The sequence below is a fragment of the Protopterus annectens genome, chromosome 6.part0 (assembly GCF_019279795.1).
Source record: "Protopterus annectens isolate FY-2018-M chromosome 6.part0, PAN1.0, whole genome shotgun sequence".
NCBI lineage: Eukaryota > Metazoa > Chordata > Ceratodontiformes > Protopteridae > Protopterus > Protopterus annectens.
Window position 1 is genome coordinate 1,610,936,747 of NC_056737.1, and position 144,179 is coordinate 1,611,080,925.

Below are 144,179 nucleotides of genomic sequence, written 5' to 3' on the forward strand. Positions count from 1 at the left end.
GCCAAGAACACTGCATTGATGGTCCTAGATAATATCCCAGGATGACTTCTAAATAGCATGAAACATGACCTATCAGTCCCCTGGAATTGCTATTTAACTGTATCCTACAAACAGGCTTCTGCACAAAGGTTGGCCATCTACAGACCCTGGAAAATATAGACCCATAAGTCTCAGTAGTCTCATATGGTAAGCTATGGAAAGAATTATCATGGAAATGATCAATAATGACACATAGAAAAGCTTCCAGACAGTGGACTGAAATCAATTTTGTTTCATCAAGGGCAGGTCATGGCTGGTGAGCTTCTTTGAGAAGGTCAACAAAGCAATGGATGAGGGCAAAATGGTTCACACTGCCTACATTGACCTGGCCAAAGCATTTGACACAATACCCCACTAAGGCATTGTTGATAAACTCAAGAGGTTCTATATAAACCTTATATCAGCCTGTGGATAGCCAGCTGGGTCACAGACAAGACCCAAGAAGTTAGAATTAGGGAGTAAACGTCTACAAAGAGGCCAATCATAAGTGATGTCTCTCAGGGATCAGTCCTGGGATTTACTTCTCTGAAATCAAGGCCAATATTAAGAGCCTCGGGATGACCAGATTTGCAGATATTGCAAATTAGGCGCAGTCATAGAATTCCCAACTGACACTAATGTTCTTCAGGCAGGGCTAACACAGACAAATAATTTGTGTCAAAGCCATTGACTAAGACTAAATGTCATGAAATGCATAATAGCATCCTTTGGGAAGTCATCCACCCCTTCTAACTATCATATTGACAATACACCTATAAGGGTCGACCTAGTAGTCAGAGACTTGGGGACACACATAGACAGTAATCTAACATTTGACCATCATGTGCCTAGATTAGTGAGGAAATCATTCTATGTTGTGCAACTGATAAAGAAAGGTATGGCATCTAGGTCCAAGGAAGTCATTGTTCCACTGTATTCAGAATTCATCAGCTCTGTTGTTGAGTACAATGCCCCTTTGGTATGTACCTAATCAGGCACATCCAACAATTGAAATGTGCATAAAGGCTCATCACTAAAAGAATACAGGGCTTAAGTAACATGTTCTGTGCAGACCACCTCAAAACCCTATCCCTGTATTCTGTATCCTACAGGATGTTGAGAGGAGATCTATGCCTGGCATGTAAAACATTGTCAGATCCCACCCTGATGGACCTCCTGCATATCTGCAAAACAAATAGCACCAGACTACCCATTTTAAAGACTTAAACCTTGCCTGTGATATAAACAAGACTTGCTGGAGATACAGGTATGCATCCCAGCAACTACTCTTTCTTTGGAACAGGCTCACCATCAATGTAAAGCAGAGTTCCTCCCTAACCGAATTCAAGTGCAACAATTGGATGGGGAACAGGAAATTCATCCCTGGTTTAGCACCTATGTCTCTAATGGACACAGGCAGCCTGTAAATGGTTCATCTCCAAGGCCCCCACTTGCAAATTTTTCATCTTCCAAGACTCTGATTATACTTATTAAGGGTACTAGAACTTGTTATGGATTTGGAATGCACTGTTAGGCTAAAAAAACCCTTGTGGTTGTTAGAATAGTACACACCTATGAAGCTATAAATCGCTATCCTGGGCTGCCAAAATTATCCTTTCATCTTTAGGTTTAAATTCAGCCCATCTAAGTTCATAGGTTCATAGATTCATAGAAAAGTACTAGACTATCGGCCCAAGGGCCTAAGTAAGCCTAGCCAACAAGGTTCCCTGGCTTATGCCACCCAAGAAAGTTAATTTCCTGTGTCCCTGTCGAGCAGAGCCACAGACGTGATCCCTGGGGTGTATTTCCTATTTCCCATTCACTCATCAAGATTTTTCTTGAAGAGTGCTAATGAAAAACTTTGCATGACATAGATGAGTAGCTTGTTTCAGAGTATGGGAAGTCTCTGGGACAGGAATCTATCCCTCCAGCATGTCCCGTTTATTGTGGTGACAAGGTTTAGGTCCTTAGAGTGTGTAGCTCAGAGGGATTGAGATTTCTTTAGGTGTAGCATGTCCAACAGCTCTGGGTTTAACATAGCTTTATATGTTAGGCAGAGATCTCCTTGGAGTAGGCAATATGCTACAGAGTAAAGCTGGAGTTTTTTGAGACAGTCAGTGTAGAGCATCTGTTTGAGGCCAGTAATCCTCTTTGTGAGGTACTTCTGTGGCATTTCCAGCTGCTGCAGATGTCTTGTGAGGTACATTCCAAAAAGGGCATTGTACTCTATAATGGGTCTAATGAGTGCCGAGTAGAGGGGAACAATGACCTCTTTTTTCCTGGATGAGAACCCTTTTGTGATGAGGTGTGCCACATAGAAGGATTTCCTGACTACTGTGGTGATGTGATTATCAAAGGAGAGACTACTGTCCACCTGGGTCCCAAGGTCTCTTATCACACATTCGGCATTAAGTAGACTGCTGTTTATGTGGTAGTTCATGGGTACAGAGTTTTTACCAAAGGGGATGACAATGCACTTTTTGGCATTGAGCTTGAGGCCATGCCTCTGACACCAGGCATCTGTCTCAGTGAGGCCCTTCTGTAGGATGTCCACATCATTTGGGGACTCAACTATGGCTCCTAGTTTGCAGTCATCTGCAAGCTTCATCAGCCAGAGGCCTTCTGTGTTAGACTGTACTTCAGAGAAGTAGATTCTAAAGACATGCATTTGGAGCATTTCTCCCCAGGCCTCCAGTGAAAACAGGCTCTGTGGAACCTAGTCGGACTTTCCCGGTCAACAAATGTTAAATAAATAAAGTAGATACCAAACAGGAGAGGTCCCAGGACTGAACCCTGTGGTACTCCACTTGTCACTGGTTTGAAGTCAGATTTGGAGTCTGCAACTTTTACTGTGTGGGTTCTGTCAGTGAGCCAGTTGGCAACCCATCTTGTGACGTAGGGATTTATACCCAGTTTAGTGAGTTTAGCTATAATTCCAGAATGGGGGATAGTGTCGAAAGCCTTGATGAGGTCAAGATAGGCTGTGTGAACCACCTTACCCTCATCTACAGCTTTGGTGACTGCCTCAAAGAAGTCAATCAGGTTCAGAATGCATGATCTGCCTTTCACAAACCCGAACTGGGGAGGGGGGGGGCAGAGTTTGGAGGTTACCAATGTCTTTGTTTATGAGTTCCATGATGATATGTTCCATGGCCTTGCAGACAAGGCTCATCAGGCTAATAGGGCGATAGTTTCCAGGATCTGTGTGGCTCCTCCTTTGTGGAGTAGGATAACTGTTGCTGTGCACCATTTAGTGGGCACAAAGCCTAACGTGAGACTATGAACATGGTGCTTAGGTGGAGAGCCAGTTAGTTCTGAAGTTCATGTAAAACACAGCCTGGGATGTTGTTCGGTCCCATGGATGCTGTATTTTTGGTTTTAGAGAGTTCAGCTTTTACCTGCATAGATGTGATTACAGGGACTCTACATTCTTCCTGTATAGATGTGGGCCCTTTAGGGGGTAAGAGGGGGTAAAGTTAGCACTGACCCTATCTGCCAGGATGTTGGCAATATCAGTTGATTCTGTAATTTTCATGCTGTTGTGCTGTAACTCAGAACAGATCTGGGTGTTGCCATTGAGATTCTTGACACAGCTATAGAATGCTTTGTGGTTGCCCTTAGAATCAGTGGCGATTTTTTTTTGCAGCTAGCTTTGGAGGATCTTATAAGGGATCTCAGCTTCTTACTGAGGCTGACCAGGGAGCTCCTCCACTCATGGGATTTTACTGTCTTTTGCAACAGTTTCTTCCTTCTGTTGTAGAGTTTGTTTATGGCAGGGGACCACCAGACTGGCTTCCTTTTTTTGGAAGATAGTGTCTTGGTTCTCTTTGGGATATATCTATATATATATTTGTATAATTCTTGGTCAACATGCAGCTGTTTCAGCATATTTCTATACTTGTTGCTGCAATTGTGATCTTTCCATTTATCTTTTCTGTTTTCCCGAGCCCATTCTTTGTATTCTTCTTTTGCTTTTCTGCACCTGTTTTTTTATTCACATTTGGCTGTATTTCCATGCCTACTTTTTTCCTAAAGGCTAAGTGAAGAAGTCATCTTAGACTTATCATGGTCATGCTTTAGAAATATCAATATGTTTGGATCTGATGATGACAATAAATATGTATGCAATCCCACAATAACCAACTTATGAGGATAGTCAATTTCGAGGAGGCCAAGGGATATATAATCTTGGCAAATACTGGTTCTTGTATATCATTTGATGAATATGGAGCAATTTTCTTGTTTTCCTTTCATGCCTATCCAGATCTTTTTGTGGCCAATTAGTCACTCCAAAGCTATAAGTTAAAATAGGTTGTTCAAGTTGATTTATTCTTAGATGTCAAAGCAGTTTTCAGTATTAATTTTAGTCTTCGAAAACATTCCTTATTGAGCTTTGATCTCATTGTTCATGCTGTAGTGCTGCCTCTTCAGCTTTTCCAAGATATTTGTACACTCTATCTTGTTCCAAATCTTTTATATCACATTCCTCCCCAGGTTTTATATTTTCTGAAGTCTTCAGTTTTCCTCTTTCAAATGTTGTGTTGCGCATTTGTTGAGACTAAATGACATTCTTATATCATCTGAGAAAGCTTTAACTACTTGTAGATGCTCTTTCAGGTGTTTATCTGATGAGCTATATAGTTTTAGGTAATCCACAAAAAAAGTATGAGATATTCTTTTCACTTGATGATTTTCTTGGTGTGAGGTTGAATCCATAACCTAGGCTGTTGAGTAAACAGCGTAACATATCGAGAGCACAGCTTAACATATTGAGAGCAAAACAAAATAGTAATGGCAACAAACAATCATGCTGAAATATTCCATGCTGAATTTTCACATCCTGGATAGCAATTTGTCCATTTTTGTGGTTGAGCTGGTAAGTGGTTTCCCATTTCTTCATAATAACTCTAATAAATTTTACCAATGTGTGATGGATCTTGTACATCTGTAAACATTCTATAACCCAGGAATAGGAATACTATCACATACTTTTTTACAATCTATCCATGTTATACTGAGATTCTTTTTCTTTTTACAGGTCTTCATTATGGCTTTGGTTAACAAATGATGATCCTTTCCTCCATATGAATCTCTTTTATTCCTCTTCTGTTCTATGGCCATGATTGAATTTGTATCTAAATGACTGTATACTCTTATCGGCATCAATTCCCATTTATAACTTATATGTTGTAGGGAGACAGGATATTGGTAGATAGTTCTTAGGGTGATCTGCAGGTTCACTTTTAAGTATGAGTATGGTTTTCCCATTGTTAGCCAGTCTGGTGTCATTTCAGGGTGAGCATATACATAGTTTTTATCCAAGGCTAAATCACAGTGCAAGGATGACAATACCTTTAACCAAAAGTTAGGTACAGCATCTGGATCTGGTGTTTTCCATTTGGGAGCCTTTCTTACCTTTATCTCTCTCTCAATCGGACTTGCTTCATTCCAGTCCATATCTGCTACATCAGAGTCACTTAATTGTTCTTTTACTTATTTTATCCAACTCAGCTGGGTCCTCATAAATATTTTTCTAGAATGCATTAATATCCTCTGTTCTTAGTTGTATCTCAACTGTTGTTGTTTTCTTTCCTAGCTCCCTATGAAATTTCTTTTGGGTCATCCCTAAACTGTTTGTTTTGTATCTTTTCTTTTTATTTTTCAGTGTTTCTTCTAATTTTTTTCAGCCTGTGCAGAGACTTTTAATTTATTGTTAGGGACAGTATAACTTAAAACCTGATCTGTTTTCATGTTGTATTTTGTTTTAGCTCATACTTTTTTCTAATATTTTTAGATTGATTTCCTTTTCCATATTCTTCTAACAATGACACTTCTTTTCTTAAATATTTCACAAGTGTTTCTAGTTGCCACTTTCATGGTGGTGAGTTAATTGCCCCTTTATTTTCCTTTACTAATTTATGTTTTTTTGTAATACCTTGTCTGTTATTAGGTTTGTTGCACAATAATGTATTCTGTTAATTTCTGTTATATCGTGTAGATCTCTTTTATAATTCCAATTAATTAATTTGGCTTATTACTTTTTTGTCAACACATCTTGTTCACTTTTGGCATCCTCTGCCTCTCATACATATTATTATTTGTATCCATTTCTAACAAATCTGTCTGTAAGTTGGCTTAGAGCATTAAGGGGCTGTTAACCAATTGTTTCATGTGGTCCAGTGGTGCAAGGTTTGACTTCTTCAGCCTCCATTGCCAAAATGTGTGATTCTGAGCAAGTCACTAAACCAGATAAAACTCCAGGGCTGTGTATGAAAAAGGTCCATGGAGATCAGGGCTCTTGCCCTGAAAAAAAATACACATAAAATCAATAAAATAAAAAATAAAGCCCTTTGCTGGTATAAAAACCCAATGAAAATCAACAGAAACCAAAAACTGAAGGTACCAATGTAGATCAAGTCATATATCCGATGCGAAAACAAATATAGTAGTCCATTGTAGTAAAATCACACAAGTAAAGTTTAATGGTAAGCGCTTTCACAATACAACTAAGGATTGCTTCATCAGGCAACTGAATAAAATTACTGGTCAAATTTTAAAATGAGTCCTATTACAAACACACCAATCAAAATGCATTGTTCACAGAAAGGACCCTCCCCCCATATAACAAATCAGTTAGTCTGTACTCATAAAATGTGCCTAACCAAATAATAAAAAATGTATAAAAAATATTTCTACAAATAACATATTACTTATATAAAGCACAAAATATATATTATATAAAAGAAACATAGTGCAAAGCGAGCATGTGTAAAAAGTGCATTTTTGGGATGTCTGGGTTAGTTGCCTAGAAGAAACAAAACAAAATTTCTTTTTTGTCCACAAGGGTTCATTTCTCCATTTCCAGGCATTTTGTCTGGCTGGTTCATTTTTTTAACTTTTTCTGGACTATTGTTTTTTTTTATTGCCACAATGGGGCTTCTTAGATTATATGTTGGATCACAGCCTAACACAGCAGCAAGATCTATATCATTCTTGGAGGACTTTGCACTAATCTTTCAACCAGCCCTGGCCCTAGTGCCTTTACAAGGGCTGGGCATTTTTTTTATTCTGGAGTGAGTGAACCTAGCTCTTCCTTTTTTCCTTATTTTCCCATGACATATATGATGAAATTTAACATGCTCAGACAAAAATATTGCAAATGAACTTTAATGAATGTTAGCAATGATGAAAATGTTAAAAATCAAAAACAGAATATGCATGTCCAGAAGTACCACAGAGATCGACCTGAACTCAAAGAAATAACCTACACATTAAAACACATCAATAAAAAAAAATATATACCTTTTAAAATGTTTTTGAGCCCCATACACCCCCTACAAATTATATATACCAACTCTGAGATCACACTACAGTGGGGAAAAGGGTAAATTTCCCATTCCCTGCTGTATGGCGATCTCTATTTACAACCATTAAACATGTAGCATTTTTCTCTTACATATTATGTTTAACTTAAGAAGATGATTTTCTAAGTCTGGTGTGATTTCCATTCAAAACCTCTGTGGTGCTTCTGGACATCTGTATTAGGTTTTTAATTTCTGACATTTTTGGCATTGTTAACATTCATTAAAGTTAATTTGCAATCTTATGATATGTTGTTGTTTGTTTGTCTTTTTGGCTTTTCCCGGTTAGGGGTCGCCACAGCAGAACTCCGGTCCACTAATGATTGGAAGTAGAAGGCACGCCCATTCATGATGTATTTTGGAGGCCACTCGACCGCGGGAATGACAAGCAGACTCCACACAAACAGCTGTGAATCGAACAGGAGAACCTCTTGCTGTCAGGCAACAATGTTACCCGCTGTACCACCGTGGCTTTTCAAATATTTTGCTTTCTTAGTATTAGTTAACATTAATTTCTTTTCTGGGTATAAATTGCATCATATGAAGTCCCACTTCTCTTGGTCCATTCCTCTCTCTTCTGCATTGCAAATACCTGTGGATTTTTTCTTTCTCTCTTCATACTTAGGCTTTGCTTCCTTTTCCAAATCATTCAATGTTTTGTTGTCTACATATTATTTTGTTTTTATTTGGTCAATTAATTACCTTAAACTGGTATCTCTAATGTTTGCCATTTTTTCTATTTCAATTATTTTTCCTCTTCTGTTTTTTTTTTCACTTGCTCTTGCAGTGACACCCCTTTTTGGGATTTCTGGGTTAGTTGCATAAAAGAAACAAAAAATAATTTCTTTTGTCCTCAAGTTTTCATTTCTCCATTTCCAGGCATTTTGTCTGGCTGGTCATTTTTTTTTACTTTTTGTGGGCTATTGTTTTTTATTGCCACAGTGGGGCCTCTTAGATCAACTGTTGGATCAGGGCCTAACACAGCAGCAAGATCTATAATGGAGGACTTTGCAATCATCTTTCAACCAGCCATGGCCCTAGTGCCTTTGCAAGGGCTGGATACTTTTTTATTATAGAATGAGTACACGCAGATCTTCATTTTTTCCACAACCTATATGACAGTTGATATATAGGTATATGGATCTAGGACTTTTGAACAAAAGTTCAAAAGCCCGAATCCATTGCCACCGAACACACTTTAAAGAAAGCACTTTCACTGAAGTTATGTTAAAAAAAAAAAATCTACTTGTAAGCAGGGGGGCAAGCCCCCCTGCACCCCCGATGTGGGGGGCAAGCGCCCCCCACTTTAATATTCTCACTCCAAGGTCGCACTACAGTGGGGAAAAGGGAATTTTCCCTTACCACACTGTAGTACGACCGGAACAACAAGCATACTTGCGTGAAAATTAGGATTCGGTGAAAGATGCAGTCGAGCATCTGTACGGATCCCATGTGTATATATATATATATATATATATATATATATATATATATATATATATATATATATATATAGGTCTACTTTATTTCGTTGAATCTCATTTCACTGAATTTCATTTCACCCCGGCCACATTGCTGAAAATACAAATTACTGAAAACTCATTTCACTGAACTGAACTTAGTATATATGGCACTATGTGGAGTAGTGTAAGGCAAGTGAAAGGTATATGCTGTTTTCTCCACTGTAGTGTCATCTTGGAGTTAGTATATATATAATTAGGGGGAGTGTGGGGGACACATCCCCCCCACATTAAGGGGTGTGGGTGCTGTAGCCCCCCCCCACTTTGTTTGCTTTATATGGTATTTTACCAAAAACTTAAAAACAATACATTTTAAACAATAGACATGCATAGTTGCAACACCAATGACTAACTCCAGAAGATAAGGAGGGTGGCCTAATGGTTAAGGTGTTTGCCTTACAAACTCAAGGTTCAGGGTTTGAGTCTGACAAAGGATAATTGGCTAGGCTTAAAATGGCTCACAAGGGCAGTTAGCCTAGTATGAACCTATGAACATTTATAAGACAATATGTACTCAAAGTGGGGGGGGGAGGCTGCGCCCATCACAACCCCAATGTGGGAGGCTGTGTCCCCCCAACTATATATACTAACTCCAAGATCACACTAGAGTGGGGAAAAGGGCATATACCTTCTACTTTCCTTACAATACTCTGAACAGTGCCATATATACTAATTGCAGTTCAGTGAAATGAGATTCAGTGAAATGAGTTTTCAGTAATTTGAGTTTTCAGCAAAGTGGTTGGGGTGAAATGAAGTTCAGTGAAATGAGATTGAATGAAACAAATCAAAGTAGACCCATATATATATATATATATATATATATATATATATATATATATATATACACACACCCATGCATACTGTATATGGATCTACTTCAGTAGATCGAAATAGCATAATACTGAAATTTAATATGCCGATACGAAAAGATTGTAAATGAACTTTAATGAATGTTAACAATGCCGAAAATGTTAAAAATTGAAAACCTAATACGCATGTCCAGAAGCACCATGGAGATCGACTTCAACTCAAACAATTAACCTACACATTAAAACATATCAGTAAAAACAAATATTCCTTTTTAAACATTTTTGTGCCCCCCCCCATAACCCCTGCAAATTATATATACCAACTTTGAGATTGCACTAGATTGGGGAAAAGGGGAAAATTCCTGTGTTCCTCACTGTACCACAGTCTCTGTTTACAACCATTAAACATGTAAAATGTTTCTCTTACATATTATGTTTAACTTAAGAAGATGTTTTTCTGAGTCCAGTGTGATCCTCAATCAAAACCTTCATGGTACTTCCAGACACATATATTAGGTTTTTGATTTTTAACATTTTTGGCATTGTTAACATTCATTGAAGTTCATCTGCGATGTTTTCTTCTTGGCATTCTAAATTTCGGTATTATGCTATGTCGATTAACCAAAGTAGATATCTCTCTCTCTCATATATATATATATATATATATATATATATATATATATATATATATATATATATATATATATATATATATAATGGATTTTGCAATATATATATATATATATATAATACACATATATATATATATATATATATATATATATATATATATATATATATATATATAGATAGATATATAATGGATCTTACCAATATGAAACACACATTGCCAGGTACATGACCCCTGTTGTTTTACAATTAACATGCCCAGGACAACTAATAGTCCGATAGTAATTCTTAATAGGTTCATAGGTTCATAGGATCATACTAGGCTATCTGCCCTAGGGCATTTATAAGCCTAGCCAGAATGTGTTTGGCTTTCGCCACCCATTTTAAATTAATTTTGCTATGCCCTTTTTTGAGGTTAGTATACTGTGCCTCTGTCTAACAGTGACACAGAAGTGATACCTGGGGTAAACCTATGATCTCCCATCCACTTATCAAGACCTCTTGAAGAGAGTCAATGAGGGACTCTGCCTAACCTGGACTGGGATTTTATTCCAGAGTGAAGGGAGCCTCTGGGTTATGAATCTGTCCCTCCAGCATGTCCTATTTATTTCAGTGCTGAGGTTCAAGTCTCTCGAGCGTGTAGCTCGATAGGATTTGGATTTTCTGAGGTGCAGCATGTCCATTAATTCCAGGTTGGACATGGCTTTATACGTCAGGCACAGATCACCTCTGAACAGGCGGTATGCCACTGAGTAGAGCTGGAGTTTCTTTAACCGGGCAGCATATGGCATCTGTTTGAGCCCTTTGATCCTCTTGGTGAGGTACTTTTGGGGTCTTTCCAGTTGCTGCAGGTGTCTGGTAAGGTACATCCCAAAAGGGGCATTGTACTCAATTATGGGCCTGATGAGGGATGAGTAAAGAGGCACGATGAACTCCTCTGATCTAGATGTGAATCCCTTCATGATTAGGTGGGCTATATAAAATGTTTTTCTAACCACTTTGGCCACGTGATTGTCAAATGAGAGATTGCTATCAACTTGGGTCCCCAGGTCCCTAATTACTTCTTCTGTACTTAATGGATTACCACCTATGTGGTAATTTGTGGGCACTTTGTTTTTGCCAAAGGGGATGACTATACACTTTTTGGCATTTAGCTTGAGGCCATGGCTCTGGCACCAGTTGTCTGTTTCTATGATGCCCTTTTGGAGGATGCTTGTGTCGGCTGGAGAGTCAATTATGGCGCCCAGTTTGCAGTCATCTGCGAACTTGGTCAGCCACAGTCCTTCCGTGTTGGCCTGTACCTCCGAGAAATATATACTGAACAAGAGAGGTCCCCGGACTGAGTCTTGTGGGACGCCACTTGTAACTGGTTTGGAGTCTGACATGGCTCCAGCAATTCTAACCATGTGGGTTCTGTCCTTGAGCCAGTTTGCAACCCATCTAGTGACAGAGGGGTTTATATTTAAGCTGGTGAGCTTATCTATAATGCCCGAGTGGGGTATTGTATCGAAGGCTTTTGCGAGGTCCAGGTAGGCTGTGTGGACCACCTTCCCCTCGTCAATGGCCTTGGTGATTGTTTCAAAGAAATCAACCAGGTTTAAGAGGCAGGATCTGCCCTTAACAAAGCCGAACAGGGTAGGATCCAGTGTCTGTAGGTCCCCAATATCTTTATTTATGAGGTCCATGATTATCCAATAGTTTCCAGGATCCGTTGAGGCACCACCTTTGTGGAGAAGGACCACAGTTGCTGTACGCCACTCTTTTAACGCTGGCTCTTTTAATGCTGGCATAAGCCCCATCACTGATGTATCTACAGATACTACACATTCCATATTTTAACATCTTAGATCTATAATGCTTTTTACTCTCTGTAATATCCTTCTCAACTAATTATTTTAATTTTTTTCCCCTACTAAAAGTAAAGTTAAGCATTTCACCTAATGTTCTCTCCAACTCTTCTGTGAAAATTAAATTCCAATTAGATGTTTTTCTAGTCCTTTAATTTTGTAAGTGTCTTTATTATAGGGAATAACCATAGCTCCAATTTTTAAATCGTTCTTTTCTAGTCTCAAATTCAACTGTGTAAAATTGGATGTTTAATGCTTCCCCAAAATAGGAACATAGCAGTCAAACTTATCACTAAATATAATATCCATTAACTTTTCCAAAAGGTTTAATGGCTATTCCCTATCTATAAACATTTTAATTATACTTCATATTTTCTTTCATCAGTAATTAGCCGGGATGACCGTACCATCTGCCCCTTGACTATGCTTTTTTTCTGGAATGTGGGGTGGCAACTACTGTAATGCAAATAGGCATTAAAAAAAGTTTATTTTCTGAAAATTGTAGCACAGTATCTACCATTTACTGTATGTTTGTATATTTTAGCATCCAAATAATCAGTAGTCTCCAAAGATGTTAATAAGCGAATCTTAAATATTCAATTGTATTTTGCATATAATCAATTAATTCATCCAAACTGTTTTGTTTCCTTGCCATGGAATTAAAAGATCATCTAGAAACCTGAAATAAGAATAAACATTCCTAAATAATGAAGTGTTATAGACAAAAAAATCTTTTCCAGGTTACCAGTACTGTGGCGAAGAATGAGGCACATTTGGCTCTCATCACAACTCTTGTCTTCTGATGAAAATTCACCCTAGAAGAACACAAAGTTGTACTTCAAAACTATGTCCATAAACTCACTAGTGATCTCAACTTCCTTTTGACTCAAGGATGTTATGTGATAAAGTATTTATGTAAATAGCTCCAAACCAACACCATGGGGAATGACTGAAAACAAATTAATAATGTCTATGGTGACAAATGAAACATTCTCATCATATTCAAGTTTGTTAAACTTTTCAGTTAAGTGTCAAGAATCACATAATATATGATTGAAATTACTAAAAATATTTGTACATGTTTTGTCAACAAATTTAGCCAAAACTTCAGTTTTTGAAAGATGAGCTGCAATTATAGGCCTAAGTCGGGGATTTTGGATATCCTTGTGGATTGTTGGGATTCCAAATATAGAGGGAATCAACTATTTTTAACCCTTCAAGAAAATTGCACTTTAGGGAGTACCAAACAAGAAAATTATGCTTTAGGGAGTACCAAACTTTAGGGGGTATCATTATTATGTAGAAGTATTTTTTAACCCTTACAAAGTCAAAAATGTCAGCATTAATACAATCTTGACACATCATATCCCTACGATAGTAATCAATTTTGTGATATGAAATATTGACTTCATTTTTAGATACCCTCCTATACATAGCGTCATCATTGAAAATGACAAACATCCTACTGGAATAATCCATATAATCATTAACACTACATTCCCACCTTTATTAGGCTTCATGACCCTTATAAACTTATTGGGCATGATATTTTTTTAATAAAACTCATTCATGTTATCCATTTCATTATGGCACATACTCCTAATTTGGTCTCCACAAACATTTTCAAAAGTAGAGATCAAAGGGTATGAAGGGGGAATAAAGGTACTTTTCCTCCTCAAAATATTATTATTTCTGAGAGTACTCTTCCTTTGGCATCAAAAAACATCCTTAAATTCTGTTTATGGGTAAACAATGTAAAATTGACCATTGCTTGCACTATATCAGTTCTAAATTGAGGCACAAAATTAAACCCCTTCTTGAACAGCATCTCATGGTTATCATCCACTTTTATAGGACTTAAATTAAAAATCTTAAAACAACCAAAGTTATGATTGTATGTCCCTTCTACATGAGTTTTTTTTTCTCTTGTAGTTCTTATCTTTTTCCTTCCTCTTTGCTTCATTTTCTGTTTTTGGAACCCCATTTGGGGCTCCAACATGGGGGATTGACCCATCAGTGTCTTGGACTTGGGTGGTTCCCCTGAATGTAAAGAATTACCAGAAACATCATCCCCCTGGATATCATTGGCATTATTACAATTACTACTACAATTACTACCAGCAACAAAACGGTTCAGCAGATTCACTCTTGTTCTTACCGGTGCTCCTACTTTTTGAGATAGGATATATTTTAGTTTCGTTCTCATGTTTGTCTCTAATGGACTTTTTCTGTTTCTCTTTTTTGTTCTCCATAGTAATTCTACTCAATTTCTTAAAAATACTAACATAGTCACTTTTATAAACATTAAATAATAAATATTTTTCAACATCCTGATGAAAAATCTTTATCTCCAAATCTAACTTAGCCAATTTGCATTTATTTTCCTAAATGAGCAAACACATTAACTCACATCCAGTCCGATCAAATAATTCAATTAATTCACCATGGAACATGAAACTGGCTCAGTCCTGTATGGTATTTTCTACAACCCTAACCTCTTAGGCACCAGTTTTACTTAAATGCTGTCAACAAAATAGCAGTTATCCACTTGTAAGTTTCTAAACTGCAGGACTTTTTGTTCTAAATGGTTAAGCTTGGATTTAAATGGTAAATGAGACTCCACACTCACTTCTTTAAACTGCAATTCACACAGTTTGAGCCAGTTTTGAAACAAAATGTATAATTATCTTCAGTAGGGTCTCCACGTTCTCCTGGAGTTAAAAAAAAAGACTTTGTGCAAGCCTATTGATGTGCTTCTCATGTATATTGTCAACAAGCCTGTCACTCAGGCCTCCATTCTGACCAGCTGCCACCCCAGAAGGAATCGCCTGAGTTTCTTTCACAAACTGTGTCAGCTGCTCTAACAAAAGAGTCTGGGAAATGGATGCCTGGATTCACCATTCAGGATATCCACCAGCACAGTAGAAGCACCATAAAACTACAAGTAGAATATCACCAGTGCTACATAGAGCCAAATATACAAAACTTCCTGTGAAGGTAGGATACCAAACCATGGCAATTAATCCAAACCATTTTAAAACTGCAAAGTAACACTGAGTGCTTTTGTCCCTTATGGTTCGCATCAGGACTTCATCAGAGTGTACATTTTAACAACAGCAGCTGAATAAATACATCACACAAACTAGTCACAGCAAGTTAATTAACATTTTCATTGATAAATGATGTATATAGCAATTTAGATCTTAAACAAATATCACCTCGCTTAACTAATATAATCTATTGCTTGAAGCTTAAATTGATATAAGCTACCTATGTACAATATGTTGAAAAATATATTAATGTACCATTTTGCTCAAACTTTGTAACTAAAAAAAACTCAGAACTGTATTTTCACCCATTAAGGATACAATAAATATGAAATAAACTATATAAACTATGTAAATCAAATCATTAGCACTCCAAAAGAAATAATGAAATATTATAAAATTTGTGTTTAAAATATACTCTCTTAATGTAGCTCTAAGACCACTAGAATCATATGTGTATATATGATAACATTTCATCAACCCTAAAAGTACTTTATTCATATTGAATGACCTGTTTTAAGAGATCTAATTTTTAAGATGCTTTTCAGGGAGAGGTTACTATTTGGTCCTGGTGGGTATCTTCACTATCAAAAATATTAGAAAAAATATATTCATATGTAACTTCTCAATTATCATCACAGCACAACTGCTGCTTTGCTGAAATTTGTTAATACTGTCAGCACACATAAAAATGCCAGAAGCATGGCTTCCACCAGCTTCCTAGACTTAACAAAACCTTTTGATAATATCTTCCACCAGAAACTCTTGCATAAAATCTTTTTCTTATGGCTCACCAAGTCTTCACTGCAACGTTTCAATTGCTACCTCTCAAACAGAACACAAGTAGTGAAATGGAAATATGATTTCTCCATCTTCTTGCCAGTAACTCTCAGTGTCCTAAAAGATCTATACTAGGCCCCATAACTGTACACTGCTACAAAAAAAATTTCTACCCAAGTTCGATATGTTGATGACTCAGCCTTAATCTGTTCTGGCAAAACTCTCTCTAAACTCCAAGGGCTAACACAATAATTCTTCTTATAGACCGAATCATGGCTAAATAATTCACAACTACTTCTAAACCCTAAAAAAACTAAATTATTGCTCATTATTGCAAAGCATATCTCTTTCAATACAGCACTATTCATTATCACCTCTCCCAACAATGCCATAGAACAAGTAAACCACACAAAATTACTGGTATCATCATAGACGACCAGTTGAAATTTGACCAGCATGTATAGCACACTGTTAAAAAAATCATCAAAAACTAGATACATTATACAGACTAAAAACCTGCCTCACTGACATAACCAGAAGATGCATAGCTTCCACTTTCTGACTGTCATCTCTCCTCTATGCTGTCCTAATCTTCACTAACCATCAAGTCTCAAAGCTGCCCAAACTTGTGCGATGTTATAATAAAATAGCCAAATTAGTGATAAACTACAACAATAGAACACACAACTGCCTTGTTCTTAGAACACTAAACTGGTTAGAACTATTACATCCCCCTCTCTCTCTCTCTCTCTCCCCCTCTCTCTCTCAGTTAACTACAGTACACAGACTTCCCTATAAACCAGAAAATTGCCCAGACTTTAACATCTTAACACAACACTACTCTCCCAATAGAATTTTATGCTGTAGAGAAAAATGCCAACCACTATAACCAAATCACTTAATAGTGGTGGTAACTCAGTATATTCAAATAGTGTAACTAAACAATGGAAGCACATCCCTCAACCACTGAAATCCATTCATAATGTGAACTCATTTTAAACCCCAACTAAAATTTTACCTATCAGATCAGTGGATCTGCTGCTGTACATCTGCAGGATAAATGCCACTGTAATCTTGCCACATCATCAACCTATTTCTCTTTGCTCAGAATGAAATGACCTGCAACCAGTCTTCATCAATACCTTGATAGTTTTACTAGCATCTCTGCTCACCACCCCACCTCTATACTTCTAATGTAAACCTTAGGATAACCATATATATTTGCCTCTGAATGCACTTACTACACCCTCCTAACTACAATATTAACATTTTCTCCCCTACCAAGTTCCTTCCCTCATTTCTATGTCTTTGAATTTCTAAGCTTTAATCACAAGATGTATTATCTCTTAGACAAACTCACTAATTCACATCTGTAAATGCTTAGCGTTTAACATTGATTAAATGCATAAGTATCTATTACACTGTAAAAGTTGCCTTTATGTCATATAAATGTGATCTAATTAGCAAGTGCGTGTGTGTGTGTGTGTGTGTGTGTGTGTGTGTGTGTGTGTGTGTGTGTGTGTGTGTGTGTAATTTTCAGTGTGTATTATTTATTATACAATGACCCCCCATTAATATTCCAAAATGTGCATGCTGATTGGTCAGTGTGCACGTTGTAAATCGGAGTTATAGTAATGGAAAAAGGTCCGGTCACCCAAACTTTTTCCATTAGTATAACTCTTTTTTTTTTTTTACAGCAACGAGAATGCAAGATCTCCGTTGCTTTTTACAACCTGTCTCAAACGAGTTTAACATAGCAAGACAGCTTTAAAAAAAGCAATGGAGCATCTCCATTGCTTTTTTTAAAGCTGTCTCGCTATGTTAAACACATTTAACATAGCAAGACACTTTAAAAAGCAACAGAGATCTTGCTTTGTCTGTTGCTTTTTTCAAACCTGTCTCGCTATGTTAAATGGGTTTAACATAGTGAGACAGCGTTAAAAAAAGCAATGGAGATTCTCTGTTGCTTTTTTTAAAGCTGTCTCGCTATGTTAAACTCCTTTAACATAGCGAGACAGTTTGTAAAAAGCAGCGGAGATCTTGCTTTCTCCATTGCTTTTACCCACAGCTCTGATGTACTGCGTAAGTATACGCATGCGCAGTACATCAGAACTGCCGGAGAATACCAGACAGCTGCGGAAGGGCAGCAAGGAGGCATTATACAATGCCATTATTTAAGAAAAGTATTTTTTTCTTAAATAATGTCATTGTATAATAGCAATAACCCACTTCTGGGTGTGGGTAATGCAGGATTTACCCACAGTTGTCTTTGTTTGGCCGCTCTGGCTTTGCCCTCGTGACCAAACCACACCAACAGTGGGTAAATCCAGCATTACCCACATCCAGGCGTGGGTTATTGCTATAATGTCTGATCAAGCAATTACTGAATGCCTGTTTAAAAATGTTTGTAATATGTTGATGCTTTTCTTCTCAAGTTTCCACTGAAGACGGGCTTATGACTAAAACCAATCCGACAAACCCAGTTATCAAAAGCAAAATAAAAAGAAAATAAAAAAATCTTTTCTCTTTATTAACATCAGCTTTCTAAACTTAGCTTCTCCTTGACATCACACTGAAAATCTTCACTGCAGTCTTACCTCTCGTCCACCTGCACCAGTTGTTCAGCACTGACCCTGTCTTTAAAGGTGTATCACTTTGTTCTGCCCATGCTTTTGCCAAACGTTTAGTTTAGTTGAACTTGTACTGCATCGTTTTCTGTGAAATATGATAGCGTGGTGCTTCGTCCAAACTCAGCACTGTTTAAAACTGTCTTAGTTGGTCCAGAGTTTATAAAATTCATCTTCATGTGTTTTAGTCTCTGAGAATATGAGAACAAATACTTTAACTTATGAAAAAATTCTGCAATAATTCACTTAAAATTAACAGTGGATGTAAAAGATTCACCATGGGCATTTTCAGCTGCTTGTAACACATTTACAGGGTGTTGCAGCTTTTTACATTCAGTTTTAGAAGGTTCAAAATGTAATGCAAGCCTGCCTCTCAGAATATATAATATTTGTTTTCTAATTTAATATTTATGGCTGTGACTTGTAAACTGACACAGATGAATCTCAGACTGCAAGTGTGAAATATTTTCACCATATATTTACTTAACCTGGGTTCATCTCACAAACCATCCTTCAATGTAACCTGGCAGCTGCTTTCCATCACTTGTAGTGTATATTAACTGCCTGGCATTTACATACAACTCATCCTGCTTGCCAGTGATGAATGTTAGACACACAAGCCTCTCTAAAGACCAATCATCATTTTTTATTTAATTTATACTTCTGGATCTTTGCCTTAAATTGATTAGTACATCTTTGTATCAACCTATGTTCAGTAACAATGGATTCATCCAGGGCCAGAGTGCTTAAGTTTACTGTTCAGGTCAAGATGACAAGGTCTGTACTTGCAACACATGCTGCTGGGACAGCAGGTAGTAACCTGGTAAGTGACACCATTTTCTACTGCCACAGCACATGCTATATATTAAATGGTCAATATATACCTGTTAAATTTTGCAGTTGTGTTACTAAAATTCATTTAGGAGCACCAGAAGAAACAAGCACTCCCCCCTGTACCATGCAACACATCCCACTGCTTAGTGTTCTATTCCCTATGAGAATCCCAAACCCAAATAACTGGCCAACCTTCTTCTTCTTTCCACTTTGGCCACATGCTGTGTAATATGGAATGAGTAAGTGGACATCAGGTACTAATGATGCACTTCTTCATTTCAGCTGAGCTGGCAGACAATGGTGCAAGAGAACAAAGTACTACTCGAGCAAAAATTTGTGTTTAGCGAGATACTTATAGCCATGCATGCCAACAGCTATACCCCTTGGCAGACAGCCACACTGCTGACTGACCACATAGGTAAGGATACCTCATTTGTCATAAAAATAATTTTTAATTGATTAGTTTATATCATTTACTTATCACTTTTGACCATTTGTGTAACTACAAACTACTGCATCCATATGCGAGTACTCTTTAAAGGTTAAGGCTGACAACAATTTTGTATTTCCTCAGCCAAACAAATTGTAGTCAATGAAAATGCCAGAATACAGTTAACTTCATATGTAACACATCAAAACACTCCCCAAAACTGAGGTGGAATTCTTCAAAGCCTCCGGGCCTGTGGAAAATACAGCCCAGACCACAGAATCCTTTATAAACACATTCTATGAACACCTTCAGGAATGCATGGATCATGCAATCCCAAATAAAACCAAGACCCAATCCTCCAAAGGCAGACGTCCTGTCTGGTGGACCCCAGCCATAAACAAACTATACAATAGAAGGAGGAAGCTACTACATGATAGAGCAAAATCCCAAAAAGGAAAGGCATCTTGATCAGTATTAGCAAAAAGCTACGGGCACTCATAAAATCGTCTAAGGCCAGCTTCGAGAGAAAAATTGCACAGGACACTAAGGATAATCACAAGGCTTTCTTTAGTTATGTTAGGAACCTGGGTGGGAATTCCCAGATATGCTCAGAATTAGTCCAAAATGACAAAACATAAACCAAACCCACAGACATTGCCAACATCCTAGCTGACAGGTTCAGCGCAAACTTCTCCCCCCCCTCCCCACCAAAAGGGCAAATATCTATCCCAGCAGAGTGCTGCCCCCCTGACATCTCAGATGCTCAGGTAAGAGCCACCCTCTCCAAAGCAAAAAACACAGCATCAATGGGACCAGATGGTGTCCCGGGCTGCGTCCTACATGAACTCGAAGAAGAGCTAAACCCAAACATAAAACTACTGTTCAATCTCAGCCTTACTACAGGATATGTACCCAAAGAGTGCCGTACAGCAACGGTGGTCCCTCTCCACGAAGGTGGTGCCTCAACGGATCCTGGAAACTATCGCCCCATAAGCCTGACTAGCTTGGTCTGCAAAGCTATGGAAAGGATCATCATGTACCTTATAAATAAAGATATTGGGGACCTACAGACACTGGATCCTACCCAGTTCGGCTTTGTTAAGGGCAGATCCTGCCTCTTAAACCTGGTCGATTTCTTTGAAAGAGTCACCAAGGCCATTGACGAGGGGAAGGTGGTCCACACAGCCTACCTGGACCTTGCAAAAGCCTTCGATAAAATACCCAACTCAGGCATTATAGATAAGCTCACCAGCTTAAATATAAACCCCTATGTCACTAGATGGGTTGCAAACTGGCTCAAGGACAGAACCCACATGGTTAGAATTGCTGGAGCCATGTCAGACTCCAAACCAGTTACAAGTGGCATCCCACAAGGCTCAGTCCTGGGACCTCTCTTGTTCGGTATATATTTCTCAGAGGTACAGGCCAACACGGAAGGACTGTGGCTGACCAAGTTCGCAGATGACTGCAAACTGGGCACCATAATCGACTCTCCAGCCGACACAAGCATCCTCCAAAAGGGCCTCATAGAAACAGACAACTGGTGCCAGAGCCATGGCCTCAAGCTAAATGCCAAAAAGTGTATAGTCATCCCCTTTGACAAAAACAAAGTGCCCACAAATTATCACATAAGTGGTAATCCATTAAGTACGGAAGAAGTAATTAGGGACCTGGGGACCCAAGTTGATAGCAATCTCTCATTTGACAACCACGTGGCCAAAGTGGTTAGAAAAACATTTTATATAGCCCACCTAATCATGAAGGGATTCACATCTAGATCAGGGGAGGTCATCATGCCTCTTTCTCATCCCTCATCAGGCCCATAATTGAGTACAATGCCCCTTTTGGGATTTACCTTACCAGACACCTGCAGCAACTGGAAAGACCCCAGAAGTACCTCACCAAGAGGATCAAAGGGCTCAAACAGATGACATATGCTGCCCAGTTAAAGAAACTCCAGCTCTACTCAGTGGCATACCACCTGCTCAGAGGCGATCTGTGCCTGACGTATAAAGCCATGTCCAACCCGGAATTAATGGACATGCTGCACCTCAGAAAATCCAAATCCCATCGGGATTTGTGCTCAAGAGACTTAAACCTCAGCACTGAAATAAATAGGACATGCTGGAGGGACAGATTCATAACCCAGAGGCTCCCTTCACTGTGGAATAAAATCCCAATCCAGGTTAGGCAGAGTCCCTCATTAACTCTCTTCAAGAGGAATCTTGATGAGTGGATGGGGGATTGTAGGTTTACCCCAGGTATCACTTCTGTGTCACTGTAAGACAGAGGCACAGTATACTAACCTCAAAAAAGGGCATAGCAAAATTAATTTAAAATGGGTGGCGAAAGCCAAACACACTCTGGCTAGGCTTATAAATGCCCTAGGGCAGATAGCCTAGTATGAACCTATGAACCTAAGAAATGTTTGATCAGGAACTACTATGGCTGATGTTTTATTTTAGGCTGGAAAAATGACCACAAATAAGTGATAGCCTTGATGCCCTGCCTAGACAGAAACCTGACTGACACAATGTATAGTGAAAAAACAAGTATATCAAATATTGGAATAACAGAAAAAGCAAAAATACAGTAAGAATAGGAAACAATGCTTTACTTAACGTCTTAAAATATGTATTTTATCACACAGTATAAAACTAACACATTATGCAACCACTTATAAATTTACTTATCACTTAACATATTTAATTTTCTAAGTATGTTGACGATGAAAAGACCTCCAGATGTTACTGAATGCAAATATAGTTTCTGTTGTAGAAGTGAATGCATTTGAATACAGTGTTCTAATTAATTTTACTTGGTATGACATTCTTCACCACTGTTTAAATAACTTTCATATCTGATAAGATTATTCTTCACCACTGTTTAAATAACTTTCATGTCTGATAAGATTACTTACTTAATTAATTTTCTATGTTTTAGTCTCTGACATTCCGAAGACAAATACAGGCTGCTTTATCATATTACAATTTTTTAAGTTTCAAATATAGTTCATTTATTTCAAAAGTGTCTGTTTTAATTTAACATTTATTTGCTTGTTCACTGCATTGCTAAACATATTATTATGTTGATAATATAGATTATACATTGGCATAATGTACAATTAATGCCTTGTACATACCACAATCTTCAATAAAAAGCTAAACATAAACTTTGGAGGAACACCTTCTGCAAACATTGACAAAGGTTTTCCAAATATTAAGAAGTTAAGACTATGTGACTTCTGGCATGGTGCTGCACTATTGAACAGCAAGCCTACTGTGGTCTGCTATACTCACTGACTCATTGATATTTTAGATTAAAAATGTCTCTAGCAGTGATTTTCCTTTTCCTCATAACTTTTCATAATGAGATTAAATAAGGGAGGTGTTTGTGAATATATCTTTTATGAAAGAGAAATTAAAGCATAAAAGAGATAAATTGAGAAATCTACAAGGGACAGATAACACAACATAGATACTACATGAATCGTCAGTGTGTATAAGTCTAGAAACAATATGGAATGAGATAAAAGACATGATAAAGACTTTGTTGGAAAATCTAGCATTACAGGATAAAAGAATCAGAGAGGGAAGTGATAGCTTGAATGAAAACAGGACAATCATCCAGAAATTGCTGTTTGAGAACGAGATGTTGAAAGCCCAGGTTGATACTGCTGAATCCAGGCAGGATTACCAGGATTCAAAGACTGTGGACTTATAGGAAAGGGCTATGAGGAAGAATATCAAGTTGGTGGGTCTTCCCAAAAGCTATGAAGGAAGGGACCATGTCAAAGCAGTGTCTCAGTTGTTTGCAAAGTGATCAGGGAACCTAGGTGGAGAGAGAAAAATTGAAGGAGCACACTGCACCATATGGTGGCCAACAAGCGAGGGGCAGAAGAGAAGGAGTCCAATTATTATTTGTCTACAGACCTTTGAGCTGAAGGAGCAGATCCTTAAAGGAGGCTGACAAGTGGGGAAGAAGCTGACTGTGGGAGATGTAATAGTATTTGTTGAGCTTGAGACATGTAAACCAAGCAATGCAATCTTACCAGTCATACGTTGAATGCAAAGAGAACAGAGTAAGATGGCATCTCTTCTATTCAGCTATCTTAAGGATTTTTCCTCTCAAGGGATTACAAAGTCCTTTGGAAATCTGGTGAAAGTGATGGATTTCATGAAGAAGCCAATAAACGTAAGACTGGAAGTGCATGCAAGAGATAGCCATAACAAAGATGCAAGTTTGGTAGAGGAGACAACAGGACAAACTATGTATGTGAAAGATTCACATTATTTTCCCCATTTAGGAAGCAACAAAGTCTAAGAGAGAAGGTTCATACAATACAAGAAATGAGGAGAAGGGGATGTGAGGAGAAGTGAAGATACAAGGCCATGAATGGACATGTCTGGATAGACAGTGATTTTTGGGATAGAGGGCCAGTACTCCATTTCTTCTTGGTCTGTTTTCTTTTGTTTTTCTTTGCTTCAGTTTACTCTAAGACAGAGGAATAATGATGGATGAAGGGGAATGGTGGATGACCCTTACTCCTGTATTCAAGATCTGCAGCAGACAGACAAATTTATATAAACACGAGCAGTTAAGTGTTGTTGAATGTAATTACCAATCCAGAAATGCTAGAAGATTTCTTTTATTTATTTTTTGTTTTATATTTACTCTTTATTTAGAGTAAATGGATAACAAGGAAAGTAGCTGGACATGAAAGTTAAGTGCTGTGTTAAAGGACAGTTTTGCTCCTCTGAAAGACATTTAACAAAGCTGTGCTCTCACAGGTCTTGCTTTATAAAACTACAGAAGGAGTAGTTAATCAGGAAAGATGGATTGTAATGAATGGGAAAGGAATTGTGTTATGGGGACTTCACCCTGTGCTAAAGGTAAGAATTTTGATTATCTGTTTATGAGTCTGTAATAATATCTGAGGATTGGATACTGCTTTCTGCCTATCCATTGAACTCAAACATCTTTTAACTCTAAAGTTGGAGATGTAGGAGATCATAAAGGAGTGTGTCAGATCAGAATCCATGCTGTTTGGAGCAGAGCAGGTGGTACTGGTTTGGAGGCTGTTTATCTTCTTAGTGGAAATCCTCTGTGGTCTCTCCAGTTCCTGCAGGTGTCTGTTGAGATACATGCAGAAGGAAGCATCGTACTCTATTAGTGGTCTGATTAGGGTTGAGTAAAGTGGGGTTATAACATCCTTAAACCTGGGTGCAATGCCTTTACTTATGAGATGTGCAATGTAGAAGACTTTCTTTACCACCGTGGAAACCTGGTGGTCAAAGTTCAGATTGCTGTTGAAGTGTGTTCCCAGATCTCACACCACTGGGTTTGAACTTAGAGGAGTGCTGTCAATATCATAATTAGTGGGGAATTCTGCTTTGCCTAATGGAATAATAGTGCACTTTTTTGCGTTTAGTTTTCGACCGTGACTTAGGCACCAGTCATTTATTTATGTCAGCCCCTCCTGTAATATGTTAATATCATTGGGGGACTCAATGATTGCACCTAGTTTACAATCATCAGTGAATTTAGTAAGCTAAAGACCATCTACTTTAGCCTGGATTTCTGAGAAATAGATTCCAAATAATAAAGGGCCCAGTACAGATCTTTGCGATATACCACTGGTAAGAGGTCTACTGGCAGAGCTGGAGTCACTAACTTTGACAGTATGTCATCTGTTGGTGAGTCAATTAGCTACCCATCTAGTGGTGTAAGGATTAACACCTACCTTGGAGAAGTTTTCAATGACATCCAAGCTGAGTGGGGGATTGTGTCAAAAGCTTTGGCTAGCTCCAGATAGGTGATATGCACTGTCTTACCTTCATCCAGGGCTTTGGTGACTTTCTGGAAGAAGGTTACCAGGTTCAATAAGCATGATATACTCTTAACAAAGCCAAACTGGGTTGGATCTTGAGTTTGAAGGTTGCCTATGTCCTTGTTGATAAGCTCCATGATGATCCTTTGTCACCTTGCAGATGAGGCTGGTTAGACTTAAGGGCCTATAGTTCCCAGGGTTGGTTGACCCCCCCCCCCTTTATGCAAGAGGATTACTGTTGCCGTTCTGCATTCTGCTGGTATGAAGCCAGTTCTCCTGCTATAGTTAAAGAGATTGGCAAGTGGGTCAGCAAGGTCCTCTTTTAGATTACTTAGTAAGCAACTTGGGATGTTATCTGGTCCCATTGAGGCCGTGATTTTGACCTTGGGAGTGCAGATATGACTTGATATCTAGATATACTAGGTAGAGAACTGGTGTCAAGTATGCTTTGGGGTATGGCTGGTAGGGATAGGGGGTGAAGTTTGCACCAAATCTGTGAGCTAGCAGGTTAGCAATTTCCTCTGGTACAGTGTCAGTGGTACCATCTACTACCAATTCAGCACATAGCTGGGCACTCCCATTTAGATTTTGGACATAGTTAAAGAATGCCTTATAATTGTCCTTGGCTAGGGATGCTATTTTAGCTTCATAATTAGCTTTAGAGGACTTTACAAGACTTCTGATTTGCTTGTTCGGTCCATGGAGGGAATTCTTCTTCTGCAGAGGCATTTGCCTCTTGTTCTTGGACATCAGTTGCTTCCTTTTTTTATACAATCTGTTTGTACTAGATGTCCACCAAGGTAGCTTGTTTTTATGGGAAGGCCTGGTTTTAATATGGTCAGGTACAGCCAAGTCTATACAGTTGCTAAGATGATTATACAGGGCATTTGTGTACATCTCTGCATATGAGGTGTTATTGCCTGTGATTGCAAGGGGTGTAATACTTTTTATACCATTACTTAGTAGGCTGTAGTTTGCTTTGGAGAAGTTCCTTAGTTTTTTTGATCCTTTGGGGGTGTGGGGTACAATAGTTACTTCGAATGAGACTGATTTATATTCTAACCTTACCAGGGAGGGCATCACAGAGGGGGCAATGCAGCGACCACCCATGTTGATGACTACTTTGCCAAAGACATTTGAGCCCCTTGTGAGGAGTGCAGACTATTTGTTCCAGAACATTTGCATTGATAAAGTCGAGGAACCTCTGGGCTAGCATGATTGAGCTTGTGTATGTTATCCAGTCGATGAAGAGATAATTGAAATCTCCCATGACTATGGCGAGTGAATCCAGTAAGTCCAGTTAGCATTGTGCTTTTCTTAGTTCATGGAGGGGTCTCGGATAACAACGATGTGCTACAATGTTTTGCCTATAGTTAATTGGACATGAAGTAGTTTGAAAAAGTCATACTGTTTGACCAATCTTGAGGTGTAGTTGGCTTTAATGAAGATGGCTACACCTCCACCTTTGGTTCTTTCACATTCATTCTGAGGTCTGAACATATGTAAGGCATTGCAGCCTTACACAGCTGGGGTTCTCTCTATGGCCTTGAACCATGTTTCAATGACTGCACAGACATCAGCATCTTCCAAGGTTAGGAGTGCTTCCAGGGAGTGCAGTTTTGTGTTTAGACTTCTAGCATTAAGCAGCAGAACCTTGCGTTTGTCTTGAGTGGATTTTGCTATGTTGGAAATTTTGTCATATTGACATTGTCTAAAAAGGCACTATGGGGAAGGCAAGTGCCTTAGCCAGTATCCAAATGCCTAGGGCAGACAGGCACAGACCATCTCTGGCACAGTGGTGTGGCCTGCTACCCATGTCTGCCCTGGCTGACAAATACTGGATCCCCCTGGAATTACACCAGAAGTTAAGCCAATTGTTGAAGTCAATCATTTTCTTGTTTATGTTGTGGCATCATCCTGGGTAAAGGTAGAATGCTTCTTAGGGTTAGGGTCATACCTGCCTGGGAAACATAAGCTGAGAGTTCAGTCATATATCTCTTTATATAGTCCAGGGAGATACATCTGAAGTCATTCACCCCAACATGGACAATGACAGAGTCATAATGGTACTTGTTGTTGAGTGACCTTTGTGCATGAGTGATGTAATGGATGCTGGCACCCAATAGGCACTGACTGTGACCTTCTCCTTGTCCAGCCTGGTGAGGGGGGACATCTGTGTGTTTCACTATGGAGTCTCTTGTGACCAAGACATTAGGTTTTGAGGTGTTTTGCTTTAGGGGATTATTTGGTGAGACACTGATATGTGTGTTGTTATGTGCAGTGGTTTCTATGCATGTTGAGGTGTGTGCAGATAATTTGCACTAGAGAGGTCCCTTATGTTTTGGTAGGCTTCTCTGCATATATGGGTTTATGTGTTGTGTCCTGAACTTGTGTGAGAGGTGAAGTGCGTGAGGTGACAACATGTTTGGTTTCTTGGTTTTTGTTATGTGAAAGGATTGTTTCCAAATTGATAATATAATTACATCTCTCACATATGGTATTTGCTTGTTTCAGGACTAAGTGGTTGTCCATGTACATGAGGTAATTACTACATTGCCTCGGGATGCTCAAGTCAAACTGGCTGGCCAGAGAAATGGTGGGAAAGTGACCATCCATAATGGCATATTTATACCATAGTACTGTTGCGGAGTGGGTAAGTTAGATCAGTTTATCATGCAGGAATAACAGAGTGGCTTATTCTGGTGATGGTTGAGGTTCATAGGTTCATACTAGGCTATATGCCCTAGGGCATTTATAAGCCTAGCCAGAGTGTGTTTGGCTTTCGCCACACATTTTAAATTAATTTTGCTATGCCCCTTTTCGAGGCTAGTATACTGTGCCTCTGTCTAACAGTGACACAGAAGTGATACCCGGGGTAAACCTATGATCCCCCATCCACTCATCAAGATTCCTCTTGAAGAGAGTCAATGAGGGACTCTGCCTAACCTGGACTGGGATTTTATTCCAGAGTGAAGGGAGCCTCTGGGTTATGAATCTGTCCCTCCAGCATGTCCTATTTATTTCAGTGCTGAGGTTCAAGTCTCTCGAGCACATAGCTTGATGGGATTTGGATTTTCTGAGGTGCAGCATGTCCATTAGTTCCGGGTTGGACATGGCTTTATACATCAGGCACAGATCGCCTCTGAGCAGGCGGTATGCCACTGAGTAGAGCTGGAGTTTCTTTAACCAGGCAGCATATGGCATCTGTTTGAGCCCTTTGATCCTCTTGGTGAGGTACTTTTGGGGTCTTTCCAGTTGCTGCAGGTGTCTGGTAAGGTACATCTCAAAACGGGCATTGTACTCAATTATGGGCCTGATGAGGGATGAGTAAAGAGGCATGATGACCTCCCCTGATCTAGATGTGAATCCCTTCATGATTAGGTGGACTATATAAAATGTTTTTTTAACCACTTTGGCCACGTGGTTGTCAAATGAGAGATTGCTATCAACTTGGGTGCCCAGGTCCCTAATTACTTCTTCCGTACTTAATGGATTACCACTTATGTGGTAATTTGTGAGCACTTTGTTTTTGCCAAAGGGGATGACTATACACTTTTTGGCGTTTAGCTTGAGGCCATGGCTCTGGCACCATTTGTCTGTTTCTATGAGGCCCTTTTGGAGGATGCTTGTGTCGGCTGGAGAGTCGATTATGGCGCCCAGTTTGCAGTCATCTGCGAACTTGGACAGCCACAGTCCTTCCATGTTGGCCTGTACCTCTGAGAAATATATACTGAACAAGAGAGGTCCCAGGACTGAGCCTTGTGGGACGCCACTTGTAACTGGTTTGGAGTCTGACATGGCTCCAGCAATTCTAACTATGTGGGTTCTGTCCTTGAGCCAGTTTGCAACCCATCTAGTGACATAGGGGTTTATATTTAAGCTGGTGAGCTTATCTATAATGCCCGAGTGGGGTATTGTATCGAAGGCTTTTGCGAGGTCCAGGTAGGCTGTGTGGACCACCTTCCCCTCGTCAATGGCTTTGGTGACTAATTCAAAGAAATCAACCAGGTTTAAGAGGCAGGATCTGCCCTTAACAATGCTGAACTGGGTAGGATCCAGTGTCTGTAGGTCCCCAATATCTTTATTTATAAGGTCCATGATGATCCTTTCCATAGTTTTGCAGACCAAGCTAGTCAGGCTTATGGGGCAATAGTTTCCAGGATCCATTGAGGCACCACCTTCGTGGAGAGGGACCACCGTTGCTGTACGCCACTCTTTGGGTACATATACTGTAGTAAGGCTGAGATTGAACAGTAGTTTTATGTTTGGGTTTAGCTCTTCTTGGAGTTCTTGTAGGACGCAGCCTGGGACACCATCTGGTCCCATTGATGCTGTGTTTTTTGCTTTGGAGAGGACGGCTCTTACCTGAGCATCTGAGATGTCAGGGGGGCAGCACTCTGCTGGGATAGATATTTGCCCTTTTGGTGGGAGAAGTTTGTGCTGAACCTGTCAGCTAGGATGTTGGCAATGTCTGTGGGTTCGGTGTATTTTTTGTCATTTTGGACTAATTCTGAGCATATCTGAGAATTCCCACCCAGGTTCCTAACATAACTAAAGAAAGCCTTGCGATTATCCTTAGTGTCCTGTGCAATTTTTCTCTCGAAGCTGGCCTTAGACGATTTTATGAGTGCCCATAGTTTTTTGCTAATACTGATCAGAGATGCCTTCCCTTTTTGGGATTTTGCTCTATCATGTAGTAGCTTCCTCCTTCTATTGTATAATTTGTTTATGGCTGGGGTCCACCAGACAGGACGTCTGCCTTTGGAGGATTGGGTCTTGGTTTTATTTGGGATTGCATGATCCATGCATTCCTGAAGGTGTTCATAGAAAGCATTTATAAAGGATTCTGCAGTCTGGGCCGTATTTTCCACAGGCCCAGGGGCTTTGAAGGATTCCACCTCGGTTTTGAGGAGTGTGAAATTTGCTTTAGAGAAGTTTTTCTCTGTGGTTTTCTGGGCAGGGGGTGGGGTTGGGATGTGAATATCCAGTGAGATTAGTTTATGGTCTGATCTTACCAGTGAGGGATACACTTCTGGTCTGGAGCATAGAGTCCCCATGTTGGTGATGATCAGGTCCAGTATGTTTTCCCCTCTTATGGGAGTGGTAACAAGTTTTCCATAGCATTTGAGTTTATAAATTTTAGGAACCTTTGGGCTAGGGTGTTGGAGCTAGAGTAATGCTCCCAGTCTATATTTGGGTAGTTGAAATCGCCCAATATAATGGTGTTTGGAGAGACCTTCATATTTTTCAGTGTTCTCAGGAAGGCCGAGTGGAGTTCCTGGGTTTGGGAGGGTGGTCTGTAGCAGGCTATAAACTGGAAGGCAGTTTTACCCACTGTTAGTTGCACATGGATAGTCTCTGATGCTTCGTGCTGTGCCACCAACCTGGAGGTGTGGGTATCTTTGACGAATATTGATACTCCCCCTCCTTTTGTGGTTCGGTCCAAGTTTTGGGGCCGAAAAGCATGGTATGAGTTATAACCTGGTAGTGCTGGAGTGCTCTTGGGAGCCTTGAACCAGGTTTCTGTTACTGCACAGATATCGATGTTCTCCATGCTAAGGAGAGTTTCGAGTGCATGCATCTTGAGGTTTAGACTTCTGGCGTTGAGTAGCACTACTCTTAGTTTCTTATCCCTTGTGATACCTATGGAGGTGGGTTTGTCTTTTGAGCCTTGCCTAAAAAAGGCACTATGGGGGTAGCAAGAGCCTTTGCCAATATCCGAAAGCCCAGGGGTGATAGGTGCAAGCCGTCCCTAGCGAAGCATCTTGGCTTGTCGAGCATGTCATCCCAGGCTGACAGGCATTGGATCCCCTTTGAATGACACCAATACTTAAGCCAATTGTTGAAATTGATCATCTTGTCTTCATATTGTGGCATCATTCTTGGTGAGGGTAAGATGCTACTCAAGGTCAGGGGTTTGGGGTGAACAGTTGTAGTGTTGTGGCTCAGTGTGCAGTTGAGTTGCCTGCTTAGCAGCAGGGGACTTGGGAGGTTCCTGCTGACAGATGTCTAGGGAAAATTTTAGTTTCCACACGTTTTCATCTATACAGGGCAGAGCTAACCTCCACTGAGCGATACGCAGCTATTTACAAATGCAAGGCTTAAATACAGGTGAAATTCAACAGCTTTTAGAATGGGAAAGCCCCAAACTGAGCTTTTCTCCAGGAATCCCCAACTCAGATGGAACCTGAGGTACACACTTCTGCCATAAGGGTACAGAGAGGCCCTTTTAATGTAAGATGGCTGGTTTAGCGCACAGTGATGCCAAACAGTCTAGCTTCAGCAAGTCTGAATCTAGCTTATGCTATATAAGACAGCAGTACAGAATCTCAAAGTGCAGAAAAAAAGTCTGACAAAATGAAGCAGCAATTCAAATAAATACAGTTATCAAAGTGCAATGCAGGCTTTAAATATACTTATTTTGCAGTTGTTTGCAGTGGATGCCTGGGATTCACGTCAGATGCACTCCAGATCTCTGGCTAAAGTCATCAACATCTGAGCAGCTCCGGTTAACTTTGTGAGTTGTGAGTTGGAGACTTTAGGAGAATCCAGTTAGGACTGGAGTCTGATGAGGAGTTTCTTTGGGTAGTGACTTTGGGTATAAGTTACTTCTTGTACATACTTAAAGAGCTCCACCTGATCATTTGTTTGGTCTGGCATCGTTAACATACTTGTTGGAGGTTAGAAAGTGTTGGAAGTTGGGCGAATCCTTTTTGTCCCAGGATTCTGTGACTGCTAGAATGTCTGAGCTGTGCAGGGAAATGAAAGCACTTATGTGGTGTAGCACTGAGGATGGCACAGGCCAGTGTAGGAAGAGAATAGCTCTGATGATTAGAAAAGAGAGTTGTTGAACCTGGGTTGGGTTCAGTGTTACTCTTACAAAGGAGCATAAAAATTATGGAGTATAGTCTGAAGGTGGTTTTCTGTGTTTTCAGACAGAAAGAAAAATGTTTCTGAGTCTTAGTCAACATATAGAATAGTGATCCTGGCAGTGGTGAGTTGGCACATAGGATTGGTCTGATGGTGAAGAATTTGGTTATCTAAGTGTTTTATTGAGATGTTTGTTATTGGTTGTAGGGGGCAAGGAAGATAAAGAGGAAAGAAGCAGGTAGAACAGGGTAGGTTGTGGAAAGAGGAACATTTTACTGATTGGATGTGTGCTGTTTTTGAACATGAAGTTATATGTGGGAGTTAAGACTTCCAGTAATATTATAGCACTGACTATAAGGGCAGTGATAAGAGGGTTATGTGATTTTTATGGTGGTATTTTTTTAAAAGGTTTATCTTGAGAGTGTGACAGTGGGTGAAGATCAGAACAAATATACTGGGTGGCCTGGGGTGTGGCTGATGAAATGAGGGTGGGAGGAACCCAAAGCAGGACACAACTCCTACTGTCTTTGGAGTTAATTATTCAAGGCCTATGTATAGCAGTGAGCTCAGTAAGGGTAAGTACAAATGCATGAGTTGTTCAGAAATGAGAGCTTGGAGAAAAGATGCAGTGCTAATAATTGTATTATTTATATTCCTCCATGGATATAAAACAATGCATTAAGAGGTTTAGTGATAGAAATGGTCACGTTCTGGGCAGGTGCAGCTTTCTATATATAGGAGATTGGAATGTTACCATTAATAGGGATGAGGTAGATATGGGTCCCAGATGACTGAGAATAACACAAGTAGGAAGATATCTGAAGGATTACTTACATTCAGTACACATGGATACACAGAGAATTCAGGGCAGGAGGAATGAAGGAGAAAAGTACATTTTCTTCTCACACAGCCATAACAGCCAGGCCAGGTTGGACTGGGGTTATATAACAGAAGGCCATATGCTGGCATGGTGAACAGAGTAAAGGCAGGCCTCTTAGTTTCTCGGATCATGCATTGCTAAGTATAAGAGTACAACTAGGGGAGGAAGGGACATTCAAAAGACATTGGAGAGTGCTTGTGTCCATGTTGGTCAGGAAAGAAGGGCAACATTGGACTAAAGATAATTAATGAAATCTTTGAGCCAGTGGATTATAGTGAGGAAGGGGAATGGGACAAGACTAAAGAGATGGTTAGGAAGGAGATATGAGGAAGAACGAGGGAGAGAATATCAAAAGGAAGAATGCACAGAGGAGTGTTGATGGAAGACTTGATAAAATATAGAAATAAAAGAGAAAGGGTAATTGTAAATTCAGAAGTAGAGAAAGAGAAATTAAACAGGTCCTGCAAAAATGGAAAAACTAATGAATCTTTGAGAAGAAAATAACAGTTGAGAATTTGTATTTTAGTGTTAGTGCAAGGGCCACAAAATTATCAGCAATAAGAAGAAGGCAAGAAGAGAGGGGTATGTTTTTGCTAATGAGGGGTGGGTTAGACAGAGAAGAGGAGAAATTGGATGGAATTCTTGAAGGGTTTAGAAAATTCTATCAGGAACTATATGGGCAAAACAGAATAATGGGAATGGGTGGTAAACTGGAAGAAGTCAAATGAAGATTCCTCAGATACTATCACTTGAGGAAACAGAGAACACTAGCATTCAGTCATTAAAGGACATGGGATGAAATGTGTAGTATAGTACAAGTGCATTGTGCTAACTGCACAAAATATCACAAAAAGCAGGTTACAAGGAAATGATGCATGAAGAGCAGACATATGGTGATATAGAATCAATGCCACATACTGAGGGAAAAAATGCACTGCATATCATCAATGTGACAGAATGAATTTAATTACATTTTACTCATAGGGAATAGTATAATAGTGTGCCAAGAGGACACAGCTGCAAGATGGTACACCACAACATACAGTTACTCAGTGTGTCTTATATGTACATGAAAATGCTTGTACCTATTTGTTTGTTAACCAGGAAATTCTGATTACAGATGATCCCTTTTCAGCGTGGGGCTTGACAAAAAGACTCCACATAGCATGCATAAGAAAGATTAAATTAGTACAGTAATAAAATAATGAAAATAAAAAACAGCAAAGGAAAATAAAAATATAACAGTAAACCAAAAACATTTTACTTTAACAACAGAAATTTACAGCACACTGAGAAATGTATATGCAATTCACAAATAAATGTGATAGTATGTTAATTGATACAAATTGTCTATTCTCTATAGAATTTGGGGCTTATGGAGGAATAAATATACTGAATTCAATCTATGCAGAGTAGAAAAAGCCATCAAGAAAGAAATGAGAGGAAAATAAACATTGGAGATCATGTTAAGAGTTACGGGGACAGATAATAATTATTTTGCAGATTACCCGAGTGTCTTCCTAAGGGAATTTGAGAGAGGTTAAATAGCAAGTGGCAAGGTTTTATGTTAATTAGAGACAACACCTCTGAGCAAGGAGTATTCATAATTATTGAATGAAGGGGAAGTTTAGCAATAAATTGATTTTTAGACAGTGACAGAGGTCTAGGATTATATCAGTGGGAGTAAATAAATTAAATTAAATTATTAAATTAAGTAAGTAAATTGCACAGTCTGTAAATAACTCATCTATGATTCAGGGATGATCAGGATATACTATGAATACAGAAATGATGTAAGTGTTTGGAATTATTAATAGTATCAAATGCTTCACATATATCAATGTATAATGTACAAATACAAAGTTCGTCTTTGAGTTGTCCATGTAGAAAGTGAATGATGGTAAGTAAAGCAGATTCAGTACTATGACCTGGTTAAATGTTAATCAGATAGTCAGAGAGATCATTATGATAAATAATGGGATAGCTGTGTATGGATGTTGTTTTCTACAAACTCAGATGAAGGAAACAGACAAAGATGACCCAGCTTCAGGTAAGGGGACAATAATGAATGGCTTCCAAAGGGTGGAGACAGGGTCTAACTTTTGTTAATATACTGATATAAAAGGACAGAGAAAGGGAATGCATAGTGTTAATAGTGAGGTTTAAGTATTTGTGTAGAAGCCAACACATGGTTCAGAAAGAGAGACAGTCACAAGATCACATACAAGAGTGGCCAACATGCAACTCAGGTAGACTTCCTCCTAGTAAGGAAAAGGCACTGGGGTAGAATCCATGATTGCAAAGTCATTCCCAGTGAAACAGTCGGTTCACAGCATAAACCAGTAGTTGCCACAATCAGCTGCAAGCAGTGGTCAGAGAAGGCTCTAAGGTCAACAGAGACCAGGCTGAAGACCTGGAAGTTGACTGGAGAGAAAGTACAGCAGTTCAAGGAATTACTCAGGGCTCTAGCACCCCAAGAAGAGGAGGAAATAGGTGGAGTTGAAGAAGAGTGGCAGTGCCTAAAAACAGCATGTGTTAGGACTACAGAAAAGATATGTGGCCGAGCCAGATATGGAAATAAGGAAAGCTGGTGGTGGAATGCAGAAGTGCAGGAAGTAATCAAAAGAAAGAAGGAGTGCAGGAAGAAGTGGGAGATTGAAAAGACTGACCAAGCTAGGAAGGACTATTGGTTGTCTAACAAAGAAACTAAGAAAGAAGCTGCAATAGCAAAGAATAGGGCATCAGAGGCACTCTATCAGCTTCTGGAAAGTGACTCAGTAAGGGGCACAAAGAAACTATACCAGGTTGCAAGGCAAAGACAGAAAGATAAAGAAGATAGTCAGACACCCTTCATAAGGGATTCCAGCAACAACCTGCTTACCAGCCCACAGGACATCAAAGGCAGATGGAAGGAGTATTTCCAGTAGCTTATGAATGAAGAAAACCCCACAGAAGCGGTACTGCCCCAGAAACAGCCTACAATGAGAGAGAAGAGGAGCCCAGCTTAGAAGATGTAAGAGCAGCACTAAGGAAAATGAAGTCAGTGAAAGCAGCAGGCTCAGATGAGGTCACAGCAGATATGATAAAGATGCTGGTTGAGCTAGGGGAGAAATGGCTCCTGAGGGTACTAATTGCAGTGTGGAGAGAAAGGCGTATTCCAGATGACTGGAGAATAAGCATACTCGTGCCAGTGTACAAGAACAAAGGGGACATCCATAACTGTGGACAGTACAGAGGCATCAAACTCCTACCACATTGCATGAAAGTTCTGGAGAGGGTGATTGATAAATGGATAGGCAGAATAGTAGAATGTAAGATGGGAGATGAACAGTTCGGATTCAGATCAGGATGCAGCACAATTGACCCGATGTTTGCATTGAGACAGATACTTGAGAAGAAACTAGAGAAGAGGAGAGAGTCAAACTGGGCTTTCCTAGACTTGGAGAAAGCATATGACAAGGTCCCAAGAAAGCTGATCTGGGCAGTACTGTGGTGGTTTGAAGTCCCAGAAACATTGGTAGAATTAGTACAGGCTATGTACAAGGACCCAGTGACTCAAGTGCAAACAGTGTTTGGCCTCACTGAGGGGTTCCCAGTGGGAGTGGGTGTACACCAGGGTTCAGCTCTGAGCCCACTGCTGTTCATACTGGTAATGGACTACATCAGCAAACAGGTTGGAGGGGTCAGAGCAACAAAGCTGCTGTATGCAGACGATGTGGCAGTACAGGCAGACTCTGATCTAGAACTTCAGCAAAGGATAGGAGAATGGAATGCAAATCTGAAGGCACATGGGATGAAACTAAGCACAGATAAGACAGTGGTAATGGCAGCAGATTGTGGAAATCAGAAGAAGCTGAGAATAGAGATAGATGGGAAGATAGTGGAACAGGTAAACAGCTTCAAGTATCTGGGAGGGGTGGTTGAGGAGAAGGGTAGTTTGAATGAAGAGGTCAAAGCTAGAATCAGAGGGGCTGCAGCCAACTGGCATAGAGTATCAGGTGTAGTATATGACAGAAGAATGCCAAAGAAGCTGAAAAGTAAGGTGTACAAGACAGTGGTGCGACCAGTACTACTGTATGGTACAGAAACCTGGGCAGTAAAGGCAGAACAGTTGAAGAAGCTAGAGGTGATGGAAATGAAATGCCTGAGAAAGGTGGTAGGATGCACACTGCGGGACAGGTGAAGAAAGGAGGACATAAGAGCAGAAGCCAAAGTAGCTCCAATTGCAGAAAAGATCAAAGAAAACAGATAACGATGGTATGGGCACATGTGTAGAAAAGCAGAAGACAATCTGGTGAGGGAGCTTTGGGACAGACAGGATGAAGGTAAGAGGAAGCGAGGGTGTCCAGCAAAGAGGTGGATGGATTGTGTGAAAGAAGATCTGCGACAGTCAGGCATGAGTGTTGAAGAAGGCAGGAGAGTGGCACTAAATCGAGAGAGTTGGCGACAGTTAATACGATACCCCGACCCCATGTAAATGGGAAAAAGGGGATGATGATGATGATGATGTAGAAGCTAATCAACAGAAAGATGATGGTTTCATTTTATGGTGTAATTAGCAATGATGAGTAGTTGGAGCAGGTGAGAATCTTATGAAGGATTCAAAAGTAGTTGACAGAGGTTGCAAAACATTCTTACCTGAAGATCCAAAGGATGTGACATTGATGAAAATTTCACAACACTGGTTAGTAACCTCTTAAGGGGTAGACTGGGATCCAAGACTTGGTTTACATGGATTAGACAGTCGTTTTACTTCATGGCAGAATTGATTTAGTCTGTTTTGACAATGAAAACTTGTCTTTGATTGGAGAGAAGGAAGAAATTCAGTTTGCATTTATAGAGAATAGACTTTATGTTATTCCATAGTTCATGAAACATTCAAAAAATTAGAGAGACTTTTCTTGGTAGAACAATTTCCAGGCTTTATTTCACTGCTTCATAACATTTTTTATTTCATTGAGTCATTGAGTGGACCACACCAAAAACTTGCGCAGCATTGTGCAGATCAAGAGAAAAGAGCACCCGACCGATTGACATATCTGTGGGCAAAACTATAAGATGGTGAATTAATATCATTGTTTCTTGGATATGAATAATGGTTGGCTTTATTGAGTTTAGAATTATTCCATATGACGAAGATAATTAGGTGGCCCATAAGTGTATCTGGAAATTCTACTCAACTAGAAGATACTGTCAAGTAAGGAAGCCAGAACCTAGTCCAGAATGATTTCTTTTTTTAGATATTTGTCAGTTCTAATGGAAGCTTTAATGAGCTAGGCTAGTCATTAAATTGGATGAGAGATGTATATAATCCACCCATTACCAACTTCTAGTCAATGTTAAGGTAACCTAAGACTGTAATTCTTTTTTTTAATACTTGCGTTTAAGCCAGTGATTTATCATTTACTATCTTTTGGGTGAATCCAAGGGAACATAGATGTAGGTAGTTTGTTATGCTTTAACTTCACTAAGTCTCTGTAAGACAAAGTCACTCAGCATGCTTTTTAAGCCCTGAGATGATGCTTGAATACTTGTTATGCAATTTGGTAAATAACAGCAGCTTAGCCAGCCCATTTGCAAGCACTATCATTCTTGATGCTATAGTTTGATGTGATGAATGGGCATAGACATGTTTCCATGACTACAATTATACCTTATTTACTTTGATCTATGCAATCTTGTACATGGGATAAGAACAGTCATAGACAAGATTGAATTACTTTAAGATTCTTACTTTTCTCTATCTGACCCCATCTGGACTTGCAGTCTTATCACTGGATGTTTTTGGCATGGGATTTGGTTGTATATCTCCAGATTTTGGTATAGAGTTCTTAAAAGACACAGTTGATTATAAAACCAAAACAAAGATAACCTTTACAACTCCTTTTAGGCCTACTCGACAAGTGGTGGAGATAATGTTTTTTTGTCCATATTATGGGTAAATAATAAATGGGTAAATGTGATTACAAGTTGTTTTTAAGAGAGCAGTAACTGTCCTATGGAATTTTAAGCCAGGCAATCGAACATGATAAGAAGCAACGATGATCAGAAATCATGAAACTAGCATAGAAATGTTTAATACTAAGCAGCAATAATTCATTATGACTGGCAGATTGTACGTGTCAAATGACTGCCTCCTAATTAATCTGATCTCATCATACAAGGTAGGAAAGAAGTGGAAATATGGCGTCTGCGTGCGTGGGGGGCAGTTTATGTTTGTGTGACCACAAGAGAATAGCTGGGTGAATGGTAAGGAATTTCATGTCCATGCTTCCGCATATGGAAGCCTGACCTAGTCCCTGTAAAAAAAAAATGGGTTTATTTAGTTGTTCCAAGCAACTTGGCAAACCTTTTTTGTGCCTTAAGAATTACAGTCTGAGTCCCTAAAAGAGTCAATTTTGTTGCCATATGTTCCAGACGTTATTCTGTCTACCAGCAGATAAGCAGAGCATCTAAGAAAAGGGTACCTGTATCTGCAGGGTGATGGACAAGTTTACAAAGTAAATTAGAGAGTAAATTACAGTATGTGCTCTTATCATAATTCAGTGTAAAACATCCTATGGGGAGATAAATGGAAACTAAAGCTTGTGATCTGACCAGGGAGAAAAGTTAATAACAATGGCTGCAACATCAAGCTCACTGCAAAATTGTTTGAAAAAAAATATAAATATGAGAAACTTTAAGTGTGACAAAGTACCCAAGATAAAGTGCCAATGAGTTAAACTTACCAAGTTCGCAATAAAATATGTCCATTCTTTGAGAAGAAGTTGTACCACATGTAAATGAACCTGCAAATGGCAGAGCATTGATAATACAATAGCTAAGGATTATTTGAGCTTATTAAGGCTGTTAGTAGAAAAGACGGAGCAGCCAAAATATGACAAGAAATGGGAGCAAGAAATATACTGTTCAAACAAATGAATCTGCTATATTTTATTGTGGGAGAAATAGGCCGTAGAGTCCACAAGAGGCAACTAGTATGTTTGTGGTCTACAAATTAAACCATGTGTAGAGAGTTAACTGTAAAGATAGAGAAATATACTGGGAGACACATAAAGCAGTACAGAGCATTATTTTACAGAAATCTTTACCTGTATAACATATGGGAGCATTTTCTAAACTTCCAAACTCTAACCATATTCATGGCAAATAGTGTTAATGAAAGGATCATCTAAGTGATTTTAGGTGTTACTAGAGTGCAATAAGCATTTTGATACTGTTTTAAATTTATGAAACCATTTCTAAGTATAACCCTTAAAAACAATAAACACTAGCGAGGCATTTTGTCATTGTGTGCTGAGAATTAATTAGCAACAGGGGCAAAATGATCCAGGTAGTTATCCAATGATGTTGACGCATAGCTAAAACCTATGGCAATCTCATGAATAGTAAATGCTGTCCACACAGTTTACTAGACAAATAGGGAATGGACATAGGTTGCCAACATAGGAAGGACATGCTGACTTTGCCCGGAAGGAGAATTCGAGAACCTCTTGCTGTAAGGTAACAACACTATTCCTGGCACCACTGTGTTGCCCAGTCCAGCTAATATTGTAGACTAGATGCAGAAGTAGTAGATATGTAATACTTTCGTTTAAGGGTAATAGCAAATTACAAGTGCAGCAGTAATAAGGAGATTGTAGCCGCCAGGCAAGTACACATAAACATTTCAAATGTGCATTCAAGGTACAAAAAACACTCCCAGTGGTTAGCAATTTGGTGTAACAAGTGTGAATTTCAAAATCTAGGCTGCAGTGCTTTTCTTTTTTGTTTCAGCTTAAAATGATTTTGTTAAATAAATTTGTTAGAATCGGACTGTAAAAATCATTGAGTTATTCAAAAACAACGTCAATCAATAACAAACAATAATGCAGGAGAACTCAGATATCTTATTTTCTAATGTACATTAGGAGGCAAAAAACCATACACAAAGTTTGTATAGAATTTTGACTAGTTTATTCGTACAGTGTTTGCCATTTTATAGCATTTACAATCAGCTTTTGCCCACCTCACTGACGTGGTCAGTGACAGGGTCTTTACATCATAGTAACTTAGTAAAAAGTGCTGAATTTGTGTTTTTCAAAAAGTCTTTTTCCCATGAGAATATTACAGCCTTGCAAACACCTGGTCAGTCACGATGACCTCCTGAGGATGTAGCCAATTCAAGGTTCTCTGATTAGTTCGAATACAATAGATGTATGTCTTCCTTAATGCCTTCCTTTGTCTTCCTTGCAGCAGCGCACTATCAGAGATAGTGCACACAAGGCTACTCTCCTGGTGGAGGCAGGAAAGAGGACACATGCGAACAGATTTATTATTTTCTAACTTTGCAAAATAATCTTTACTTGAAAGACATGAGCCAGGCTGTGTGCAAGCTGCCAAGGTCAAATTTCTGATTACACTGCAGCTTGTGCTTCAAGCAATAATATGCAGGTTTATTTCTACTATTATTCTAGTAAGACAGAATTAAATGCATTACATAACTTTGTTCTCTATTATGGATTTAAGTACATTTATTTCTAACTAAAGCACACATTTCTCCATATATTTGATCACACAACTTATATATGTTTGAATGTTTAAATACACATCTTCCTAAGCAGCACACATTGTAAATATATTTTCTAAGCAGCATGTATGTAAATATATTTTCTAAGCAGCATGTATAGATTTTTCTAACATTCTCCCTCCTGTTAATGCATTTAATTCTGTTTAAAACATAAACAATATTATTTCATTCCTCAGCCTTTCCCTTTCAAGGGCTTTCAGCTAAGTAAGTCATTGGTTTTATATTTCAGAAAAAGCATCATTTGAAATTAATCTTTAATTTCAACACTTTGGTAAAAGTTTCAGTAGCAGATATATCAACAAATTTTTGATTAATCTTTTCATGCAGGGAATTTCACAGTAAACACATGCTCCTATTAGGAGTATACCCACACAAATAGCAATTAAATGTTTAATAGGATGGAACCCCACCCCCCCAAACAGATTCTGGAAAAAGTCCGTCAGTGGGTTTGGGCCTGGTTTAGTCATTGCTGATACTTGCTGAATTACCTCTAGGTGGTCATTGATTTCATGTTGGTTGTCTGGAATGTACGCACAGCATTCTTCTTCGTGTACCACCTCTTGCCGCTAGGGTGAAGTAAAGAGCCATTCGATTTTGTAGCACAACAGTTTTATTGCATTCAGTTCATTAGTCACCAATTCTAGGGTGGAAAGTTGCATTGCTTATGACTTTTTGACAGCTTCCTCAGCTCCCAGATCGATTTGACTGCTCCATAGGCTGGTGGCATTCCTGCCCTGGATATAACACTGTTGCCCAAGTTTATATGAGTCAATTTACTTTTGTCTTTCACTGAATTATGACCTTTTCAACCAGCCGATTTTACCAACTGGATTTACAGGTTTTTTTTCACTGGACCTTCAGATTCTCGAGCTGTTTTCTTTCGTTTCAGATTTTACCCAAAGGTAATTCTGCAGTATGTCTTATTGCTGAAACCAGATAACCCAAAAACAACTGCCGGACCAATTCTCAGGTAACCATTTATATGCCTTTTTCCACAAATAAAATCATTACTTTGGTACTGAAACGTGTTATCCCTGCATGAAACATTTTTCTATTCTTAATAGACAATTGCTTAGTTAAGACTGGATTGTCACATACTGCATTCAATGTAGTTTTCATTGAACTCAGATATGAATTATGGTTGGTATTACAAACAGTACCCCACTTTTGACTTTAATGTAACATTTATAAGACATTGTTATATTACCATTACTCCAGCCCACCTGGAGGGTATTACTTTGTAGAGACATACAACTCCTTTTTGTGTGAACAGGTAAAATAAAGCAATTTTGTCCTGTGATCTCACAGTTTCTGTATAAAAAACTTTCCAAAGTCTTATTTTATCCCCAGAGGGACAGAGGACATTAAAGTCTATTATATTTTGTTGGTATAGCTGTACAAACTCAGCAATTTGAAATGCATAGTTTCTGTATACACTTGCTTCATGGCCAGGTGCGTGTTAAAGTTTGGATGCCAGTCTATAAACAGTTCATCACGTCTTTTCACTTTCACTTGTGTGGTTGAGTGCAGGAAAAACCACAATAAGAGAAAATTGTCACACTTATAGTTAACAAATACATAGTTAAAATAATTATGCAATAGTTCTTGGGTTGCTCTGCTTTTTTGTCTTCTTTACTCTTGGCCATTTTGCCCTTGTGTATCAGTCACAAAGTTTTTATTCAGCTGAAAGTTCTTTGTCTGAAAAGAGTTAAACTGCAAAACAGATTTATTTATAACAGTTTCTTTATTTAATTAGCTAGTGAACTGTCAGCCTCCAGCCCTGCAGGCATGAGAGCTTTTTACTGAGGCACATAATATGCCCTTCCAAATACTACTTTAAAGGGGATTAAACCCTTCACATTTGTTACTGTTTTCATGCTCAGCAATGCTAGAGGTAAACAGCAAATCCAATTCTTCTGAGTCTTACTCATCAACTTTCTTAACTTGTTTTTTTAAAATCCCATTGTACCTCTCCACCAGTCCTGCTGACTGTGGGTGGTAAGCACAGTGATTCCTTAAGGAAAAGCTTCTACCCATTTTGAAAACATATCTATGATCACTAAACAGTATTTTTTTCCTTCACATTTATTCAACTCTATGAAGTCCATACAAATAGTATGGAATGGATATGGTGGTGTAGGGAAACTCCTTGCTTGTTTTTAAATGCTCCTTGTGCATGGTGCTTGTTACAAGTATGACAAGCTGCACAAAATTTTATTGTATAATTTATGTATCCATATGTTTGGAATATTTTATTTACTAACTGTACCATCCCCCCTGTTGAGACATGGCTCTGCCCATGGCTCAACAAAGCTGCATTTCTAAATAAATTAGACGGTAATATTGTTTTTTTCCTTTGGAAATGTACAGTCCATTCTTAAAAATTGCACCTCGTTTTACCCAGTTTTGTTTTTTTGCTGTTGTAGTAAGCATTTGCATTGTTTTTAACATGTTTAAATCTAAAATCTCAAAGGGCTGTAATTTTTCATTAAAAAAAATAAAGTTTCTGAGTCTGAGGCTGCTTGCTTTGCAGCTGCATCAGCTCGTGCATTACCTTTTGAAATCTTATCCTGTTGTTTTGTATGAGCTACACATTTACAAATAGCTACTTTGGTAGGCAACTGAATAGATTCTAATAGCTTCAAAATAAATTGCGCATGATTAATAGGTTTTTCACTGGATGTAATTATCCCTCTATTTTCTTTATTATTGTGCAAACACATGCACTGTAGAAAAAGCATACTGATTATCAGTATATATGTTTACTTTTTTTTGCCTTTTACTAAAATACATGCTCCTGTCAAAATTACCAGTTCTGCTGCTTGAGCATACAAGTTGTGTGGCAAAGTTTGTGCTTCTAAATTTTTAGTGTCTGTAACTACTGCATACCCCACCAGATTTTTCCCTGTAGGACCCCTTCTGCATGAGCCATTTACGTAATATGTCACCTCAGCATTATCCAAGGGCATATTTGTAAGATCTTGTCTAGGTAAGGCTAACTGTTTATATGAGGTTGACTCAGCAGTATGGTTATACATGAAAGATGTCTAGCAGGAGAAAGGTATGCAACTTTTTCTTGTAGCAGAATTATTGCAACTGCATGAGGCATTCTCAATGTGAGAGGGTGGAATAACACCACTGAGGCTGAAGCCTGTACTGCCATTGCTGCTGAAACTACTGCTTGTACACAGTGAGGCAAAGATTGCACCACTGGGTCTAACTGTGATGAATAGTAAGCTATGGGGCATTGCTTATTCCCATGTTGTTGCTTTAATACTGATGTCATGTACCATTGGAAGTCTTAAAACTAATGAAGAAGCTATTAACTGCTTTAACCTGCAGAAAGCCATTTTTGCTTTTGTTTTTCATTGTAAAATAATTTGGTACCCAGTTTCAACAAAAATTAGTTGTACCTAGGAAAGACATTATTTCTTTTTTAGCTGTTGGTTTGGGTGCTTGCAAAATTGCTGTTTTTTTTTTTTCCCCTTTTCTCTTTCCCACTATTTAGTATTTTACCTTTACTGAATATCACATATTCCAGGTATTTAACCTGTGTTTTTTTTTCCCAAAGTTTGTAACTTACTCTTGTTTACTTTGTGTCCTTGTATTACTAAAAATTTTAACAATGCTACTGTATTCACCCTGCACTGCTGCTGGGTGCTGCTAGCAAGATGTCATTTACATAAAGTAAAATTTGACTACCTTCTGGTGGGGTAGACCCTGCCAGATTGCTAGCCATTTTTTTGTGCAAATATCATTGGGCTTTCACAATATCCCTGTGGTAGTCGTGTATATGTATACCTTTTACCCTGAAATGTAAATGCAAACCAATATTGACTATCAGGATGTATAGGTATTGAAAAGAAAGCATTGCTTATATCTGCCACAGTAAAATACTTTTGTTGTGGCTTTAAATCATTTAACAAGGTATGTGGGTCTGGCAATCAGTAGGTGCTAGGTATTACTGCATTATTCACAGCTTATAAATCTTGTACCATTTGCCATTCCCCGTTTGCCTTTCTTTAACAGGAAATAGGGGTGTATCACATGGTGAATTAGGAGATTCTACCAGTACTCCTTTTTTGAGTAATGCTGCTTATTATAGGCTTAATTTTTTCTTTTGCATTCTTTCCCAAAATGTATTGTTTTTTCTGTGGTCTAAAAGCTGACTTTGGGGTAATTGTAACTGGTCCTGCTGCTTGAATAAGCCCTACATTTAACTTGCCTGTTGACCACAGAGTTGTTGGAATTTTACACAAGGCCTTTTTTTTTTCTTTTAATAAAAATGCTAATCAGCTGTCCTTACTAGATTGCAAGTGTACAGCTGTATGTGTCTGTGTCAACCAATTCAGTTTTGTTTTTATATCCCTTGTCCTGACATTTTTAAATCAGTCTGTTTTCCCATTTTGTTACCTTTTTTTTCTAAGTCTGCCCATTTAAAACTTTTTGTTTTTTGTCAAGCTGACATGTGGCAGTCTATTGGACTTATACAATCTCATGAACTCCTGAGGTAATGAACAGCTTACTACACTGTTTCCCTCAGTATCCCAGCATAAAGTTTGTAATATTAATTTGTCAGCAGGATTTTTACTTATATTTTTTTATTAGGTCCTGGTGTGCTACAGTAGTATGGAGTACAATGTAACAAGTGCTGCTGATCAGTGTCAAGGGAGGGTACCTTACTGATGGCTACGTTTATCAGTTCTTTGGTTACTGCCCCTGGACCAATCATAGCTAGGTCCTGGCTGTACCAATAATAGGCTTCACCCTCTGATCACACCACAAGAGTATTCATTTGTCTTTGTGCTTTCATACCCTGCATGGTAGGAACTACTGCTATGCCAAATATCTGCACAAGGTCTTTTCCCAGTAAGTTTACTGGATATTTTTGCAGAAACTACAATTTTACTTTTTTGAGTCATACCTGAAACAGGGTCAGTTATTGCTATATTATGGGAAAGTGGTTCCCTGTATAGCTGTCTATTTGCTGCTTTTACTAATATATAATTAGGTGATTTAGAATGTTTTGGTAACTTGGAGGGTGTATCAAAGTCCGTGACGCTTCTGAGTCACACAGGAATTTGACTTTTCTTTCCTCCACCAGAAGTGTTACTTCTGGTTTTGTATTTGCTAGGTAGAGCTCCAGGCTCAACAATGCTAAATCTAAAATTTTATTTTCATTTTTATTCTTTACATCTGTTTGTACTTCCTCTATTCCCTCTACTACATTCACATTTTCTTTTGTTTATTAACCTTTCCTGATGATTTTTGGTTATTATCACTATTATATAGTCAGTCCACATCTCCTTTATCTTCTGTTATTGCTTTTTTATTTTGTTTATAGTCCCTAGCTAGATGCCCTTTTTACCTGACTGTAATACAAATACTTCAGCTCCGTCTTCAACAGTGAAGACTTGTGCCCTTTTTTTTCTTTTTACTATTAAGGTGTCTTTCAGTACGTCTAGCATACTTAAGTAAGGCTTGCAGCCTGCTTGTTCAGTGATTTATCATATGCCTTGTAATAAAACTACTAACAGAGGCAATGCAACCTTTTAAAAATGTATATATATATATTTTTTTTTTAATTGTTATTTTAAGCATTTTAATAATCTAGCATAATATCCATCTACTGTCTCATTTCCCTGCTGTATGCATTAATTAATGCAAGTCCAGTCTGCTCTAAGTTTTCATTTTTCAGAGATTCTGTCTGTTAGACCTTTCACTCTGTTGTCAAAAAATTAGAGAGACTTTTCTTGGTAGAACAATTTCCAGGCTTTATTTCACTGCTTCATAACATTTTTATTTCATTGAGTCATTGAGTGGACCACACCAAAACTTCGCAGCATTGTGCAGATCAAGAGAAAAGAGCACCCGATCGATTGACATATCTGTGGGCAAAACTATAAGATGGTGAATTAATATCATTGTTTCTTGGATATGAATAATGGTTGGCTTTATTGAGTTTAGAATTATTCCGTATGACGAAGATAATTAGGTGGCTCATAAGTGTATCTGGAAATTCTACTCAACTAGAAGATACTGTCAAGTAAGGAAGCCAGAACCTAGTCCAGAATGATTTCTTTTTTTAGATATTTGTCAGTTCTAATGGAAGCTTTAATGAGCTAGGCTAGTCATTAAATTGGATGAGAGATGTATATAATCCACCCATTACCAACTTCTAGTCAATGTTAAGGTAACCTAAGACTGTAATTTTTTTAATACTTCATGCTTAAGCCAGTGATTTATCATTTACTATCTTTGGGTGAATCCAAGGGAACATAGATGTAGGTAGTTTGTTATGCTTTAACTTCACTAAGTCTCTGTAAGACAAAGTCACTCAGCATGCTTTTTAAGCCCTGAGATGATGCTTGAATACTTGTTATGCAATTTGGTAAATAACAGCAGCTTAGCCAGCCCATTTGCAAGCACTATCATTCTTGATGCTATAGTTTGATGTGATGAATGGGCATAGACATGTTTCCATGACTACAATTATACCTTATTTACTTTGATCTATGCAATCTTGTACATGGGGTAAGAACAGTCATAGACAAGATTGAATTACTTTAAGATTCTTACTTTTCTCTATCTGACCCCATCTGGACTTGCAGTCTTATCACTGGATGTTTTTGGCATGGGATTTGGTTGTATATCTCCAGATTTTGGTATAGAGTTCTTAAAAGACACAGTTGATTATAAAACCAAAACAAAGATAACCTTTACAACTCCTTTTAGGCCTACTCGACAAGTGGTGGAGATAATGTTTTTTTGTCCATATTATGGGTAAATAATAAATGGGTAAATGTGATTACAAGTTGTTTTTAAGAGAGCAGTAACTGTCCTATGGAATTTTAAGCCAGGCAATCGAACATGATAAGAAGCAACGATGATCAGAAATCATGAAACTAGCATAGAAATGTTTAATACTAAGCAGCAATAATTCATTATGACTGGCAGATTGTACGTGTCAAATGACTGCCTCCTAATTAATCTGATCTCATCATACAAGGTAGGAAAGAAGTGGAAATATGGCGTCTGCGTGCGTGGGGGGCAGTTTATGTTTGTGTGACCACAAGAGAATAGCTGGGTGAATGGTAAGGAATTTCATGTCCATGCTTCCGCATATGGAAGCCTGACCTAGTCCCTGTAAAAAAAAAATGGGTTTATTTAGTTGTTCCAAGCAACTTGGCAAACCTTTTTTGTGCCTTAAGAATTACAGTCTGAGTCCCTAAAAGAGTCAATTTTCTTGCCATATGTTCCAGACGTTATTCTGTCTACCAGCAGTAAGCAGAGCATCTAAGAAAAGGGTACCTGTATCTGCAGGGTGATGGACAAGTTTACAAAGTAAATTAGAGAGTAAATTACAGTATGTGCTCTTATCATAATTCAGTGTAAAACATCCTATGGGGAGATAAATGGAAACTAAAGCTTGTGATCTGACCAGGGAGAAAAGTTAATAACAATGGCTGCAACATCAAGCTCACTGCAAAATTGTTTGAAAAAAAATATAAATATGAGAAACTTTAAGTGTGACAAAGTACCCAAGATAAAGTGCCAATGAGTTAAACTTACCAAGTTCGCAATAAAATATGTCCATTCTTTGAGAAGAAGTTGTACCACATGTAAATGAACCTGCAAATGGCAGAGCATTGATAATACAATAGCTAAAGATTATTTGAGCTTATTAAGGCTGTTAGTAGAAAAGACGGAGCAGCCAAAATATGACAAGAAATGGGAGCAAGAAATATACTGTTCAAACAAATGAATCTGCTATATTTTATTGTGGGAGAAATAGGCCGAGTCCACAAGAGGCAACTAGTATGTTTGTGGTCTACAAATTAAACCATGTGTAGAGAGTTAACTGTAAAGATAGAGAAATATACTGGGAGACACATAAAGCAGTACAGAGCATTATTTTACAGAAACCTTTACCTGTATAACATATGGGAGCATTTTCTAAACTTCCAAACTCTAACCATATTCAAGGCAAATAGTGTTAATGAAAGGATCATCTAAGTGATTTTAGGTGTTACTAGAGTGCAATAAGCATTTTGATACTGTTTTAAATTTATGAAACCATTTCTAAGTATAACCCTTAAAAACAATAAACACTAGCGAGGCATTTTGTCATTGTGTGCTGAGAATTAATTAGCAACAGGGGCAAAATGATCCAGGTAGTTATCCAATGATGTTGACGCATAGCTAAAACCTATGGCAATCTCATGAATAGTAAATGCTGTCCACACAGTTTACTAGACAAATAGGGAATGGACATAGGTTGCCAACATAGGAAGGACATGCTGACTTTGCCCGGAAGGAGAATTTGAGAACCTCTTGCTGTAAGGTAACAACACTATTCCTGGCACCACTGTGTTGCCCAGTCCAGCTAATATTGTAGACTAGATGCAGAAGTAGTAGATATGTAATACTTTCGTTTAAGGGTAATAGCAAATTACAAGTGCAGCAGTAATAAGGAGATTGTAGCCGCCAGGCAAGTACACATAAACATTTCAAATGTGCATTCAAGGTACAAAAAACACTCCCAGTGGTTAGCAATTTGGTGTAACAAGTGTGAATTTCAAAATCTAGGCTGCAGTGCTTTTCTTTTTTGTTTCAGCTTAAAATGATTTTTTAATACTTTCGAACCTGGTGGTAGTGGTGTGGAAATCACATCATATCAGTTGAGGAGTTAACTTAGCATTATGTCGTAATTCATCACATCAGTCAACATATACAGTTGTCACAAGAATTAAAATAATGAAATGAAGGTGATTGCAGAAGGGGACTGAAACTGTAAATTGTTGTCTTGCTGTTTAGTGTTATTGTTTGAGAATTAGCAGTCCTGATTTCAAGGCATATTCCACATCACCAAGAACATATAGTAGTGGATACAACTATGAAAAGGCTGCTATCTGTGTTCTTAGAATTGGATTGTTAGGGATTCTGTGGCTGGCAACGTTTGCACCTATTAAATAGATAACCCTGTGGAAAACCACCCCATATTAGTTGCACGTGTGGCAGATATGGGAATCGTGGGAGCTGCCTGGGTGATACACATGTATATTGTTTATAATACCATATGCACTGTATACATGTCATGCTGCTTCATAGAATGCATGCCAGGCTGGGGCTTGTGGCAATGTGGAAGCAGACAGTGGCCTCCAGCACCTCAGAGAAATAGTCTATTACATTGAATGCCTGAAAAGTGGTGGTTCTCTCTCCTCTACTGTCTGTGGAAACTATATATGCACTTCAACATGCTACAGCATCATGTCAAGGGTCTGATGAAGGATTTGCGAGGCTAGTTTCTGTGAAATTCCTTGAGAGCTCTGTTAGATGCTGAAAGGTTCTCATAGAAAGGATAGTTAATGTGGTCCAAACCTTTATAGCCATTGGACTAGGCAGTCCACATATTCTCCATGATTTCATGAAATAACTGCACATGTGTATTGACTTCTTTATGGTGTATCTGTCTAAACAGATGCGAATGTCACGATAATGGAAGTTATGATATGTCAGCTGCTTGGGGACTCTGCAAAGCAGACAGCAGCTATGCTCGACACTGGAAACACCAGGTCCAAGATGGCCATTAACACATACTGAACTGCTGCAGCAGATATTACTTCTAACGTCTTAGTATGCATGATATCCTTGTACAACCCCCCCCCCCCAAAAAAAAAGATAGTTTTCAGAATACCTGATAGCTGCAACTTGTTATATTAAATGCATAGGCTTCCTTTGTACCCATCATGTGACAATTATACATTGTACTCCCTCTTCTACTTAGATTTATTAACACTGACATTACACAAACATGAAAATGAAACAAGGGACACTTTTACTAATATGCAGTACTGAGTTCCCTTTCCTGTGCTTACACAATTGCCAAGCCAAGAAGCAAATACTGAAATAATCCTGCTCAGTAACGGGACCTTGTGATCACCTGCAGCACTGAGTAAGAGTGCCATTCAAGAAACTGGACTTAATGAATTGTCTCCTACTCATTGGGTCTGCAGTCAATTATCCTGCTTCCTTTCTGGAACAAGGTCCCGAGCGTGGGTTTACTTTATGAAACATGCTGTTCCCAAAGGGTCTCCTGCATGGCAGTATGCCCTTCCAGTCTCCTTGATGAAAATTCTTTTTCAATCTTCCTCCAGGATAGGTGAGCCAGACTTAGGTCTTCATTCCCACCTCTGCCATCTGGAACCTCCAACACCTTACCTTTTAAAATGAAAGCTGTATCAGCAGTTGTATCAGGATCTGAAGCTTCATAACATTGTTGCTTGCCAGTTATACACGAGTATGATTCTGTTTCCAAGCATGTCCTTCTCACATGGATCATGAGTTAATAGATAGCATTCAGACCACAATGTTTTCATTGCTGGATTATGGTGGTGTGCAGGCATGTCTCAGAATTAGTTTTATCTTTGATGTGAGTTTTTTTTTGCATGTGAACATCTGAGCTACTTTGATTTAGGCTCGTTGTGATTTATATCATTACTTATGCCTAATGTCTGTGTCATTCTTTGCATATGCGCTGTGATTATTCATATAGCACTTTTTCCCTTTCTTGTAGCTCTCTTGTACAGGGAGCAGATCTTGTCATACTATATGTTGTGCTATTCAACACTTTACTCTTTTTCAGATTAACACTAGATTACTTCCATTTTTAATTTTCACATTGATGCATCACTTCATAGTGTGATATTTACTGCCTTTCAGCTGCCTGCTACTTTACTTACATAGAATGCACTTTTTGTTCCACGTTTGGCCTCTTTTTCCCAATTTTTACTAATTTCTTTATTGCTGTCTGCTAGTGCTTAACTTCTGCTATACTGATAAATATCTAGGAGAGATGTCTGTATTTTTGCAGTACATTCACAGTGCAGGTTTGATTTTTTTTTACTATTATGATCCACTACTACAAATATGGACCATCTGCATATGAGAAAATTATTAATTTTATTTATTATCAGGTAAAAATACACTCATGCTGCATATCTGCATACAGACAGATTTGTTATTTCAGGACATTTTTCAGGTGACTAATTTCTGACTCTCACAGAGTTATGCAATTGTGTTTATTCTATCTTGAATCACTGCATTAATTGAATGTCTATATAAGTAACAGGAGCAATCCAAAAAGATTTATTTTTTAATACTGAATGAGAACTTTGACATAATTTATGGACACTGTGACTGTGGATAAGCCTGAAGTCTGGGACACTGTTTCTGTGGAATGCCTGCAATGCATGTAGTGTTTGCCGCTTGTCTCAAGCTGACCATTTTCTATGATACATTTATTTCACCTGTAATGTGTACATTTCTTATGGCTAGGAGATAGGTGACATCATGGGGGGGTGTCAGGGATACTGTAAGTGGATTGGAGCCCTGTGGCTCGGGTTTGCTCCTAGCTTAGCACAGCTAAGCTAGGGGGTGTGTCTAAACCTGCCTAGCACTCTTTACAAAGTCTAAGTGGGTGTGCCCACCGCACACCGGGTTTTACAGGAAGAAAAAAGAAGTTAAACCAGGAAATAGCAGCAGTGTGCACATTTGAGCACTCTGCGCGGTGTGCACCTGGGCTTAAACAGGAAGGCAATGGAAAGGGAAAACAGCAGTAGGAAGGTAATCAAGGAGAACTAGCTTAGCTGGCAGGTGAAATGCATCAGAATTAGCCAATTACACAGGCAGCAGACCAGCCCAGTCCAGAACACTACTATAAACTATGCAAACACCTTCCCCTCTGGTTTTTCCCACACTCTACACCACCGGTGTAAACAAGCAGGGAACTTTTAACACTCACAACAGCAAAATGATAGGGGCTGCAATAGATATCATACAACAACATGTAGAAGAGGCTGAGGGTGGTGATGCTATTAATGCTGTCGACCAACCAGAGTGAGGAGACGAAGAAGAGTGTACAGACATAGGGTAACCTGCCAGGGGCTACATGAGCTGGAGATAGTGGAGCACTATAAGGGTGGACAGGGACCTCCTACAGCAAAATATTAAGCTGTGCCAGCCACGCCTGACACACAGAACTAATAGAGGGGAACCCATCCCAATGGATACCAAGGTATGTGTAGGCCTACGAATAATATCTACAAGTACCTTCCAAAGGCCAACTGGGGATATAATGGGGATTTCACAGGCATCAGCATCCAGGGTACTCCACCATTTCCTGGATGCCATGTCAGCACATGTCTGTGAGCATGTATATTTCACCAACACCCGTGAGGCATTGGCCAGCAATATGCAACTGTTCCACCAAATAGCAGAATACCCTGAGGTAGTGGGTGCTATAGACTGCACACACATATGCATCAAAGCACCACCCAGTGAACAGGGTAGGGTCTACATCAACCACAAGGGCTTCCCTTCATCAACTGCCAGGTCATGTGTAATGCCCAGGGCATAATAATGAATGTGTGTGCTGGCTGCCCTGGAAGTTATCACGATTCCCACATCTGGCATCTGATGTAGCTATACCAGAGATTTGTCAATGGGAACATCCCTGATGGTCACCTAGTGGGGAATCTGGATGCGCACTGGAGCTGTGGCTGATGACACCCATCAGAAATGCACACACACCTGAACAAGAACTCCATAATAAAGCACATGCACAGACCAGAATTATAGTAGAGCATGTGTTTGGGATGCTCATGTCCCGGTTCCAGTGTCTGGACACATCTGGTGGAGCCTTGCAGTACTCACCAGCTACATGTACCCAAATTATCCTTGTATGTGCCATGCTACACAATATGATCCTGGGGAAACAGCTGCAGCAGGAACAGCATGGGGCAGGGCCACACAGCCCCCCACCATTGCCAAGGCCTGCACAGGCACAGAGTGACTCAGAGGAGGAACAACCTGAGCCTGCCCCAGTAGGCCGAAGGAGTCATGCCCGGTATGCCCTGGCCTTGCCAAAGAGGCAATACATAGCACATACACTGACACAGGAGGGACCCAGGGAATAACACCTCTCTCTGACTCTCACATACAGTAAAAGGGATGTCAAACATTACACTTCCTGAGCTTAACCATGTGTAGGGAGTGTACTATGTGCATCCAACATGGGCAGCCCTACAGCTCCACCCTCAATACTGGGACACCCACAAGGTAAGTGACTCACACATGCCAGTCAGGGGGGTTCACATACCCAACAACAGTCATAGCCAGCAAGACAGATGTAGATAAACACAAACAAAGGTGTGCTATTGTAGCAGGTATGAGTAACCACATTCTGTCACATTTTTTTCTTAACAATTTGCTACATCTTTGCCATTTGTAAATAATTGTTTGTTTTTGAGTCTTGAAGTTTTCCACTGTGAATTTTAAATGCATTATCTTTGTGACTAATCTAGATTTATGCATTATATTCCTTGTTTAGTTTCTCATTTAGAGTGCTTACGTAATGAAGGAGTATAATAAATTTGAACTTCACAGACATGCATGTACAGTATGGTAATAGTGGAATTGGTTAAATGAATGATTCAATGAATATGAAATAGAGCATGATATCAAACATAGGGAAAATTTAATGTGCAATTGACTGAAACATGAATATTTGAATTTTGAATGGTATGTTGTAATGCCATGTGTGAAGATAGTGATTGCAGTGTGGTATAGGCAGGTGTGTGAAAGGGGATCTAAGAAAAACATTGAAGTGACATCAGTGTATGTATATAAATATGAATTCTGCTAGGAGTATAATGTTGGGGATACTGTTCAAAGATGTCAGAAGTAGCTGCAGGATGTTATACTGGGATGAATGCTGACTATTCTCTTACCATGCGTAAGAGCCAGTCTGATTCCAAATATGACGAACTAATGTACTGCTGCTGCTGTATGAAGAAATGACAAGTGTATGGGATGCACTACAGGTAATGAGAATTTATTTATTTATTTACATTTTGTTGATTGGGTTAGTCCCACTAGGCCAATTATCTCTTTTCCGGGGAGACCTGAGGTGGTGTACATACTGACTAGGGGAAATTTGGCCAAGTCATAGGGGAACTTCTCCTATTCTTTTTGCATAAGTGTCCTGGGATCTTTTACATCCACCTGAGCTACCACCAACTCAGGCAGATGGGGTCTTGGTTTATTGTCTCTTTGAATGAGTGCAGCATCCCCTTATGCTACACTGCACAGACAGCACTGGAAAATTTATAAAACTACTTGAAAGTACTTTAGAGAACTACTTAGGAATAGAAGCCATATGTGATCTGCACCAAAGGTGAGTGTGCTCAGCCCACATCAGACCCATCATAGAGTATAATGCCCCCTTTGGTATGTACCTGACCAGACGCATGCAGCAAATGGAACGTCTACAAAGGTTCTGTATAAAAAGAATACAGGAAATAAACACAAGGTCCTATGCCGATTGCCTCAAAATTCTGTCTCTTTACTCGGTATCATACAGACTTCTGAGGGGTGATCTTTGCCTGGCATACAGGGCATCCCTGGACCCTGTTTTGATGAAACTTTTCCACATCCACAAAACAAACAGCATCATAACTACTAAATTAAAAGACCTAAATTTTGCTTGCAGCATAAATAGGACACAGAAAGACAGATACGTTACTCAGAAAATTCCCATTCTCTGGAACAGGCTTCCTATTTACAGAAAGCAGAGTTTCTCACCATGCATTTTTAAATGACACTTGGGCTAGTGGATGGGTAATCAGAACTTCTCCTGATCTTGCGCCTATGTCTTTGATGGACAGATGCAGTCAATGAATCACCAGCTATGTAAATCAAATCTGTGGGTCACATTTGGGTGGAAAGGCTAGGCTTATAAGGGCCCTAGTAGTTGTTAGACTAATATACACCTATGCACCTATGAACTCATGCTACTTGTTGAGCTAGTGTCACTGACACATAGTTTAGAGAATGAAAGATTGTGTATGAGGTATTCACTGCAATCGCCCTGAAGTAATCCAATGAATGTCTCTTACTGAATCAATTTTCTCATTATTTTTTTTCAGTGCTTAGAATCTGTTTGCAGTATTTGTTTAAGCAATAACCCACAGGTGGGTGTGGGTATATCAGGATTTAGCCATAGTTGGCATGGTTTGATCAAGAGGGTGAAGCCCGAGTGATTAAACAAAGCCAACAGTGGATAAATCCTGATATACTCACAACCATGGGTGGGTTATTGCTTTTATACAATGACATTACTTAAGAAAGAACTTGCTTACCTTTCTTAAGTAATATCTTTGCATAATAGTTCCATAGTGCTCCCCCACATTGTTTCCAGTCCTTCTGCATTATCTGATATACTGCTCATGTATATGGGAGTTAGTTCCCATGCTTGCTTGGTATATCAGTGTTGCTGAAGAGAGCAGTGCAAAAGAGTCTCCATTGCTGGTTTTAGTGTGCATTTTCTCAAGCCTATGAAGGCTACATTTTAAATGTCTGTCATTATTTAATAACTTCAACTCCACTGGCTTGCAAGAAAACTGATTTGTGTATTTGGAGAAGACTAACACTATGAGGCAAAAATCTGGACATGCTGTGAAGATTCAGACAGTTGAGAGGTATGAGAGTTGGCCAAAATTTAAGGAGAGACAGCACAGAAATACAAGGAAAATCAGTTATGTTTCTGTTTGTTTACGTTTACAGAATGTACCTGAATTTTCTTGTATTTTGCTCTGCCCTCCATAGCACATTCCAATAGAAAAGTCTGGCTGCTCAATGGCACTTTAACAGCAGGACTTTTTTCTGTCGGTATATACTTGATTTACAATAGGCACATTGGTTGGGCTGTCCAATGACCCATCAATGTATAATAGTTAATAACTGTGTTTCAGGAAACTGCAATATGAAATATTCTTTGCTCATTTGATCCTATCATGGAATGTTAGTTCAGTTTGTTATTTTGGTCATTTGGCTGGTGATTAAATGATCATTTGATCAATATCACCAAACGTCATGTAGGCGCACGCGTGTGTGTGTATAAGTATATATATATATATATATATATATATATATATATATATATATATATATATATATGTATACATTTTTGTTTATTTATGTTTTATAGCATGCAGGGTGGAAAATGCAATCTTTTGAGTCAGTTTTGTGAATTAAAAATTATATTTATTGACAAATAAATGACATTCTGAAAACAAATGTTCTTATCAAACAAATCCAACATAAATAAGTTTACCTTTCAGTCAGGCTTTTTCATAGTACAACAGATTTCTACACTTAGGTGCAGTGTTCCCTTCTACACAAGAGTCTAGTAGAGGACTTGGCAAAAGTAAAAACAGTACTTATAGAGACCTGTAGATGACAGACCATCTCTCTTCTCAATTCCAGCAACTATGGAACAACAAAACAATTTCATCATCAGTTCCAGCAACAGGGAAAATAAAATTACATCTCTGCCTTCCCGTGCAATATTAAGTCAGCTGGCTTTTTCTCTTATTGTTCAGATCCCTTCTGTCATTGGAAACCCTCTGAGATGCCTATCTTTTTCCTTCTGGTCTGTATAATTCTGACTAACATCCTCCCCAGACTCTCTACAAAATGAAAGGTGTACTATGCATAGGGAACTGTGCTTTAAATACTGCTATGTGCAGCTTTCCCTCATTAACTCTAACATCCTTGCTTGTTTCTAGGCTACTCTTCAAAAAGGGACCATCTACTACTATGCTGTCTGACCCTTCCATGCTAGAAAAGTGACTAGCCACCATGCCACTCTTCTGCAGACAGACAGACAGATACACACACACACACACACACACACACACACACACACACACACACACACACACACACACACACACACACACACACACACACACACACACACACACGTCATTTGGTGAAAATCACATTTGCGTGAATTTAAAATAATACATATATCATATATACAAACAGGTTCACTTTATAATCTCGAAATACTGAAATATCGAATTTCAGTATCTCGGGACTATAATAGCAAAAGCCGAGTTCTGCAAAAGACCACATAACCGAATCAGGAAATGCTGAATTAGCGGTTATGGTGGTGCGCTGTGTTACTGGACAGCTGGAGATTTAGGTAAGTGTTTATATTTTAAGGGTTTTGGGTAGGGATTTTATTGTATGTTAGTGTGGTGGGAAGTTGTAGGCATAGGTTAATGTATGTAGGTAAGAGTGTGAGGGTGTAAGTGTTAAGAATTGTGTTGTTTGTATGTACATGATGTGTGTTTGTGCGAGGGGAAAGTAGATTGTGTAGTAGTGGGTTTCATGTCTGTGTCATTTTTAGTGTGACCTCAGAGTTGGTATATATAAGTAGTGGGGGTGTGGGGAGCACAGCCCCCCACATGGGAGGTACAGGGGGGCTTGCCCCCTGCTTATATGTAGGGTAGGTGTGTGTCTTTGTGTTGTTTTGTTTGTGTGTCTTTTGTTTGTTTGTTGTAGTGTGGGGAGGAAGGTGTATGTGTGTTTGTGTGGTGTAGGGTATGTTTTTAAGTTGCGGTTTTGAATTTTGCAGTTTTGGGCTTTCGGTATTTTGATTTTTCAGCTTTATAGTCTCGATATACTGAAATTCGATATTTCAGTTTTTGAAGATTATAAAGAGAATCCATACAAACATACCTTAAAATGGATTTATAACATGCCCTTCAATTTACAATTCTGAAATAATCCAGGGGATTAAGTGAAGTCTGGTATCTCACCTGTGACCCAGAGGGTGACAGGACTAACAAGAAGCAGATTATAAAGAATTAGTAAAGATAAAATCACTTTAGGTAGAAGATATAGGGGACTGTCTCTCTCTGATACCATCCCTGTAGAAGGAATAAAGTCACCTTTAAAAAAGACAACTTTAAAAGAGTCAGATGACCCCATTTTGAGGGAACCCCCCGGGAGACTCCTAGGGCTAAACAGAAACCAACACTGGAATCCACAGGAGGACAAAAGAAAAAGAAGCATGGCCTTCAATTTTATAGTAGATAATAAAACAATCAGAAAGATCATGACTGACAGCTGGATAATGGTTACAGACAATAAACAACTGGAAAAACTTCTAGGACCTCATCCTTGTTTTGTATTTAAGAGAGCCAGGGACATTAAGAGCTGGGTCGAGTGCAAATTCAGACAGGAGTAAGACAACAGAGGTACTTGCCCCTGCAGACCCCTTTTTGCACTTACTGCTAATACATGAGCAACAAAGACTACTACTTTTGTCTGGTACTCAGGAGAAAAATCAACAGCGCTTGTTCTGGTAATTGCAACACTGCTGTTGTGATATATCATGCAGAGTGTAATGGCTGTAGTTGTTTTTACATAGGGAAACCTGTGAACAAATTCAAAATCAGGGTAGCACACCACCTGTCTGACACCAGACTCCAGATCCTCAGAAACCAACTAGCAAAGCACTGCTGTGATTTCTCAGACCATGGAGGTTTCCACTTCACATCCTGGACAAGCTCACTATGGGTCCACTCGAAGGAAACAAAAATGTGACCCTGGAAAAAATGGAGTTGAGCTGGCAGATCATGCTTGATGCCCACTGTGACACAATGGAAATACTGCCAGTCCAGCTAGCTAGAAATCTGTAAATAATTATATGGCAATGAGAATATTAATATGATTTATATAGAAATGTAACAAAAAGAGACACTGCCAGCCCAGCTATCTGGAATTTTGTAAATAATTCTATGTCATTTGTGAATATTGATATGATTTATATAGATGTGTGACAGAAGGAAACACTGCCAGCCCAGCTATCTGGAATTTTGTAAATATTTGTATGTCATTTCTGAATACCAGCATGATGCAATTGCTTGTGTTACCAAATGTATTATAACTATATGTTACGTGTATATTAAACTACTGGTACAGAAGTATGTGTTGAACAGGGTTTGTACAGTACTGAGCTACAAGAATCTAGCCACAGCATACCCTGCTGGAACATAGATGATTAATTTGCAAAACTTAAGAATAGTTGAGGTTAAATTACTTTATAGCTGGGCCATAAACAAGAGATGTTATCTCTCAGTTTCAATGCAGAAAGGAGACAGGATGTCTAGAACTAGGGTGCCTTCTGCATTGTATTGTAAGTATTTTATTGTTTTATGTCTTCTAGCAACTGCAGACATCTGAAGGCTATGTATTTTTCACAAGGAGATGTCTAATGCTACATTGGGGGATTTAGCTTGGGAATTTAAGTCAGATGACAAAAAGTGAAGTAATCCTAGCTAACCCAGCAGAAATATTTGATATTAATTTAAGAAGTCTATCAGAGAAAGACTGGGCATTTTGTATTTTGTCTTGGACCTAGCAAAACATCCACTCAGCATCACCATCTGCACTTGCCTTGCTGAAAGTAAGTTTCTAGGGCTTAGTAACTCCTTTAGATCTAGACAGGAATATCATAAAGTTTAGTTTAGATGTTTTCCTTATTTATTTGAGACTGTCCTGCAATGTTGTTTTAGCTATTCCCTGTGATTTTGAACTGTAAAGTTATTGTGCTGATATGCTGAATATTGCCTTGTCTTTTATTATTTACTATTAAATGTTTTAAAACCTCACTTTGTGGCTGATATTTGTGAGACACATTTAAGCTCTGAGAGTACTTGCATATGTATTTGGTGACACTACAGGCCACTCCTAAATAGCCTTGGTCTTGGTCAGACTACCATTTGGATTAATAGTAACATTACACAGTAAGATTGGACACCCTTTGGTAAGGGGCTTAAAATAGCTGATAAGGAGTGACTGGTGGCAGTGATAACTACCTTATAAGAAATAAAATAAAAACAGGATTCTGATAAAGGACCAGTACTAATACAAACCTGTGTATAATAAAACAAAAAGTGCTGGGCCAACACAGCTAGACAAAAAGAAATTTATTCAGAATAAAAGTAAGCACTTTCACGATAGTTCAAATCACTTCATCAGACTAACTCTGTGAGATACAAACTCTGTTAAAATAGTAAAACACAAACAAGTAAAATGAGTGCAAGCAATTAAAAGCCAATTAACTCCAATTAGAACTGTGTAGACTCACACTTCTTAAAGAAACAAACCCCATAAATGCAGTATTCCTATTCAAAGTCAATCACAAAGATATAAGTATATATAAAAAATATATATAGTTATATATAAAAAATGTGTAAATCCTAAAATTTATGAACTTGATGAATCCATTCCACTATTTAAAATCTATTGAAAAATATGTCCAATCTAAATTAATGTTTCAAGGCACGTGCTTTAAGGAAAGGTTTTAGTGAAAGAACGCCATTCAAACCGGGGGCTCTATCTGCATTAAAGAGGAGAATCCACTTTTTCTCTACTAATTCTGTCCGGTTTTTAATGTCTCCTCCTCTTGTCCCTTTAGCTATTACCTCTAGTACCAGAAACATAAAACTATGTTCTATACCATACTCCATAACATGCTGGGCTGCAGCATTGTTGTACTTGTCATTCCTAATGTCTCTGGAATATTCTAGAATTCTCTCTCTAAGTTGCCTATTACTTTTACCTATATTAAAGGCATGGCAGATTAGGCAGTAGCTAAAATAGACAATATTACTAGTCTAGCAGTCTGCATAGAAATCTATTTCTATCTTAAAATTATTGCAGGGATGTATGTAATTGGCTCCTGTGTGAATATATCTACATGCTACACAATTCCTACATCTGTAAGTTCCCATCCTATCTGATCCCAATCTCTCATTCAAATTAGATGAGTTATAGCAAAGATGCCTTTTCAATGACTTGTTATTTTTGAAAGAGAAATGTGGTATAGTATCTATAACATTTTTCAGTTCATCTATAGTATTCAAAATATTCCAGTTGTTTTTTATAATGTGGCAAAATCTATTTACATCACTGGAATATGTTAAAGGGAACCTAAGGGTCCCTCCAACTTTCTCTACCATGCATTCTTCTCCAACTACTCTCTCTGCATAATAAGGTCTGCATTCCCCTTTTCTTTCCTTCCATGAATCTATAATACAGCTGTCTATCTCTTTTTCATGATAACCTCTATCTAGAAATTCTTGTTTCAAAGATGCAGTCGCTAGTTCCAATTGTCCATCATCAGTATGCAATCGCATTACTCTGTACAGCTGTCCTTTAATTACATTTTGTGAAACATGTCTAGGATGCATACTATTTTTCTGTAGTAAGTTATTCCTATGAATTGGTTTCCTATACATGCTAGTTCTTAAATGAGTCAACTCTGTTTTTCTAACCATGACATCTAGAAACTCTATCTCTTCCATGGAATATTTATACGTAAATCTTAAAAAATCTGTGGAATGATGTGAATACTCTATGAACCTCTCTAGTGTCTCTATCAACCCTTTCCATAGAAGAAAAATGTCATCCGCAAAACTTGTATACCATGCTATGTGTCCACAAAATTCATTAGCTTGCAGCAGTGTATCTCTGTCCCATTGTACTAACACAAGGTTGGCATAGCTATTGGCACTGGTTCATGGTGATAGATATTATCAAGCCCCATGTTCAAGGAGGGGACATCAGAAATTGCACTGAGAGAAGGGAAGTGAAATGGATTTTAAGATTTAGGGCAGATAGAGGTAGAGTCCTCAATGAAAGAGCCTCATTAAAGCCCTTGCTGAAATCCAGGAGACTGCATGTTGGTTAAATTCAACACTCAATACTGTCTAGATTAACAATATTATAGACTGCTCTATATTAACTTCATGTTTTTATTTTTTATTGCTGTTAAGCACACACATATTTTAATCTGTAATTGTTACAGGATGTGTATCTGGTATGGTATGTTTCTATTTATTTGGGAGATGTCTCTTTATTTATTTGAAAATTAGTTTAATTGTCTGAATGTTTTGATTGGTTGAACTGTAGTATATTAGTGAAGTCAACCATATTATGTTATTCTCGTTGATGGTCTGATAAAGCTACAAGCGAAAGCACTTACTAGTGTGCACATTAAAGATTATATTCTGTTTTACGTATCGTTTCTGGCAATTTATTGGCTCTGCATGGTTGTCTCTGCTGCTTCGATCACCCTTGGACTTGACACATTATAACATGTTCATGCATGTCTGCATATGTGCATGTGGCCCACATGCCATAACATTCAAATAATAAAGGGCTGACACTGATAATAATCTTCAGAAACACAGCTGGCAAACTATGACTCAAATGTGTGTGCAAAGAAATAGCTTAAAATGCTAAAACACAGTGTCAAATCACCACATAAGTTAGTACAGCTCTTATATTACTACACTACAGCACAATCCAGATATATTTGATATCGCCTTAGGTTTAGTCTTTAATGCCTTTTACTGATAACCTACAGTTTTTTTATTGCATTACAGAAAATAATAAGTAAGTTTTGATTTTCTAATAAATTGACAGTGTTGGGGAAAAAAGTTTTAGAAGAAGATTGATTCCTTGCAACAGATAAAAAAGCAGCAGGTAGCATATTGGAACAATAAGTCTGACAGTGTTTTTTTATTCATGCTGAGTGTACATTTCACCTTTGAAGGCAAGCCCCCCAATCTAAAATACAGTAATTGCAAATGGTTGGACAGACTACATTCTCTGCAATAATGCTCATTATTATTACTACATGAAAGGTGGCAGCCTTTTTTTAACTTCTGTTATTCTTTAGTAATGGATGAATGAGCTATTTTAATTACTTTAAAAGATGTGTTTGATGCTTATGAAAATGGCACAGATCATGGTGTCTGTGATCTGAAGTACTGTGCAGAAACTCACTGCATATTATCTGTAAGGGTCACAGTTTATGCTTATTATGCTATTTGTCCAAGTGTACTAGCTTGGTTTGAATATTTCTGGGAGCATTTTATTGTGTTCCTGCTATAGTTTCAGATGTACTGAACAATCATAACTTCATGACATTTACACTGGCCTTCCACTTACATTCCTCCCACTGTGTACATCTTGAAAACATATTAAAGGTGACAAACAAAAAAAATGTCAGGGGTTTATAGCCAGCAGTAAAACAGCATGAGCATACTTGTAATAGCTTTTTTTTTCTTTTTCAGTTGTCACTTAGAAATTTCTGGTCAAAATTTTATGGTAGTGGGGCTTCTTCTGCAATGATGCCAAAATAATTATTATTAAAACACCGAAGTTGTCACATCTGAAGGAGCCTTGAATCTCTATTTCATTTGTAACACTAATAATAGTATATGTTCAACATGCTTCATTCAGAAAGGATACAGTTCCTCCACAATAATATATCTAAAAGGCATAACACTGTAACACTAATAATAGTATATGTTCAACATGCTTCATTCAGCAAAGGATACAATTCCTCCACAGTAATATATCTAAAAGGCATAACATTTTTTGTAAAATGGTAATGATTTTCATTATGCGATGTACTTAATTTCATTTGTGTGAGGACTGATCCATGTGACTCATCTCAGCTGCAATGCAACTATAAGTAGGCAAAAAAAACAGCAAAAAAAAAAAAAACACAAAGTCAATGAGAACACAGTAACAGAAGTGCCCTGCATACTGAGTCAACAAAAACATTTATGAGCTATATAGAGGATTATGATGGGGTTTCAAATCATAACTGACTTATTATGTATTCAAGAAGTTGATGCCAAGAGATTCACCTGGTGACAAAGCATGACACTAGATCTTAATAGTGTTCAGACACGTTCAAAAGCTTGCTAAGCACTTTTCTGACATCAAAAAGCCTCAAAAGGCTTGTCTTTTCTCCCTATTATCTGAGCATAATTGTGGTGCTCTATGCACTGCAAAAAATTTAAATCATTCTGTATATGAAAGAAAAATGCATTTGAGCAACCTGGACTATTTATATTGTACTATTACATGAGGGGATATAATATGTTGTTTGCATGCCACTATTATGAGCTTTTGTTTTTCACGCTTCGATAGTTGATTCATAACAATGCAAAAATTTCCTGCAGAGACCCACATTATGTAGCTTGTTTCGTTTCGTGGTTGCCTTTTGACTCCATTTAAGTATGATAAGACATAGAAGATTATGACCAGGTCTCTGATCATAACCACGTTGTCTTGTGTTCAAGAAATTGATTCAATGCTTGATTAATGGATGCATTATGAGTAAATACACAAATATATTGTTTGTTACAAAAAAGTAGGATGCTCATATCTCTCATCTTTCTCCAAAATGAGGAAACTACCTCTCACAACGTGGAACAAATGAGCAAAATGAGCAAAATGTGAAGCACTTAACAGTTTCAACTGGGAAACTCACAAGATGGTTATAATATTTTATGCTCATTAATTCATCAAAATAACATTTTTATATGTTTCTGTATTGTTTATTATGGATATCAGTTAAAAAAACTAAGACTGAATGTGTATCAGACTCTTTCAAAGTGGAGCTGCAAGGAACATGGACTTTTTAAGACTCATAATGGGGAACATTCCTTGTAATGAAATACACTTGAGAGGAATGAGTATGCCTGAGAAGTGTCTAAAGGCTTTTAAAGCTTTCAGTTGATCTGCATTGCATTTCATATCTGGCTGCCATTTTGTATCTGTGCAATTTTTATTACAGCTTTTAAAGCAGTGGTTTCCTATGGTTTTGTAATGACAGTAGTGAGTGCAGAAATGTGAGGCTGACTTATTTATAACAGCAAACACCTCTGTAAGAATCTCACTATAATAAGGTCATATTTTATGAGTTTTGGAGCATAATTAGCATGTTCCTTGTATTTCATTAACCTAATGAAGCTTGTTATGAAAAAGTTTTACCCCTAACACCCCTCATATCAGGGTTATACCCTCATACCTACTACATGAAGGTGCCTGACTGCAAAAACTGCAAATCTTTGCTAAAAAACAACTTCAGTTCTAGTGGATTTTGCACTTTTTATCACTTGCATGACCATACTGTTTGTATATATAATTTTGGAGAGACGTGGAAGTGTCCCGCCAAATGCAAGGTAAGTGTGACTTGCTTCCTTGAAAAATAAACTTACTCTAAGGTTTGCTGAAAGTGATCTGACATTTTGTTGGCAAGCCAACATGAATCCCAGCATTAAGGTTGCTACTGTCTTGGCAGTAGCAAAGTGACCCATGAAGATAATCTCTCTCTCTCTCTCGTCTCCCTGCTTTCTATACTTTTGTCTGTAGTATAAATGTATAAAATGTTTACAATCATTCCTCAGAATCATCAGTCATAAAGATGGGAATGTATAAAAGCAGTATCAGATCCATCCTTCAAACAACTGAATGACACCGCATTTAGGTAATGCTCAAGTTCCTGAAATGGTAGAGGCCATATTCTCCTCTGACTTTTCTGGGGAAAGTATTCAAGGAAGAAGAGGATGGAAAAAAAAAACATATCAAGAATGAGCTGAGTAAAAGGGAAACAAATACCTGCCATGATTGCATTTATTCTTAAGGTTATATAGTATGTCCTACAACAGGACAGACGGAGGTATTGAATACCTGAATATACTGGCAAAGTGTTGTATAGTGAACTAAAGGGCCAAACAACTTAAAGTGATTTTAACAACTGCATTGAGAAAGTCAGTCTTCAACAGAAATAGCAATAGTAGTAAATCCAGCACTGATAATGCAGTAGCTGAGAAACTTCTTTAGCAAAATAGCTAATCAAGCTGAGGTGGGGGTAGGGGTCTTGTGCCTTATGGTAGAATATTTTCTTCTTACAATGTGTACCAACAAGGTTTCACCTATGTTAACTCTAATAGTAAAATACTTTTCTTGTCTTACTAAGAACTGTCTGTGAAAACTGTAATGTTTTAGCCCAGGCATAGCTTGGGTTCATCAAAATACTTTCTGATTATTATAAATTATTTCATTATAAAGCATTGATAAGCAAATAGACTTTACCATGCTGCTTCATTATTTCATCATTAGCTAACAAAGTCTGGGCAGATTACTAGGCTTTGAATGAAAGTAGAGTGTGTTCTCACTTTTTTTATTCCATGGGAGAAAATTTTCAGTAGTATCTAACTTGACTAAGTTGGCAATCTTCATGATCACAATATCTAGGATGCATGGTGGCAAGCAAATTTGAATGCCTGTCTTTTGTCAACAAGTGCACAGATAAAGGTATTTCATGGTCTTCAGCATACCTCTCACCTGTCTCTAATTTTGCTCAAAAATTTGCTCTGTCCCTCCTAAAATAGATTTTTTTTGGAAGAGAAAAGGTGGTGGAGTAAATGTTGATAATTATCAGTAAATAGTGATAATCAGCATAGTGGTATAAATCTTTTACTTCACTTAGATTTGCATCCTATTTTACTATTGATTTTCTCTGCTTTTGTCTGTGGTAACAACCATGCTGGAGCCTTTGGAATGTTCAAGGAATGCTCTGTTTATTTTTAGTTTATTTTATTTCACATTTAATAACTAAGTAGGAGGACTGGTCCAAAGACCATTTTCAGCCACACCATGGACAACATGGCAAAGACACAATGCATGACAGTAAATAACAATAATTGGCATTGGTTATTTCAGTTGATGAACAGTAGTAGAAAATTTATACAGTGCATCATAGTATATATAAAATATTGAAGAAAAAATGTGTTGAAAAGAAAAGCAATATAAGGATTCTTTAACATATTAAATAGACATATATTGTAGATCTGTAGAATAGTAGGCAAAAGCAACTGATGAAAACCCAAGGAAAGGTGTAACATTTATAGTAGGGTACTTTATTAGAGTGGGTTAGCTGAACCACTAGAAAAAAGCTGTTACAAAATTTGGCAACAATATCTGTTCATTTGTAGCATGACACTTACCCCAGGATTCACGAAGCCTCCGTGTAAGAGTTATAACTCTTACACGGAGGCTGCAGTTAAATGGAGTGATGTCAGCATGCTCTGCATATTCATGAGAGCATGCTGAATCACACCTAAGTCTAACACGGTCCGTGTAAGACAGTAGGGGGTGTGTCCGTAGGCTGAGCCCTGCAAGCGGACACGCCCCCAGAAGTCTAAAAGTGCCCAAAGTAGACACCCACAACAGAGTCCACGGAAATGTGAATAAACACAACACAACACATGCCCCTACAGACCATAAACATATATAAAAGAAATATAAATGAACATGTCATATTTTTTTTAAATTGTAAAGATGTTTAACCGTGAGTGTGCTCGTTTGCTGGCGTGCCGTAAGCAGCTACAGTTAGCAGTCAATGGGAAAGCATATAAGAACTAAATATGCAAAATAAGCCAGGAAGCAATAGCGTAGCGGTAGAGATGCCGCTGCAGAGCAGGCATTCACGGTTCGATCCCCACAACACAAATTTTTTTTTTCGCAAAATAAGCAGGAAACAAGTCCCTGACACATATATGTACACATAAAACCAGAATATATGTAAAATGCAATGAAATATCCCATTTATATTGAATAAATGTGAGCTAAGAAATGAATATAAACTGCCAGATGTGCCCATAGCTGAGCTACAGTACAACAGAGTGAGTGTATGTGCCCGTAGATAAGCATTGGTCCAACTGGTGCAAACTGAGTGCCCGTAGCTGAGCAGTGGTTTACCATGCTAAATATATGTGCTCCTAACTGAGCTGAGCGGAATATGCGCCGATAGCCAAATGAGGCTTAAACCAGTACCCGTTTGCGGAGCTGCGCACCGCAAAACAAGCTAACCGACGGCAACGGTGAGCAAGCCGTATCCAAACTGCCTTTACACAGACACACCCCTCAACATGTCTAGACAGTCATGAAAAATAAAAAGCAGTGGCCAGGTTCGAACCCAGGATACTATACACCATAGTCAAGGCACAGAACCACTAAGCCATGACAGCAGTACCTAGAAATGCAATAATAGCTCATATATAGGAATGAATACAAACTACAGCATGACAATGCAGGTTTACTGAAGTTGATACAATTCCAAACTGGGAAAATCAGTAAGTACGAACACCACTCACAATGATATAGACCCGACTGGTCTGGTTATAGGTAATAAAGGATAAACGCAGCTTCCACAGCAAGTCAGTTTAATGTACGAAAGACATCCAAAAACATCCAAATACACGGCAGGAACAAAATCCACAACATAGAATACGCTCCGTTAAGCGCTTTCATCCATTCTGATGAAGTCTGCCATTGGTGGATGAAAGCGCTTAACGGAGTGTATTCTATGTTGTGGATTTTGTTCCTGCCGTGTATTTGGATGTTTTTGGATGTCTTTCATACAATTCCAAACTGGCCAATCACAGATATGTGCGGGAAAAACGGACTATATAAGCCCCATAGGCGGGAATACACAGCATAAACGATTGTAGAACAGACCTGCAGGCAGAATGTCAGGTGTAGGTGAGGGTAGTCGCCGAGCAGAGGTGGGGTGTTGAGGAGTCCAGGTACATGGCCTGGCTCCTAGTCCACAACCATGAGGCCCAACTCATGCAGGGCCAGGTCCTCTGGGGAGCATACAGGGCTGAGGCGTGGGACCAGTTGGCTCATGAACTCACCAGTGCCACAGGAATTCCAAGGACAGGTGAGCAGGTCCGTCACCACCATGCGGACCTGAAGAGACGCAAGCAGGACCAACTGAACCTTTGGATCCAGGAGGCCCGGCAATCACCCAACGCCCCACCACTGAGTAAGTAACAATTAATTATGTATGTAGAAAGTTAAACTACCTGAAATTATGGAGATGTGTATTCCAATATTACTTCATTTATATTACAGCTGCAGGTGTCCGTTCTGCGAACCGCAGAGCCTATGCCGATAGGCTGGTGCGGTTGCGCCACCAGGCAGGTCAGTAATCCACTACTAGTAACTGTAAAGATATATAAATGTATGACAGTCAGCAAAAGAGTGCAGTGTAACCAGGAAGGAATTAAATCTGCAAGTAACAGTGTGAAAGTGTATGCAAGTATTGCCTGATTACAGCAGTTCCCAGCCTGTAAGTGTAAACTAAACATGACACTGTCCAACATATATTTTTGAGTAAAACTGCCCTGCCTGTAAGAAAATAGTACACAACCTGCAGCAGCATGTAAAGTATAGCTGCAGAAGAGGATGAAATCACATGTGTGAAATATATCCCTGTGGAAATACTGAAACATGACAGAAGTGAGACTGCTGGAAAGAACTGTAATAACTGTTGTTAAAACATGTCAATAATGCCTAGAAGTACCAGTCTGAATAGTAACATGAAAGCAAGTGAGAGGGTGTGAGAAAGTGTCAGGAATACAGCAATACAGTACTTATAACCCCTGAATAAACCATACTGCAGTTAGGACAGAATTAAATGCATGTGAGACTCAGAACCAAACAGCAAAATCTGTTCAAAGTGTTGCTGCATGTGGAATGTGTACACCAACATCTGGATATGCTTCTCCCAGTCTGCAATACGCAGATAGGATGATTGTCTGATATACCAAACATCCACACTTGTCCACAAGTATATCAAGCACAGGTAACAGGATGATGTATCTGAACAAAGCTCGATATGAATGTGTATGAACGGCAATAAAATGTAGATTGATGTTGCAGTAACAGTTCCATCTGCAAGGTTAAGTAGTTAACATATAGGACACTGTAGTTAGAACAGTAGTGTGTATATAACTGTAGTTATTAGAAATGTACAGCATATGTATTTGTATTCGAAGGTGTTAATATTACTTTATTTACCCCACCCTCTAACCACCTATAACCCATTCCATGTGAAAATGGTATGTGCAATCACAATTACCACCCCTGGACGTCTGTCCTGTTGAGTCATATATATTTGCATGTCTGTTGATGCATCCGCCCTGTTCATACATCCACACCTGATGGCCTGTTGCCATCAATTAACCCTGCATGTTGTTGGACTGTGTATTACTGTTCAAATTATGCATGTGTTATGCACGCTGTTCAATGGTGTGAATATCTGGGTGTTTGGTTAATGGGAATACTAATGCATGCTGTTACAACTAATTGTGAATGGTATTAAATGTCACTAACCCAAACTGTCATGACATAATGCAAAACATAGAATGACAGGGAAGGCGGGTTCCAGCGGACCCACCTCTCCCACCTCAGCTGGCGAGTGCACCTGGCACTAGTGCCGAGTCCGGACCCTCCTCCGGTGGCCCTGTGCCACCTGCGGGTGGAAGCGCTGCAGGGGATGGGGCTTGCCCCCCCTCTGCAAGTGTGGCCGGAGGAGATCCACCACTCACCCTCCGTAGCGTCCGGACTGTGGTGCGTAGGGAGATTCGGGACTCTGTCCTCGAGCCCCTATGCCAGCTCGAGGCATGGGTGGCGCAACTAACGGGCATGCCCATTGACCCGCCTACACAGCCCCCAGCACAGCCCCGTCCTGGGCAGTGAAGGAACAGTGGCAACTGCCTATGGGTGGGGATATCAGTTTCACTGTTGCTATCTGTGGGCTCATGGGCTCTGGATATCCAAACCTCCGTCCCCGTCAATTGTGTAACCCCCCCACATGTGTCATACACCGCCCCTGTATGCGTCTTGTTTGTCTTGTCTGTTAACCTACCCAACCTACCTCCCCAGCTGTACCGACTACCTTCACCTGACATACCACTCTCACCTGAAAAAAAAAAAAAAAGGGCACTCTGTACCCACAAAAAAATTACGCCCCATACATAGCTGCCCATTCTGCACACATGTCTACTGGACATGGAACCTATCAATTCCAATTGGCTGTACAACAAGTATTATTGTTGTCCTGACACCTCTCTCAGGGGTGGAAGGTTTCAAATGTCACACCAAATTACATACATATGCACAGCTGTTGCTGCTGAAGAAATGGGCAGCTATGGGCCTTACCTACATCCCTCCTGCACATCCCAAGCTTGTTTCCCTACTGTCTTACCCTCTTTGTGACCCCTTTTTCACCACTTTCCTGTCTCCCCATTTTCTTTTCTTTCGAGGAAAATAGCGCGGGTTTGTGCAAGAGTAAGCACGTTTAAGTGGTTGTAAGCGGTGTGCCAGTGTGCGCGGAGCTAACCGCCAGTGCGCATGCGTGAGCTCCGCGTAAACCAGCACTAACCCGGTTACAACTGCTTAAAAGTGCCTTAGGCACTTTGATTGGCAGGCCTTGTACTCAGTTCAAATGAAAAATAAAATCCCACTGTGAGTCCCGAACCCAGGACCTTGGCAACTATAGTCTGCATGACTTACCACTAAACCATGACTCTTATACAGAAACATTGTGCTAAAGTAAATATATCATTTAACAGTAGGAATGAATGTAAAGGGAATATAGATGTGTAGTACACAAAGCATGACATTTAGAATCACAAACAAAACTGGTGGATTCCCATAATAGTAGTGTGTGAACAGAAACAGCCATGCTAGTTGGAAGCTAGTAGGTAATAATGTCACCATAGCACCTTGCAAGACACACACATACTCACAGCAGGATAAGCACTGCCCATACCCCACAACCTCTTACAGGAACACAGCCGGACCAAGTAATAAAATATGTGGAGCAAAGGCCCAAAACCAGGGACACATTACAAATAAAGTTACAACAAACGCAGACAGTTCAGAAAGTAACAGGGTCTACACCTTGTGGGATGTTTGGAAGGGTATGCAGTCTGGAACTTGAATGTTTGTCACCATATTCTGACTTGAGCCCAGACTGACTTGCCAGATAAAGGTGTGCATGAGATATTGACCAAATTATGAGGCAGAAATGTGGACAGCCTGCAAATATCTGTACACATGACGGGTCCAACACCACCATATTTGAATAGTTAAGAACCTAGACATAGCAACAGTGAATGTCTTACAGGGATGCCCCACAGACCCCATGTGAAATGTACAAACAGTAGGCAGAAAGGTGTAACACATGCAATGGTAACTATGGAGTCCGGAAAGTATTCACCACTGCATGGAAGAAAAAGTGTAGTAATACATATGCTCATGCTAACCCACAGTCACAACTGCAGCATACCAGACATTTTAATGGGTGTACCCCACTGATATGTACCATTCCATGAGGCACATAACTGATAAACCTGAAGGTCTCTGGGGCCTGCTTAGCAGCATACTCAAATACCCTAATAGATGTCAAGGCCCACACCATGGCCAGACCACACTGCATGCTGTAACACCCTAGCAGATATAGCAAGCATTCCAAGGTGTGAATGTACATGGAAATAGGAAAGCTACAGCAGCACACTACAGTCAAGACACCTAGCAGGCATAGAAGTAGTGACTGTAAAGGGCAACTATTGAAGACTTAGCAACAGAGTGCAAGCAAATGTGAAAGGAAAGCACACACACACACACACACATTAACAATAGTAGTAGTAGTAGTTGTCAGTGTACATACACAGTTAGTACAGGAAACTGGAGAAATGAATGGAGGAATGTTAATCTACAACACACCTGGAAATATGAGAGAGATACCAACCTTTACACTCACAGAACATTGTCCACAGCATAACAGCATGGTCCCTGCCCTTAACATCTGAAAGGGCTACGCCTATCTCACACACCTTTTATAGCACTGTTCTGAAATCACAGTGAGAACTGCAATCAGTACACAACTGGCTGCATGCAATTAGCAAATGCTGGCTAACAATTGGTGCAGAGGCCATCACATGGGCATATGCAGATACCTACAAAAGTATGCTGTACTCCATGTCCACACATGCAATACTTTCATTGCACCCTGAGAAGGACGTGAGAGACAGACAGAGAGAGAGAGAGAGAGAGACAGAGAAAACTGCAATTAAGCAGACAGAAATGAATTGTTCAGCAACAGCAACCTGAAAGCTGACAACTGGGAAGTGGAGCAGCAGGACAGAGAACCAGACAGCAGCAGAAGCAGCTGTGACAAACACAGGTAATGTAAAGTAATACTATAAAGGTCTACATACTGTGAACCCTCCATATGTGTCATTGGTCTGTATCCATATGTATATGGAGATGTGTAAAGGGCAGGAGACATACAGCAACTATCAGTGAAGGCTGTACATACATTTGTATGTGGGAGCATGTATGTGCACATATCAATGTTGTTTGATTGTAGGTTGTAGTGCCATGTACACATTAGGTTACACAGCTATGTATGTTTAGCAGTATGTTAGTGTGTGTATACAGTATAGTAGACAAATATGTTGATATACCTGTCTAACATATGGATATGTATGTATGTCAACATATGTATGTGTATATATATATATATATATATATATATATATATATATATATATATATATATATATATATATATATATATATATATATATATATATATATATATGATATGCATATATGTATACATACATAGAGAGAGAGATGTAGGAATACATAGACAGATGTCGATAGAATATTGTACCAACATATCTATGTAATGCACACATGCAGATATAGATATATGTAGATACATATACATAGACAGACTGATCTGACTACCTACAGGTATGATTGTATATGATGACCTGCAACACAGCCTGTCCCACCCCCTCTGTCACTCACACTACCTTTGTGCCCTCATACACATCTATGTCAATATATGTACATCAATATATATGTGTATATGTATACGAACATATATATATATATATATATATAGATAGATATATCTATATACATATAGATATATCTATATACATATATATATATATATATATATATATATATATATATATATATATATATATATATATATAGAGAGAGAGAGAGAGAGAGAGATGTATATAAAGTCTGAGTGAGGCACATGTGTACAGATGTATTGCAACAGGTGCCTGGTGACAAAGGCATGGAGTGAACACCAGTGTCAAATCCGGAGTATCATACCACATTCCAGATCACCCACACCAGTAACTACCAGATATGTGATTGGCTGCCCACCACTGCATGTGTCAGGGGTGAGCAGGGTCAGAAATGTGTAGAATAGTGGCCCCAATGATAGTCACAGTGGCACACTATCCCTGGAATACCTGCACATGCTATGGGTCCGCAGACATGGTGAGTCAGGTATGGACATGTAGGTCGGTGTACCCCCCACACCACATAATGGATGCCATGGTATGGACCTCACATTACAGCAACAGATATGGAGAAGGACACAGTGACATGTACAACACTGTGACAATGCATTCAAACACATTACCAATGCACAGTGACTGACAACACCACAGAGTACACATATGCTACCCACATAGAGGTTACCACTCCCAGATTTACATATGGAGGTCACACCCATGACAGATGTCCAACAACCATAGTAACACCTCCCACCATCCACAACCTACATGTCTGCTGTGTGTCGTCCGTGCCACTGCAATAGTGTGCACATGTGGAGGTAAGAGTTCCTACTCACAGATAAGACACACTCTGCAATAAACCACACAGTGTTAAGAAGCGAGACTCCCCATGAGTACATGTCACACATACCCCTGCTGAATGTTAGTCAGATAGGTAATATGCCATATGAGTCACCCTGTGTAACTGTGTGACAGCAGCAGTTACCAGCACACCACATGTGTCACAATGGTCAGGGTAGCAGAACAGTACGCTGCTGTAGACACAGGGGCAATAGCATATTGTATAGTATTGTATTGTAATGTAATGTATTGTGTTGTATTGTATTGGTATAGTGAGGTGCCTCCTTCATGGAGTGGAACCACTGCTGCTGTGCACCAGTGTACAGGTACATATCCTGTAGTCAGGCTAGTGTTACATAGCACTCCTATATGTGTGTTTAGCTCCTGTCAGAGGTTATATAGCATGCAACTGGGGATACCATCAGGTCCCATCCATGTTGTGTATTCTGCTGTCCTGGGTGTCTCTCACCTGGACATCTGTGATGACGGGAGGTTACAGTCAGCTGGGATAACTATGCCTTATTACAGGGGAGAGGGCGGGGTGACACCTGCACTGAACCTGTCCGCCACAATGTTGTTGATATCTGTGGTGTCAGTGAAATATGTGTTGTTTACTACCTATGGGCATAGAGGATGGCTCCTGACCAGGTTGCTAACATAACTGAGGAAGGCCTCCTGGTCATCTGTAGTGTCACTCTTGAATTCCCTCTCAACGTTGCCCATGTAGTCAGTATGATGGGAAATAGATCCTTACCAGTGCTGCTCAGACATGCCCTCCCTTCACTGAATGATGCTCTGTCTTGCAGTAGCTTCCATCTTCTGTAATACAATCTGTCTATGGCTGGGGTCCACCAGACAGGATGCTGCCCCTTTGTGGAGAGTGTCTTGGTCAGATATGGGATTGCATGATCCATGCATTCTTGGAGATGTCTGTAGAAAGCAATTGTGTAGGGGTCACCATTGTGGGTTGTATCTGCCACTGGCCCAGTGGGCTGTAAGGATACCATGTCACTGTTACAAAGTGTAAAGTTTGTATCTGTAATGTTATGCACTATAATCATCTGTGCTGGTGGTGGAGGTGGGATATGTATATCCAGGGCAATCAGTGTGTGGTCAGCCCACAGTAGTTGCCAATGTAGGCCATACAGTACCTAGATACAAACCCCCAGAGTGAGGAGGTGCTTCTGACCTGAATCAGTGTTCTGACTGCTGGTGTTTGGTAGTATGTCGTATGGCGTATGCCAGGTACTGTTGCACAGTTGCTGGCCGAGCACTGATACCTGGCCATCTACATGTGTATCCACCAATAGACAGACAGATGCTACATATGTGAGATATGTTGTATCATAACAGTCGAGTAGCATGTGTAGTATGTGTGCCAAAGTCTGCTGACATATATTGCTGATACCAGGTTATTTTCTTTCCCAGGTACATGGCCCACCCACGGAACCCCACCTACTCCACAGCTGAGGATGAGGAGATACACCAGAGCCTGGTGTGGGACTATGCAATACTCTTTTCCCGCACCAGCCAGAATCAGCAGGAGAGGGCTGCACTGTGGCAAGACCTTGTCCATCGGGTAAATGATATAGGCACGCATAATAGGACATATGAGCAGGTACGACATCACTGCAGTGATTTAATCAGACATGTCCGTCAGCGTGCGTCAGATATCCACAGGCAACAGGTCGCCACAGGTGGTGGGGTGGCTACACATCCCCCACTCACCAGACTGGAGGGACTACTCCTGAGTGTAGTGGCTCCAGTCCACCAGCAACAACAACAGCAGCAGACATGCATCATGATGGAGGCTGGAGCCACACAGCAGCAAGACGGTGAACGAGCAGGTAATATGTCATATGTATAGTTGACTGTTGTGTACACTGGTAGTTAATGCATGTGTGAGGTGTGTTTTTGGTTTGTAGCTGTCACCATAGTATTTAATGTGCAAGTGTGATATCCTCAATATTAGCTGCCGACCTGTGAAAGGCGACTGTTGTACTCCTGACCTGTATCATACTCAGTAACAATGGCACAGTTGTTCCCACTGACATTAGTTTCTTCATGTCTGCAGGACCCTCTGGTATAACTGCAATGCAGCCTATCCATGCTGGTGAGTGTGTATTAACAATTCCTGTAATAGTGTTGATAGTAATAGTACTATTTGGCTCACTTAGTAGTGCTCTTTGTATGCATGTAGGTGTGTCTGTGTCTGTGTGTTGATATCACGCATACTGAGTACTGTACAATTGTGTGAAACTGTGTGCATGTGTGCATGTGTGCATGTGTGCATGTGTGCACCTGTGCATGTGTGCATGTGTGCATGTGTGCACCTGTGCACGCAGCACCTGTGCATGTGTGCATGTGTGCACCTGTGCATGTGTGCATGCATGTGTGCATGTGTGCATGTGTGCATGTGTGCACCTGTGCATGTGTGCATGTGTGCACCTGTGCATGTGTGCACCTGTGCATGTGTGCATGTGTGCACCTGTGCACCTGTGCATGTGTGCATGTGTGCATGTGTGCATGTGTGCACCTGTGCATGTGTGCATGTGTGCACCTGGGCATGTGTGCATGTGTGCACCTGTGCAACTGTGCATGTGTGCATGTGTGCACCTGTACATGTGTGCACCTGTGCATGTGTGCACCTGTGCATGTGTGCATGTGTGCATGTGTGCACCTGTGCATGTGTGCATTGCTGGTAATGTGTAGACATTGTAAACTGTGTTTTCTGTTTCCTTCCCACAGGTTCTGTTGCTGCTCTGGTGTCATGTAGCAGGGAACCTGAGTCAGGTGCCGTGGGTACTGATAATGATGACATTGGTGTAATGGCACAGGAAGGTGTGCCAGGGTCTGCCATCGGTCAGCCAATTGACAGTACACAGCTGTCGACCCCATCAATGCGCACAGTTATCCTGCCAATACACCCCTTGTCACCACTGTCCCTAGGTGATGGACAGCATACAGTGGGCATTGACCAGGGTAATGTGGTATCTGTGGCACATGCTTCCCCACACAGCAGCCATGGGCATGGCCCAGAGATGGTACCACACAGACAGATGTCCAGGGGTTCTCGTGGGAGCATCCATGGGCGTACTGCCCCTGTCAGACGTGCCCACAGAGGTCTTACAACCTCGGCTATGTTTCGGACTGTCATGCAGGCACAGTCACGTATGGAACGGTACACCAGACAGGGTCTGAGGGAGCTGGCAGCATGTCGCACAGCCATGACTGACAGTATGCATGACATTACGGCTGCCATCCGTGATTTCACCGATGTCGTAGACAGACGTTGTGGGGACATATTAGACCAGTTCCACAACTACATGTCCATGAGCCAGGGTGATGGTGGGTGGTTGAGGCGTCGACGTGGCCGTATGCCAGCAACAGCAGCAGCTGGCAGTCGGCGCGGACGACAACAGGGCCGCCCCCGTAGTGCCAGCAGCAGCCCCAGCAATGCTGGGTCTGTGCTGTCATCAGACCGCCCCAGGAGACCACGTGCACGTGGCTCTGGCCAAGCCCGACAGGGATCTGTGTCCAGTCAACGAACACCTGCTTCTGATGACAGTACCCAGTCTGGGTTGGTACCGGATATGGTCTGTAGCACCCCTGCAAGGCACAGGTACCGTGTCCGTGGCCAGAGACACTGATCTGTATGACCTGGCAGGTACAGTCTGTGGCTGTCCACAAACACCAGTATATGGCAGCCATGAGGTGGAACTGCATGCATCCATACACACATGCAAATTGACAACACCTAGGGCTACCGCATACATGCACACACTGCATCAACATTGCCCCACCTTCTACTGCTGTCCCTAACCAACACACATACACATACATGTCAATTGGTGGTATGGGTGGCTGACTCAGGCATACCAAGTTCACACCCTGTGCATATGATGAAACTGTGCCACCTCCTGCAATCTGTAACAACTGTGCAGGTACAGGTTAACATGTTGCTGATGCACAGGGTGACCACATAGATGTGTAGTAATAGTATCATGTTGTTAACAGTACTGTGTGCTGAATTAATTGTGGGTATATCACAGCATGCCTGATGCAGTAGTTGTGTGATTGTCATGTCCTGTTGTCTACACCCATGGTAAGTACCATAGTGTATCATCTGCACATGTTGGCATACTGGTGGTGATGATGTCAACAGAAGGCTACATACATAGGTAGCACAGGGATAGGGTAATGAATGTAGTAATACACAATGATGGACATGTAAATTGCAAGTGGCATGTTGCCCACACTAGACTCTGCAATGCAGATGTTTGAGGATGTTGATATGTGTGCAGTACTACATGACTGGTAGAGGACACACAGGAGCACCCTAGCACTGCATGCTCACATCTCATACCATGCTAGACAGCCCCAACACACATAACTAACTGTCACAGGAGGGAGAGTCCCCATATATGTCAGGGATACTGTGGTGGCAGGCCAGGGAGCATACATCCTACTAAGTATGGAACCACTGAGTGAAGGCTCAGTGTCTGTTATTTGACATGTGTATTACTGCAGGTATGAGCACATGGGTTTCTATCCAGTTATTGTACATCCTGACAGTACATGCATGTTCCGTACACTTGTGTGCACTGAGACTGGACCCTAGCCATCTGACCTGTGTATTTCCATGTACATGTGCATAGTGCCTGCATATTTGCAGTGTTACCTTATGGAACTGGTACAGCTTGTTTGTTGTACAATGGACTACATGGAGCCCTGTTCACTGTATCTTTGTTTGCATGCATGTTTGCTTGCAATTACCCTGGAATACCGATCACACCTGAAATGCATAGTTATAGAGCTTCTGTGGACTCCTAGTGCCATCTGCATAGCCTACTATATGTATGGCCATGTCCCACTTGACAGGTTGCCACTGTTTGACCTGTTCACATGTACATTGCCTGTGACACAGTGCATATGACCTGCCTGGCGTGTCCATGTGAGCAGTCATATATGCTACTGCTAAGTAATCACAGGCACTACACCTTCACACATTCATCTTCTGTTGAACTACCTGCTTTGCTAGGGACAGCCTGCACCTGTCACCCCTGGCCTATCAGATATTGGCAAAGGCTCTTGCTACCCCCATAGTGCCTATGTTAGGCAGGGCTCAAATGACAAACCCACCTTCATAGGTATCACAAGGGATAAGACACTAAGAGCAATGCTATCCAACGCCAGATGTCTAAACCTCCAGATGCATGCACCCAAAACACTCTTTGGCATGGAAAACATCGATATCTGTGCAGTAACAGATGCCTGGTTCAGGGCTACTGAGAGCACACCAGCACTACCGGGTGTAACCCGGTTGATTTCTTTGCTACAGTCACCAAGGCCATTGCTGAGGGGAAGGTGGTTCACACAGCCTACCTGGACCTTGCAAATGCCTTCGCAACAATACCTCACTTGGGCATTCTAGGGAAGCTCACCAGCTTAAATATAAGCCCCTATGTCACTAGATGGATTGCACAGTGGCTCAAGAACAGAACCCACATGGTTAGCATTGCTGGAGCCATGCCAGACCTCATAACAGTTACAGGTTGTGTCCCAGAAGGCTCAGTCCTGGGATCCTCTTGTTTGGTACATATTTATTGGAGGTACAGGCCAACACGGATGAACTGTGGCTGTCCAAATATGCAGATGACTGCAAACTGGACACCATAATCGACTCCCCAGCTGACACAAGCATCTTCCAAAGGGGCATCATAGCAACAGACAACTTGTGCCAGAGCCATGGCCGTCTGCTGAACAGTGTGTAGAAGGGGAATGTGCATCCTGTAGTCTGTTCACCTAGTTGCCAAAAGGGACATTGTCCTCACACACACTAACCCCCCTCAGCCAAAAACACGCACTTGCCAATTGCAGGATTCAAACCCCTATCTGACTGTTATGACACATGAAACGGACGCATCAGCAGAGCATGCTATTTGCATTACTGGGGGTTTTCGCTTCCCCTGCTATACTTATAGAGTGCTGACATCATCAGTGTTTAGAAAAGGGAATGGGCATCCTGTAGTCTGTTCACCTAGTTGCCAAAAGGGACATTTCCCTCACACACTAACCCCCCTCAGACAGACACACACACTTGCCATTTATAGGATTCAAACCCCTACTTAACTATGTTATGACACTTGAGATGGACGCCTTAGCAGAGTGCACTATTCGGATTACTGGGAGGTTTTTTTTCTCCTGATGTACTTATAGGGTGCTGACATCATCGGTGTTTAGAAAAGGGGATGGGCATCCTGTAGTCTGTTCACCTAGTTGCCAAAAGGGACATTTCCCTCACACACTAACCCCCCTCAGACAAACACACACGCTTGCCATTCACAGGATTCAAACCCCTACCTAACTATGTTATGACACTTGAGACGGACGCATTAGCAGAGCGTACTATTCGGATTACTGGGAGGTTTCCTTTCTCCTGCTGTACTTATAGGGTGCTGACATCATCGGTGTTTAGAAAAGGGAATGGGCATCCTGTAGTCTGTTCACCTAGTTGACAAAAGGGACATTTCCTTCACACACTAACCCCCCTCAGACAAACACACACTTACCATTCATAGGATTCAAACCCCTACCTAGCTATGTTATGACACTTGAGACGGACGCATTAGCAGAGCATGCTATTCGGATTACTGGGAGGTTTTCTTTCTCCTGCTGTACTTATAGGGTGCTGACATCATCGGTGTTTAGAAAAGGGAATGGGCATCCTGTAGTCTGTTCACCTAGTTGCCAAAAGGGACATTTCTTTCACACACTAACCCTCCTCAGACAAACACACACACTTGCCATTCACAGGATTCAAACCCCTACGTAATAGAGACAGACGCATTAGCAGAGCGCGCTATTCAGATTACTGGGAGGTTTCTTTTCTCCTGCTTTACTTATAGGGTGCTGACATCATCGGTGTTTAGAAAAGGGAATGGGCATCCTGTAGTCTGTTCACCTAGTTGCCAAAAGGGACATTTCTCTCACACACTAACCCTCACTCAGACAAACAAACACACTTGCCATTCACAGGATTCCATCCCCTACCTAACTATGTTATGACACTTAAGACAGACGCATTAGCAGAGCTCGCTATTCGCATTACTGGGAGTTTTTTTTTCTCCTGCTATACTTATAGGGTGCTGACATCATCGGTGTTTAGAAAGGGAATGTGCATCCTGTAGTGTCTTATCCTAATTGCCAAAAGGGACATTTTTCTCACACACTAACCCCCCTTAGACAAACACACACACTTGCCATTCACAGGATTCAAACCCCTACCTAACTATGTTAGAACACTTGAGACGGACGCATTAGCAGAGCGCGCTATTTGCAGTACTGGGAGGTTTCTTTTCTCCTGCTATACTTATAGGGTGCTGACATCATCGGTGTTTAGAAAGGGAATGTGCATCCTGTAGTGTCTTATCCTATTTGCCAAAAGGGACATTTCCCTCAGACACTAACCCCCCTTAGACAAACACACACACTTGCCATTCGCAGGATTCAAACCTCTACCTAACTATGTCATGACACTTGAGACAGACGCATTAGCAGAGCACGCCATTCGCATTATTGGGAGGTTTCTTTTCTCCTGATGTACTTATAGGGTGCTGACATCATCGGTGTTTAGAAAGGGAATGTGCATCCTGTAGTGTCTTTTCCTATTTGCCAAAAGGGACATTTCCCTCACACAGACTTACACACACACCAACCCCACTCACACACACACACACACTGAGCACTTGAAACCCCTATCTAACTATGTAATGACATTTGAGACGGACGCATTAGCAGAGCACGCTATTCGGATTACTGGGAAGTTTCTTTTCTCCTGTTGTACTTGTAGGGTGCTGACATCATCTGTGTTTGGAAAGGGGAATGTGCATCCTGTGGGGAGGCAGACACCAAGCACACTATGGCTAAGCTGTCATTCCCTAGGGCAAACAGCCTAGTGTTGACCTCTACACCATTATGTTTAATTGTCAAATGCACATTATTTGTTGCTGATAGACTGTTTGCATATCTTTATTGCCATAGCATTCCCTGTTGGTATGAACAACTTCTGCATCTGTGGAAAATGTTTGCATATGGGAGGGATCCACTATATCACGTATGTCTCTGTAGTCATTTAACTGTGTGCACTGGGCAGACTGCTGTAATGTGGTTGGTTCCTGGCATAACACATAACAATACCAGATATGTGTGTCCAACTGCTAAACCAAGATTTGGACTAAGTGTGTGAGCATGCCCAGTTCAGCCTTCCCATGGCATGTTGTCAAAGTGTGTGAGCATGCCCAGTGTGAGCATTCCATATGTTGGACTCTGCAGCCCACCACATTTGTGGATGTGTGTGAACTTCACAAACTATCACCCGTTTATGGTTGTGTGTCATGTTGTGTAGTTACTGTACAACTGCTTTGTGTGTGAACACAACAGGATTATACTATGCCTGCAGTGTTTGCATGGGATACTTTGCATACAGTTGTCAACATCCTTTCACACTGACCTAACACTGTAGTACTGTATAGTGTACTGGTAGTACTTTGACTGTGGTGGACAGTATCCTGGGCTTTACTGCTATCACTGCTTTACATTTCGATAGTGGGCACAACAGCCTGGTTGGGGCCAGTTGTGTACATCTGACCATGTTGCATTCTGTTCAGATATGAACTACTTACACCAGGCTTGTCCGACATTGTTAGTGTATTCCACAACATAGGTGTACAATTGCAAACACTAGCGATGTGCCCTAGTCCATGTCTAATGCAAGTTGGAGAGTGTGTTTGTCCTTCAACACACATTTTTGCCATGACATATGTCATGGTTAGTATACTGTGCCTCTGTCTACCTGTGACATGACAGTGATACCCAGGATAAACCTACCATCTCCCGTCCACCCATCAGGATTCCTATTGAGGAAGATTGATAAGTGACTCTATGGGTAGCCTGTGCTGAGGGTTCACTCATGGGTGGGAGTGGCTTCTGTGTTATGGATCACACAGTACAGCTTGTCCTATGTAAGTCAGTGCTGGGGTTCAGGTCTGTCATGTGCATAGCTCACTGCCATTCAGATTGTACTAGGTACAGCATGTTTATTGATGCCAGCAACACAGGCAACACATGGCATCTGTGTAGGCTGTTTGATACTCCTGATGAGGTACTGTTGGGGACTTTACAGTTGATGGAGGTGTCTGCTGAGGTACATCCCACAGGGGCTATTGTAGTCGATTGTACCACTGATGCAGGATGACTGCAGAGCCACAATGACCTCCCTTATGTAGATCTGACAGCCTTCATGATTAGGTGGGTATATGGTATGTTTCTGTAAACACTACAGCACATGTTTGTCCAATGCAGGATATCTATCACCCTGTGTCCCCAGGTCTCTCATTACATGTTAACTACATAATGGGTTAACACCTATGTGGTAATTGGTGGGCACGTACTGTATATCCATGGGGGTTGACTATACATGTTTCTGCACTTAGCTTGCTGACATAGCTATGGCACCAGTTGTCTGTTTCTATGTGGCCCTTTTGTGGGATGCATGTGTCAGCTGGTGGATCATATGTGGTGGGCAGTTTGTAGTCCTCTGCAAACATGTTAGGACACAGTCCTTCCATGTTTGCCTGTACCTATGGGACATATATACCAGATGAGGGAGATACCAGGACAAAGCCTTGTGGGATGCCAGTTATATCTGGTTTGTAGTCTGACATGGCTGAAACATGTCTGACCATGTCTGTTCTGTCCTTGGTCTGGTTTGCAACCCCTCTACTGACATGTGGGTTTATATTTATGCTGGTGAGCCTATCTATACTGAACATGTAGGGTATTGTATAGAAGCCTTTGCAAGGTCCAGATACACTGTGTGGAGCACATTGCCCTCATCAATGACCTTAATGACTGTTTCAATTGAGTCAAACATGGTTAGGGGCAGGATCTGCACTTGAGAAGGCCACACTGGGTTGGGTCTGGTGTCAGTAGGTCCCCGACATCCTTATGTCTGTGGTACATGCTGATCCTTTCCATAGCTGTGCAATCTGGGCTTCTCAGGATTCTGGGGTAGTACTGTTCAGTATCCATTCAGGCAACACCTTTGTTGAGAAGGACCACTGTTGTTGTACACTGCTCTTTGGGTACATATTCTGTGGTAAGGCTGACATTGAGCAGTAGTGTGGTTTGGCATTCCATTCATCTTAGACTCCATGTTGCACTAAGCCCAGGACACCATCTCATACCATTGCTGCTGTGTGTTTTGCTTTGGAGATGTTGTCTGTTACCTCAGCATCTGCAATGTCAGGGGCCAGCAGTCTGCTGGGATAGATATTCTGCATTCGTGGGGGTGGGGTTTGCACTGCACCTGTCAGGATGTATGTTGGCAATATGTGTGTGTGTTTGTGGTATTTGTGTGATTCAGGGCATATCTGTGAATTCCCAACATGGCTCCTACCATCAGTTGTGTAAGCCTTGGGATTATCCTTAGTGTCCTGTACAATTTGTGTCTACATAGGTTCATAGGTTCATACTAGGCTATCCACCCTGGGCATTTGTTAGCCTAGCCAGAGTGTGTGTGGCTTTTGAGACCCCTTGCTATGTGGATATTATGGCCATTTATGATTTGCTTTGCTGTGCCTCTGTCTGGACATGACACAGTGAAGACCCCCACTGTAACTCTACAATCATCCATCCACTTGGCAAGATTCCTGTTGAACAGTGTCAGTGAGGGGCTCTGCCTAACATGGAGTGGGATTCTGGTCCAGGGTGTGGGGAGCCTCTGGATTATGTATCTGTCCCACCGGCACATCCTATTTCATTATTTGTTGAGGTTGACATCCCTCACTCTCGCAGCTCCAATGGGTATGTGTTGTCTGGGGTGGAGCAAGTCCATTACTCCTGTGTTGGGCATGGCCTCCTACAACAGGCATGCAATGCCTCTGTGTGGGCAGTCTGTGACTGGAGTCAGCTGGGGTGTCTACAGCCAGGCAGCATATGACATATATGTGTGACACTTTATCCTCTTGGTGAGGTACCTTTGAGGTCTTTCTAACTGCTGCAGGTGTCAGGTAAGGTAGATCCCATATGAGGCATTGTACTGGATTATGGGTGTGATTGGGGTAAAGTATAGGGGAACAGTGACCTCTGTTGCCGTAGATGTGACTCCTTTCCTGATACGGTGTCACATGTAGACAGTCTTCCTAGCCACATTGGCAATGTGGGTGTCACATAACAGGTTACTGTTCACATGTGTCCCTAGGTCCCTGGTTACTCCTTCCATACATAATGGTTTACCACCTATGTGGTAATTCGTGGTACCTTGTTTGGTATTTGGTGGGACATTCATACTGTCCAGTGTCTTCAGGACGGTTGGGGGGGGGGGTTATTGTGTGTGAGAGTGCGGTCTGTAGCATGCTACAGACTGCACAGCAGTCTTGCCTACAGTTAGTTGCACATGGGTGAACTCCACTGCCTTGTGCATTGTCAGTTACCTGGACGTATGGGTGTCTGTGCTGTCTATGGATACTCACCTCCTTTTATGTAGTGTTCCAGGTTTTGGGGCCATGACACATGGTACGTGGTATAACCTGGTAGTGCTGGTGTGCTGTCAGGAGCCTTGCAGCAGGTTTCTGTCACTGCACAGACATCGATGTTCTCTATTCTGGGGATGACCTCGAGCATGCATATTGGGGTGTACACATCTGGCATTGGTCAGCATTTCCCTTATGTTTCTTCCCACTTATGTTTTCTCGGGTGGTGGGTCAGTCTTTTCAGCCTTGCCTACAAAAGGCTGTATGGAGGTGGCAAAGGCCTTATCCAATATTCAGATGCCCAGGGGTAACAGGTGCAGGCCATCCCAAGGGCAGCTGCATGGCTTGTCAAGCATGACATCCCAAGCAGACAGACATTGGATCCCCTTGGAATGACACCAGTAAGTGTGCTACTTGCTATGACTGATCATTCCGTGTTTGTACTGTGGCATTATTCTTGGTAAGGGTAGGTTGCTGCGAATGGTGAGTGTCATACCGGCCTGGACTACATAATCGGATAGCTCATCTGTGTCTCTTTACATGTAGTCTAGGGCAGTACATCTCAGGTCATTCACACCAGCATGGACTATGACTGCATCATATTTCTATTTGCTTTGGAGTGACCTACATATTTCTGTTATGTGGCATATTGTGGCAGCCTACAGGCAGCTTACTGTACCCTTTCCCTTGTTCAGTCTGGTGTGCGGGACAGCAGTGTGTCTGACTATGGAGTCACCTATTACAACTGTATCAGGCATGTTGTTTCTCCTTCTGGCCTGTGACTGTTTGGCACACCAGCTTTGTGTGCTATGTGTTGCATGTTCTATGTTTGGAGGCTGTTTCATTGGGTGTCTGCTTTAGTGGCCTCTGTTGGTGTGCTGTGTTTGTGATTTCTGCCTCCGGGAATGTATTTCTGTGTTTGGTTTGCAGTTGTGATAGGTCTATGTGGGTATGTGTTTGTGGTGTGTGGTTACCTTCTCCTACTGACTTGTTTTGGGTGTACTGAGTTGGGGGAGCTCTGCCTCCGGTTTGGATGGATGGTTGCATCTCTCACATATATTTGTATTTCTTGGGTGGAGTTGGTGGTTGTCTGTGTACTTGGGGCAGGTGTAACATTGCCTCAGGATTCACAGATTCCACTTGTTGTGGCTGGCCTTAGTGGATTGCATGTGTGGACAGATTATATTGCCATACTACTGATCAGTAATTACTTCATTGTTCATGTTTGCTCTATCATGTAGTAGCTTCCTCATTCTCTTGCATGTTTTGGTTATGGCTGGTGTCCACCATGCCAGATTTAGGCACTGTGTCTTGTTTTAATTTGGGACTGCATAATCCATGCATTCCTGGCAGTGTTCATGGAATGGCTGTATTACAGGTTCTGAGGTGTGGCCCATATTTTGCACCTGCACGGGACCTTTAATGGATTCCACATCAGTTTGGAGGTGTGCAAATATTGCTTGGCACATGTTTTCCACTGTGGTTTTCCGGCCAGGGACTGTGGTCAGGATTTGTATATCCAGTGGGATTACTATATCGTCTGGTTTTACCAGTGAGCAATACACTTCTCATCTTGACATCCCGTACCCATGTTGCTGATTATCACATCCAGTATGCGTACCCCTCTTGTGGGGGTGGTACGTTGTTCCTGGGCCTTTTGGTTTGTGGATTCGATGAACTTTTGTCCTACACTGTTGCAGCTGGTATAATGCTCCCAGTCTATGTGTCTGGGTATTTGCAGTCGCCCAATATAATGTGGTTTGGAGGACTTGATATATTCATGTATTCCAGCATGGGCCAGATGCAGTTCCTGGTGTTGGGCCAGTAGTCTGTAGCAGGCTATACACTGGGGGGCAGATTTAGCCACTGTTACTTGAGCATGGCTAGTCCATGCTGCTTTTTGTGGTGGTACCAACATGGGGGTGTGGTTATCCTTGACAATTCTTGCTAGTCACCCTCCTTTTGTAGCTTGTTCCAAGTTTTGAGGATGTACAGCACAGTATGAGGTGTAACCTGGTAGTGTTAGGGTGCTGTTGTGAGCCTTGCCTCAGATTTCTGTTACAGCACAGTTATCAACATTCTCCATACTGGGTGGGCTTAGACTGCATGCATCTTGCTGTTTGAACTTATCCCTTATCTTATTCTTATCCCTTCTGGTAACTATGGAGATAGGTTTGTGTTTTGAGCCTTACCTATTCAGGGCACACTGTGTGTGACAACAGCCTTTGCCAGTATTCATACGGCCTGCACTGATAGGTGCACACCAGTCCTAGCAGGTGGTGCATCATGTCATGCTCAGCATATCATCCCAGACTGGCACACATTGGGTCCCCTTTGCCTAACTGCAATACTTCAGTCAATTGTTGCACTTCATCATCTTGTTGTCATGTTGTGGCATGCTGCTTGTTGAGGGTAGGATGTTGGTCGGGGTCCTCAGGTGTGCATATGGTACTTGGTGTTACATTACTTAACACATAGCATTCATGCCTCAGGTGGTGCTGCAGGGCTGCCTCTGTCGGATGCACATATTACACTTCCCTGTACATGTTTGTGAGCAGGTTGTGTCACGTTAGGCATCCCTGTTACTATATGAGTGAGTCAGAGAGGGGTATCATTCCCAAGGTTCCTACTGAGCCAATGTATGTGCTATCCGTTGCCTCTTTGCCAAGGCCAGGGCATACTGGGCACGCCTCCTTCTGCCTACTGGGGCAGGCTCAGGTTGTTCCTCCTCCGAGTCACGCTGTGCCTGTGGTGGCCTTGGCGATGGTGGGGGGCTGTTTGGCCCAGCCCTATGCTGGTCCTGCTGCAGCTGTTTTTGCAAGATCATATTATGTAGCATAGCACATACCATGACAATTTGGGCACATGTAGTTGGTGTGTACTGCAAGGCTCCACCAGATGTGTCCAGACACCGGAACTGTGACTTGAGCAGCCCAAACACACGCTCTATTACATTACGTGTTTGTGCGTGTGCCTCATTATGGCATTCCTGTTCAGGTGTGTGAGCGTTTCTGATGGGTGTCATCAGCCACGGCTCCAGTGCATATCCTCCATCCCCCACTAGGTGTCCGTGCGGGATGTCCCCATTGGCAAATGTCTGGTACAGCTGCGTCAAATGCCAGATGTGGGAATCGTGGTAGCTCCCAGGACAGCCAGCACACACATTCATTATTATGCCCTGGGCATCACACACGACCTGGCAGTTGATGGGAGGGGAAGCCCTTGCGGTTGATGTATGCCCTACCCCGCTCACCGGCTGGTGCTTTGATGCGTATGTGCGTGCAGTCTATTGCACCCACTACCTCAGGGTATTCCGCTATTTGCTGGAAGAAACGCATGTTGCTGGCCAATACCTCACGGGCATTGGGGAAGTATACATGATCACCGACATGTGCTGACATGGCATCCAGGAACTGGTGCAGTACCCTGGAAGCTGATGCCTGTGATATCCCCATCATATCGCCAGTTGGTCTCTGGAAGGTACCTGTTGCTAGTATTCTTAGGCCAACACATACCTTGGTTTCCACTGGGATGGGTTCCCCTCTGTTGGTTCTGTGTGTGAGGCGTGGCCTGCACAGCTCCACTATTTGCTGCAGGAGGTCTCTGTCCACTCTATAGCGCTCTACTATCTCCAGCTCATGTAACCCGTGGTAGGTAACCCTGGGCCTGTACACTCTTCTCCGCCTCCTCACTGCGGGTTGTCTGGCACCATCTGCATTGTCACCACCCTCAGCAAGTCGCCTATGTCTCATTATGACAGCTATGGCAGCCCCTAACATTTCTGCTCTGAGTTCAGCTTTTTCAGTTTTCACTTCTGATAACTTAACTCCTGTCTTGCAGTGTCTCTTGAGAGAAACATTCTGCTCTGCTGTTTGCAGAGTTTTAAGTGCTGGGCTGGCCTAGTATTCTGCCTGTGTAATTGCCTGCATCTAATTGTTTTCACCTGCTAGCTCCAGCAGTATTCCCTGCTAACTTCCTAGTACATCTGTTGCTTCCTTTTTCCTTTCTGTTTCCTCGGGGTGGAGCCGTGTGCAAACCAGCAGAAACATGCTCACAGTGGCTTACACGCGCGCACACATACTTACACAGTTTTGGATCTGCTTATTCAGATTAAAACGCATGCACGCCCGTGCAAACAGTGTTAAACATCTCCCAACACGCTCCCACATGCTCAGTCTGCCTTACACGCACGCACACTGTCTTACACGCGCGCACACCGCCTTACTCGCCGTAGGGCGCTGCGTGTGCATACACATCCAGCAAGAAACTTTGGTGTAGGCAACAGTGTACACCTTCCATTTCTTGACTTTCTCATGTTTACTTAGTGGCACACCTCTTTCCTTAATATCTGTCTGACATCTGTCATGTAACTCTACCCTCCAATGAACTCCATCTCTTTCTACCATTCCCCCCTGTGATGTCACCTATCTCCTACTCTGTTCCTCCCCCGTATGTAACTCTTACACTACTCAGAATGTGCTCATTTGCTATGTGACAGTGGAATTCAGTATCCTTACACTCATTTGCATCAGATTGCCTACTAATGCTTAGTTACATCTCTTAGACTCAGCTTCCCCCCTTAGCAACCACTACACGGTGGCCATGTTGGTTTTCCTCTGCTGGTCCCTCCATTGACATTCCATGTATTGCATAAAACCTACATTTGTAGGTTTACAACCTTCGTTTTAAAGTTCTATGCAGCGCAGCCCGTTTGCGCGGGGCTGCGCTGGGTTTACACATCGGCAATTGCCGAAAAAAAAATATATATTTTTCATATATTTGCATGGGGTTACCTTGCCAATGGCCACATATTTGGCCATTGGCATGCTGCCTATAACATATGCACCCTTTATTTGGAGCTGACATGGCTCCATTGCCGTGTTTGCAGAAACGTACTCAGTTGTCAACTGAGTACATTTCTGCAGCTAACACGGCTCTTACACGGGCTGTTCTTGGCTTCCTGGATTGCTAATCAGCCTCATTTGCATGCTATTCGGCTGCAAGTGAGGTGATTAGCTTATCCACGCCCACTCCGTGTAAGAGCCGTTTTAGCTTGACTCTTACACGGACTTTGGGCTGTTCCTGGATCGCGAAGGCTGCATGGAGTCTTACACTACTCTTAGACTCCGTGTAAGCCTTTGTGAATCCGGCCCTTAGAGTTTTAACACATTAACTAGTACAACAAAAATGTTTTATATATATATATATATATATATATATATATATATATATATATATATGGATCTACTTCAAAATATCAAAAGACTCCTTACTCGAATTCCAAATCATTGAGACGACAATACTGAAACCACACATCCACAAACCATTAAACCATCAAAAACGTTCACTGGGAAAGGAACCAGTTGGCTACCATGGGGAAGTTTGCCCTTTTCCCCACTATAGTGCAATCTCAGAGTTGGTATATTTAGTTAGGAGGGGTGTGAGGAGTGAAGCCCCACACCTTGGTGGGTTTTACTTGTTTTGCTGTGTGTATTTTGTCCTGGTGGCCAAGTGTTTTTTCTCTGTGGACATTTTCAATATATACATACATACACAGATACATATCTACACAAATATGAAGAATCCAGCTGTTCGCTATGGAGTCTATTGTGTCTAACACGGAGGAGTCTGAAAGATTAAAATTAGCATCAGGAAAGAGGATGCCTGGTATAGTATATTAGTCTGTATCTCTGTAGTGAACCCTCTTTGTCTTGTTTGTCAAATGGGACTAAAGCTTGTTTCAAAATAATAATAAGTTACTGAGAATTCATACTTAATTTTGCCTTTTATTCCATTAGACAGGAACTATTTTACAGAAATCTGCTTCTGTACAGCTAACATAAAGTTAACTTTTGCAAACTGTGTGGCTTCTTAGATCACGGGTTGTATTATTGAACCATAAGGATATTTTTAAGAGGGGGCATTTTTACTTGGTCAGTAATTTAAAGGTTATTGTACTGAGTAGAAAGATGGCTGTGGTTCAGAGTAATGACCACTTAGTTTTGTTTAACTTTATACAGGGATGTTCAGTAGGCTCAAATAAATGAATAAACCTGAAAATGTTGTTTTCTGTGGTTTTGTTGTAAATAAGTATTGTACAACAAGAGAAGGGCTATGATAGGTAATGCATATTCTAGTCAAGGTAATAGGACATTTATTGCAGTAGCCTTTCTTGCTTCAGTGGAGAGAAGGTGTGATACTTTATGAGTGGTTTCTAAATGATTTAACTCTTTGACTGGAGTTCAGCGTGAAGATTGAAGGAATTTCTTTGGCCTAATTCAATGTCAATTTTGGTGAGTGATATATAGTATGGAATTACCAGTGGAGTCCATAATAACAATGGTAATGCATTTTTTTTATGGTACCAAATGATATCAATAAATAATGATAGTCATAGAGGATTGTGAGCTGGTTTTGTGTTATACAAGTGCTTAACTGATTTGTCTTTTAACGGATATCGGAGCATAATCACTGTGCTCCATGCACTACATTATAGTTAAATACGTATCTTACTTCAGAAGATACATTTCGATTCTTATCTCTATCAGTATAGGAAACACTTGCATTATTGGAACTCACATTTCTGAGCTGAAAAGCGCACTTAGTAACATGAAAGTTCTGTTCGGTAGACAGTCCTTGAACCATGTTGCTACATCTTTTGAAAATCCACAGTCAGCCAGTTTCTACATTAGAAGTACTGTTTCCAATACACATCTGAGGTACAGAATATTGCTTGACCATATTTGTTAAGATATGATTGGTAAGTTAGTAGAAACAGTAATATTGTATATCTGTTAGCCTGTCATATATATGTGTGTGTGTGTGTATATATATATATATATATATATATATATATATATATATATATATATATATATATATTCAAGAATCTTCTCATATACAGGTTTTCTAGGATTTTGGCAAGTGGGCAAGTGTTTAATATTGTCCTCTAAGCTATTCAGTGTGACAGTGTTGGAACCTTAGGAAGCGGTATGACTGTGTGGCATGTTTGAAGCTCAGAAGGATTATTTTAGTGGCAGGAGATGAACTAAATATATGTGTTAGTGGCTTGGCAAATACTGAGCTTCCTGTTTACAATATATTTTGTTGTAACACATGTATAAGGAGTTGTACTTGAAGTCTATTTTGTCTAGAAGTATTATCACCAGTCAGCAGGTTACTGTTGATTACTTTAAATGGGAAGGAGGAGTTTGTTATATGCTTTAACAGTAATGCTGTAGATGCAGGATGAGAGGAAATAACAGTTTTAATGTCATGTAGCATATTAATGTCTATATTATTTGATTTTGCATCCCTGTGGAATACTTTATTGGTATTTATACTTTTAAAGGCTTATAAAAATTGTTCGTCATCCTAGTTACTCAGCTTGTAAAATTCTATAATAGATGATATTGCATTATGCTCTCATTTAAAGGCTATGATAATAGCTTTCTTATTTATGTTTGTAGGGTCTTTGTTTCCATTTGCCCATGCCTGTTCTCTTCTATTTAACATTTTTTTGTTAAGTATCGACCATGGAGTTTTCTTTCCCTGAAGTCTTACTTTTCAAAGTGGAAAAAAAAGAATGTCATGTATGGGAAACAGCATCTCAATCAACCTATCACACCTTGTCTCAGGATGTATCTTGTTAGCAATATCCTCCCAGGTGCTTTTATTGACTTTAGATACTAAGATGAAACAAAAGGAATATGGTGACTGCTAGTATCTGGGAGGAAACGTATAATTTTTCAGCTTATCAATTATGTTCATTTTCAGTACATCTAAAAGTGTACATTTACATGTGACTGCATTATGCTGGGTAGAGTTTTTACCACTTAATCTAGATCATTATTATACAGAAATCTTGTAAACTGATATCTGTAGGGATTCTCCAGTCCAGCTTTAAGTCACAGACTGCACTGATATGGCTTTTATAGCTACTTATAATAGGTAGATAGAATATATATATATATATATATATATATATATATATATATATATATATATATATATATATATATATATATATATATATATGGGTCTCCGACCGTAGATGAAAATTACACTATTTTAAAATACGATAGTAGTGTCTCACTAACACGAAAGTGCACTTTCGCGAAAGTCACTAGAATGAACGAAGGGTTAGGGCTTGGGTAATGGATAGTGGATAGCTAGTAGGGCTATCCACTATCCTTAACCCAAGCCCTAACCCTAAGGTCTGTGACTACCACACCACAGTGCAGGAAATTGTATTTCCTCCATTGAGCAGTAGTTATGGACCTATTTCCTGTAGTGTGGTGCAGTAGTCACGGACCTTAAGGTTAGGGCTTGGGTTAAGGATAGTTGATAGCCGTACTAGCTATCCACTATCCTTAACCCAAGCCCTAACCCTAAGGTCTGTCACTACCACACCACAGTGCAGGAAATGTCCCATTCAACTTAGTGACTTTCGCTAAAGTGCACTTTCGTTGAATTGCACTTTCGCGTTAGTGGGACACTATTATCATATTTCAAAATAGAGTAATTTCGATCTACGGTAGTTGACCCATATATTTATATATATATATATATATATATATATATATATATATATATATATATGTATAGTGTGTAGTGAGGCTTATTTTTGCATGCCCTCCTTGAGTAATTTGAATAACTGACCAAGTTGGAGTAATATATGAGGCAGAATTACTTTTGGCTACTAGTAGGGGTAAGCTGAGTTATTTCAGTTACCAATGTTAGAACTCTTTCACCAATACAATTACTAGGATTGCTTTCAATAAATGTATGATATGACTATGTAACTTGATGGGGCAATCATGCAATTCCATGTAACTAAGATTGTGCTCGGTAAACCATCCTTCAGTTTAAGAGCATTTATTGTTAGTGGTGCAGATGTTCATGTAGGTGAGAGTTAGAGCCTTATTGTAGTTGACGTTTTGATGTTTTGCATGGTTTGTTTTGCAGGTCTTGGATTTAGTTGAATGTTACCACTTGTCATTATTACATGTTGTCAAAGTAAGTGTACTTGTCTAGGAATTAAAAGCAGCAGGATTTGAGTTAGTAAGTGTTATTAGTTTTATTCTTATGGTGGAGAACTTTTATTAGTGTAAATTTAGCTGAAGTGAGTATAGTTGTAGACTTTTGCAAATAAGACTAGGACTGTGTGGATGTATGTGCATGGAAATATAATTAAAATGTAAATAGGGCAAACCTGGTTAATATTGGTTGGGGGGCTGCACGTTCAATATACTTATTGTGATTACTAAACACAATGGTGATGATTCAGAAACAAACAACACAATCAGCTAGGCAAACTTGTTGTTTGAGTGGTGAGAGAGATCAGAGATGATTAGACACTACCAGAACAATTGGCAAAGGTGATGCTAATTGTGGAGCTTATAGAGGAACCGGCTGAAGGGTAAGACAATGTGAGACAGAGATGAGTGCTATAAGCTGCAGTATTGTTAAAGAGGCAGCATATGGTTCATAGCTATAGACCAGAATGCAGACAACAAAGATTAAAACTGATGCATGCAGGAATAGGCTATGATGTTCAGTGCACTGACTGGCCATGCTATTCATCAGACATACCTAACACAGCAGTGAGGGTAATGCATGGCTGTTGTTGTATGCACAGGTGGGGAAGGACACAGTGACAGGGGTACAGTGGTGGAAGAATAAAGAATGTGGAAGGGATTAGATGATATGCACAGGGGAGTTGGGAAGCTGGATATCCTATCTAGTGAGGAGGTACACTTCCATGGGGGTTAGATGTACAGAAGTAGTGGGTATTTTCTCAGTATGTGTTCCAGGGAATGCAGCTCCTGTAGATGTAGTTGCTTTCTGTGTTTGCATGAGTGAGTGTGTGTGTGTGTACGTGCATGTGTGTGTGTGTGTGTGTGTGTGTGTGTGTGTGTGTGTGTGTGTGTGTGTGTGTGTGTGTGTGTGTGTGTGTGTGTGTGTGTGTGTGTGTGTGTGTGTGTGTGTGTGTGTGACAATTGTGTTATGGGACCTCAAGTGGGAATGACTCAGACTGCATAATTGCTGGTCACAGGTGTATCCCTGTTGAGGAATGGCATCAGCACTGACATCCTGTGGCAAGGATGAAGGTAAACCATGAGACTGCAACATCCTGGATGAACCATGCACCTAAGTTATATAATAGTTATGTCTGCATAGGTAGCCACATCATGCCACACCAGGCATACTACTGGAAGGTGTTGTGTAAGGTAGCAGTATGTGACCTTCACCAATCTGCCCTAGAGGTGTGCCCACAGTAGACATATGTTAGCAGTGGCCATGGAATGGCATTAGCCATGGTGTATACAGTCAAACTTCCTCATGTAGGCAGCTAAGGCACCCATGTGCCTGTCCAACATTCCAGTCAGCTGGGCAGTATCCTCATGCATGTCATCATACAAGCTACACAACACAGCTATTCCCTGTATCATGAAGGTGATGGGTTGTTCCTCTGCCTGGATGATAGCCCTGCACATCCACTGAGTAATGCTCATTGTGACACTCATTTCAGGCAATGAGTGGGAGCCATGGCATTAACACCCTCTGGTCCATTGCTCCTGACCCCTGTCTTTACACTCTGTGGAGACACCATTCCCACCATTGGTTTATGAACAGTGGACAAGGATGCTGCTTGAGTAGGGATGTTGGGCCCGACCTGTATTTCCTCAGCCTCTAGAGAGATGTGGAAGGTTCCACATGTAACAGACATGTGTCACTGGATGTGGCTGGTACATACTTCTCAAGTGTTCATATTTTTGCATGGATGTTCAGATTTTTGCTTCATATTTTTGTTCTGTCCCTCACATAATTTGAGTTTTTTTGGCAAATCACTTAGGGCTGAAGTGACTAAATTATGACAAACATGTGAGTTTCAGATTGCATGCTATCACAAAACCTGTTATTTTTAGCAACTTTCCAAGTTTACAAGAGCAATATTTAAAATATGTCCCTATTTTTGGGCCTTTTCCCCCGCTCCCTATTATTTTAGACTTTGTGAAGATTTCTTGTGCTAAGAGGTTGAGAGGTATGGACTGGTATTATGTACTCCACAGTCACTGTTGCTGACAGTGGCACTTATTCGGGACTGTGTTAGTGTAAGGCCACCATCATCAGCAATGCCCAATGCAGTACAGATATTAAGCATGCCCTACTCCATGGCAGAGGACCCAATAAGTGAAGCACCTATGAAAACCAGACAAATATTTGCATATAACACTATTAGTATGTGATAATTCTACTTCCCTGTGATATATCAATGGTACAGCTAACAATCATGCAAAGAATAAAATGAAATGTGCTCTGTGTGGTATGCCTTTGGGGCTGCATCCCAGATGTACCTGTAGAAGAAATATGTCAGTTTTAAGTATCCCTGAACTCATTGCTCAAAAATGCCACTAAGTTGTTTTACTGACATAAAGGAACACCAACTGACTGCATTCTCAACAGAGACACAGCAACATATATCCAGTTCACCTCCTACATACAGACCTCCATCAGGCATCTGGGTCCTTACAGTCTCCCCAGACAGGGAAAAACACGAACTTCTTCATGGTGACAAAAGTGATATTTGATGGCAGACCTCTAGCTGTGGTGATCCTATCCTGCACAATGAGGTGGGCCCTGATGCAGATATGCAGATTCATATCAGTGAACCTACCACAGACCGGATGAGTTGCCCTTTTGTGGTTACTGATTGCATTAATACTGGCACCAGCCATTGCCACTCACATTCCTGAAAGGCTCAGTTATTCTTTTCAGTACTCAGCACCCACCATTGTGCTCACAGAGAGACTGCAGTAGTAGTTCCACTCTCTATGCACCATTTATCTACCTGTAAATGGGTGAAAAAGGCACAGAGAGTCGCAGATAAACCAACGAGCTTTAATCCAAAAGTAAAAACTCACAAAATTACCAACGATAAAAAGCAGTAAATGAAGCGCTTTTCGTCCTGCTCACTAACAGATTCTTCAGATCTGAAGAAGTCCTGCTAGTGAGCAGGACGAAAAGCGCTTCATTTACTGCTTTTTATCGTTGGTAATTTTGTGAGTTTTTACTTTTGGATTAAAGCCCATTGGTTTATCTGCGACTCTCTGTGCCTTTTTCGCCAGTTTGTTCACTCTATCCCTCAGCAGTTCGTACTTGTAAATGGAGACATAAATGTGCAGTCAGTGAGAGGCACAAAGTATTTGCAGCAGAGTCTGTACTTGTCAGACTCTTGTGTAGCACATGGCATTTCACAATAGCATCTAGATGGGCAATGCAAGGATGCAGACTGTGTTGTGACATGCACCCTGTCATCAGCCCACATTTACCTGCATCTAAGAAAACTGACCCTAAAACAGTTATTCACTCTGCTTTCTCCACCCCATCCCATTCACTATGTTGTATATATGGTTCACCGATGCAGACTTTGTGCACTGCAACCTAGACTTTTCCATCTGAGACTCTTACTGGGGGCATAGTATACTTCACAAAGCCTCTCAGCAATACTGTTAGTAGTCTACTAATGCCTTTAACTGTGTCCTGTCATTCATCTTTGCAACCCTTTCTATGCTCTCCATCTCCTTTTAAAATTAGCTATGGAGCCATCCCCCTGCAAACTAAATAACTAACTAACTAAATAAATAAGTCTTAAAGTTATTCAGGCAATCCCCCCACCTGCCATTGGCCGCTGTACCCTTACCACATCAAATATTCTACACATCTGTGATCTGTAGACAAACATAGTTATTTAATTCAGAGATCCATGACCCCCCCCCCATGCTTCCCATTCCATTGTCAGTGGGTATCTATGAAGCAACCCTCAACAATAACAAAATATTTATCCTGTTGTCCTGTCATTTCCCTTACTATAGCAGATGTATAACAATTCGTCCATCTTGTAGACCAATGTAAATATCTCTTGAATGATCCGCTCACTATTTTTGAAACAATTTTTGAAGCACATTGAGCACTACAATGATGGTGGCTGTTAATAATGCATAGTTTTCGGGCTCATTACATGGCTGTTATGCTAATGAGACAATCGTGGGTAAATGTTTGTCAATCAAAAATTTACTGCAATGCAAAATGAGTTCATGCCTGCCTTTGCACATGAAATGAAAACTGTGAAGTGGTCTGTGCATGCACTGGCAGGTCCATGCCTTCAAAAGTGCCATGGGCTTCTTAATCTGCCTAGCTGCCCCTAGAGTCACTATGTCATAACCATTGACACCAACACAGTTTGTACAGAGATAGTACTTATATCCAGCATGTCTGTTTCCCACCAGAAGGGCAGTTTATGCACTACTCTGTGGCGGCGTTGAACTACATTGGGCTGCCGTGCTGGCCACTGATGCACTTTGAAAGTTTGCCTCAATGTGTATCTATGTGACTCTGCTACTATTTTCCTCTTGATAGCAACCCTATGAAGTAGCCACAGCTTCTAAAGAATCTGAATCAAGAAGGACTTCCAAAGGGTGCAAGAAACTACCCTCCTGTATTGCCACTACCACCACCACCACCACCACCACCATCAGGAGTTCTTGCTGTGGGTCTCCAATGATGGCCCCAAGTAGAAGGCCTGGCCAGGGTGGTGAGTGATACAATGGGCCTCACTGCTTCTGTGACCTAAGGAGTCATTACCATGACCTTCTTAGCCAATGTGAAGAGGTGCTTAGAGAGAATGAGCCAGAGCTATACGGTAACTAGTAGTGACTGATGGTCGCTTATACACAGGTCAACATTATTGTTCATCAACATGCATTTCTTAGGGTTCATGGAAATGTTTTTTTTTTTTTGCCCATTTTAGCATCTGATGAGATATAGCAAAATGTTTTTATGCCAGAGGTGGAAGGAAATACTGTCCAGGTATCAGGGCACATGTTAGGTACCTGCTTCATTGTGTGTGTTTGTATCATTGCTAATTATTTTAACCATTGCTTACAGCTTTAATTTGCTTTGTTTCACATACCTTTTCACTGTATGGTGAACTACTTGACTGTCCATGCTACTACCAGGATTCCCACGGTGATACAGACTGGGATGACAATAGATATTACATCACCATCTTAGGTGTCATTGACTATATTAGGGCTGATTGGTTAGCATCGCTCAGTGCCATATGAATAGTTGTCCAACCTGCCATTAATGCATGGTCACTGGACAGTCTGCCAGGCCTTACTCTTATACTGGCTATTCTACCACCCCTGTCTGTGTCAGTTCACCAGGCGTACCATGTACATGCATCTGACAGACTGTCGGGTGATAATTCAGTAGAGCTCATATGTCATGCTATGGTATTATCACTGGGTTTTGGTGCCCCTTTTGCATAATTTTGGAATAATGTGACAGTGTATTCATGTCATAATGTCCAGAGTGCCATGTAGGTCATTGTTTGGTAGATCAGGTATGTCACCAACTGGTAAGTTCTTGTGGACAGGGTACTATATAATTAGAGGATGTTAAGCTCTGTCTCACTGATGTTACGGTCTCACTTTTTGCATCTCTTGGACTGTGCACATGCCCTACACAGGGAGGATTAGTTAGGTGGTAATTAATCTTGTTCCTCAGGGCATACATACTACTATTGTGCATTTGTGCTAAGCATCTATAGTGTTTTTGGTTTGCCATTGCAAACTTTACAGCACTTTACTCCTCCAGTGACTGTATAGTTTAGCACACAGTATTGATAATTGCTTTAGATTTTTTTATTGCTGTCTTATTTTTTCATTTGCCCTTTGTTGGTTTGTTTCTCTCCATTTGCATTCAGATTTGTTGTGGTGTCAGACATTACAGTGAATGTTGTGCAGCAGGAGCCACAACATTATGCACCTGCTTTGTCATCATCTGCTAGGTACTGGGTGGTCTGTAGAACCAATGTTCTGCAGGGTCACCCAACACGGGGTCACCTGAAGGGCTTTTTGGTACCCTGTGATGATCTGCCTCCAGTGAAGGATGTAGTTCCCCCACTGGGGATGTCATCAGTGGGCCTGCTATACCACTAGGCAGGAGCTAAAAATGTGCTGGTGATCTTGGTAGGGTGGTGGCTACATGCCTGCATTGGCAGCTTAGAATGTGTCTTCATATAACTGGCAGAGTTGGTCAGTGGCTGAGTCTAGCAATGAGGGTGGTCACAGAAGTTCAGGTTGGGTGCAGGACTGTGTAGCATGCAGTCAGCCATGACCTCTCCGCCCATTCCCCATTATGATGTTTCCTTTCCTTATGTTTCAGTTACCTCTGCAGCTTATAATCCAATCATACAAATCATCAGTTGTCCTTCATCTGTGTCTCTTCTTCATGTTTCATCCCCATTTGTGGAAGTAATAGGGTCTTTGTCTGCCTTTTGTGTTTATCTTCTCCTGCTGTGGTCTTTATACCCTCATTCATGTCTATACCTTTCCTGTACTACCTTCTTGCTCTACACTTCTTAAAATATAAAAAATGTGCCTGTCTCCAAAAAAAGAAAAGAAAAAAAATGCAACCTTGCTTCCTTACCTCCATACTACTGTTCTTTTCATCATGCTTTCCTGATTGTTGTTCTGCTTAGTCTTCCACCTTTCTCTCTGTCCTATGCAGTCCTTTCCTCCCCATTTCTAAGATAAAGTGGTAGGGCTTTTGCTGTGTAGCCATTAGCTGGGATGTCAGGTGTGTTTGTAGTAGCTTGCTGTTACACATATAAACATGCATTATTGGAAGCATGCTGCATACACACTACCTGGCTCATGAGGTCAGGTGACTACCTCAACACTGTCTTGGTCATTATGTGACCCGTTGTATTTTTGGCCAATGAATTGCCTACTTATCAGACCTCATCAAACAACATCACTACACCTGCACAGTTAATCACTGTTGGCCTGCACTGCTGTACTTCACCTGTACTCTTTGGCCCTTATGCACCCATATAAGTGATTTAGCTGAGTCTTGCCCAATATTTAACTTTTTGTTGTACCACCAAGCTGCCTGGTGACCTGTTAACTGTACATATGCAGACTGGTTCTTGCTGAGTGGGAAGTGTGGGCTGCTTTACTTCCTCATCTCATTCCCCAGCCGTCCCTCCTTTCATCACTTATATAGCAGTCTATACATGCCCTCTTTGTTGTGCTCAAGTTATCCCACTTAAAAATATGCCATCAGTTCCCAAAAATATGACATTACTCTTAACTTATTAAAATCTTCATAACTTCAGTAAAGTGTATCAGCCAAACACCTCTCCCGTTAGTCATCTCACAATATTGTTACTGACACCTAACTTGACAATTTGGCAACTGTTAAGTACAATCACTGCTACTTAAAATAATCATTACTACAGTGAAACTGCAATGTGCATGAGGAACTATAGTGAGCATGTTAAATTACTTTTAAATTTTAATGAATTAAGGGAGTGGAGGACTAGCGTATATGGTTTTATATAAAAAAGATGAACAAGGTTAAAATAATAGAATACAAACATGCAGAGTAGGATAAATAAATTAATTTGTAAATCTTTAATAGCTGTGAAAAGGAATGTACTGAGTAGTAATGAGGGAAAGTATAAGATATATTCATAGCTAAATGGAATGTGGGCTTTAGACTAAGATAAATGTAATTTGGTTGTTAGCATAGTTGTTACAAGGTGTGATATTGCTGAGTTAGAAATTTGGTTTTCGATAACTATAAAACTTTGTTGGATGTGCACAAGAGTACTACACTGATTAAAATAATAAAACCAGAAGTAAAAAATTATAAGTGTAAAACTTGCACTATTACTGTCTCTGTATGGTAACCTAAAATAGGTCAGCAGCATCTAACAGACACAAAGCAGTAGTAGCCAAAAGCAATTTTGTCTGTAGTGAAATGCAGCAATAAGGCAGCTGTACTGCAGAATAGCAACCCTAGATTGGTTAACAGTAAGTAGGTATATTGCAAAGTAGCAGATGTTTGTGGGACTGGATTTAGACTATACCTTTTATGGCATACCTTACATAAACGTAACTAAGATGAACCTGTCCTGTGATATGGGGAGGGGGGGTTAGTACAAGGAATACAGCATCAACACTTGCCAGCCTGGATTGATCTCTACTAGAAAAATAAAGCAATAGAGCAGGTAAGCTGAAATACGCAGGAATGTATGGTCTTGGGTTGTGGACAACAGTACTTGCAAACCATAACTACTTGTATTCTAATGCTCTATATGTGCAAAAAATATGACAAGAACTAATGGCAGAAAAGCAAAATAATGCAAAATCAAAGTATATATAACTGTTCAATAGGTACACAGCCTAACATATATAACTATTCAGTAGGTACACAGCCTAACATATACAACTATTCAACAGATACACAGTCTAGCACATTGCACCTAATAATAGCTTTGTATGTTATCATTTTCCAGGTTGTTAAAATGGTTTCATCTATTATTTTCCTCCCTATAGCTGACCATCAGCTGCCACCAGCTGATCTCCCCATTTACTGGAACTAATGAATTAGCCTTAGCCACCCAAAGGTGTAACATAATCCATGTCCAGAGGCACTGAGCAGATTGAGGAGGTTAGTGCAGTGTCAAATTGCTGCAGTGGAGTGTGCCATATATTCCGCTATCCTATGGCTGAGCAGACTGAGGAGGTTGGTGCAGTATCATATTGCTGCCATGGAGTGTGTCGTATACTCCGCTATCCAGTGGCTGAGCAGATTGTGGAGGTTGGTGCAGTGTCATATTGCTGCCATGGAGTGTGCCCTATACTCCACTATCCTGTGGCTAAGCAGGCTGAGGAGGCTGATGTAGTGTCATATTGCTGTAGTGGAGTGTGCCCTATACTCCACTATCCTGTGGCTTAGCAGATTGAGGAGGTTGGTGCAGTGTCATATTGCTGCAGTGGAGTGTGCCCTATACTCAACTATCCTGTGGCTAAGCAGATTAAGGAGGTTGGTGCAGTGTCATATTGCTGCAGTGGAGAGTGCCCTATATTCCACTATCCTGTGGCTAAGCAGATTGAGGAGGTTGGTGCAGTGTCATATTGCTGCCATTGAGTGTGCCGTATACTCTGCTATCCTGTGGCTGAGCAGACTGAGGAGTTGGTGCAATGTCATATTGCTGTAGTGGAGTGTGCCCTATACTCCACTATCCTGTGGCTAAGCAGATTGAGGAGGTTGGTGCAGTGTCATATTGCTGCAGTGGGTGTGCCCTATACTCCACTATCCTGTGGCTGAGCAGACTGAGGAAGTTGATGCAGTGTCATATTGCTGCTGTGGAGTGTGCCCTATACTCTGCTATCCTGTGGCTGAGCAGACTGAGGAGGTTGGTGCAGTGTCATATTGCTACAGTGGAGTGTGTCCTATACTCTGCTATCCTGTGGCTGAGCAGATTGAGGAGGTTGGTGCAGTGTCATATTGCTGCAGCAGAGTGTGCCCTATACTCCACTCTCCTGTGGCTAAGCAGATTTTGGAGGTTGGTGCAATCTCATATTGCTGTAGTGGAGTGTGCCCTGTACTCTGCTATCCTGTGGCTGAGCAGATTGGGGAGGTTGGTGCAGTGTCATATTGCTGCTGTGGTGTGTGCCCTATACTCCGCTATCCTGTGGCTGAGCAGATTGAGGAGGTTGGTGCAGTGTCATAGTGCTGCAGTGGAGTGTGCCCTATACTCCACTATCCTGTGGCTGAGCAGAATGAGGTGGTTGTAGCAGTGTCATTTTCCTGCCGTGGAGTGTACCATATACTCCGCTAACCTGTGGCTGTGCAGATCAAGGAGATTGGTGCAGTGTCATATTGCTGCAGTAGTGTGTGCCCTATATTCCGCTCTCCAGTGGCTGAGCAGATTGAGGAGGTATATGCAGTGTCATATCGCTGCCATGGAGTGTGCCCTATACTCTGCTATCCTGTGGCTGAACAGATTGAGAAAGTTGGTGCAGTGTCATATTGCTGTAGTGGAGTGTGCCCTATACTCTGCTATCCTGTGACTGAGCAGATTGAGAAAGTTGGTGCAGTGTCGTATTGCTGCAGTGGAGTGTGCCCTATACTCCATTATCCTGTGGCCAACTTGCCAGCACTGCAGTTACTGCATTTGAGAGGTGTGTGCATGCTTCCATACATAACTTCCAGTATACTGCCCATGGACTTCACCAGGCTGTTAACGCTGTTATTGCAGCATGCCTAGGCTGCCTACCCTCCCCAAAGATGGCAGAGATTACATCAAGAGCTCAGTGCTATTTTCCCCAAAACTGGTTTTATCTTTCTGATATACATTTCCCAGAACCATGATTAATTACTTGCACAAGTCATAGCAGTTAAATATCTCTCAGCTTTACCAGAAATTCATTTAGGGTCATAACCGATAACTTCTTCTACAGGTATAATACTGTTCAACCTTTGTATATTTAAGTGAACAGTGTGTTTGAGCTCATTGTTTTGTTTGGACTTTTGGTTTCAAATCTGACAGGAGCAAGTCAGGTATCTCATCAGTTCTGACTAACATTTCTGCAGAACAAAAAAAAATATCATTTGTGGAGTAATTCTGTAGCAAAATAAAATACATGACAGTTATATTTCTGTAGTCTCACCTTTCATTTTCATTATTATTTCCTTCAAAGTTTGTACTTGTGTTTCTGGCAGGCTATTACATAAAGCATGAAATAGTATAGTACTAGTAGTAGTGACTTGAAAAATACTATTTTTTTCATAGTTACAAATTTTGCAGTATTGGAACAATATCCATTACCATGCACTACTATTTTGGAAACACTATTATACATAATGTTGCATCAGCCTTTTTGTGTTTACAGCATAACAGTTCATGGAATACACATCCATACACATCGCAGAGGCATCTTCAGAACACGAAACATGTTTCCAAGTAATGTTGCAGCATAGTCCGCATGAGATCTGCACTGCAGCTTCTCTGGTCACTCTCCACAGGTAATGAGGTGAATTTTATGGTCACTTGCTATTTGACATTCATAACAGGTCTTTGAGACTTCATTGTTTAGTTTGATCAATGGTGGTTTGTTTGTTTGTGCCTTTTGGCTTTTCCCAGTTAGGGGTCGCCACAGCGGAACTCCGGTCCGCTAATGATTGGCAGCAGATTTTTGCGTGCTGGCTTGCAAGGTGGTATACTTTCTAAACAACTCACATCATTAGTTCATCAAATATGAAGTCTGTAGATATTTTCTAAACATGTAACCTGCTTAGAGCATAAACATTAGAACAAGGAAATAAGTCTGGTTCAGAAAAAATAGTTTTGGCATATCCTGGAACATTACTACTAATTGTGATCCCTTTTAACATACAGATATTTTCATTAAATATTTCATTTTGTTGGGCACAAAGCACTATAAAGCTTCTTTTTCAGAATATTTTACTTTTGTGTCTATTAGCATTTGTAAACTGGGTAACCTAAATGGGCCATAAGTCTTTTTTAGCCATGACCTGAGTCATATGTGCAAGAGTAAATATAATAGGTTACCTATTAGAAAATCAAAATTATGGAGCTTCGAATACCATATGGTCAACACCATATGATTGAAGTTCTGTAACTTCAAAATTCAAGAAAGAAAATACAAAGACAACATACCATGATGGGTTTAAGCAGAGCCTGCACCTCATCTCACATTAAATATACCAACTCCGAGATCACACTTTAATGCACTATGATGCAGAAAGGGAAGATTGCACTTTCCTACACTGTAGTGCGATCTTGGAGTTGGTATATTTAAGTAGCAGGGGGTGTGGGGGGTGCAGGGGGGCTTGTCTCCCTGCCTACACCCTTTACTTTTTCTTTTTTTTTATGTTCATTTTAAAGCATTCGAATTTCCAATTGTTCGATCATTAAAGGTCGACCTTTAGTGACTAGAGCAACTGGAAATTCGATGTTCCAGTAGGAACCCAATATAATATATAAGGGCAATTTAGTGCTGTTAATTCTTTAGAGTGTGTTTGCTAAGACATCTACAACATCTGGAAAGGCCACAGACACAGAAATACCTCACAAAGAGGATTACCGGCCTCAAACAAATGCCCTACGCAGACCGTCTCAAAAAACTCCAGCTTTACTCTGTCACATATCGCCTACTCAGTGGCGATCTCTGCCTAACGTACAAAGCTATGTCAAACCCAGCGCCGTTGGACATGCTGCACTTAAAGAAATCCCAATCCCTCCAAGCTATATGCTCTAGGGACCTAAACCCTGTCACCACAATAAATAGAACATGCTGGAGGGATAGATTCCTGTCCCAGAGACTTCCCATACTCTGGAATAATCTACATATCTGTATCGAACAAAGCTCCTCATTAGTATTCTTCAAGAAAAATCTTGATAATTGGATGGGAGATAGGAAGTTCACCCCAGGGATCACTTCTGTGGCTCTGCTTGACAGGGATACAGGAAAATAATTTTCTTGGGTGGCAAAAGCCAGGGTACCATTTGGCTAGGCTTATATAGGCCCTAGGGCCAATAACCTAGTACCTACCTATGAACCTATGAACTTATGAGAGGCAGGCCCACTACAGTGATTCTCTGCATTCTGTAGGATCACTGTGATAGGTCATACCCATGGTCATACTCCATGCTAATGAGGCATTCCAGGGGACTGGCTTGTGTGTATTAGCCATGTATTCTCCACAAAATGCCTGTGGTAATGGATTTATGCAGCCAAATTGAGTGATTCAGAGAATTACAAGTCAGTACACCCAAAAAGTTGCAGTGGAGGATGGGGCTAGGACCATGCAGAATGTAAGATTAGATAATTGTTTGCATAGAGTTACTGGTGATGAGGTGTGAGTGTGTGTAAATGTGTGCCAGTGTGTATTTGTCTCTGTGTATGTCTGTGTGTATGTCTCAGTGAGTGTGTGTGGTAACAATAGGTGGGTTGCACAGTGGATATGTATAGTAGGTATGTGAATGTGCGTGTGTGTGTGTGTGTGTGTGTGTGTGTGTGTGTGTGTGTGTGTGTGTGTGTGTGTGTGTGCACGTGTGCGTGTGCGTGTGCGCAAGAGCACACTCGCACCCATGTGTTTGTGTATGTATGGTATGTGTGGGCGGGGGGACTGCCATATCTCTAAATTCCCCTAGACTAATGAGCAAAACCTGTTATACTGGGGAATGGAGAGAGACACTGGACACCAGTTACTTTTACATATTACTCAAAAACATGTAAAACGTTAATAGAGCAACAGGTTTTGCAGAGCCTTTTCCAATGGCAGGGGGAAACATTAGATATCAGAGATACTCTCTAAATATATCACTTAAACTGTTAATAAAACAACTGATGATATTTTGAACAATACTATATATGAGGAGGGAGGGGAACACTAGACACCAGAGACACTCTTTACAAATTACTCTAAGGCATGTAAAAAGTTAATAGAACAACAGGTCTTACATCACAATGCATTTTATGAAGAAGAAGAAGTACAAAACTCTAGTATCTGGCATTGCTGACTTACTGTAATGGTCCATGAGTGACAAGGGGCAAGGTAGGTATAAGGGGCAAAGTCAGGGATGCACTGTAAATTCAAGGACAATTGACAGGGTTGGGAATGTATCCGGGGGGGGGGGGCAGCCATATCTGTCAATGGCCATGCTCAAAATGTCTGCAGAAGGCTGAGAGGAACACTAGATGACACCAGGGATACTTTTTAAATATTACTCATTTAAAAAGTTAATAAAGCAATGGGCCTAGCATCACAATGCTGTTTCTGAACAATAAGAACAAAACTGTAATATCTGACGTTATTGATTGACTGTAAACGTCTGCAAATTATGAGGGACAGGGGAAGAAATAAAAGGCTACATCAGGGATGTTTTGTAAACTCAGAGACAGTTGACAGGGATGAGGGTTTTTCCTCCTTGTGCATGTGTTTATTTGAATGTGTGCATGTGTATGAGAGAGAAAATGATGGGGGTGGTGTGTAGTGCCAACATGATGCACAAGTCACCAGCAATGTTTACTTTAGGAAAGTGCTGATTACCACTAGTAGTAATGACACACAATTCAGAGACATGCAGATTAGCTGATAATGAAGTCTTTCTTCATTATGATTAACATGCTTCTGAATTGCACTTTTTGTGATTGTGGAAATGCTCGTTTTTGGTTGCAGCAGTTACCACTCACAGTGCGGTTCTTTCTGAATCCCACCCCATGATTCCAAAAGACCAGTATCAACTTCTCCTCACTCAGAATGAAATGTATTTATTGAATTCTTTCCAAGTAAACTATGACCATTAACTTACAGTATTATTAAAGTTACATTTGTTGTTATTTCTATAAGCCCCATTAACATTATCAGCACCCACTTCTTGCTCACGTTCATGTGTATATGTTCTCAGTTATAACAGCCGTCTGTTCCAATACCTTATTACTAATCTTTCTGAAGATCTGTTTGCTTACCTGGGTTTCAGTACTTTTAGTGTCTGATTCAGAATTCATAGGTTAGTCTTTTAATTGCATTTATGTCAGGAATGCATTCATGTTTTGAATATTTATGGATAGTTTGTAACAGAACTGTTTTTTCTCAGTACTATGTACTTAATGTATCATTTAAACATTCACAGCAATCTGCTTCATGAAAAAGTGTAAACAACTAGTGTTAAGCATCCTAACATGCTTTTGCTACATGTCCAGTTTTGCCATAAGCTCGGAAATGTTGTTCTCTTAAATGTATAAGTAAAAGCTGTTTTGTTTACCCTCATGATGTACTATTTTGTAGTACATGTACTTGTAGAATTTGTTGTACATGATGTACTATTAGGTGCTGATTTTACTGTCTGCTTGAACCAGACAACCATGGGAACACAGGTTGAACTTGTTTAGACTTGCAAGGGCCCTGAGGCCATTAGTCTTAACCTTTTATGATCTTATGATTTTTTTAAGTTGGTTACATGCTACTGCCACTGGTTTAAGCTGTAACTCTGGTATTTATTTTGGGTGATTTTACTGCTATAGCAATACTAAAGCCATTTCCTATGCCAGATTATTTTTGATAATATATTTTTTATGTGTATCATTTATTTTACATATAATTTTATGCTTCAACATTTTCTGTAATGTCCCCCATAATTATATTCATGTTAATTTTCTTAACTTACCTACATGCTCTTATACAGATTTAATAAAACTTCTAGTACACAACTGAATTTCATATCTTTGTAATATTTGACTAGATTGTTTGTATGATATGTTTCTATACTGCATGTATGTATTCACATTTTGTTCATATTAAAGCTACTGGAAAATTATGGCTGCATTTTTCTGCAATTTCCACAAATTTTAAACTGACTAAACTTTCCAAAACTCTTTACATAGTCAAGTAAGTCAAATGAATGATTGCAGCAATCTAATAAAATGTTGCAGTACATGGTAAGGAAAGTTAAGATTTATTTATTTATTGACATTTGTTGACTGGGAAAGTCCACTGGGTCTGTAACCTATTTTCATTAGAGGCCCGGGGAGAAAACTCCACAAAGTGTTACAGAAATACACAAATTTAACAAAAATTATAATAGAAGTTACATATATGAAAGCAGAGGCATATAATACAGTACAATACAAAGTTTACATTATTAAAAGACTTAGCATTGCAATACACAAGGCAGAAGAAGTTGCATATACAAAAAGCAGAGATATGCAACAGTACCATTCACAGTGTGTGTTAGAAGAAATTCGCACAGCTGTGAACAGACAGAAGTTCAATTACCCTTCAGTATAAAATATGAATTAAATAAGGGTCAGTTTTAAGGTAGCCTGTTTGTTTTGCAGGAGCAAAAGGGGTTATTGAGGTAATGGCTGTTTAGTACTGGTTTAAAGGTTTTTATACAGTCAGTTTTGAGTTATGTGGGAGGATAAGGTATTCCAAAGTTTAGCAATGATATGGGAGTACAGACATTGTCCAGCTCTTTTGTTGGTTTTGGTTATGTTTAAAAGCTGTTTACTTGAGGATCTAAGTATTTGTGCAGGAGTATAAGTTTGTAGGATGGAGCAGAGTGCTGGCCAGGTGTTGGGTTTAAAAATAAGTGCGTGGGCTAGAGTTAGTTGGGTATAATTGAGATAGTGGGAAAGCTTGAGCCAGTTCAATTCTAAAATTGCTTGGCAATGGTGTGAGTGGTTAGTCTTTCCTAAGGCAAATTTAGCTATTTTATAATAACAGGATTGTAGTTTATTGCCAAGGGATGAATGAAGGTTAGTAAAAATGGCACTTCCATATAGAAGGGAAGGGATGAGTAAGGTACTGGCAAATTTTGTTTTGGTATGGTAGTCTGGGTGGAGTTTATGACAATAATGTTTGCTTAGTTTAAAGTGTGCTTTCTTTATTGCATTGAGAATATATGGCTCAAAACTGAATTTGTCGTTGATTGCCACGCCTAGCAATTTTGCTGTCTTCACTAATTCAGTTTCTGTACTACCTTTAGAAAAGATTTTGAAATCTATATTTGGTGGTTTTAGAGAGAATAGTAAAACTTTGCTTTTTTTGGGGGGGGGGTTAACAACAGTTGTGCATTATTTAGCCAGGTTTGTGCAACTGTATGTAGATTTGAGAAACTGTTGGAGGTAGATATTATTGTAGAATCATTGGCATATTGGATGAGACTACCTTGTTGGGAAGCTTTGTGAAGATCATTGATGAAGGTATTAAAGAGTAGTGTCCCTAGAATGGATCCTTGTATGACTCCTATGCTGTTTGCCTGATAATCAGATTGTACATTGTGCCATCTGACTGATTGTTCCCTATTGTTTAGGTAAGAGGAAAGCCAGCTGAGAGATTTGGGGAAACATCCTGGTTTTGATAGTTGGTGTAGTAGTTTAGTATGTGATACTGTGTCAAAAGCCCTGGATAGATCCAATAAGATTACTGAAGTAGGGTCACCAGCATCCAAGGCTTTGTTGACAGTATCAGTGAATGAGAGCAGAGCTGTGATAGTGCTGTGACCTGGATGGAACCCCATGCTGGGTAGGGGCAAGAAGGTCATTATCAAAGAGGTATTTGAGTAGTTGTGTCTGTACATGTTTCTAAGATTTTTGATAATGGAGAGATTATAGAGATAGGGCAATAGTTAGAGAGTTCATTAGACTTTCCACCTTTATGCAATGGAGTTATAATAGATTTTTTTCCACAAATGGGGGACATAACATTCTGATATGGAGGATTTATAAGAATGATAATTGGGCATGCGATCACATTTGCTGCTAGTTGTAGATAGTCTGGGGGGAAGATTTTCAGTGTAAAGAGACCAGGGTTTGACTTTGGTTAAAGTTTGAGTATAAGAGAGATGGGTACAGGCTGAATAGTAAAGGAAGGATATGTGGGAGCATTGCTAGATGTGTCTGGGGCAGGGAGTCAGTTGTTATCAAGTAAGGAATTAGTTGAATACTGGGAGTTTAAGTTTATGTTTGTTGGTGAGTCTTTGATTGGCTTTTGAATGGTAGTGATGAAATGGGTGTTGAAGTCATGGGAAATTTATTGTGGAGTCTTATCGGGTGCAGGGGGATGGGTTTTGCAAGGTGCCAGTATGAAATAGAATGGAGACAGACTTCCAGAACTCTTTTGGATTGTTGTTTAAGGTGGATTGCTTAGAGGAAAAATAGTTTTTTATCTTGTATGACTAGTTTTTTGGCTTTATTTCAGAGTTGTTTGTAGTTAAGTTCATTTTGTTTTATTTTTGCCACTGTTTCCATGCTGTGTCTCTATGTAGCAGATTTTGTTTGCTCTGTTTTGTTAGCCTAGGGACATGGTTAACTTTTGTTTGTTTGGTTCGTGTAGGGGCTAAGCTGTTAAGAGTTTCCAGAAAAAGTTTGTTGACGTAGCTAACAGCATCATCTAAGGGAAGTGTTGTTACTGGGACCTAGTTCTGAGCTTTCAAAATGCTAATGAATGTATTTTGGTTGAAGTGGTGAGATTCTTGGCTGTTTTGTAGGAGTCTGTTTTGATTGTTTGAGGGTGAGTTCTATGGGTATATACTGGGAGGTGGTCACTTAGTATTTTGGGTAGGGTGACTGAGTTTGAGTAATTGTGAGGGTGGGATACTAGTATCCAATCTAAGGCAGACTCTGATAGTGTGCATAGACCATGGGTAGGAGTTGTGATAAGCTGTGTGAAGCTATGCAGATTTATACTATTGACTAGAGAGTTTGAATTTAAGTTTTGCCAATTAATGTTGATGTCTCCTAGGATTATGGTTTCTTGTGAGACATTTTGCTTTATCCAGGATAGCAAATTCTCTAGAATAGGAATACTGAGGCTGGGGGTGTGTGTAAACTACTGCAATACTTAAATGTTTTTTACTAGTAATATGAAGGGATGTCAGTAAAAATTATAAGTTTCCAAAGGAAGGGACTGGTTTGGGATAGGATATAATAGGGAGTTTTGATAGATTGATGCTACACCCCCATCCTTCTTGTGGAGTCTATCAGAGCAAATGATGTTATACCCCGGTGGAAGAATTTCAGTATCAGCAATGTGCGGTTTTAGCCAAGTCGCTCTTAAGAGATTTATTTTAAACCTGTTTCCAAATTTCTTGGATGTATTTAAGATAACTTTGCAATAACAAATGTGTGATTGACAATTCTGCTTGAAGAGGCAGAAATTATATATTTTTTTATTATTGTTGACAGAGTTTAACTGCTATAAACTATCGATTCTATATTTAAATAAATGAAAATTCCTGATGATGTTTGCTTAAAGTGCTGAATATGCTCATTCAAAGGAGTTGGTTTCAATGATGCCATACAATTTTGTGACACCTAAAACACACTCAAAAATATAAAGAAACACAAATCATTACCTATTCTAGTGACCATTTTTATGAAGGTTTGCCCTTACCATGGGTTTAAGCAATTTATATTAACTGGATTTAAAGGTTTTGTAATTAAAGTTTACTGTGAAACATATTGTGTGCAGGGAAAACAGTTCCATTTTTCTCTGAATTATTTTTATATTAATTTTTCACTGCATAATTTATGCATCCTTTTTTCAGCAAAACACGTATGATCTGTTCAAAATGGAGTATGAGAATGAATGGCTAAAATGTATGTGTTGCACAACACGTCTTGGACGTATTCTTTGTAAAGCTTACAGTGCTCTACATTTCAGAAAAAGTCAAACAGACAGTATCTATGCATTTTTATTTAATATTATTTGCTATTTATTTTGTATTTATTTTATTTGTTGACTGGGTAGATGAGGTAGTCTAGTAAACCTTTTTTAGTCTCAACCTTGGCTTATAGAGCAGAAGAAAAACACAATGTTTAGTACATTCAGTAAAGCATTGACAATAAAAGAAGAAAAAAGATATTTAATACTTTCAGTACAACTTTATTAATAAGAAGGATACAAATACAATAATGTTTAGTAAGAATTATATTATATGAAATTTCTTTATATTAATTCAGTATTTGCAATGTTTACCCCTGGGATTCAGTACGCTTTCGTGCAGGAATAGCTTATTCCTGCACAGAAATGACAGTGTAAGTGCAGCTCATTCTAATCAGAGTGAAAGCAAGAATAAATAAAATAAGAAATATATGAATATATACATGTATATGCACAATAAATAAATATATAAGTAAATGAATGAATTTGTCATATGATATCCCTATATTGATTTATGAATATTGGGAAAGCTGCACAGTTGTGAATAAGGCTTTAATATACTGTATAATGTAGCCATGAAAACTAGCGACTGAAGTGTAATAATGAGATAACTTTATCTGATTGATTGATTGATTGATATGATGTGTGTTAATTGAATCAGATGGAATGACTATATATATCTTGGAGTTTAACCAGTTTGTTGAAATCTGATGAAGCATGCCTTGGTAGCACGTGAAAGCGCTTATTTTATGTCCTTGGAATAAAACTAGTTTATGTTTCAGTTCGTGGTGGTCTTTTCCTGTTTTCTTCTGACATTTAAGCAGCAATAAGCAGGTTTAAGCATGTTTACATGGGGGTAAGCAATGCCTATGCAGGATAAGCTAAATGAGTTTAAGAAAATGTAACCAGAAGTTAGCATTGCTTACCATCATGCAAACCTGTGCAAACCCACTTACAACTGCTCAAAAGTGCCTTAATCTCTCTGTATCCAACAGCCCTTGTTCTGCCCAGCAACAAAATAAACATCCCTTGCAAGGCTTGAACCCAGGACTATGTACACTATAGTCACAGCAGTTAACCAGTAAGCCATCACAGCTGTACATACAATGGAGGTATATCCAAACAGATCCTCACTATAGCAAAATCACAATTTACATGTGAAAGGAATCTATAAAGAGTTTTTTGTTGTATAACATACTAAATAACATATATATGTGAACTGGAGTACTGCATTAAGTCCAAATGTGAGGTGTCATTGTAATAAAGTGGTGAAATCACCCGATAAAAACAAGTACACCATACAGTGTACATTCGTACACATCAGTCACAGATACTAAACAAATATATAAGGTAATGAATGGTAAATCAATGCCAAACAGCAAATAGTGTACAAATTTAAAAATAAGCAATGCTAACCACTGCACACCTCTGCTTACCAGGTGTAAGCAATGCGTAGCCCAGCTAAATTGATTTTCCCATTGGTATGCCCCTTTAAGCCATGCCAACCTTAGGTAAGCAGGTTTGCCCATAACTTAGCATTTTCAAAACTGTCCAGTCATGGCTAAGTGCAGGAAATTGGCCCTATTTAAACCCCACAGGCAGGAATACATCTTATAACTGGTGCAACTTCCTCCTTTACGCACAATGGCTGGTGTCGGGGAAGAATCTCACTTCTGAGCACAGCACTGGGGAATCCACGAGTCCAATGTATGCAGGACTCCTGGTAAAAGACCATGAAGAGAGACTGCTGCAGGGCCAGTACCTGGGTTCCCAATATAAAGCGGAAGCCTGGGACCATCTGGCCTGTGACCTCACCAGTGCCACTGGCATCCCTCAAACTGGTGAGCAGGTCAGGCATCACTATGCCGACCTGAAACAGAGGAAGAGGGAGCTCTTGGATCAGTGGATCCAAGAAGCTAGGCAGGGTGATGTCCCAGCAGTGTGTAAGTACTCATTCTACTAACTGTTTAATAATTGCCTAGCTCATGTATATTATGGATAGGTATGGCTAAATATTCCTCTTATGACTCTGACAGCGGCAGCAGAGCGGGCTGTGAATAAGGAAGCCCATGCATGTAGGCTGCAAAGGCTGTGTCACGAGGCAGGTTAGTTATAATCTTGAATGTGCTGTCATAAAAAATAAATTCAAAAGTAGTAGAAAATTAATTGCCGGCATATAACCTGTATTGTGTATGGGATGTACTGAATAAACCAGACAATATGGCAGGAAGAGTCTCATATAGGTTGCATGTAAATAAAAGGGTAACAGTCTGGCAATAAAGGTCCAACTCCTGGACTGCTTGTGTTTACTGTGGTATCATATGGTAATCAAGTATTGCACTGTCTTAATAGTAATGTTGTATTAAGCACTGTTACCCACACTGTGCTACATAAATAAAATGTGTACGAATGTCTGAATATGACTGTTGTAATCCAAGGTCATATTGTACAACCGAGGGAGACTTAGACAGAAAACACTGGAAAGAGACACAACAAAAGCCAAATAGCACACTCAACTGAGATGTAACCTGTTGCATTTTTGCACACACAGCCATGGTTCAAATCCTGGGAGTAGTACTAAGCTGTATGCATAATCATACCACTCAATTGTACAGATTTTGTCAGAAAGTTCAGATAATTGGCTTAATTTTCCTGCCTGTCACCCTGTCCACTTGGCAAATCAGTGGGATGACCCCAGAAGTTTAGGCAGCAAATAATGACATACAACAGATTGTCAGACATCATAACTGTCAGAAATATATCTATAAGTACAAACCTGTCACTGTAGCAACTCACCAAAATGCTATGAGAGTAATATGCAAAGTATGTCCCATCTCTACCCCCATGTTATGAAGCTATGACCAGAGTGTGTGCAGTAACAGAATGAGACATATGTACATAATAATAATGTGGAATCTGGTAATATGTGTGGCAACATTCAGGAAGCGTTAACAAACATTTCCTCCACAGGTCTGTCAGATACGAAAACTGTGTCTGGAAATAAAAGATTGAAATCCTGGACTAGTACTGTTTAGTCTGGTATTGTATGGCATTGTTAGTGTTGCAGTTTCTCTGAATAATAATGTATTGCTCATCACTGTCACTCACAATGTGCTACATAATAAAACTCTCTAGGAATCTCTGTATAAGACTGTTGTAATCACAAGGTCAGGTTGTAAAATCACGGCAGACTTATAGATAGAAATCAGTGAAGCACTGTACAGCAATATCTAAATAGCACACTCAATTGTGATGTGCACTGTGTTACTTTTAGCAGAGACAGCCACGGTTTGAATCCAGGGAGTGGTAGTAAGCTGTATGCAGAATCATACCCCTCAACTGTACAGATTTGTTCAGAATGTCCAGATAATTGGCCCGCATCTGCTGCCTGTTACCCTGTCCCCCTGGCAAATCAGTGTGATGATCTCTGACATTTAGGCAGCTTCTAATGACATATAACTGACTGTCAGACCTGTAAATATTCAGAAAATGCATATGAAAACAAACCTGTCATTGTAGCAACTCATCAAAGGTTTATGAGGGCAATTGTCAAAATATGTCCCAGTTCCACCTGCATGTTGTCAAGCCTTGACCAGTATGTGTGCAATAAGAGATTGAGAGGTATGTACATAACATCATCCTGGAATCTGGGAAAATGCGTAGAAACAGTTAGGTAGTGTTAACAAACAATACCTCCACAGGTATACCAGGTAAGTGGTGTACACTTCAGGTAAAACACAGTTCACGTATATAGTTGTCTTCAAACATACCACTGTCCAAACTAAGGCCATAGGGTAGTGTAATAATACCTGTAAGGTACAGATTACAGCAGCGACTAAGAAAGTAGTGAGAACTACAGGGATATGCAAGTAGTTAATTCACATCTCTCTCCCCCTCACCATATCTGCAACAATAGTCTAAATAGATAACTCAATGGGTATGTGTACAATTAAATCTACTGTTGGGACATATGCCCTATTGTTTGATAAATATTGAAATGTGTTTCTATGCATGTGCCATGTTGAAATACTCTCATTGGTGGCATGCTGCCATCAATGTAACCTGCATGCTGTTGTAATGGCCACTGTGGCTATGCAACTGTTCCATATCTGGTGTTTTGGGTTAATGGGAATAGCTATACATGCTGTTATACATAATCCTGAAATGTGTTAACTATTATTTATTTATTTATTTATTTATTTATATTTGTTGACCGGGAGTGTCCAACTGGATGTACGTCCATTTTCAGTGGAGGCCTGGGGAGAAAAGCTCCACAGTTAAAATAAACAGACAGTAGTTACACTGGGTTACATAGCGATTAACAATTTACATAGCAATTACTTAAAACATATTTACAGATGAAGAACATAGTACATCAGTAGACAACTAGAATCTTTATCTGTGAAGTACATAAGAGACATTAACAAATGTTGCAAGAAGAAGTTCCTGCTGTATAATAAGTACTGGCTTATGAGCATCTGAGCTTGCTATAATCAAGGTAGTTAGTGGAGTGGAAAGAAATGTAGTGGTTGGATGGGGTGGGTGATATTAGAGTGGGAGGTGCAAGGGCATAGCCAGCATGTTTTTAGGTGCGCTTTTAGTAAAGTTTTGAAGTGGGTGCATGATGGTACGGAGGTAATTGTGGGTGGGAGGGAGTTCCATAATTTGGCTATGGTGCAAGAGAATAGTGCTTCACCAGTAGAGTTATTGGCTTTAGTGATCTGCAAGTGATTTTTGTTGCTGGATCTTAGTGGTCTGGTGGTGTGATAGGGTTGGAATAGATTCTGGAGGGATGGGACATTTAGTGGATGGTTTACTAGTTTGTGGGCGAGTGAGAGTTGATACCATTAAAGGAGGTGAGGGAGTTCAAGCCAGCCCAGTTCATTAAGTGAGAGACAGTGGTGACTATGGTAGGATGCCCCTGTGGCGAATTTGGCGATTTTGTTGTAGCAGGTCTCTAGCTTGTTTAGATCACATTGCCTTAGGTTGGTATATATTGGAGAGGCATAAAGTAGGGTGGAGATAAGGTGGGAATTTGCTACTGAAATCTTTGCTGCTTTGGTGAGAAGTTGCTTATTTCTGTATAGCACTCCTAGTTTTTTGTGGACTTTTTTATGGTCATGGATATGTGAATGTCAAATTTTAGTTTATTGTCTATTTACACTCCTAGCAATTTGGTGTGTTCAGTTGGGTATATAGTGGTGTTGTCTTTTGCTGTGATGTTAAAGTGAGAGTTGTTTTGAGTATGTTTGGTAGGTTGGAAGATGAGTAGTTTAGTTTTGTTTGGGTTGAGTATTAATTGGGCATCGGATAACCAAGTTTCAACAGAGGAAAAGGCTTCCTGTGTGACTTTTTGCAGTTTGGGTAGGGACTGGGCTGAGCAGATGATGGTTGAGTCATCTGCATATTGTATGAGTGCGCCATATTTGGTGGCAGAGGCTAGATTATTGGTGAAAACAGAGAAGAGTAGGGGTTCAAGGATGGATCCTTGGGGAACCCCTACGGAGACAGGTAGTTGGGGAGATATGTCATTCTGCCATACAATGGATTGTTGGCAATCAGACAGGTAACTCTGAAACCAGTTGGTGACTGATTGTGAGAAGGATAGGTTACTGAGGACAGAGATAAGTTGTTTGTGTGGGAACCATGTCAAATGCTTTAGACAGGTCTAGGAAACTAGCAGAGGAGAGATAGCCAATGTTTTTATGCTGAAGGATAGTGTTAGTAAAGGAGAGTAAGGCAGTGGTGGTGCTATGGTTTGGTCAGAAACCATGCTGAGTATTGGAAAGGAGGTTGTTAGTGAGGAGGTAGTCTGAGACCTGAGAGTGTATGCATCTCTCTAGTATTTTGGAGAGTGGAGAGAGAATAGCTATGGGGTGGTAATTGGTTAGTTCTGTGGAGGGTCCACCTTTGTGGACGGGAATTATATGTGATACTTTCCACAGTGTGGGAACGTAACTTTCTGGCAGAGATCAGTTAATCAAGATGGATACTGGGTAGGCTAGAGCATCAGCTGCGATTTGTAGGTATTCACTTGGGAGGTTATCTGCTGCTAATCTGGTGGGCTTAAGTTTAGTTAAGAGTTTTTTATGTTGGAGGTAGGTACAGGAGAAAAAGAGAAGGCAGTGGGGAGATTACTAGTTGAAGGTGTGGGTTGAAGGGGAGGGGGGTTGTGTGGTTTAGCTAGTGATAGTATGGTTTGTGTGAAGTGTGTGTTGAATGAGGTAGCAATATTTTCTGAGGAGTGAGGGATGTTAGGAGGAGGAGTACTGACTTTACCTGGGTGGAGGATGGAGTTTATGGAGGACCAGAACTGTTTGGGGCTGTGTTGGGAGGTGTCTAGGGCAGACTGGCAGTATTGGAATTTGTCCTGTTTTATTAGCTTTTTGAATCTATTGCATAGTTCTAGGAATTTCTGTCTAGTTGAGGGGGTTTTGGTTTTGCGCCAGTGCTCCCAGGCTTTATCCCTGTTTTTCATTTCTGACTTAGTGGTTTTCTGTAGCCATGGGGAGGGTTGTGCTTTGATTCTGGAAAGTCTTATGGGGGCATGGTAATTAAGGATGTTCAGGAAGGTAATATTAAAAAATTCAACTGTGTCATCAAGACTGAGGTACTTTGGAGGATGCCAGTTACATTCTTTGATGGAGGAGATGAATGTGAGTGGGTTAGAGTTTAGTTTTTTACGTATTTGATGGTAGATGACAGGTTTAGCTTGGTATAGGTATTTTTTGAGTAGGAATGTTGGGGAGTGATCACTGAGGCTATCTGATAACAGCCTGTTATATATGACTGGGGGCTCTTACTGACTAGTATCCAGTCCAGTGTAGTGTGCTTGCTGGAGTTTTTATTTCTCCTGGTTAGCGACTTGACTAGTTGGGTGTAGCCATGAAGGTTTACATGATGGGTTGGATGGTTGCCAGAACAGGATTGCCAGTCAATATTGAAATCACCTAAAATGATAGTTTCTTGGGGGAGATGGTGGGTTGACCAGCTGAGGAGGTTTTCTAGTGGAGGGATGTTTTGGCCAGGTGGGAAGTAGCATCCAATTATGTTGATGGTTTTGTTTTGGTTTATTTTGAGGTTGGCATATATTATTTTTTCATTGCCTATTTGTGGAGCTGATGATTTTAAGATCTGGATGTTTAGATGCTGTTTAAATATTATAGCTACACCGCCTCCTTTCTTGTTTAGCCGGTCTAGTCTTAGTATGCCATAACCTGTAGGGAGTATTTTGCTCACTGGTAATGTGAGGTTTTTTCCAGGTTTCTGTCAGGATGATTATATCTGTGGAGTACAAGTCTATGGTGGCATGAAGTTCTATTACTAACCCACATATGTTTTAAATTTGCAACACCATAGCACGTTTGGGAAGGCTGGTGCCAGTGGATTCACCTCTCCCACCTCATCTGGCCATGGTACCAGGCACCAGCACATCTGGGGCCCACCCCAGGACCTCCTCATCCACTTGTCCTGCCCGCCTTTGGGTGGAACTGCCTCAGGGGATGGGGATTGGCCCCTTGGGAGTGGGCACGGACAGAAAACTGTCACCCATCGTCAGGTTCAGGGTCTGGTGCGTAGCGAGCTCTGCAGGGAGTTTGGAGATCAGCTACGCTAGCTTGAGGGCTGTGTGGTGCATTTAGAGGGTCAGCCTGCCCCTCCTACCCAGCACAGCTAACTTCGGGGCCATGAAGGTGCAGTGGTGACTGCCCATGGGTGGGGTCCTCAGTCCCACTGTTTCCATTTGGGGACTCATGGGCTTCCAAATTAAAAAAAACCCTCCCCATCCAAGGTGTGTACCCCCACATGTGTTGTATACCACCCCTGTATGCTGTCTTGTCTGTCTTGTCTGTCATCCTACCCAACCTACCTCCCCAAATATACCTACTATCCTTCACCAACATCCCACTCTCACCTTAAAAAAAGAAAAAAAGGCAATCTGTTCGCAAAAAAAATCTCGCCCCATACATAGCTGTCCATTTTGCACACATATCCACTGGACACATGCAATCTGGTGTAATTGGCTTCACAACATATTATTGTTGTCCTCACCCCTCTATCAGGGGTTTGAGTGTTCAAATCTACCTCCAGATTCAGTGTATATGCACAGCTGTTGCTGTAGAAGAAATTGGCAGCTATGGACCTTCCCTACATCTGTCCTGCACATCCCTAGCTATTTTCTCTATTTTATTTCCCGTCTTTGTGCCCCTTTTTCACCACTTTCCTATCACCCTTCTTCTTTTCCTTTAAAGAAATTAGAGCAGGGGTAAGCAGGAGTAAGCAATTTTAAGCAGTAGTAAGCGGGTTTAAGCCTGTTTGCATGGGGGTAAGCAATGGCTACACAGGATAAGCAAGTCAGAGGTTAACTGACTATAAGAATGTTTAACCGAAAGTTAGCATTGCTTCCATTGCGCAAACCCACTTACAACTGCTTAAAAGTGCCTTAATCACTCTGTATCTAATAGCCCTTGTTCTGCCCAGCAAAAAAACAATCAGCCTTTGCAAGTCTCGAACCCAGAACCCTGCATATCACAGCCAAAGTGATTTACCACTAAGCCATGTGAAATACAAATAATGCTGATGTTTTCTCAAACATATCATCCAGCACAGTCATTCAACAGGAAGTAGAGGAAATGTATTTATATATGTAGATGTATTTATGTATATATGTGTGTGTGTGTCAACATATATATGTCTATATATATATATATATATAAATATGCATATTCATATTTTATATATATATATATATATATATATATATATATATATATATATACATGCGTGAATGGGCGTTCCTTCGTTGAAGGTTGTGCGTTAGGCCTGGCAAGCCAGCATGTAAAAATCTACTGCCAATCATTAGCAGACCGGAGACCCCCTAACCGGGAAAAGCCGAAAGACACAACAACAACAACAACAACATATATATATATATATATATATATATATATATATATATATATATATATATATATATATATATATATGAACACAACAAATAGATATATGAGAAAAGGCACCGTTAATGGGGTGAGAGGGGGCAATTTAAGTACCTCTTGTAATTATTGATATCATCCCCTCCTCCACAGCCAAACAGATCTGCCTTGCAACACAATACCAACATATGCAAGTATCATACCCAGGACCCTACAAAACATAGCCACAAGAAGTTAACAGTAGTCCATCTCACCTGTACAATGTCAGGATGGTATCAATAAGATATCATGCAGAACAGTCTGTCTACCATAGGGAGTGCACAATGTGGAAGGAGTAAATATTCCAATGATACATATACATACAAATATATGCATATATATATATATATATATATATATATATATATATATATATATATATATACACACACACACACACACACACACACACACACACACACACACACACACATATATATAGATACATATGTATATACACATACATACACATATACATATACATATATTACTACGTATAGATAAGTATAGGAAGATACATATTTAGAGGGTGCACATCATATTCAATAGCCAGTATTCCTACAGTTGCCACCTTTTAAAATGGACAGTGTATGATTCTCTCATACAAAAGACAATTATTGCATGGAACATATACCCACAGAGAAGTCAAAGGGTATGCCACCACACACAGGTTTGCATACATAAGAAATGTTTATTTATGTACTATTTCAGTTGTACATGCCATTTCATATAGCTGTTAGGTGTTTGAAATACATACTAACTGAGTAATGCAATTCTCATGCAAAACATTTTATACAGTAATCTGAAAGCATAACATATGTTGCTGTCCAGACCAAGGCCTTCAAGTAGTACAGCAGTAAAGAAACACTGGCCTGGAAGATAAGAATCAATCAACATTAATTAATGCAGATGTAGTTCAGCAGCCTCCAATTACACTCTGTACTCAACCCCTAGGGGGAAAGAATTAAGTTGTCACAATGAAGATGTATCTGTTACATAATGCTTAACTTAAAACATCACTATCATACTGACAGACAGAACTGTAAGACAGCACTAGCCCATCGATGTTCCCAAGGTGAAATGTATGAAAATGTACAGCCATATACTGTAACATGTCTTACTACTGATTTCCCTCACATGTTGTAACACATTTATATCACATCATCAAAATTTCAAATTTTCGAATCTGATATGGTCGACACCATATCATCGATATTTTGAAACTTCGAAAAAAAAAAACAAAAAACAAAAAAAAACAACTAAACATTGCAAGCAGGGGGCAAGCCCCTCTACACCCCGCTACTTAAATATACCAACTCCGAGATCGCACTACATTGCAGTAAATGGAAAACTCCCCATACGGAGATTTCCGTTAAAACGATGTCTTTTACTTTCGCTGATATGGTGCTGACCATATCAGCTTTGATATTTTCAGTCTTCAACAAAGCAATATAGACCCGTTGTAACAGCCTAGGTTATATATGGTGCATACCCCTGCCTCATAGATTGACTTATAGGGGCATATAACAGTGTTACATACACTGACCTCTGGACTGCAGAAGGAAATACACGTTTTGTCCAGCTGTAGCCTATATATATATATATATATATATGGACCCTACCCCACAATATGTCTGGGGGGTCGACACCATTACTGGAATGATGGCAGGAATGCCAGCACAACATAATGATAGGCCACTACTTAACAACCTCTTACTGCATGAGATATGGACAAAGCCTAGTATATAGGTGGAGGACAGAGGCTGGAACACAGGACCGTATTTGCAATATTGTTGTTATACACTGAGAAAGTTGCTGGTGTTACAGGAATGGTTGCAACATATCGTTATTCAGGAATATGAAGTCAGAAACACAAATGAATGCAGCCATGTATTGATAGCACTCAACAGACAGAATGCCAGTGATATATCTGAGACAAGACCTGTGTGGTGGCCAGACAAAACATAACAACCAATCCCCTGGGCATTATGTGGCTATTTCCACAGTTAAGAGCTATGCAGACAGACTGCATTCCATAGTAAACTAGTATGTACACACACAAACCCTGTAAAACTAGCGGTATACAAAGCATATAACAACACAACTCACACTGTCTGTAGGTCTGGAACCTTATACAACTATGTAGTTAGCCTGTGTCTGCAAGTCCTGTTGTAAGAGGTATTGCTACCTGCTGCCCACACACAGGAAGAATGTCCTCCATACAGGAAAGGTAAAGGGACAACGCCCACATGATTTAGTAATTTATAGTAGTGGGTTGTCATGACAGTGGTAAATGGAAGGGGTTTATATTAGATCATCAAAATGGCTCATTATCGAATGTCATAACGTCGAACTGCAAAACCCAAACCCTAACAATATCGAAACCTCAAAACAGCAATTTTTTCCATGGGGAAAAAATTTGCTGTTCCGAGAAACACACACACACGACAAGCACACGAAAAAGCAGCAATCCACACACATACACTTAAAAGCTACATCTAACCCTACACTACACTGCACATACACTATCTATCCACTTACCTTAACCAGACCCTAACCTTAAGGTCCGTCACTATAGCACACTCGCCTCACCCACGCCCTAACCCTAACTCACTTAACCTGCCCCAACCCCAAATTCTCACTATCCCACTCTCACCTCATCTGTGCCCTAACCCTAACTCATGTAACCCGCTCCTAACCCCAAATTCTGTCACTATCGCATACTCACCTCACCCGCGCCCTATCCCTAACTCACTTAACCTGCCCCTAACCCTAACGTCCGTCACAATCGCACACTTACCTGACCCGCGCCCTAACCCTAACTCACCCAACCCACGCCCTAACCCAAACGTCCACACAATCACACACTTACCTTAACCCATCCAGTAACTTTCCATCACATCACTGAAAACAGTGAAGCCACAACAAAACGGCCAACTGAATTCTTTCCCTAGGAAAGAATTCGGTTTTGTGCAGCTTTGCTGTTTTCAGCATTCGAGATATTGAGTTTGATATTAGAACATTTGAAATTCAGCTGTTTTGATGATCTAATACAGACCCAATTGGAAGTACTACACAGCTGGCTGCATGCAGGTAGCAAGTGGTGGACACTGATTGGTGCAGAAGTCATCACCTGATCATGTGCATCACCTACATAATCCATGCTGCAGTCTATTCAAAGCAGCTCAATCTCTGTAGTGGAGAGAGAGAGAGAGAGAGAGAGAGAGAGAGAGACAAAACAAACAAACAATCAAACAATCTATCAGTAAATAAAAAGTTGTTCAACAATTGAACCTACAAATATCCTAAGTTAACTAAGGGGACACATGACAATCCTACGACAGGTATGTGAAACATATATGCATGTAATTGAATGTAGTACTTGGTCTATAATAATGGGATAGATGATGTGGAATGATTTATATGTGCCATCAGAAGTTGTTGTTGTTGTAATGATGTCCTGCTGTACAACTGCTATGGACAACCATGTCTCTCCCTGTGGGCAGTGGGCCATACCTGTCAACTGTGCAGATCAGCACTGAACCACAAGATGTAAGCCATCATAGTGTGTGTTCTGTACCACAAGACATGTATATTAGTGTGGCAAATAGTTGGTGGTGGAAGTAATGCCATTATGATAGACACATGGGGTTCAGAGTCCACCACTTGCAGGACAGTTATGTTAACGTGTAATGCAGCATGCACAAATGCCATAGGTGTGTAATAGGCGTACATGCAATCTGCAGCAGGTAAGGGTGATAAAGGACAGTGAGGGAAACATACTCACAAGTGAGGAGAATGTGTTGAGTAGATGGAAAGAGTACTTTGAAGGGCTGATGAATGAAGAGAATGAGAGAGAGAGAAGGTTGGATGATGTGGGGATAGTGAATCAGGAAGTGAAGCAGATTAGCAAGGAGGAAGTAAGGACAGCTATGAAGAGGATGAAGAATGGAAAGGCTGTTGGCATTGGTAATACCAGTGGAAGCATGGTGGTGCTTAGGAGAAATGGCAGTGGAATTTTTAACCAGATTGTTTAATGAAATTTTGGAAAGCCAGAGGATGCCTGAGGAGTGGAGAAAAGGTGTTTTGGTACCTATCTTTAAGAATAAGGGTGATGTGCAGACCTGCAGTAACTACAGAGGGATAAAATTGATCAGTCACAGCTTGAAGTTATGGAATGATGATTAGTGATCAGCAGTATGGTTTCATGCCAGGAAAGAGCACTACAGCTGCAATATTTGCTCTGAGAGTGTTGTTGAAGAAATACAGAGAAGATCAGAAGGAGTTGCATTGTGTCTTTGTGGACTTAGAGAAAGCATATGACAGGGTGCCTAGAGAGGAGTTGTGGTATTGTATGAGGAAGTCGGGAGTGGCAGAGAAGTATGTAAGAGTGGTACAGGATATGTACAAGGGTAGTGTGACATTGGTGAGGACTGCGGTGGGAGTGACAGATATGTTTAAGGTGGAGGTGGTATTACATCAAGGATCAGCTCTGTGCCCTTTCTTATTTGCAGTGGTGATGGACAGGTTGACAGATGAGATTAGACAGGAGGCCCTGTGGACTATGATGTTTGCAGATGACATTGTGATATGTAGTGAGAGTAAGGACCAGGTTGAGGAGACCCTGGAGAGGTGGAAATATGCTTTAGAGGGGAGAGGAATGAAGGTCAGCAGGGCTAAAATAGAATATATGTGTGTAAATGAGAGGGAGGGTAGAGGAATGGTGAGGATGCAGGGAGTTGAGTTGGTAAAGATGGATGAGTGTAAGTACTTGGGATCAACAGTTCAGAGTAATGGTGATTGTGGAAGAAAGGTGAAGAAGAGAGTACAGGCAGGGTGGAATGGGTGGAGAAGAGTGTCAGGAGTGATTTGTGACAGATAGGTACCAATAAGAGTGAAAGGGAAGTTCTGCAAGAGGGTAGTGAGACCAGCTATGTTATATGGGTTGGAGACAGTGACATTGACAAAAAGGTAGGAGTCAGAGCTGAATGTGGCAGAGTTAAAGATGTTAAGATTTGCACTGGGTGTGACTAGGATGGACAGGATTAGGAATCAGTATATTAGAGGGTTAGCTCAGGTTGGACAGTTTGGAGACAGACCAAGAGAGGAGAGATTGCACTGGTTCAGACATGTGCTGAGGAGGGATGCTGGGTATATTGGGAAAAGGATGCTAAGGATGGAGCTACCAGGTAAGAGGAAAAGAGGAAGGCCAAAGATGAGGTTTATGGATGTTGTGAGAGAGGACATGCAGGTGGTTGTTGTGAAAGAGCATGATGCAGAGGACAGGAAGAAATGGAAACAGATGATCCACTGTGGCGACCCCTAACGGGAACAGCTGAAACAAGATGATGATTATATATATATATATATATATATATATATATATATATATATATATATATATATATATATATATATATATATATATATATATACACACATACACACACACACACACACACCCCTAAAGTTAGGTAGTGTCCACATGTGACACCTGTCTGTGTTGTAGCAAGGCAAAACAGTGCAGCTGTGAAGGAAGGAGAATTACAGAGTGTAGACCTGATTTTTGAATGCACCCTATATATATATATATATATATATATATATATATATATATATATATATATATATATACACACATATATATATATATATATATATATATATATATATATATATATATATATATCTATAGAGAGAGAGAGAGAGATATGTGTGTGTGTGTATGTCTACAGATATACAGACACACACACACACACACACACACACACACACACACACACACACACACACACACATATATATATATATATATATATATTTATGTACACAACTCAAAATATATATCTACACACACACACACACACACACACACACACACACACACACACACACACACACACACACATATATATATATATATATATATATATATATCTCTAGGACTTTTGATTGAAAAATCAAAAGCCCAAATCCATTACCACCTAACACACTTTAATGAAAGTACTTTCTTCGAAAAAGCGCTTTCGTTAAAGTATGTTAAAAAACCCCACAAATCTACTTGAATGCAGATGTGGGAGACTGCGCCCCTCCACCCCCTCTACTTTAATATTCTCACTCCATGGTCGCACTACAGTGGGGAAAAGGGAATTTTCCCTTACCCCACCCTACTACGACCGGAAAACAAGCATACTTATGCGAAAGTGATGCTTCAGTGAACAGCACTTCCACACAATATAAATATAAATACATGTCCCCTACTGTTGAATGACAGTGCTGCACGATATGTGTGAGAATACATACCTTACTTCGATAGAAGGAAGTTTCTCTGTTCACTGTGAGAGGGGTATCTTTGAGCAGCCTATCTGTCCATGGAGGAGTAGTTTCAGCCTAGAAATTAGTAGTTTATTGGCCATTTTGGGCTAATTTCTATCTCTTTCATTTCCCTGCTATAAAACCCACATTTGCAAGGTTTTTGTGCTAGTATACAGCTCAGCAAGCTCTTGCCTGGTGCCCTGCTGAGTTCTACAGCAGCAGAGAGACAAAAGAGAGACCTTGGAGTGATTAAGTATAATTTTCTGCATTTTCTTGCTGCCTTTAGCTATTTCCACATAAAACACTGATTTTCTAGAGTTTCTATGACTTAAAAAGTTTGTTTCAGCTACATATTGTACTTATTTTACTGCCTGCACTTTAACAAAGTCGTTTTTGTGTTTAAATTACCTGTTTAACTGTTGTAGGCTGCACACTCAAGTGTGATAGCCATTTCTGTGCAATTAAAGTGTTTTTGATTGTATCTGCTTTATTTTCAGAAAAAAAAAATATATATACTTGTTTTCCTGCCTTTTTAAGCTAGTATAGTCCAGTTTTCAGGTTAGTGCTGAATTCCGGGCTGTGTTACAAGTTTCTGTGTTTGCCCACACCTTACTTGGATAGAAGGAAGTTTCTCTGTTCACTGTGAGAGAGGGAGCTTTGAGCAGCCTATCTGTCCCTGGAGGAGTGGTTTCAGCCCTGAAATTAGTAGTTTATTGGCCATTTTGGGCTAATTTCAATCTCTTTCATTTCCCTGCTATAAAACCCACATTTGCAAGGTTTTTGTGCTAGTACACAGCTCAGCAAGCTCCTGCCTGGTGCCCTGCCGAGTTCTACAGCAGCAGAGAGACAAAAGAGAGACTTTGGCGTGATTAAGTATCATTTTCTGCATTTTCTTGCTGCCTTTAGCTAATTCCACCTAAAACGCTGATTTTCTAGTTTCTATGATTTAAAAAGTTTGTTTCAGCTACATATTGTACTTATTTTACTGCCTGCACTTTAACAAACTTGTTTTTGTGTTTAAATTACCTGATTAACTGTTGTAGGCTACACACTCAAGTGTGATAGCCATTTCTGTGCAATTAAAGTGTTTTTTTTTATTGTATCTGCTTTATTTTCAGAAAAAAAAATATTTACTTGTTTTCCCGCCTTTCTAAGCTAGTATAGTCCAGTTTTCAAGTTAGTGCTGAATTCAGGGCTGTGTTACAAGTTTCTGTGTTTGCCCATACCTTACTTGGATAGAAGGAAGTTTATCTGTTCACTGTGAGTGAGGGAGGTTTGGGCAGCATATCTGTCCATGGAGGAGTGGTTTCAGCCCAGAAATTAGTAGTTTATTGGCCATTTTGGGCTAATTTCTATCTCTTTCATTTCCCTGCTATAAAACCCACATTTGTGTGGTTTTGCGCACCGGGCAACATCGGTTAGCTAGGGTATAACTATTCCTGGCTCCACAAAGTCTACTCTTCAATTTTTCCCTTGGAACTAGACAATCTTTCAACTTAAGCACTCAAACCATTTACTTCTCATCTCGGAACTTGCTCAAAACTCATAGCAAGCACTAATAAACCTTTGCACTAGACCCCCCTATACTGTAGAGAAGGACAAGGCTCTCTATTCGACCTTACCAGCCATTCAGTAAAACAGTTCACTGTACCTATCCAGACATGTCCAAAGGGCAGTTTCAGGTATACTCTCCAGTCTAACTGGTGAATCTGGGCATTTTGTAGAAATGTTACAATTGCCTCATGTACACAGACAACCCTCTCCTCCTCCCACCAAACACTAATGCATGCGAGAGATGCAATTATACAGCCAAACTGGAGGCTAAGATCTCTAAACCCAAGACTGAACAAGGCAGTCAAGAGGAGAAAGGAATTACTTGCATCACACCACCAGTCTCACACAGACCTATGAAACCAGCACCGGCAAAAAACACACGTAAATACATGAAAACATACTCAGAGGCTCTAAATAAAAATCTGCAAAAGCAACAGAGACCTCCAAAGCAGACATCCACTCAACCTCCCCCCCCAAAAAAACATGAAACATATACTTCACAAAACCAGTGTGCCACACAATCACAGCCCTTAAGGCAAAATAGCATACCCAACACACTAGTAACAGGTGACTCTATAGTCAGGTACACTGATGTCCCACCCACTAGGCTGAACAAGGAGAAGGTTACTATTAGCTGCCTGTCGGGTGCTAGGATCCACCACACAACACAAGCACTCAGGTCACTCCAGAACAAGTACAAATATGACTCTGACATTGTCCATGCTGGTGTGAGTGACCTGAGCCATACCTCCCTGGACTACATGAAAAGAGACATGGAAGAGCTCTCTGATCACATAGCCCAGGCCGGTATGACCCTGACCCTGAGTAGCATCCTGTGCTCACCAAGAATGATACCATGGTATAGAGAAAAAATATCAATTTCAACAATTGGCTAAGCTTCTGGTGTCATTCAAATGGGATCCAGTGTCTGTCAGCCTGAGATGACATGCTCGACAAGCCACGCTGCTTCGCTAGAGATGGCTTGCACCTGTCACCCTTAGGCTTTCAAATACTGGCCAAGGCTCTTGCCACCTCCATAGTGCCTTTTTTTAGGCAAGTCTCAAAAGACAAACCCACCACCATAAAAGGCACAAGTAACCAAAAACTGAAGGTAATGCTACTCAATGTCAGAAGTCTAAACCTCAAAATGCCCGCACCCGAGGCACTCCTCAGTATGGAAAAAATTGATATATGTGCAGTAACAGAAACCTGGCTTAAGGCTCCAGAGAGCACCCCAGCACTACCAGGCTCCAACTCATATCATACATTTTGGCCACAAAACCCAGACCGAAATACAAAAGGCGGGGGAGTATCCATATTCATCAAGGATACCCACACCTCCAGGTTAGTGGCACAGCACGATGCTTCAGAGATCATCCACGTGCAACTAACAACAAGCAAAACTGCAATTGAAATTATAGCTTGCTACAGATCACCCACCATGTCCCAGGACCCCCACTCTGCATTCCTGGAAAGACTGGGAAACATAAAGGTCCTACAAAACACCCTGATATTGGGTGATTTCAATTACCCAAACATTAGCTGGGAGAACTACTCAAGTACAAGCTCCATTGCCCAACATTTCCTAGAATTTATAAATTCAAATGCCCTGGATCAACTGGTCAACACCCCCATCAGAGGTGACAACATATTGGACCTGGTCATCACCAACATGGGTGATCAGTGTTTCACACCGGAGATCAACCTCTCACTGGTTAGATCTGACCATAAACTAATCACTCTGGATATCTGCATTCCACCACCACCCCCAGTCAAAGAAATCACCATGAAAAACTTTTCAAAAGCAATCTTCATGTTACGTAAGACCGAGGTGGGAAGTTTCAAAGCCCCTATGCTAAAGGATAATGCTGTCCAAGCTGCAAAATCCCTTACTAATGCACTCTATGGGCACCTACAAGAATGCATGGATCGTGCTATCCCAAACCAAACCAAGACTCACTCCTCCAAGAAAAGGAAACCAGTCTGGTGGACCCCTGCCATAAACAAGCTGTACAATAGAAGAAAGAAACTAGTACAGAAAAGAGTAAAATCCCAAGCAGGGAAGACATCCCTGATAAGTATCAGCAAGAAACTACATTCCCTCATAAAATCATCCAAGGCTAGCTTCGAAAGAAAAATTGTCATGGACTCCAAAGATAACCACAAGGCATTATTTAGCTATGTCAAGAATCTAAGTGGCAATTCTCAGATCTGCTCAGAGTTAGTGCAGAATGGCACAAAATGCACTGAACCGACCGATATAGCCAACATCCTGGCAGACAGGTTCAGTGCAAACTTCACCCCCCTTTAACCCCAAAAGGGCCCATAACTATAGCAGAAGAATGTAGTGCCCCTGAAATTACAGACACTCAAGTTAAAACAACCCTCTCCAAAGCCAAAATCACAGCATCAATGGGACCAGACGGTGTCCCAGGCTGCGTCCTACACAAGCTCAAAGATGAACTAATCCCTCACCTAAACACACTGTCTAAACTCAGCCTCTCCACAGGCTACGTGCCCACAAAGTGGCACACAGGAATGGTTATTCCGGTCCACAAAGGTGGAGCACAATGGACCCTGGGAACTATCGCCCTATAAGCCTGACTAGCTTGGTCTGCAAAGCTATGGAGTGCATCATCATGGATCTCATTAACAGAGACATAGGAAACCTCCAAACACTGGAATCTGCCCAGTTTGGCTTTGTTAAGGGCAGATCATGTCTCCTAAACCTGGTGGACTTCTTTGAGACAGTTACCAAGGTTATAGATGAGGGAAAGGTGGTCCACACAGCCTACCTAGACCTTGCAAAGGCCTTCAACACCATTCCCCACTCAGGTATTATAGACAAGCTCACCAGCCTGAACATAAACCCCTACGTCACGAGATGGGTTGCCAACTGGCTCACAGACAGAACCCATGTGTTAAGAGTTGCAGGAACGAGGTCTGACTCTAAAACAGTTACAAGTGGCATTTCCTAGGGCTTAGTCCTAGGACGCATCCTATTCAGCATATACTTCTCAGAGGTACAGGCAAGCACTGGAGGAATATGGCTGACCAGGTTCGCAGACGACTGCAAACTAGGGGCTATAATTGATTCTCTGGCTGACACAAACATCCTCCAAAAGGGTCTCACTGAGACAGATACCTGGTTTCAAAACCATGGCCTCAAGCTAAATGCCAAAATGTGCAAAGTCATCCCCTTTGGAAAAAAACAAAGTACCCACAAACTATCACATAGGTGGTAGCCCCCTAAATACAGAAGGCATAATAAGGGATCTGGGGATCCAAGTAGATAGTAACCTCTCCTTTGATAATCACATTGCCAGAGTGGTTAGAAAATCCTTCTATGTGGCCTACCTAATCACAAAAGGGTTTGCATCCATATCGAAAGAGGTTGTTGGGCCCCTCTATGCATCACTCATCAGACCTATCATAGAGTACAATGCCCCATTTGGGATGTACCTTACAAGAAACTTGCAACAACTGGAATGACCACAGAAGTACCTCACCAAGAGGATCACTGGCCTCAAGCAGATGCCCTATGCAGCTTGACTGAAGAAAGTCCAGCTGTACTCAGTTGCATACCGCCTACTCAGAGGTGATCTCTGCTTGACGTACATGGCCATGTCCAACCCAGAATTGATGGACATGCTCCACCTAAATAAAACCATATCCCATCGAGCCACATACTCCAGGGATCTAAACCTCACCACAACAATAAATAGGATGTGCTGGAGGGATTGATTCCTGTCCCAGAGACTTCCCATGCTCTGGAACAAGATTCCAATCTACATTAGGCAGAGCTCCTCGCTAACCCTCTTCAAGAGAAACCCTGACGAGTGGATGGGAAACAGAAAGTTTACCCCAGGGATCACTTCAATGGCTCTGCTGGACAGAGGTACAGGGAACTTATCTAAGGGAGTGGCAAAAGCCAACACATTCTGGCTAGGTTTATAAATGCCTTCGGGCAGATACCCTAGTACCTACCTATGAACCTATGAACATATCAATACACAAATATATATACAGCAGTAAGTGGGTGCAAAATGGACAGTTATGTCTGGTGTGAAATCCATGTTAGGAACACATTGTCCTTGTTTCTGAAGGTGGGATTGGAGTTTTGGGGAAGGATAGTAGGTATATTTGGGGAGGTAGGTTGGGATGGAAAACAGACAAGACAGCATACAGGGGCAGTATATGACACATGTGGTGGGTCAACACCTTAGATGTGGAGTGTTGTTTGGAATGTGGAAGCCCATGAGCCCCCATATGGAAACAATGGGACCAAGGTCCCCACCTATGGGTAGTCACACCAGCATCTTCACGGCCCTGAAGGTGCCTGGGCTGGGGGCTGAGCAGGAGGAGTATGCAGACCCTGTGATTGTATACTAATGGCCTTAAGGTGAGGTAGCACATCCCCCATGTCTCTGTGGAGCTCCCTATGCACTAGACCCTGGACCTGACTTCGGGTGACAAGATCCTGTCTGTGTGTGCTCTTGGTGGGGCAAACACCATCCTCTGAGGTGGTTCCACCTGAAGGTAGTTCAGGAACAGTAGGTGATGAGGTCCCAGGGGGGGTCCCAGATGTGCTATGGCCTGGTAGCATGGCCAGATGAGGTGGGAGAGGTGGCTCTGCTGGCAACTGTCTTCCCAAACATGCTATTGTGTCACTGTTATAGAACATATGTGGGTAGTAATAGTCCACACATTCCAGGATTATGTCTAGCGGTATGCATAGATATCCCCATTAACAAAAAACAAAAGATGTGCAACAGTCACATAGCTAACATAACACATGCATATATAGAACCATAGTGGCCCTTACAATGGCATGCAGGTGACATTGTTTGTAACAGGCCACCAATGATAGTGTTTCAACATGGAACACGACTACAAACACATTGCACAAATTGGTGTACAATACGATATATGTCCCAACAGTAGGTCTGCTGTAGACATACCCGTTGAATTTTGTGATCAGATTGTTGTTGCAGATATGGTGAGGATAGACAGAGATGTGTATTAACAACTATTACATCCTTGCAGTATGAGGTCCTTAGACCTGTTTCCCTCTTTATGTCTTTCAGGCAAAATGTCTTGGGAGTGACTTCCGATTTACACACCCCAGGAGAATGATGTCATCATCACATACCAGGTGCAGCACTACCACACCCTGTTTGGGTGTACAGCGCATGATCTGCAGGAGAGGACTGCCCTGTGGAACAATCTTGTCCACAGGGTAAATGATGGCCTGCATAACAGCAGTTATGAGCAGGTCCGACATTGGTGCAATGATCTACTCCACCATGCCAGTCGGCATGCTGCTGCGGTTAAGAGGAACCAACTTGCCACAGGGGGAGGGTCATGCCATCCAGCCCCCCCAACACATGCTGAGGAGCTCATTGCCAGCCTCAGGGCACCTGCCCATCTGCAAACACAAGACCCAGTGGAGAGCATAGTGGAAGTGAGTGCTACCCAAACAATGGCTGAGGTGCATGCAGGTAAGGACACAGGGCACATCAGTAGACCACTGTTGCATATCCATCTGCATCTGTAGAGTTTAATCATGCATATGTGAGATGAAATATATATAGTCTGTTGCTGCATTGTAGTAATAAACAGATGTGCATAATCTGTAGTATTGTGGGTTTGTACTGTTGATGTAGTGTAATGCTGCTCCCACCCTGTACCAATGCTAAAGATGTGGCTACTGACATCACATCTCTCATACAGCTATGTAGGTCCCTCTGGTATACCTCTGGGGCAGCAGCCTGTAGCTGGTGAGTATGGTGTTTGTTCAGGTTTGCCAATACACCGGTCATGTTATGGCCATGGTATATTCCATGCACCCATTTAACACACCTACCCTTAATGCATGCTGTACATGTTCACTTATTGTTGCTGTTAACTGCACTGCATCACAATGGTCATCATGGTGGCATATCTGAAGGGTATGTAAGAGTCCTGCAATATAACTAACAACCTGTCATTGCAAGATGTGTGCACAGAGATGAACATAATGGTGGGACAAATGGCCTACAGTAGGGACATGTCTGAAACATCACCCTTATACAATGCTACAACAGTGTATATACCACTATTACAATGGCAACTGTTACAGATCTACACTACGACATATCACAATACTGCATTCCACAACCCTTATAACCTGTAATGTGGTCCTAACATGAGCAATGAATGTGTAATATGGAATCCTATGACCTTCCCAAACACTGGAAGCATATGTGTGCATACACTCCAGATAACATATTGTGGAAGCAGCTTTTGAGGTACTGACAGCATGCAGTCTTCATGAGTATGGACCTTCCAACAAGTATAGGTCCTCAGTGTCACACCAAGAAATGTTCTGCTGTCCAAGATGTTTGGCCATCAAATGTGCCCACTTACCTGCAATAGAGGCAGCCATGGCTTGCACACATCTTCCAAGCCATGGAATGGATCCCATACCCAACAGGTAGCACCCAGGAGTTGGACATGTAGCCTTACCTCACCATTGCATATACCATGGCAAACAGTGCAGACAGTCATGTATGTGATGAGGATGTATGAGACAGGATTAATGTAGAACATAAACAGATGGCCATCCAAGACAGATGATGACACGTTGCAAACTGGTCATGCAGGCTGCCTAGTAACACGCCACAACACTGAGGGAGTTGCAGGAATGTCTAGCAAGTACTGGCTGTGCAGTACCTGTGTCGGCAATTACCTGGACTCTGCATAAGTGTGGCCCATGGGTTAGGGTAATCAGGTGGGACAGTTGTACCACAGGAAACATCAGCCAGGGCTCTCTACAGTTAGCATATGCATAACAACAAAAGTCCCCCAAAGGCATGTGTTGCAATGTGTACTGGTGTACCAAGACCAAGATGGAAACCTACAGACAGTATAAAATGAAGATACATCTGCTGCACAACCAACACCTCACCACACCTCAGGCCCACCATCACCATCTATACCTTGCTGGTGTCAGTTTACACCTATATGTTTGCCATTCATTAGCAGGGACTAGGCTGGTACACATGGTGCTCAGAGTTTTGGACACTGCAAAATGACACACATCTGTAGGCCATAGTTGTCAAGCATCTGCAAAAAGGCTGAGGATGGGGAGGGGGTGTCATCCTGAAACACAACAGTGCACTGAAGTAGAGATCCAAAGCTCACTAAGAATGGCTGTATCTGCACACAGTCATGGTCATGAACTGTGGCAGACACAACCCTGACTCCACAGCAATAGTGACGGCACTGTGTGACCTCCAAGTGCTGTGCACATGAGTTGACTTTGCAATCATGCAGAGTTGGGGGACATTTGTTGGGCAGAGTGACCAAATACTGGCAAATGCAGATGGCCCATGCTAGTATACCCCTTCCAGGAATAGTGACTATAGTACACATAATAGTTGGTGCAACAAACCATCATGATAAGGGTGTGCACACATATACACTCACAAATTGCATGCATCTCAATCAGCATCTGCACAGCTAACACATTTGTTTGATACTGCATTTGGTTACGCAGGTCATATGTCATGTATCAGGTTCATGTAATGTTAACATATGCAGTAATGTGGCCCTATGTCATATCAGGGAAGAGGGTGCCCATATCAATAAGGGTGTGTACACTCCCCATAGCCATGGTAACGTTTGAAGGTTGTCATTGTAAATGTATTCTATTGGCCATACATGCACCGCTGGTGATGAGATCTGTAAATCAGACATCAGGCATTCACAAATGACATCTGTGCACATATCATCCCAGGTATGTGTCGGACAAACATATAGGGGCTGTGAGCAGCAGAGCAAACATAACTGACACACATATACACATTCAGCAATTGTGTGTACATCTGTGAGGTATGGTGCACCAGGGTGCCGAACAGGTGCACAGCAATACTGTGTACATGGGTGCAGTGTGTTCCAGGGAAAGGGGCATCACCTACTAACACAACCTATGCATCACAGAGATGTATAATGTTGGTAACAGGGATTGACAAAACTGCACTGCATGTTGTTGAGTAACATATGTCATGCATGTTGACATATGGGTAATGAGAGGTCTGCGTGTAATATCTATGTGCAACCTCACCTGTAAGTTTTTTGTGTGTGTGTGTGTGTGGGGGGGGTGAATTTGTTTGTAAGTGCTATCTGGTGGAGTGGAGGGGGGGTGATGTATGTAGAATGCGTGTGTGTATGTGTGTGTTTGTTTGTGTGTGTGTCCATGTATGCACATGTGTGAGTGTGGGGTTGTTCATACCTCTCAACATCCCTTAGAAATCGTGCAGTAGATGAAGATGGACAGACACATTAGACACCGGGAATACATTTTTGAAATATAATCACAGGACAGCTGATAGTATAATAAAGTCTAAAGCATGAACGATGCCTTGGGAGGGAAAACTAGACACCAGGGATACATTTTTAATTGCAATCAGCAGAAAGATGAAAGAGTACCCACGTATGCAGCACTAAAGATGCATTGGGGAATTACTAGGCAACACCAGAGAGTGTTTCCAAATATTACTGTAGTCCACATAAAAAGTTAATAGAGCAACAGATCTTGCATCTAGTGAACAATAGTTAAATATGAAACTCTAGTAGGTCACATTATTGACTGACTGTAGTAACCTGTAACATATGGGGGCCATGCTCAAGACATCTGGACAAAACCAGGGTGAACACTAGATGACATCAGGGAGTCTTTTAAAAAAATCACTATAATGAAGTTAAATTGTTAATAGAGTAACAGGTCAATGTTTTTGATCACTTTTCTGAGCAATTAGAAGAATGATACGTTAATGATTGATATTATTGACTGTAATTATTCAAGACTGATGCAGGTTGTGGAAAATAAGAGTTAAAGCTAGGGACATTCTGTAAACTCAGGGACAGGTAAGTAGTATGGTGGTATGTCAGGGTGTGCGTGTGTGTGTGTGTGTGTGTGTGTGTGTGTGTGTGTGTGTGTGTGTGTGTGTGTGTGTGTGTGTACTGTTAAGCAATGATGTACAGGTATTAAAGTGCATTTCTTGTTTTCCCCTCACCACAACAATAAATAGGATGTGCTGGAGGGATAGATTCCTGTCCCAGAGACTTCCCATGCTCTGGAACAAGATTCCAATCTACATTAGGCAGAGCTCCTCGCTAACCCTCTTCAAGAGAAACCTTGACGAGTGGATGGGAAACAGAAAGTTTACCCCAGGGATCACTTCAATGGCTCTGCTGGACAGAGGTACAGGGAACTTATCTAAGGGGGCGGCAAAAGCCAACACATTCTGGCTAGGCTTATAAATGCCTTTGGGCAGATAGCCTAGTACCTACCTATGAACTTATGAACATATCAATACACAAATATATATACAGCAGTAAGTGGGTGCAAAATGGACAGTTATGTCTGGTGTGAAATCCATGTTAGGAACACATTGCCCTTGTTTCTGAAGGTGGGATTGGTGTTTTGGGGAAGGATAGTAGGTATATTTGGGGAGGTAGGTTGGGATGGAAAACAGACAAGACAGCATACAGGGGCAGTATATGACACATGTGGTGGGTCACACCTTAGATGTGGAGTGTTGTTTGGAATGTGGAAGCCCATGAGCCCCCATATGAAAACAATGGGACCAAGGTCCCCACCTATGGGCAGTCACACCAGCATCTTCATGTCCCTGAAGGTGCCTGGGCTGGGGGCTGAGCAGGAGGAGCATGCAGACCCTGTGATTGTGTACTAATGGCCTTAAGGTGAGGTAGCACATCCCCCATGTCTCTGTGGAGCTCCCTATGCCCTAGACCCTGGACCTGACTTCGGGTGACAGGATCCTGTCTGTGTGTGCTCTTGGGGGGGCAAACACCATCCTCTGAGGTGGTTCCACCTGAAGGTAGTGCAGGACCAGTAGGTGATGAGGTCCACGGGGGGTCCGAGATGTGCTATGGCCTGGTAGCATGGCTAGATGAGGTGGGAGAGGTGGCTCTGCTGGCAACTGTCTTCCCAAACATGCTATTGTGTCACTGTTATAGAACATATGTGGGTAGTAATAGTCCACACATTCCAGGATTATGTCTAGCGGTATGCATAGATATCCCCATTAACAAAAAACAAAAGATGTGCAACAGTCACATAGCTAACATAAAACATGCATATATAGAACCATAGTGGCCCTTACAATGGCATGCAGGTGACATTGTTTGTAACAGGCCACCAATGATAGTGTTTCAACATGGAACATGACTACAAACATATTGCACAAATTGGTGTACAATATGATATATGTCCCAACAGTAGGTCTTCTGTAGACATACCCGTTGAATTTTGTGATCAGATTGTTGTTGCAGATATGGTGAGGATAGACAGAGATGTGTATTAACAACTATTACGTCCTTGCAGTATGAGGTCCTTAGACCTGTTTCCCTCTTTATGTCTTTCAGGCAAAATGTCTTGGGAGTGACTTCTGATTTACACACCCCAGGAGAATGATGTCATCATCACATACCAGGTGCAGCACTACCACACCCTGTTTGGGTGTACAGCGCATGATCTGCAGGAGAGGACTGCCCTGTGGAACAATCTTGTACACAGGGTAAATGATGGCCTGCATAACAGCAGTTATGAGCAGGTCCGACATTGGTGCAATGATCTACTCCACCATGCCAGTCGGCATGCTGCTGGGGTTAAGAGGAACCAACTTGCCACAGGGGGAGGGTCATGCCATCCAGCCCCCCCCAACACATGCTGAGGAGATCATTGCCAGCCTCAGGGCACCTGCCCATCTGCAAACACAAGACCCAGTGGAGAGCATAGTGGAAGTGAGTGCTACCCAAACAATGGCTGAGGTGCATGCAGGTAAGGACACAGGGCACATCAGTAGACCACTGTTGCATATCCATCTGCATCTGTAGAGTTTAATCATGCATATGTGAGATGAAATATATATAGTCTGTTGCTGCATTGTAGTAATAAACAGATGTGCATAATCTGTAGTATTGTGGGTTTGTACTGTTGATGTAGTGTAATGCTGCTCCCACCCTGTACCAGTGCTAAAGGTGTGGCTACTGACATCACATCTCTCACACAACTATGTAGGTCCCTCTGGTATACCTCTGGGGCAGCAGCCTGTAGCTGGTGAGTATGGTGTTTGTTCAGGTTTGCCAATACACCGGTCATGTTATGGTCATGGTATATTCCATGCACCCATTTAACACACCTACCCTTAATGCATGCTGTACATGTTCACTTATTGTTGCTATTAACTGCACTGCATCACAATTGTCATCATGGTGGCATATCTGAAGGGTATGTAGGAGTCCTGCAATATAACTAACAACCTGTCATTGCAAGATGTGTGCACAGAGATGAACATAATGGTGGGACAAATGGCCTACAGTAGGGACATGTCTGAAACATCACCCTTATACAATGCTACAACAGTGTATATACCAC